The following is a 144,179-nucleotide window of genomic DNA, read 5'->3' as shown; positions in this document are numbered from 1 at the left end:
TATCATTTTGGAGGTCACATGATTTGAAAAACGGAAATTGTCACTTAATGTGACATTTGAGCTGAAGAATCGTTCTTCCCCCCGCCACCCCCACGTGTAGTCCTGTCAATAATTTAAAATTTAGTATAAGTTGAACTAAATAACAAATGGATGTTCCTCCATTGTTTCCTTGAAAACAAAAATTAAAAAAATTAACATGAAAATGATATCGCTCTGCAAGGAATAATTTCACAGATAATAAGTGTTTATATTGAATTAAAATGTCACCATAGCTGTAGGAGTGATTTCCCCTGACAGGGAATGAAGACTGAGGAGATAGGCCGAACTCAGGCAAGTGGAAGATGTTTACTCATGCTGCAATCAGTGAATGCAGGGATCATCCCCCGAGGCCAATCTAGGAAGGGAGGTCCATGACACACTGTAACGTGTACAGTAAAAAACAGTATTTTTACACACCTTCTGTATTACAATGTCCACATGCAATGTGGTTACAGTCCTTCCCTCATGATACAGACACCCGATCCTGTAGAACACCTAATCTTGGATGAACATCGCTATGGATAGCCTGAGCTTCCTATTGCTTCATGGTGTTTTACAGGTGCGATAATCTCCAGGCCTTGGGATCTCTGTGCATTTTATTTCCTCACATTACAAAATTAATTGCTGCAGTCCTTTGGGCCTCTCACTATGCCTTATTCACGATTCTCAAGAGTATGTAATTAGAAACTTTTTAAATGTTCTGAGCAACTTTAAAATCGTAACTATTTCTGACAATCAAACCCTGCCTGTTTCCCTGACAACCGCTGTGGAAGTCAGCTGGGCTCTATCCTGCAGTTGGTGTTTATTCATTCACTGGGACAATCATTCTTTCATTAATGAAAGTCAGGGTTGGTCATTTTTCTGTGTGCCTGAATTCTCTTATCACTATCTGGAATATGACTGTCTGGAATGGCATGCTTATGGACTTGGAGTAGGATTGTACAAAATGTTCTTTTTTAAACTTAAGACTGAAACAGACTGTTCGTCTTATTTATCTCCCCTCCACCATTTTGTGTTTTAATTCCAAGGCAGGCTGCTCAGGGCTTCCCTACAGCAGCAAATCAATAAGGATTTCAGCATTAAAATAAAAATCAACATTCGCAACCATTAGGAAACCGTACCATGCAATATGCTTACGTCACTGCGACTTAATTCCACACTTAAAGCCGACTAAACTGATTTGATCAATGATTAAATATTAGATATAAGTCACATTTAGTGTTAAAACTAGTCACTGTAAACTCAAAATGATTAGAAATGTCATATTACAATCCACAACATGTAGAATTGGAGTCCATTACAATCAGACGTATCTTCATTTGTAAGGCTGAATATGAATCCAATGCTTTCTGTGAACATTCAAATGAGAAGATATCAGATATTTCCTGTCAGTGTTGGATGAGGAATCATTGCTTGGTTTGTGGTTGTGTTGACCTGGAATAAAAGATAATTTTTTCTTTCTAAAATTGGCACTACAAAATAATGATTTAAATTGAAATGTGAATCTCACGATATTTGTTACAAAACCTAAATTGAATTACTGTGTGATTGTTGGACTAACAATGAATTGGTAATCTATTTCAGAACACTGACACATTAAGTGATTCAATATTTCCAAACGGGTTTGCTGTGATATGGTACTAAGCACATATGCTCTTACTTAAAAATTAAAATCATGGCAATCGAAAGAAAGATAAATACACATACCATGCGCTTATTGTAAATTCATGCAAAATACAACTGCGGAATATGTTTAAAGCAGTTTTTCCTATAATGAAAAGATAACTAGAATGATTAGCAGCAGGATGTAATCGGAAAAAAAAATCATTCAATGTGACTATTCAGCTGCAGGCAGCTCCCCTTCCTTCCACACATGTATAACTTCCAACAATTCAAAATTTACTGATAAAGAAAACATACGCATGTAAATTATTTTTTCTTGTTGACAAAAAAGTCACAAATTTGAATTTATTTTAGCTTTAAAATATTTAACTATTACTTTGATAAGAAATACAATAAATCTTCATGTTGAAGAAAAATCAAATCAAATCAAATCAAAATACACCGCTATTCACAATAATTGTGAGAGTGAACACAACGATATCTTTCCATCAGTTAATGTACTGAGCCATAATTCCACTTTATATCCCTTACTGGATTGATCAATTATTAGATATTAACAATAACTAAATTATTAATATGCTATCATTGAACTGAATATTAATGAGAAATCTCATTAATGCTTGAACGAGCAATGTGTCAACATAAACAGTAATTATTAGTGAAATGTCTAAGATATCTCTTCATCGATGAGGCTGAGATTACTTTGATTGTTGAAACGAGTAGCATTTAGATATTTATAATGAGCATTGGCTGGAAATCAATGCTCTTTGGTGTAGACCTGAAAGATTTTGTTATTGTAGTATAGGCAGTAAGAAATTATGATGTGCATCTCACCTTACTGAATATTTTCAAGTTTTCTAACAGGTTTCTGGTCCAATCTTCAGTTTAACAAGGGTAATGTTGGGTCAGAACATCAATAACTGCAAACATTTTAAACACATCTCCATCAAAGTTGCTAATCTGATAATTCAGAACAAATATCAAAAAATTACCTCTGTAAATTTAATTGACTATATTTTTAGATTGTAGTCAAGTTCATTATCTACTTATTTCCTTCCTATTTCTGACACTAGTGGCTAAATATTGATTAGATGAAATGTCATATGAGATAGACATTAGCTTTCTCTCAAAGATCTGTACAGCACAGGAATGGGCCATTTGGCCCATAACGTTGTGCTGAACATAATGTAAAATAAACTCATCCCTTCTGCCTCCCCTTGGTCCATATCCTTCCAAATTATCGAAATGAACATTAAAGAGCCTTAATGTATCTGCTTCCATCACCAACCCTGGAAGTTCATTCCAGACACCAATCACTCCCTGTGTACAAAACAAATTGCCCCTTACATGCCCCTTGAACTTTCCCTCCTAACCTTAAACACATGTCACATAGTTTTTCCCAGAGTTGACGCGTCAAAAACTTTCTGACCGTCAACCCTATCTACGTATCTAATGATTGGACAGACTTCCATCAAGTCTTCCCCCAGTCTCCACCACTTCACAAAAAAGCAATCTGAATTTTTCTCGCCTCTCCAAATCAAGGCAGCATCCTGGTAAACGCCCTCTGTACCCTCTCCAAAGCCTCCATACCCTTCCTGGAACATGGCGAACAAAAGTGAATACAATACTTTAAGTATGCCTTAACCAAAGTGTTAAAATGTTACAACATGACTTCCTGACTCTTGTAACCAGTTCCCTGACCAATAAAGGCAAGCATGCCATTAGCCTTCCTAACCACCTAATTACTTGCATGGTCACTTTCAGGGAGCCATGGTCTTGAACGCCAAGATCCCTTTGAATAATAAAGCTGTTAGGGTCCTGCCATTAACTATCGACTTTTTTTTTAACATTTGAGCTTCCAAAGTGAAACACCTCACACTTGTATGGATTAAACTTTACCTTTAATTACTCTGCCCATATCTGCAATTTATCTTTTTCCTGCTGCATTATTTGACAACACTCAACATTGTCCCCAACTGCACTGAATGTTATATCATCTGCAAATTTATTAACTCACCCAATTAGATTTTAATCCATGTCACTTCTATATAATTGCATCGCTAACAGAAGGGTTCCAGTACAGATCCCTGTGGAAAAAAGACAGAAAATGAGGGAAATGCAGAATTCTTGAAGAAATGAGGTTTTTTCAATGACAGAACTATTCTGATGAATAATCTTCTAAAGTGCGATTTTTAAAAAAAAAACAATATTTTAATTCTGAGTTTATTGATCTTAGCGAATATCCAGTACAAACTGCTTTGAAAATATTGTATCATTTTAAGTGTTGCGTTCTCACATTAAATATTATTTAATTGTTATTTCAATTATCACACCATCATGAGATTTACATTTTCGTTCAATCCATTATTTATTAGAGCCAGTATCATAATGAAATATTGACATTCTTTTCAGGTCAACACACCTGCAATCAACCAAAGTTCTCTCACCCAACACTCATTTTAACTCTCTCATTCTCTTTCATTTGAATTCTCGTATTAATGGAAGGATCATTAATCAGTCTTATCAATTAAGAGATTGCTAACTATTTTTCACATAAATATTTCATTTTTTTTCCAACATATTGCACAATTACATCGCAATAAGAGTTTTCTCATCATTCTTAAATTTGTTATCAGCCATTTTAAAACTAATTATTACCAAAATCTAACCGGTAATCATTGTTGAAATCCAAAATCTCTAGCTGTATATGTGGAACTATGTCTCAGTACATCAACTGATACAAACAATATTGCACTCTACAATCTCTTAATCTTAGCAAAAATAATTTCAAGTGTGGAATCTTAGCTGGATTGAATTGGTTGTAAGAAAAAGTGCAGTCTGAAGAAAGGTCACTGGGCCCAACTCTCTCCACAGATGCTGCCAGACCTGCTGAGTTATTTTCCAGCAATTACTGAGTTTGTTTGTGATTTCCAGCATCCACAGTTTTGTTTACATTCTTGTATTGATTGTATTTCACTTCAATTCCAACATTGCTACATTTCTGATTATTACAATAAGAGCTAAGTATTTTTCATGTTCAGCATTATTTAAATTTCACGTGTTCCTTGTGTAAATAAACCAGAATTAACAAATGTTTGTTCTATGCTTTTACAATAAATCTTGAATTCTTAGAAATCACATTTTTTTGAAAATGAGGGAAGTTGTTTTTCGCTGAGTAGTCACATTGAATGACTAATGCTTTATTTCCAATTCATGTGCATTAAAAAGCAGGTTAATTTTAATTTATGCAGATGAATAACTGCTTCAAACAAATTGACTTACTTGATTATCATGAGATTTGTGCTTATTTAAGAACATTGTTGCTTTGTTCCATCATTATTAGAAATTACTAATTCTTTTTATCGGTCCATTACACACTGGAACTGTCTAATACAATCCTAGTCCAATTATAACAATAAATATCTGAGCAGTTTTACTTGTGAATAAACACAGTAAGTATGTGATTATAGTCCTGCCCTTCCTGCATGGTAATATTATGGAGGGCTCTGGTAATGTGTGTACTAGTAGACCAGGAGCCATGGGTTCAATTCCCACCTTCAACAGAGATGTGTCAAAACACCTCAGAGTTGATTAGAAAATATCTAAGTGTCGACTGAATTGCTTTTCAACCAACATTGTCTCAACTTGTAACTGTTGTTCATTATAGTGATCACAACATCTTGAATTTATTTGCTTCACATCACTGATTAAAGACTGAATGTTATTACGCTGCTTCTAAATACCTCTCAACTTTTAATAACTTTGCAGTCTTAAAGATTCTACGGTGTAAATAATATTTAAGGTAAGGGGGAAAGATTTAAAAGGGGTCTGAGGGGCAACTTTTCCACACAGTGTGTTTCACATATTGGGATGAGCTGTGAGAGGAAGGGCAGTGGCTGGTACAATTACAACATCTGAAAGACTTTTGGACAGTTTATTGGATAGAAAACGTCCAAAGGGCTATGGGACAAACACAGGGAAATGGGCCTAGTTTAGTTTAGGAAACCTGGCCGGAATGCCAAATTAGGCTGAATGGCCTGTTTCCATGCTGTATCAATCTAGCATTCTACAATTCAAACTTCACTGTGATTGGGAAAGGAAAGAACAAACGGGTGTTAATTCTATTTTGTATCCATAAAAAAGTGACATGAATTTTAAATAATTTTGCTCTTATTGTGATTAGAAATACAATGAATGTGAGCATTGAAGTGAAATATAATTTAATCAATTCAACTGTGTTTCCATGGTTAAAATAAAAATTGAACATTCACAATCATTGTGAGTTTGTACATTGCAATATCTTCACATTACTTCATGTACTGAGCCATTATTACACATTTATACCCCCTACTGAACTGAACATTAATTAGATATTAGCAACACTTAGAATTTCGAAAATCTATCAGTACACTTGTAAGAAGGAGAAATTTAATTTTGCTACATGACTGTGCAATGTGCAGACATGAACAGGAATTATTTGCATAATCTCGTGACTATTTAATGTTAATAAATAATTTACTTCTCAGGTACTGAAGCAGTCCAAGTCCAAGTACAACAAGATCTGGACAATATCCAGGCTTGGGCTTACAGGTAGCAAGTAACACACATGCCACACAAATGCAGGCTATCACATATAAGACATAACCTAACCACCATCCCTTGACACTCGATGGTGTTACCATGACTGAACACCCACTATCAACATTATCCTGTGGATAATCATTGATCAGGAACTGAATTGGTCTCACCACATAAACACAGTGGCTACAAGAGTAATTTAACTCCTGGCTCCTGAAATCCTGTCCAAACGCTACCAGGCACAAGTCAGGAGTGTGATGGAATACTCCCCACTTGCCTGGATGAGTGCAGTCCTAACAACACTCAAGAAACTTGATACCATCCGGAATAAAGCAGCCCGCTTGATTGGCACTGCTGCTACTGAGCATCAGTGATGGTGAGGGTGGATGACTGTGGATGTCCTAGCTACAATCTCTGCCTCTTCTTATTAACAAAGATAAAAGAATCTTACATTGCTCAACATTCTCATCAAAACCGAGTAAAGTATTCACCCCAGCCCTCTTTTATACCAACCAGCAGCATTTCCACCACCAATAGCAGCTTCTCTTAAAATATTTTGTCAGTAACTTGTAATTAACTGGTTACTACAATTACAACTGAAAATGTGTTGCTGGAAAAGCACAGGTCAGGCAGCATCAAAGGAGCAGGTGAATCGACGTTTCGGGCATAAGCCCTTCTTCAGGTGAATCACATTTTGAAATGATCTTTCTGAACATAATATCGATCAGGTTAAAACTGAAGTAGGTGTCTTACACAACTTGCTGCAAGGACACAGACAGTAGAATCTGAGGTGATCATGAGGATGTGGAGGTGAAGGTGGGAGACAAGCTGGGACTGTATTGGATTAGTCACTGTGAGAGGGAACAAATGCTGAATGCAGGGTTTCAGCAGCTGATGGACTGACGCTCAGGTGAGCCATCGGAAACTGAGCAAGTGACCACCATCTAATAGGACAGAGAAACTGATCCATCAGCCTGAAACTGACTGACCACGTACGTGGCTGTCAGTGACTCCAACACAAGTGAATGGAAACATTGCTCAGTGTCTGTTTCTGTAACATTCAACACAACCAGGAAATGGAAAGTGAATAATGAGCTCAAAACAAGGCCACTGCTCTGTTAGAGTCAAAACCATTCAATGTTCAGTTATTGAACATTATTGACTCTCAGACTATTCTAACCTGCAGAATCACAGTAAAAGGGGAAAGTAAACAACATTCTTGGCAAAGACAGAATGAACCAACTGCTTGTATAAAAAACAGCTCACAACAAAGGGGCTGAATCCTCCACAAACTGACAAACACAGGTACCATCAGATTTATAGATAGAGATTGGAATTCGTGAGAAAAACCCTTCCCTGCTGATGGTGTGTGGAAGACACCATTCTCAGTGAAAACTGCCACTTACTTCCTTTGAAAGGAATCTCTATTTTCCCTCAGAAAAGCAGGTGTGTTGCTCACTTACAGACTGACTTACAGACAAAGGAAACCTGATCAGGGACTCGCAGGTTAATTAAGCTATTAGTGAGAGTCCATTGCACACAACAAGAGCTTAGACCACAACAGATTCTAGTGAAACCAACAATGCAATGAAAAAGGTGAATTCGTCTTTATAATCATACAGCCTCTCTCAATCAAATAATCCCAGTCAACTTCCAAACATTTTAAAACTATTAATACCAATGTATACATATTTATTTACTTTCCTAATTTCCTCCAAAAAATATATCTGACTATTCTCTTCAAAATATATTTTAAATGGTCAATTCATAATCACAATTCATTTCCAATTATTCTTAGTGCAAAACAACCTGCAAACTAAAATAGTTTTCACGTCAATAATGACACTGGAAAGTTTGTTATGTAGTTTTCCCATATTTCCAAATATTGTTTTGGTCCATTATTGCAGTGAAGCTAAAATTAAAGTCTATTTATTTTCTCTGATATCCTTCCATTACTTTATTCCCTAATAAGAATGCTTATGGTGTAATGGGTGACAAGCATTAAAATAAAATTGAATTTTCAATGCAAGTACTGGAACAAATAATCACATATTATTCAGTTCATTCATTGTCGTTGATTATCAGGTTTATTTTCACGGTATGATCACATTAAATTCACTTAAATAATCACAGTACAATTCTCACCTCTATAGATATGTCGAGTGAATGTCAAACTATTGTTATTTTAAGTTAAACCAAATTTACATTTTGCTCTGTTTTATTCCAGGAATGATGGAATATGTTACATTATTATGGGAAACAGGAACAAGTGAAGGTGTTGGCTCTCAGACGTGAGGCCTTAAAGCCAAAGGGCCAGGTGGTAGTTACAGTGGGGGGGGAGGTACCCAGTGCCCCGCTGTCCTCAGAAGGCAGTGAGGATGGTGACACTGACTGGAACGGGTTAGATGGTGACGTGCCCATGTATGGACAGAGGGAGGGCAATGGGTGCGATCACCCACCACCCTGTAATGCCCAGAAGGCCAGGTCCATGGCACCACTGGGCATCAAAGGTCAACTTGGACAGACAGTAGGGAGCAACAAAGGGAACTGACAGAAACCAAACATGAACAGTTCACCTGCTGAATGACAGATGCTGGTGTGTTAACACCCAGCCTGATAGAGAAATGGTAGTAATGGACCTTATTGGGAGAATATGGATGAATTAGTTGAGGTACAGTCTCACTGATGATGGTGTTAGGCCAAAATCTCTGAGGCCAAGATACCCTGACGTGTACAACAGAACCTGTCTCTGCAAAGTGAGGGTGAGGGTGTGAGCCGGTCCCCCCCAATCACAGCCGATGCGTGCCTCCAGGCATTTACAGATATAACAGGGATACACTGGGGAGGGGACAGACTGAATGGGCTAAAATAACCTTGGTGACTCAGGGACCCAAGGGTAATATCGAGGATCATACAGAGAGGAAGCCTGAGGTGTGTAAGGACCATGGGGGATTACCAAACCCCAACCTGTGATGATGAAATCGGTTTGATGTATTTAAAAGATGACATGGGACACTATTTAATTGTAATTATAAACATGGGACTCCCAGTGGGAGATCATTCTAACCACATTCTGAATTGGGACATGAGAGCTGAGACAAACTCAGAAACACAGGGAGGGTAGTATTGTATAGGGAAGGAACTGCAGTACAGGGAGGGTAACCAGACTCACAATGTTACAAGGGAAGCAGGAAAGGGCACATAGACAAGGAACGTAGGCAAAGAGAGGGAGATAGATCTTCACATTGTGTGTGTACCTGTGCTCACGTCGGCACATGACGCTGTGTTTGGGAACCAGCAGAACAAATATTAATAAAAGGAGCATCTATATCAGTTACCGACACGGATTTGCCCCTCACCCCTCAATTACTAAAATGAGGACAGTTGGAGAGGGAATCGAGGAAGCTGGATGAAATAAATCTGTCCCAATGCAGATCATGGATACGGCAAAATATATTCAGATATGGGAGTGTGAAACTGAGGAAGGGACCATTCTGGGAGTTCCCATTTTAGAACAGTTCAGAGCAACTATTGATGTAGAGGCACAAACTCTAATATGGGAACAATCTGGCCAGGCCCAGGACAGGAAGCAAAGGAGAGGCGACATCTCCAGAGTAGTTACCTTGCAGGGAGACTGGAACAGTCAGGGAATCTGTGGAGTTATAGCTAGGACCCAAACTGCAGGGCGGGTAACTCAAACAGGAATGCGGGTTAATATCTGTAGATCCTGTAAAGATCGAGGGCCCTCTCACTCCCCACACAAACCGGATCCCATTAAAGCTGGGGCTGAGGAGGCAATAATTGTGACAGTAACAGATTGAGAGAAGCAGGGAATAGTCAGACCAACAGTATCCCAGACTAACTCACAGAAGCCAAACGGCTCATCCCACCTCACTATTGATTACACCTCCCTCAGTAAATCTGCCACTAAAGAGTATCCTACAGTAGTGAACCACACCACTTTATTTAATGGATTAAAATTGCAACAATATACAGTCTCAGCCTTTGATATTGTGAATGGGTTCCTGTAGACCTAGAACGGTCAGGAAAAGCTAGTATTTACTGTCTGAGGAAAGCAGTAGACCTGGATCCAGTTACCTCAGGGACCTCATAATATTCCAGTATACCCCACCGATACATGGCTGATGGAGTGCTTCGATTTAATCTTACCAACACCTCATTACCTCAGTTGGAGAGAAAGAACACATCCGGATATTACACAGAGTATTGGGTCAGGTCAGGCAGGCCGGGCTTAAAATTAACCCACAGAGCGTGGGAAGGTAGGGAGAGATGTACCTGGGACATCACATCAGGAAGATCAAATCAGGAAGGGAGGGGGACAATCCCAGTGGAACGAAAGACCATGATTTCAAAACTATTCACCCCCACACCAAGAAGGGGATAAGGCAAACTTTAGGATTGTTTAATTATTGGAGGACTTTTGTGGAGAATTACCCAGAAATGGCAGAACCATCACGAGCCCTGACAGAAGCGCGGACATTAGCCAGGGGTCAGGGAGTCAGCATATACACAGACAGACAGCATACCTTTGGTAAAGTTCATGACAAAATGATAGCCTGGGCTCGGTGAGGGTACATCACCCTGTCTGTGGGCACGTAGAGCATGAAGGACAGGTCAGAGAGTTAGTGGAAGCAGCTAACTTTCCCAGTGAAGCAGCAATAATGAAGATTAGAGCTCACAGGGAAGTAGAAACCCCACACCAATGGGGCAGTGAGTTTGTGGGTAAGGCAGGTGAATAGACAATAGACAATAGGTGTAGGAGTAGGCCCTTCTGCCCTTCGAGACAGCACCACCATTCATTATGATGATGGCTGATCATCCTCAATCAGTATCCTGCTCCTGCCTTATCCCCATAACCCTTGATTCCACTATCCTTAATAACTCTATCCAATTCTTTCTTGAAAGCATCCAGAGACTTCGCCTCCACAGCCTTCTGGGGCAGAGCATTCCATACACCCACCATTCTCTGGGTGAAGACGTTTCTCCTCAACTCTGTTCTAAGTGGCCTACCCCTTATTTTTAAACTGTGTCCTCTGGTTCAGGGCTCACCCATCAGCGGAAACATGCTTCCTGCCTCCAGAGTGTCCAATCCTTTAATAATCTTAGATGTGAAATACTGACTGAAACAGGGCAGACATTTGAGGAGATGGCAATGGCCGTAGCTACAGAAGTGAGAGAGGAAGGTTTAAAGATATTCCCAGAAACAGTCCTACAACAGGAGAAACAGGAATGGGAAAAGGGTGGGGCAGTAATAGGACACAACAGAGTCTGGATGATGATCCAGCAGTGCCACTACACTGTATAAGACAAACATTATTAAAAACATATCATGGGCTGGCCCATATTGGGGAGGATAAAATGCAATATCAGATGATCCACTACAATCCTTGCCTGGAACAGGGAGAAATACAGCAAGGTTTTGTCGAAAGTGTGTAGTCTGTTCACAGTGTGAGCCAGGGAAAGCAATAAAATGGAGGCAGCAGCAGGGACCCAGGGGCCCATAGGAACAATTACAAATGGATTTTAAACACACACAGCCCAATCCCAGGGAAGGAAATCCTGCTGGGTTTCAATAAATAGGTTTACTCAGTGGGTGGACGCATTCTCCTGCAGATTCTGAACAAGGGACAAATGTTACAGGGAACATTGCTCTTTAGCTATGTGCCCTGTTTGGTACTGAACAGAAATCCCATCCCCCATACCACCCCCAGAGCTCTGGGACAGTAGAAGGAATGACGCAGACACTGAAAGCTAGTCTGACTAAGGCTCTCTCAGAGACAGGACAGCGATGGGTTAGAGTCCTCCCCACCAGCCTAATGAAACTGAGGACAACCCCAGCAATGCGGACGGGACTGTCCCCCTTTGAATTAGTGACTGGATGGACTATGCAGATGCCACAGGGTATGGTAGTGGGAGGGCCGGAGATGTGTGGTAGTGGGAGGGCCGGAGATGCGTGGTAGTGGGAGGGCTGGAGATGTGCAATGACAAGGATAGGGTTAAAACATTTGTGAAAGAACTGGCAAAGCAGCTGCATGAGCTGAGAGAATCAGAGACTGGGAAAGGAAACATGGAAATATCCGAGCTGACATTCCAAACCCTGGAGTTCAGGTCAGGGGGAAAATATTACTGGAACATATGAAGTAAACACATCAAAATGCTGGACTTACCTGGGGGAGCCAGAGAGGGACCCCTCCCATCATGTATTAGTAAGGAGCTCTGAATAAACGTTGGTCATGCTGCTCAACACAGAACTCAAGGCTCCTCTTTGATATTTCTCCCAGCAACAGTTGTGCAGGGGCATGTTGCTGGCTGGAGGTCTATGGCTAGTGCTGTTCCACAAGGATCAGAACTGGAACATCTGTTGCTTGTAATGTATATAAATGAAAAGTTTGAAAATGTAAACGTTTTAATGAGCAAGTTTGTAGATGGCACAAACTGTTGAAGTTGTGAATCGTGAAGAATGATGTCAAAGGATACAGCAAGAAAGAGATGAGTCAGAAAGTTTTGTGGAGAAATTGCAGATATATTTTAATTCAGACAAGTGTGAGGTGATGTGTTTTGGAAGACACAAAGCAAGAGGAATGTATACAATAAACAGAAGGGTCCTGAGCAGCCCTGATACACAGAGGGATCTTCAGTTGCAAGCTGAAAGATCCCTGAAAGTGGTGAAGGTGGTGAATGGCAGGCTTGCCTTCTTCTGTCAGGGGAGTGAATATAAAACTATAATCAGGCCACCTTTGGGGGATTGTGTGCCACTTTGATCACCACATTACAGGTAGAATGTGAAGGCTTTTGGGAAGGTGGAAACAGGTTTACCAGGATGTTGTCTGGATTGGGAGAGGTTAGAAAATCTTGGATTGTTCTCTTTGGAAAGTCAATGGCTGTGGGGTGACCCAACTGGCACAGACAGAGTTTGTAAACCATGGTTTACTAAAGAAATTGTATCTCTTGTTAAGAAGAAGAAAGAGGCTTATGTGCTGATGAAGCAATAGAGAGTTACAGATCAGCTAGGAAGGATTTAAAGAGAGAGTTAAGAAAAGCAAAGGGAAGACACGAGCAGTCTTTAGCAAACAGAATAAAGGATAACCCTGAAATTTTCTCTTGGTGTGTGAAGAATAAAAGGGTGATTAGGGTAGGAATAGGGCTAATCAAAGACAGAAGTGGGAAGTTGAGTGTGGACCCTGCAGAGATCGGAGAAGTGCGAAATGAATATTTCTCATCGGTGTTTACACAGGAAAAGGAAAATATTGTAGAGGACAAAAATGAGGTACGAGATATTAGACTAGAAAGGATTGAGGTTAGTTACGCAGAGGTGTTATCAATTCTAGAAGGAGTGAAAGTAGACAAGTCCCTAGGACGGATGGGGTTTATCCGTGGATTCTCTGGGAAGCTAGGGAGGAGATAGCAGAGCCTTTGGCTTTGATATTTGAGTCATCATTGTCTATGGGTTTAGTACCCGAGGACTGGAGGATTGCAAATGTTGTGCCCTTGTTCAAGAAGGGCAGCAGAGATGACCCAGGTAATTATAGACCAGTGAGCCTTATTTCCATTGTAGGAAAGGTTTTGGAAAGGATTATAAGAGATAACAGTTAGAATCATCTAACAAGCAACAATTTGATTTCAGATAGTCAACATAGTTTCGTCAAGGGCAGGTTGTGTCTCACAAACCTCATTGAGTTTTTTGAGAAGGTGACCAAGCATTTAGATGAGACGAGGGCAGTTGACGTGGTATACATGGACTTCAGTAAAGCCTTTGATAAGGTTCCACATGGTCGGCCGATGGAGAAAATGCAGAGGCATGGAGTTGATGGTGATTTAGCAGTTTGGATTAGAAACTGGCTTTCTGAAAGAAGGCAGCGAGTGGTGGGTGATGGAAAATATTCAGTCTGGAGCCCAGTTACTTGTGGTGTTCCACAAGGATCTGTTTTGGGACCACTGCTGTTTGTCATTTTTATAAATGACTTAGACGCAGGCATAGGTGGATGGATTAGTAAATTTGCATTCAACACTAAAGTCTGTGGAGTAGTAGACAGTTTGGAAGAATGTTACAGGTTGCAGGGGGATTTAGATAAACTGCAGAATTGGGCTGAGAGGTGCAAGTGCAGTTCAATGCAGCTAAATGTGAGGTGATGCACTTTGAGAAGAATAACAGGAAGGCAGAGTACTGGGTCAATGGAAAGATTCTTGGTAGTGTGGGTGTGCAGAGGGATGTTGGAGTCCATGTACATAGATCCCTGAAGGTTGCCACCCAGGTGAATAGTGCTGTTAAGGCGGCATATGGCATGTTAGGTTTCATTGGTAGAGGGATTGAGTTCTGGAACCGCAATATCATGCTGCAACTATACAAAATGCTGGTGTGGCCACAGTTTTAATATTGTCTACAGTTCTGGTCGCCCCATTACAAAAAGGATTGTGAAGCATTGGAAAAGGTGCAGAGGAGATTTATCAGGATCATGCCTGGTGTGGAGGGAAGTTCTTATGAGGAACGGCTGAGATCTTGGATCTGTTCTCATTGGAAAGAAGGCGTCTAAGGGGGGGTGATTTGATAGAGACATACAAGATGATCAGAGGATTAGATATGGTAGACAGTGATAGTCTTTTTCTTAGGATGATGATGACAGCTTGCACAAGAGGGCACAACTACAAATTGAGGGGTGATAGATTTAAGACAGATGTCAGAGGCAAATTCTTTACACAGAGAGTGTGGTAAGTGTGTGGAATGCCCTACCAGCTAAGGTCGTCAACTCAGCCACATTAGGGAGTTTTAAACAATCCTTAGATAAGCTCATGGATGATTTTGGGATAGTGCAGGGGGACGAGTTGAGAAAATTCCACAGGTCGGCGCAATATTGAGGGCCGAAGGGCCTGTTCTGCACTGATATGGCTTTGTCTAATTCCTATTAAATATACTGTCTCTGTGGGTAAGGCAGAGATTTGTGAAGAAGAGTCTCTACAAGTAGACACTCAGCTACTTTAGAGACACTTTGAAACTCTCGCCGGCTGTCCAATAATAGATCTACTGCTGTTGTGCAGAAAACTTGCATCGTCTGGATTTGTGGAACAAAATAGGCATCAACAATGAAGGATCTGAGTGATTTTCAGACTGCGATGTACAGACTTACTGGAGTGGTTCACTGATGAAGAAAATGCAGTCACTGGATTGATTTGAAGAAATTGTGATTTTCTTTGAAGTGAAGAAGTTAGATATGTTTTTGATAGAGCTGTATAAGATTATAACAGACCAAGATATAGCAGACAAAAATATCTGCATTCGATAGGTGATGGCACAAGAGATAAGGTCAGATGTAAGGTTTTGAGACAGCGGGAGATGAGCAAGTGTTTCTGCTGGCTGTATTGGCTGGAAATATGCAGAACATGTTGCCTATTATGGTGGTGCAAGGAGAGAAGATCAATGATTGATAAAAACAATTAGATCAGTTCGGAGGGAAATAAACTTGCAGAGTTTGGGGTACGTATGGGAATGAGAATATTGGATTCTGCAACAGAGAGCCAGCTTGGATTTGATGGGTCTCTTTCTGTGCTTAATGCATTTTATTTGGACTTGCTTAACTTGCTCTGGTCACCGATGAAGTTATCATTTAGGTAAATCTGCTCAGTGTTCCTACTCAGACCAATACAGGCTGTCCCTCCACAGCAGGAGATAATGTTTACTGTTTTATACTGGGTTCTTTGGGGGGGGGGGGGCTAACGGTGTGTGTAACAGTCTGCTAACATTTATCTGAAATGGCAAAACCCCAGTGCAGCCAGACTAGGGACAGACCCTGGAAATGTGGGGAATGCCAGAAGGGAATTCTTTACCCATCCCACCTGGAAATTGGCCAAACCAGTCAGACTGGGGAGTTGTTCACCTTCTGTGTGTATGGGGGGGGGGGGGGGGTGGAGAGGGGGGGGGCGGGGAGGGGAGATGGGATTCACTCAGGCATCCATCCTGCTGGGACACCAGTCAATTTACTGATAGCCACAGTTGAAGGATTTTTTTCCTCTTTTTCACGCCAAGTAATGAACAATGGTTTTGGCAGCTCAAAAAGTTGTGCACAGAGAGATCTTAGCTTTGGAAATGTTCACAACATTGTTGAACATGTATAGATTCACACTGGGTACAGATTTTTATTTTCCTTTATTCATTCACAGGATGAGGATGTCGCTGGCCCGGCAGCATTTACTGCCCATCCCTAATTGCCCAGAGGGCAGGTAAGAGTCAACCACATTGCTGTAGGTCTGAGGTCACAATGTAGGCCAGACCAGGTAAGGATGGCAGCTTCCTTCCTGAAAGGGCATTACTGAACCAGATGGGTTTTTCTGACAATCGATTAATGGTCATCATTAGACTCTGAATTCATAAGTTTTTTTTTATTGAATTCAAATTCCCCCCTATCTGCTGCAGCAGGCTTTGAACCCAGGTCTCCAGAACACTATCTTGGGTTTTAGATTAACTGTCTCGCGACAATACCACTCGGCCAAGACTTCCCCACATCGCTGTCCATCTGCACAGAGTGAACAGTGATTGTCTGGTTCATCAGAACTGGGTAATCACACATACGTTTGCTCAATGATTGCAGGAGTTGGATGTTGATTGGCTGTTGACATCCATCTCCGAACCATGTATTCTGGGGTTTGTTTCTGATGATGATTAGAAGCATCATCAGTCTTGTTATCTTTTGGGGATAAAACCAGTTTCAATTAGCTTTCTGTTAAATGCATGGCAATCAATTCTATCTCACAACTCTCAGGCAGATTCGTTGTTGTAGAAGAACTCTCCTTCTCCCCAACCTCCTCCACCCTCACCTCCAACAGTACAATAATCTCATTGTCTCACTCATAATCATAAAGAGACACTATCTGATTAGCTGCTTCTTTCCCTACTCCTATGTCAAGTTGGATCTTAAACTCCCCTTACTGCAGTTGTGATCCTGCATTATTGTACAGTGTTGCTCCTATTTCATGTCTTGGCCTATCAGTGTTCATGAAACTGCATGTCGTATATGGGGCCAACAGTGTAAGAGTTTAGCTCTTTCCATCCAACAACAGCAGTCGAATTGTACTCCAACAAAACTTACAGAATCACGGCCAAGCATATCCCCCAACTTATCTCTTACCATCAAACCAGAGTATCAATCCTCATTCAACTGAGAGAATTCAGGAGGGCATGTCAGTAACATCAGCATGAATACCTAAAAATTAGGTGTTAACCTGATGAAGTTACCAAAGAAGACTACTTGTGTGCCTAACAGCATAAGCGGCAAATGATAGAGAGTGAAGCAATCCAGGAAACAACAGAACAGATCTTAAATCTGCAGTCCAGCCACATCCAGTTGTGAATGAAGTCAGCGCACAGCTGGAATTCTGAGGACAGTTCTCTTCAAGATATTAACCAACAAGAATGTCAGACTGGATTAATCATTATAAAATTCCAGTCCGTTTGATATTCATATACTTACAATCAGTGTTCAATTCACCAAATGTAGCTGAATGTAAAGATAATCTTCAAGTGACTGTAACAGTGGAGACATCTGAATACTTGATCAGCAACTTAAAGCCTGTTGTGTTTAGATAGTAATACTTTTTAAAATCACTTTAAAATTAAGGTGACTTCAGTATAATGGAAGAAGTTGATTGGTGGGGAGCTGATAATCTTGTTTTAATCTGAAGTTAATTGAGGATTAGTTAACAAATAAACACATGGTAGGGAATCCCAGCCCCATGGAGTGCACATCCAGTTCCATGTGGGAAAACCAGGACACTTCTTGTGTGAGTGACAACCACAAGAACACGGAGGTGACATGGGAAATGTCAGGAACACTCGTTTGACTGCGGTTCAATTACTGCACACACTTCTGATCCCCTTATTCCAGGGTTGATGTGATCACACCAGAGAGGGTACAGAGGAGATTGATCAGAATGTTTCTACAATTGGAAAATTTCTGCTCTGAAGAAAGGTTGGATAGGCTGGGGATGATTTCCAAGGAGGATGAGCTGAGATTTAATTGAAGTGATAAAATGCTGAGGAATCCAGATCGAGTGGATAGGAAGGAGCTATTCATTAACTGAGAGGTCAGAAACTGGAGGTTTTAGATTGAAACTAATTCCCAGAAAGAAGGGGAGGGGAGAATTCATTTCACTCGGAGATGGAGGCGAGCAGGAACTCACTGATGGGGTGGCAGAGGCAGTAACCAGCATCACATTAGAATAAAAGGACATGGATCTAACTGAGATGCTGGAACATGCAGGGCTGTGGACTAAAGTCTGCAGAATGGGATCATTGTGATTGATTTAACATTTCTCAAGAATATTAAAGTCAAGTCCAATTTGAGAATTTATGAACATCATCCGACCTGAATTCCAAATGTCAGAATAAATTTATCAGAAAGTTACAGCACAGATCGAGGCCACTTGGCCTATCCTGCATGTGTTGGCTGTAATAGAATGACCCAGGCTTTACAGCGTTCTGTACTCACCAATGAGAGCAACAATTTCAGACTGTGTACTCTGCCCTCTATGTTGTTATAATCTGTTTTCTCAATGTATTTCTTTGACAGCTGCTCACCTTGTTTCCTGGTTTCTTTCCCAGCCCTAACTCCATTCCCCATGGCCTTGAGGGACTACCATTTCTGCAATTTAATCTCTCCTGCCTTCCCCCGTGTGACAGACTGTCTTTTTGTCCTTGTCTCACCCCCACCTTGCTCACAAGCTGTTACATTTCTGATGGTTCCCAGATCTCTGTGACTTCACTGCGCATCCTGGGTCAGAGGCACGAGTTTTGAATTCTCTTCATGAGATAATTGGAAATCTGTCTGGCTGCAATTTCCCCCAGATTTTATTTTGAAAAAAAAAGAGGATTTGCGTCAGAGTCAAGTATTTGTGAGCCTTCATCCACAATCCTGAGCACTTAGACATAATATGTGACCCTCCCACAGATGTGCCAGTTTGATGGATTGGCCGTGCTAACATGGCCTGTAGTGTGTAGTTTAGGTGGGTTGGGTTAGCCATGCTAAATGTGGGGTTATGGAGGTAGGGTGGGACAGCAGGTCATTGCAGACTCGATGGACCAAATAGTCTCTTTGTGCACCTGAGGGATTCTGTAATTCTAACTAGTTGTGATTGTTGTCACATTTTCCTAAGTCCAGGTTCATTCAACTCAGGTATATGCTGCCTTTTGTGTTTATGTGTGCACCTGTAGTGTTAGGTAAGGGGTAAATGTAGGGGTATGGGTAGGTTGCGCTTCGGCGGGTCAGTGTGGACTTGTCCACAGTCTCCATGATTGTGCAGACTCAGTGGACCAGCCATGGGAAATGCAATGTTACAGGGATGGAGTGCTCCAGGTGGGATGTTCTTTGGATGGTTGGTGGGGTTTGATGGGCCAATGCTCTGCTGCCACACTGTTGGGATTCTATTCTATGATTGAGGATAAAGGCTATTCTATGATTGAGGATAAAGCAGGGTGTCCTTGGAGAGGCGGTAATAACTGGAAAGCTGAATCCAAAAATCACCATCTTCACCAAAGGAGATTTTCGGAAAATGACAGATAGTCAGGTGGATTAGCATTCCAATCTTAGATAGTGAGGAAGCGTGTAGGAGATAATGATTTTGCAATTTTAAACTGAGGGGAGACAGTGATTTATGGTTTTAGATTACGTCGTACATTCGCAGTGTCCAGAGTACGTTGTTGTGAATATCCATCCTGTACTTTATTACAAAGCCAAGGTCACTGACAATGAAAACCAAAACACCCAGGAAACATCGCCTCACCTCGTCATCTGATAAAAGAATTCTGATAAGTCTGGTTGACCTCAGAACAAAGATGGAAAGTTGGAAGATTGAATCCAATCCCAAGATCCAGTGCTTAAACAAAAGGAGACTACAATAGGATGAGGCAGGAGTTGGCTAATGTAGACTGGAAACAAAGACTTTATGGTGGGAAAGTTGACGGACAGTGCGGGAATATCAAAGACATTTTTTGAAGTGCTCAGCAAAAGTATATATCAGTGAAAAGGAAGGACTTTAGGAAAAGGAATAATCTGCCGTGGGTGGCTCAGGAAATAAGAGTCTATCAAACTGAAATAGAATGCATACAAATTGGCAAAGACCAAGGAGATGAGAAAAACTTTAAAGATCAACAGAAAGCGAGATGGGATTGGGGGAGAAAAGTGATTAATAGCTATCCCCAGGGCTGGAATAACAGTTTATACTACTGGAGGGGAACATGTTGTTTGGGGAACATATGGCCTCTAATTGTTGAAGCACTTAACTGTTACCATAGAGATAATCCTGATCAAGTTAAAAATCACAGCACACTCCAAAAACTTGTACTTCCAAATAATCCTGTTGGACTATAACCTAGTGATGTGTGGTTTTTAACTTTGTCCACCCCACCACCAGCTCCTCCACATCAGAATCCCGACAGTCAGCCCCACTGAAACTGAAGCGCCTGTCACATACTTGAGGGAGCCACGGGGGCGTGGGAGAGGGGTGTGTGGTTTAACCACAAAGTGCTGAACTGAATTAGACTTTCTAACTAGCGTTGCCATGGAGATAATACTGAGAGACAGTCTCTATTCAAAGTTCCAAACCATAAAGATATAAGAGTGGGAGCGGCACATCGGACAGGCGGGGAGTTACCTGATGCTTCCTGGAGGTGTTCTGTATGTACACTATCCAGGTAACTGCCATGTCTCATCAATAAAGACTCAAAGAAGACCTCGCAGAGTTCTGTGCCCAGTTATTCCTATCCTGCAGGGTTCAGGAATATGAGCACACAGCAGTCAGTCTTCACAGTGGAGGATACGAAGAACATGCCAGTAATTGATAAGGAGACTGAGGAAGGTGAGGACCGAGATAATAACCATTATCGTGAAAGAGTTAGAGCTGGGCAAGTTAATGGAGCTAAAGGTAGACAAGTCTCATTGCCCTGATGGAATACATCCCAGGATACCAACAGAGTTAGTGGGAGAAATAGCAAATGCACTTAGAGTAGAGTCTGACAGCAGAGACAGGCCTTTTGGCCTAAACTGGCCCATGCCGACCAGAATGTCCATCCACGCTAACCCCATTTCACTGCACTTGGCCCATTTGATTCTGACCCTTTCTTATCCATGTATTTGTCCAAATGCCTTTTACCTGTTGAAAGTGTTCCTGCCTGAACCACATTCACTGGCAGCTCCATCCATATACATACCACCCTCTGTGTAAAACAGTTGCCCCTCAGCTTCCCTTTTATTCTTTCTCCTCTAACCTTAAACTGATCCAATCAAGCCGTCCAATCCTAGAGTTCCTGGGAAAAAGACTGAGTGCATTCTCCTTATCCATGCCTCTCATGGTCTTATACACTTCTAGAAAAGAACCCCCTCAGTTTCCTCTGCTCTAAACATAAAATCCTCGCTTGTCCAACCTCTCCCTATAACTCAGACCCCTGAGCCCTGGCAACATCCTTGTAAATTGTTCTGCACTTTTTACAGTTTAATAACTGAAACCTCCATTACATTCCTCATATTTCCAGTGTTTCCCCGCGGGGCTGGAACCGATGTGACAATGCCAATGGATTACAATCCATGATCGAGAATGAACCCCTTTACAACAATCCCGTTTTCATAGTGTTTCCCATGGTGCAGGTATCCTTGTGTCTTTCTGGTTGTATGGTTAATTAAAGACCTGTCCTTCTACAAAGCAAAGTTGTGGCTTAATTGTTCCTGGGAAATGTGCCATGATTTCAAAAACAAAAAATCAGAATTTCAAAAACAAATGAACTCTCTCTCCACACTCACCATGCTGACATGGACTTGGCTGTGTCTCAGTACTTTCCCAGTCACACTGAGATTTGAAATATTCGCCCACGGACAGAATGCACACCTTTCCTTCCAGATGAAAAGGCCAATGATATTCAGATCAGCACGGATCAAGTAACTATCAGATCTGAACATGAAGTTCCATTTGAATTTCTCATCCGCAAATCCACCCTTTCAGTACCATACAACAGAGCACACAAGTTACCACTGTTAATACAGGATGGAAATTCAAAAGCCAATTGTAGTATTAAACTGTAGTTTCCTTGTTCCCCCAAAGCTTTAAAACACAGTCTCACAATTTCTCTCTTCTGTGAACTGAAATCCAAACCAATCCCCCCACTCCTTTCCTCCACACCCAGTTCTCACACACTCTCTCTTCGAATTCAGTTTCCTAGCTCCTGATGAGAACCATCCTGCATACACTGCTTCCTGCACACTCTGGCCAAGACCCATCTGACTAAAATGAGCCAAATTAGAATTCTAATTGCAGGTCCATCCTTGTCCCTTTCCATAACAACCCTGAATCTTCACAAAAGAGTTCTGATAACTTTCTGCAAAACACTGCCCCACTGATAGTCTGATCACATGTCAGGGTAGCAAGAAAGGGGTCATTCCTCTGGGTCCTGCTCCCAGAGGGATGAAGCTGCTAATGAAAGATTAATCCCTCACACCCACAGCCTCCTTCCCAGACACTGACCTATGCTGCACATACTCCCACAATTGGTCAGCACTGCGCCCGTGCACTTGTCTCCCCTCCTACAGCACGTGCTCCCGATCATACAGGAGTCCGGGTGATTGACAGCAGCTGCTGCCCAATATATGAGAATCCCGACAGTATGGAAACAGGCCCTTCGGCCAAACAAGTCCATACCGACCCTGCAAACAATAACTTACACAGACCCATTCCCCTGAACTAATGTAAATAAAACTCTGGGCAATTTAGAATGGTCAACTCACCTGCCCTACACATCTTTGGATTGTGGGAGGAAACCGGAGCACCCGGAGGAAACCCACTCAGACACTGGGCGAATGCGCAAATTCCACACAAACAGTCGCCCGTGGCCGGAATCGAACCCGGGTACCTGGTGCTGTGAGGCAGCAGTGCTAACCACTGAGCCATCTCTATCGATGGGAGGGGGCGGGGCTGGAGGACAGGGACAATGGAATTGTGAACAGTGAATGAATGTGGTGACCCCTGGGGGATGGACAGGTCAGTGAGGGACAGGATCAGTGCAGCAGCAGGAGGGGATCCTAGACAAACTGAGCAATGGGAGAGTCTGACAGGAGAGAAACTACAGGAACGTTCTGTTTGGAGACTCAGGCAGGGACAGCTGGGAGACAGTATGGCCTGGTGGCTTGGGCAGGTTTACTAATCAGCCTCTTCAAAGATGCTGTTTCTCAACTCTGAGCCTGATCCTCCTAGTCCAGAGGTAAGGACACTTCCACTATTTCCTGGTGGGTAAGGGATACAGGGACTACCTTTCAAAAGGAACTCACCTGTGTTGGTGACATTAACAAGACTCAATACAAACTCACTGACAAAATGCTGGCGTACTTGAACTTCATCCAGAATGTTAACACCTACAACTGGGCAACGCAGACCCCAATGTACAGAGTTAAATCCTGGATACTAATAACAGCCTTGTGCATGGGAAATCATATCTCATTAATTTGACTCCGTTTTTTTGAAGTAGTAACAAAGAGGATTGCTGAGGTCAGAGCATGGACATGATCTACATGGACTTCAGTAACGTGTTTGACAAGGTTCCTCATGGGAGACTGGTCAGCAAGGTTAGATCGCATGGAGTACAGAACTGGCTCGAAGGTAGAAGGCAGAGGGTGCTTTTCAGGCTGGAGGCCTGTGACCAGTGGAGTCTCACAAGGATCGGTGCTGGATCCACTACTTTTCATCATTTATATCCATGATTTGGATGTGAACATAAGAGGTATTGTAAGTGAGTTTGCAGATGACACCAAAATGGGAGGGGTAGTAGACAGTGAAAAAGATTACCCCAGGGTACAAGAGGATCTGGATCAGATGGGTGAATGGGCTGAGGAGTTCAGTTTAGAAAAATGCGAGCTGCTGCATTTTGGAAAAGCAAACTTTAGCAGGACTTATACAGTTAATAGTAAGTTACTGGGGAGTGCTGCTAAACAAAGAGTCCTTGGACTGTAGGTTCATAGTTCCTTGACAGTAGAGTAGCAAGTAGACAGGATAGTGAAGGCCACAGTGGTCTGCTTGTCTTTAATGGTCAGAGCATTGAGTATAGAGGTTGGGAGGTCATATTGTGGCTGTACAGGACATTGCAAAAGTTGCCGAATCAATATTCCATATAATTCTGTTCTCCTTCGTATCAGATGGATGTTCTTAAACTTTAAAGAGATCAGAAAAGAATTATAGCATGTTGCCAGGGTTGGATAGGCTGTTTTCCCTGGAGCGTCAGAGGCTGAATGGTGACCTGAAAGAGATTTTTAAAATCAGGCTGGGAATGGAGAGGGTAAATAGACAAGATATTTGCCCTGCAGTGGGGGGAGTACAGAACTAGGGGACTGGGAGGGAGGGTAGGCAGACAGGGGGTGGGTGGATCGAGAGGGGTGAGACTGAAGTGGGTGGGGAAAGAGAGGGGGGACAGAGAGGGGTGGCACAGAGATGGGTGGGGACAAAGAGTGGGATGAGAGGAGGGGAACAGGCAGGGGGAACGGGGCGGTGGCAGGGGTAACAGGTCGACAGGGTGGGGGGTAGGGACAGGCTGACGGGGGGGATGGACAGAGTGGGGGGAGACGGGGGGGGGGGAAGAGAGGGGGAAGATAAAGAGCTATTTTATAGATCTAAAACTCAACCCTGTTCCTGTTTCCTCCTCCTCACCTTAATTCCGTCTGAAGGGCTCAGAATAACTGTATCGTTCTTGGAAAGTAGAATTTCAGGGAGATCAGGTGCTTAACGTGGCATTTTGGGACACGAACATTTAATGGAATGTGCTGATCAATAAATGTACTCTGGTTCGATTCCACTGTCTGTGTGGTGTTTCCACATTCTCCCTGTGTGTCTGCGTGGGCTTCCTCTGGGTGCTCTTAATTTCTCCCACAAATCCAAAGCCATGCAGGTTAGCTGGATGAGCTTTGGGTAATGGTAGGTTACAGAGTTTGGGTGGAATGCTGTTCCGATGGTTGGTATGGTCTCATGGGCCGAAAGGCCTGCTTCCACACTGTAGGGATTCTGTCACTGAGTATAGGGATTAGGAGGGCACGGTGTGGCTGAGTAGGGCATTGGGGAGGCCAGTTTTAGAATACTGTATTCAATTGTGGTCTCCCTGATTTCAGAAAGATGTTACCAGAAAAGGACTCAACCTCTTAATGACAAGTTCCTGGGAAGTGTTGACAAACAAACAGACCATGCAGTGTGGGTTGATAGTTCCTTGAAAGTGTGGTTGAAGGTAGACAGGTCGGTGAAGATGGTGTGCGGTATGCTAGCTGTTATTGGGCAGTGCATTGAGTGTAGGAGTTGGGAGATCATGTTTCGGTTGTACAGTTTATTGGCTCGGCCACTTTTGGAATCCCCAGACAGCTTTCAATTCCAGAATCCCTGTTACAGGAAAGTTGTTGGGAAACTTGCAAGAGTTCAGACAAGTTTTACTAGGGTGTTGCCAGTATTGGAACATTTGAACCAAAGGGAGAGGCTGAATAGGCTGAGGCTATTTCCCTGCAGCACTGGACATTTTAGGTGACTTTATCGAACTTTATAAAATTATGAGGAGCAATGAAAGGGTGACTAGTCATGGTTTCTTTTTTCCCAGGGTAGGGGAGACCGAACAAATGTGAATCTTTTTTCCAAGGAGGAAATGACAAATTCTAGAAGAGAGATGGGATGTTTAAAGGAGATGAAAACCGAACCAACTGAAGATGCTGTAAACCAGGAAGAGAAAGAGAAGTTTCTGGAAAAGCTCAGCAGGTCGAGCAGCATCTGTGAAAAGAAATTAGAGCCAACGTATCTGAGGAAGGGTGACCAGACCCGAAACTTGAACTGAACTTTCTTCACAGATTTTGCATGACCTGCTGAGCATTTCCAACAACATCTGTGCAAGTTTAAAGGGAGTTGTTTGGAGTATATACCTGCGAGTAACTTTAAAAAGTGCGAGTGAGACCACATCTGGAGTAATGACAGAAGTTTTGGTCCCTTTATTTAAGGAAATACATCATTCCATCAGAGGCATTTCACAGAAGATTGACTGGGATGAACCCTGGTTTGCAGGGATTATCTTTTAAGAAAAGGCTGAAGAGGTTGGGACTCTACTCACTGGATTTGGGAAGAATGAGAGGTGGTCTCATAGTAACATGTAGGATTCTTAAGGAGTTTGACACGGTAAACAGTGGGAGGATGTTTCCCAACATGAGGGAGTCTGGAACCAGATTCTGGGTCAGTCACGGAATCACGGGTTCAATTTTGGATTCGACAAGTTTAAGGCAACACCGACACGGGTCAGGGGTTTCAGTAGCAATGGAGCTGGGGTGAGGTGGAGACAAGCAACATTTTAAGAGATTGGAATTCCTGGTGTTTGTGATTGTGTAGATGTCTGATCAGAAGGTCACCTTGGGGTCAGATATGAGAGCAATATTGTCAAGAGTGTGGTTCTGCCTCAGACAGTTCCCAGGGAGAGGGAGGGGCTCAGCAGTAAGGGAAAGTAATTTGTAATACTAACTGATGGCAATGGGTTTAACCGTTGCAACGTTCCGTTGCAGGAAATTGCAGCCAATCCCGTAGTGGGAGTGTGATGAGCAGTTTGATAACTGAGTAATGGAGAGGGATGATGGGGAGGGAGAGCTGGGCATTGTCAGTGTACATGTGAAACCGAACACGGTGCTTTTGGACAATGTCACCTCCTGGCAGTATGTAGGTGAGAAACAGGACGGACCAAGGAGAGATCCTTAAGGGACACCAAATACAAGGAATTCAGAAAGGAAAGGGAGAGTCAGGATGGAGTAGGTTTTTCAAACAATGGTGGGTTCAAATATTAGTTTGTAGCAGAATGGGACAGAAGGACATAACCAGAAAAGACAGACAGACAGAACAAGGAACAATATCTGTGATTTGGGGAGGGGGGGGGTGATAAGGAGGAGGAGCAGCCCAACTCCAAAAGCATTATTTCTACACTAGTGACATCACCCAACTCCACCCTCGTCTCAGCTCATTTACTGAAACACTCGTCCATCCCTGTGTTATCTCCAGACTTCATTATCCAAACACACTCCTGGCCAGCCTCCCACATTCAACTTACATGTAATCTCGAGAGTTATCTAAAACCCTACTGCCTAAGTGCTCGCTTGTACCAAAACTTGTTGATCTATCAAAAGGCTCCTATTAACAAGCAACAATTTAAAATTCTCACCTTTGATGTAATTCCTGGCTGTGAACAGCCCTGTCTCCCTGCACCACACAACCTGTGAGACCCCGACAACTCATTTTCTTTCAGACTCCCAACGATGAGTTTATTCATTGCTTCACTGCTCTGGCTGTTTCTACTGTTGCCAAGGCAACACGGTCTGGAATTCCCACGCTAAGCCCCTCAGACCTGCTTTCCTCCTTTAAGGTATTCCTGAAAACCTGCTTATTTGGCAATTCTTTTGATCACCTGACCTAATATCCCCATCTTTGGCCTTATGTCAGAAGTTCTCAATAGTATTTCTGTGGAATTATAAACATGATTCAAAAAAACAAACTGTTGTTGATTTGCACACACATTGTCAACTCTTCACTGTCGCTGAGTGAATAATCTATAACAGCTCTTACCCAAACACATTGTGGGAACACCTTCACCACACGAACTGCAGCTGTACAAGGAAGTCAAACACCACCTTCTCCACAGGTAATGGGGCTTTGGCACTGATCACTGGTATCTGAGGAGGGAGAAACACACAGTTGATATTTCAGGGAGTGCAAAATGCATTGTAGGGAGGGAAAATGGTGCAGAATTTGGGATATTCAAATTTGTGTTTTACAATGTGCACTAAGTTCTGTAAAACCTCACATCCCATACCATGAAAATTTCCTTCTCTTCCTGGTCAATATGTCTTTCCTTGCCCCTGCCCTTCACCTTCACACATTTCCAATGCCTTGGTCACAACAAAACTGCTGCCAGTGAAGTTTATGACATGGTTGAGTATTGTCCCGCCCCTCATTCACTCCGATTGGTTGAAGGACCAACTAGCACCTCTAGCCCCGTTCCCCAACTCTTATTGGTCCTGCGCTGACATCAATAATCCGAGGCCCATTGTGGGCTGGAGCATGCTCAGTGCTTCCTGCTTTTGCTGTTCATCAGGTCTGAGAGAGAGAGGGCACATCCCTGTTTCTCCTGATGTCAGACAATAACAACTACCTGCATTGTATGGAGCCTTTCACATTGACAAATCTCCTAAAATGCTTCACGAATGATGGAAACGTTGATTAAAGAGAACGATTTTTAATTACATCTTTAAGGCGGACAGAGGGGTTTAGGGAAGATATTCCAAAGTTTGTGTCCTCGGCACCTCCAATCGTGGAGTGATATAGGTTGGCAACAGCTTACAATGGAGACAGTTAGTGGCTAACCATAAGTTAACAACCTCATGTCATAGCCCCCTACCCCACACACCAGGCCCTGTTCTCACAGCCTGCCATGACACACTACCTATGGTTAGCCACTAACAGTCTCCATTAACAGCGAATGACCCTCCCCCAGCCAGATCGTTATCTACTCCTTTATCCAACCACTCTTCTCACTCTATCCCCACCTATCCTTTACTCCTTTTATCTTCCCCCCACAGTAACTTCTGCACATAAACTGACCTTTTTTTCTCAGTAATATTTGTTCTGTGGAAGGGACACTGGGTCTGAAACTTTAACTCTGATTTCTCTTCACAGATACTGCCAGACCTGCTGAGCTTTTCCAGAACCTCCTGGTTGTTGTTTCTGATTTACATCTTCTGCAGTTCTTTTGGTTTTAATTTACCGGGAGTTTGTAATTCAGGTCCCACAGCCTCTGTCCCAGTCTCTGCTGTCTCTCCCAACCCCAAACAGTGACACTGCACCTGCACAGCTCATGGACATGTGTTGTCTTGCTGGCCACACCCCTCATTCAACCCCATTGGCTGCAGGACCACACAGATTCTCCTCCCATTGGTCTGGAGCTGCCATCAATCAGCCGGGCCCCATTGTGATGAGAGTGGAGGGTTAATCCCTCTCTCTGCCCTGGGATGAGCTTCATCATTCACAGTGAATGGGGCAGTATCACAGAGCACAGGGCCTGGGGGCTATTCAGCCAATTGGGGCTGTACTCTCTCCCTCTGGAGATGCTGCAAATCTGTCCCAAGTACCCTCCCATGTGCCCATAGTCCCCCAAATCTTTCCTTAAAAAGTAAAATTCTAAGTCTGTTTCAGAATCCCTGCTGAATCTGTGTCGTTCAGACTGTTCCAGATGCTCAGAACTTACTGAATAAAATAGTGTTCACATTTTCACCTTGTATTATTTGCCAATTACTTGAAAGTCGTTACTAAAAATTGTGACAGTGTGAACAATTCCTCTCTCTCTCTCTGCAAATTCAAGACCTTGGAACCAAATCTGCACCAGATCGAAATCACTGCTTCACCTTCTCAGCTCCAAGGATAATTATCTGTGTTTCAGCTAGCTCTCCACAAAAGAGAGGAATGCATCTTAATTTATTAAGATCAAACAAACAGACCTTCGGTCCAATTCGTCCGTGCCAACAAGGAATCCTAAACTAATGGATTGCCATTTACCAGCTATTGGCCTGTATCCATCAAAGCCCTTCCTACTCATGTACCCAATTGGAAGCCTTTTAAATGTTGTGATTTTTCAGCCTCCACTACTTCATCTGGTAGCCCCTCCCATACACACACCACACTCAGCTTGAAAACGTTGCCATTTAGATCCCTTTTAAATTGTTTGCCCCCTCAACTTAAACCCAGGTGCTCTAGTTTTGGACCCACCTAACCTGAGGAAATAGGACCCCGGCTGCTCACCTTATTCACACCCCTCATGATTTTATAAATCTCCATGAAGTCACCTCTCAGTCTTTGACTCACCAGAGAAAATAGCCCCAGCCTATTCAGCCTCTCCCTGTAGCCCAAATCCTCCAATCCTGGCAACGTTTTTGTAAGTCTTGTCCAAACCTTTTCAAGTTTCACAACATCCTTCCCAGAACAGAGTAATTCAAACTGAAAACAAAATTCCAGAAGTGGCTTAATCAATGTCCTGTCCAGCCACAATATGGCGCCCCAGCTTCTGTATTCAATGCATTGACCAATAACGGAGAGCGTTAATGGAGTCCCATTTGCCAGCGGTTCACCCTTATCCCTCTAAATCCTTCCTCTTCATGTACCCAATCAGATGCCTTTTAAATGCTGCAATTGTACTAGCCTCCACCCCTTCCTCTGGCAGTTCATTCCATACTTGCAATGCCCTCAACATGAACAAGATGCCCCTTAGATCCCTTTTAAATCTTTTCCCTCTCACCTTAAGCTTGTACCCTCTAGTTCTGGACCCACCGAACTTGGAAAAAAGTCCCTGACTTCTCACCTTATCCATGCCCTTCATGATTTAAGATCACCTCTCAGCCTCCAACTCTCCAGGGAAAATAGTCCCAGCCTATTCAGCCTTTCCCAATAGCTCAAACCGTCCAATCCTGGCAAAGTCCTTGCAAATGTTTTCTAAACCCTTTCAAGTTTCTCAACATTATTCCAAGAACATGGAGATTGGAACTGAAAACAGAATTCCAGAAGAGCTGTAATCAGCGCCCTGTACAGCCACAATATGACGTTACAACAGCTGCATTCAATGCATTGACCAATAACGGGGAGCGTACCAAATGCTGCATTCACTACCCTGCCTACCTGTGACTCTACTTTCAAGGAACTAGGAACCTGCATTCCAAGGTCCCTTTGTTCAGCAATGTTCCCCAGGACTTGACCATTAAGTGTATAAGTCCTGCCCTGATTTGCTTTTCCAAAATACAACAGCTCGCATTTATCTAAATTGAACTCCGTCTGCCATTCCTTGCTCCAATGACCCATCTGATCAAGATCCTGTTGTATTCTGAACTTACCTTCTTCACTGTCCACTACACCTCCAATTTTGGTGTCTTCTGTAAACCTACTGACCATATCTCATATATTCACATCCAAGTCATTTATTTAAGGCCCCAATATCCATCCTTGCAACACATTGCTGCTCACAGGCCACCAGTCCGCAAAGTAACCCTCCATCATCCTCTGTCTCCTACCTTCAAGGTAGTTTTGTAATGGCTTGCTCTCCCTGCATTCCATGTTATCTAACCCTGTAAACCAGTCTGCTTTGTGGAACCTTGTTGAATGTCCATATAAACGTTCACCGCCTGGCTTAATCAATTTTCTTTGTCACTTCAAAACACTCACTCAAGTTAGTGAGACACAATTGTGCATGTACAAAGCCACATTGACTCTCCCTGATCATTCCTTACCTTTCCAAACAGATGGATATCCTGTCCCTCAGAATCCCTTCCAACAACTTGCCTGCCACTGACTTCAGGCTCACTGTTTTCTTGTTCCACAGCCTCTCCTTACCACCTTTTAAAAATAATGGCACCTCACCTGTCGCTATCAACGATACAAATACCTCAGGAGAGGCCCAACAATCAGTTCCCTAGATTTCCTGAAAGTTCCAGCATACACCTGATCAGGTTCCAGGGCTTTATCCACCTTGATGCGATTTAAGACATCCAGTACCACCTCCTCTGTAACATGGACACTTTTCAAGTTATCACTGTTTATTTCTCCAATCTCTCGAGCTTCCATATACTTCACCAGTAAAAATGAAGTGAAATATTTGCATATCTTTCGCACCCCCTGTAGTTCCATGGACAGCCTTGTTGACCTTTAAGGGGTCCTATTCTCTGGTCCAGTTAATCTTTTGTCTGTGATAAATTTGTTTAATCTCTTTGGATCCTATTCCAGGACATCCCAGAAAGGCCTACTTCAAGGACCGTAATTTTCCTCTGACTTGATCAACAATGCCCTCCAACACATACCCTCCACTTCCCGCACCTCCGCCTTTACCCCACCCCTCCAGCCACAATAAAGAATATAACCCTGCAGTCTTCACCTTCTACCCCACTAATCTCCAGACACAGTGCATTAACCTCTATTATTTCTGCTACCTAAAGTCAGACCCCACCACTAGAGACATATTTCCCTCTCCAACCCCTATCTGCGTCCCGCAGAGAACATTCCCGCTGCACTTCCCATGTTCGGTCCACACCCTCCCACCAACCCACACTCCACACCCTTGACCCTCCCTTGCCGCCATGGGAGATGTAAAACATGCGGCCATACCTCCCTCTCACCTCTGTCCAAGACCCCAAAAGGATCTTTTCACATCAGGCAGAGATTTGCCTGCACATAGTGGGCGGCACGGTGGCACAGTGGTGAGCACTGCTGCCTCACAGCGCCAGAGACCCGGGTTCAATTCCCGCCTCAGGCGACTCTCTGTGTGGAGTTTGCACATTCTCCCCGTGTCTGTGTGGGTTTCCTCCGGGTGCTCCGGTTTCCTCCCACACTCCAAAGATGTGCAGGTCAGGTGAATTGGCCATGCTAAATTGCCGGTAGTGTTAGGTAAGGGGTAGATGTAGGGGTATGGGTGGGTTGCGCTTCGGCGGGGCAGTGTGGACTTGTTGGGCCGAAGGGCCTGTTTCCACACTGTAAGTAATCTAATCTAATCTAATCTAATCCCAAAACCTCATATACTGCATCTGGACACTATGGGAAATTTAACGTGGTTCATCCAACTAACCTACACATCTTCGGACTGTGGGAGCAAACTGGAACACCCGAAGGAAACCCTCACAGATACAGGGGAGAATGTGCCAACTCCAACACAGGCAGTCACCTGAGGCTGGAATCAAACCCAGGTCCCTGGTGCTGAGGAAGCAGCGCTAACCACTGAGCCACAATACTGTGGGATCTTTGGTGCTGATGTGCTGCCCCACTGATACCTCAGTCACTCACCCTGCCTCATGTCCTGATGACAGAGTGAAACTATCGCTAGACCGTTAATCCAGAGACCCAGATAACGTTCTGGGGACACGGGTTTGAATCCCATCATGGCAGATTTTGGAACGTGAATTCAATAAATATCTGGAAAAAATAATCTAGTGACCACAAGGAATCCATTGTCAATTGTTGGAAAAACCAATGTGGTTCACTCACGACCTTTAGGGAAGGAAAATGCCATCCTTACCTGGTCTGGTCTGCATGTGACTCCAGACCGATAGCAACGTGGTTGACTCTTAACTGCTCTCTGGGTAAACGCAGCAATAAATGCTGGCTGAGCCAGTGACAGCCTCATCCTGTAAATGAATAAAGAAAACAGGTCAGGTATTGTTTCTTCTCTAGTAGGTACATCCTACAAACTGAATTTGAAATGCTCTCGTACACACTGAACAAATACCTTTCCATCCAAGCCCTTAACACTACAGCATTCGGAGGCCATTGGTAAAGTTAACATTGGTAAAGTTAAAACCCCTCCCAGGAATATCTTCCCGAAGCCCAGCCATAATGTTATCCCGAATCAAAAACACCTCTCTCCCTGCTCTGTTGGCCCCTTTCTATCCTTGCTATAGCATCTATACCTTGGAACATTAAGCTGCTAGTCCTATCCATCCCTGAGTGATGCCTCTGTAATTGCTGTAATATCCCAGTGCCATGTTCAAAACCATACCCTGAGCCCACCTGCCTGACCTGTAAGGCCTCTTGCACTGAAATAAATGCAGGGCAACTGGTCCGTTGCACCTCATTCTGTGAATTGCTCTTGCCTGCCTTGACAGTCTGACTGGTGAACAGTACCAGCCTCAGACTCACCTCTTTTCCCACTCTCTCTTTAGGATTACCTCGACTCCCTCACTGGTTTAATGCCTCCTGAGTGGCACTAGCAAATCTCCCTGCTTGTCAGGACCCCAGGCTTTCCCCCTTCCTATGCCATTGGTACCAATGTACAATGTCCTCCCACTGGTTATTTTCCCTTTTGAGAATATTCTTCTCCCTCTGTGAGACATCCTTGACACTGGCACCAGGGCAGCACCACCCCATTCTGATGTCTCACTGTCAGCTGCAGAAAAGGCAGACTGTGTCCCTGACTAGAGAGTCCCCGATCACCATCGATCGTGTGGAACTGGATATACCTCACAATATGTTAGAAGCCAGTCTCAGTACCAGTAACTTGACTGTCAGTGCTACATTCCCCTGAAAGTCTATTACCACCTACATTTTCCAAAACAGTATACTTGTCTGAGATGGGGATAGCCACAGGAGACTCCTGCAGTACCGACCTACCCCTCCTAGCTTTCTTGGAGGTAACCCATCTACCTGACTGGATCTGCAGTATCCTGCATTCCTGAGACTGCCACCTATCACACCGCTCGGCTCCTGTCAATTCCTCACTGCCTTTAATCACTCATCCACCAATCCATGCGATCCAATAGGATTTGCAATCACACTTGTTGCAGACATACTCATCAGGGTCATTGAAACTCTCCCTAATCTTCCACATCTGACAGGAACAGCACGGCACTCTACAACAGGCCATCTCCCCGCCTTAACAATCTACAGACCAAGACAAAGGCACAGTCTTACTGCTCAAAAAATACTGCCCGAGAATAACTTAATGCTTACGATTTATATCTTAAACATTTAATCAAGAGACCGTAAGACATTAAAAGAAATCCTCACCTGACCCACTATTGTAGATTGAATAAAATAAAACGGACTAAGATTGATATTTGAAGAGACTGAAACTCACTGAGCTGATCCCCGACTCTGAGTACTTCCAAGAGTGAGGTCTCTCTGAGGGCAGCTGTGAAAAGTCACTGTTTCTCTTCTCTGCCCACTCCATTTCCAGAGAGGTTTTTAACTTCACAGCAAGTCAGCTCAGAGAGGTCACTGCTTGGTTTTATTCACTGGGGGTTGCCTTTGCTGCCCAGACCAGTATTTATTGGCCACCTTTACTTGTCTTGGAGAAAGTGGTGGTTAACCGCCTCCCTGAAATGCTGCAGTCCATGTACACCACAGTGATGTTTGGACAACAGTTCCCCCTCTGGCCCCACAACCCTCCCTGTCTCTGTAATCCCCCTCCGGCTTCAGAAATTACATGGCCGTGGCTTAAGATTTTTATTTAGATTCATTTTTGTTTCATAATCTGGCCCAAAAAAGTGAAATATTTCACCCCCACACAAATTTCTGTTGATTGACCTTTTGGAGAGGCTGACACATGGACGTTGCAGTATTTTATCTCACATTGTACAAGTAGAATGATGGAACTTTCTTTTAAACATTGCTAAAAAAAAGGGAGGCAATGGCTTAATGGTATTCCTGCCAGATGAGTGACGTACAGTGTTCTGAGGATTAGGGTTAGAATCCCAACATGGCCGATGGCAGCATCGGAATTCGATACAATCTAGAACGAAAAGGCAAATGATGACCATGAAACTATTGTTGATTGTTAGAAACCCATCTGGTTCACTAATGTCCTGTAGGGAAGGAAACTGTCCTCCTCACCTGGTCTGGCCTACATGTGACTCCAGACCCACAGCAATGTGGTTAACTCTCAACTGCCCTCAGGAAAAAATACTTTAAAAACTGTTAACAAATATTCCGCAGGTATCACTTAAAAACTGGCTGCTTCCATTGGGACTGTGAATTTCTGAATGGCCTGAACTAAAACGGAGTTTCAGCTTCACCTTCTCCCTGTCTCACCTCACTCTGTTTACACCCAACTCCAAAACACTCTCATTGAGCCAAGCAGCCCTCACAGTGCAGCCCTGTCATTTTCATTGTCTGCTCATACCTGCACTGCCCTCAGCCTCCTGTACTGTTCCAATGCATCTCAATGGGAGCTCAGGGACAGCACCTCATCTTTCAATTCAGCCCTTTGTAACCCCAGAGTCAACATGGACCTCAGCAGTTTCTGAATGAACAGACAGTTGTCAGAAGCTGGAACATTCCACCTGGAAAGGTACTGGAATTTGAGTACAAAATTTTTAATGGGAAGTTTGCAGGTAATTGAAAATATGAAGTTTGCAGGTTAACATCATGAAGTGGGTGATTGGGTCTAAATCTGAGAGTTCTTACAAAGAGACGAGGTGTAATTTGGATAAATCTGTGCTCCCTCTCAGGCCACTATCTCCTTCCTCTGATGCAGGGCCCGGAACAGAGCACATACCCAAAGGGTGATCCAACCACGAATTTGTACATCTTTCTGCTTAACAAAAATATTGGAGATATTTTCCCACAAACAGATCCGACAAACCTTTCTCCTTCCACAGCTAAATGCCAATGATATTCTGATCCTGATTTGTTATCATTGACTGGAAAAACTTGCTTTTGAGATCCCAGCCTCAATCATTCTGATTTAATATCCTATGAAATGAATTCACAAAACAAAACTCACAGTCAGTGCAGGAAGAATATAAAGACATACTTTTCTCTTGGTATGTGCTTGACGTGTAAATGCCTCTCTTCAAATCGCACCACCCCACCCTATGAAGGGGACATGCACATACGCCTCACTGTACCTTGCCCCCAATAAAGATGGCGGCCATATCCCAGGGCCTATCACCGCCTGACGGCCGCAGCCATTTTCCCATCTGCTGCAAACGCGGGACTAAGAATTTCTAATTCAGATTTACGAACCACACAGAGTGTAATTAAAATTTCCCAGTCTAAAGTGACTCATTATCTCCCTGTCTCTGAGGCCACTCTCCCCTTCCCTGTTTGCGTCTCCCACATTCACCAACTGCTGAGTCACGTGGCACTTCATCGGCTGAGTTACTGGTGACGTGTCATCCCAGTGGCCACGCCCCTCATTCACTCCCATTGTTTGGATGACCAGCTGGTTCCACTTGGTCCACCAGTCCCACCACCTTTTCCTATTGGTCTGAAGCTGCCATCAATCAGCTGGACCCCATTGTGAGGTCAGTGTTGGGATCCTCCCCCTGTCTGAATCAAACCTGGACGGTGTATGGATGGGGTCAATCAGGAACAACAAGCAGAAGGTGCTGGGAAATCTCAGCAGGTCTGGCAGCATCTGGGAACAGAAACCTGTCCAGTGGCCCTTCCTCAGATCCGATGGGAGCTGGGAAAATTAGAATCTTGACAGCATGGAAACAGGCTATTCGGCCCAAAATGTCCACAGCGTCCCTCCGAAGGGTATCCCACCCAGACCCATTCCCCTACCCTATTACTCTACATTTCTCCTGACTAACGCACCTAACCTACACATCCCTGAGCATTATGGGAAATTTAGCTTGGCCAATTCAACTAACCTGCAGATCTTTGTATTGCAGGAGGTAGGGGTTCAAGTGTAAATAACAGGGAGGGACAGAACCCAAAGAGAGACTGGAACATTTGGAAAGACAAAGGAGTGGATTACGATCTAGCTGTTAATGGAGGGGACAGGAACCTGTGTCTGGCAGCATCTCAGTGGAGGTGGCGGAAATGGCGACTGATGATCTATGTCTGCTGCAAAAATAGACCCCGAGCTTCCAGCTGCCTGCCACTTTAACACACGACCTGTTCCCTGGCCAACATCTCTATCTCATGTTTACTGCTGTGTTCCAGTGAGGCCAGAACATACCAAATGGCCCCGTATTTCAAGGACTGCAATTTCCCCTCCCAAGTGGTCAATACCATCCAATGTATCTCCTCCACCTCCTGCACCTCTGCCTTTGAAACCCACACCTCCAACTGCAACAAGGATAGAACTCCCCCCCACCAAGTCCTTACCTTCCACCCAGATACAACACATCATCCTCTGCCATTTCCACCACCTACAATCAGACCGCACCACCAGATTCTTAAGGGGTTTGACAGAATAAATACTGATGTGTTTGAAAGTAATTACTGAGAGGGGAGTCTGAAACCAGATTCTGAGCCAGTCACAGAATCAAGGGTTCTGCTTTGGATTCTTCAAGTTTAAGGCAACACAGATACGGGTAAGGAGTTTCAGTAGCAATGGAGCTAGGGTGAAGAGGAGATAAGTAACGGTTTGGAATTCCTGGTGTTTGGGATTGTGTGGATGTCTAATCAGAAGGTCAGCTTCACGTCAGATATAACAGCAGTATTGTGAAGTGTCCAGTTCTGCTGCATAGTTCCCAGTGAGAGGGAGAGGCTCAGCAGTTAGGGAAAGGAATTTGTCCGGCAACGGGTTAAACCATTACAATGTTTCATTGGAGGAAACTGCACCTAATTGAGTAGTGGGAATGTGGTAAGCAGTTTGATAACTGAGTAACAGTGGAGTAATGGAGAGGGATGATGGGGAGGGAGAGTTGGGCATCGTCAGTGTACATGTGAAACCCAACATGATACTTTTGCACAATGCCACCTCCTGGCAGTATGTCGGTGAGATACAGGAGGGGCCATATCCCAGGGCCTATCAAAAAACCTCATTTCATTTAATAGGATATTAAAACAGAATTCCTGAAATGGCTTAATCAATGTCCTGTCCAGCCACAATTTGATGTCCCAGCTTCTGTACTCAATGCATTGACCAATAAATATAAGCGTACCAAACACCACCTTCACAGTCTGACTACCTGCAACTCTACTTTCAAGGAACAATGAACCTGCACTCCATGGTCTCTATGTTCAGCAACATTCCCAAGGACTTTACCATTAAGTGTACAAGTCCTGCTCTGATTTGCCTTTCCAAAATCCAACAGCTTACATTTGTCTAAATTGAACCCAGTCTGCCATTCCTCACTCCAAAGGCCCATCTGGTCAAGATACTGTTGCATTCTGAACTAACCTTCTTCATTGTCCACTACACCTCCAATTTTGGTGTCTCCTGTAAACCCACTGACCATATCTCATATATTCACATCCAAGTCATTTATTTAAGAACCCAATATCCATTCCAGCAGGACAATGCTGCTCACAGGCCTCCAGTCCGCAAAGCAACCCTCCATCACCACCCTCTACCTCCTACCTTCAAGCCAGTTTTGTATCCAAATGGCTAGTTCTCCCAACATTTCATGTTATCTAACCTTGCTAACCAGTCTGCTTTGTGGAACATCGTTCAGTGTCCATATAGACAACGTCCACAGTCTGCCTTCATCAATCATCTTTGTCACATCTTCAAAAAAAAAACTCAATCAAATTAGAGACAGAGAATTTCCCACATACAAGGCCATGTTAACTATCCCTAATCAATCCTTGTCTTTCCAAATACATGTAAATCCTGTCCCTCAGAATCCCTTCCAACAACTTACCTACCACTGACATTAGGTTGACTGTTCTCTTGTTCCCTGGCCTTTCCTTACCACCTTTTTTAAATAATGGCACCCATCTTCCAGCACCTCACCTGTCACAAACAATGATATAATTACCTCAGGGAGGGGCACTGCCATCACCTTCCTAGCTTTCCACAAATTTCTGGGAGACACCTGATCAGGTCCCAGGAATGTATCCACCTTGCTACTGTTTAAGACATCTAGTACTTCCTCCTCTGTAATATAGACACTTTTCAAGTTATCACTATTTATTTCTCCAAACTCTCTAGAATAGAATAGCATAGTATTTCTCCCACCTCCTGTTGTTCCATAGATGGCCTTGTTGATCTTTAAGGGGTCCTATTCTCTGTCTGGTTATTATTTTGTCCTTAATGTATTTGTAGAATCTCTTTGGATTCTCCTTAAACTATTTCCTAGAGATATTTCAAGTCCCCTTTTTGCACTCCTGATTACCCTCGAGTATATTCCTGTAAAAACGTGATCCTGTACTCCCAATTCCTCTGCCTCTGCCATATCTGCTCCCAGGAGAAGCAATTCCACTCCAGGACATCCAAGAAAGTTTCCTCTTTCAAGGACCGGATTTCTCTCTTACTTGATCAACAATGCACTCCAACGCATATCCTCCACTTTCTGTACCTCTGCCTTCCCCTCACCCTCCAACCACAATAAGAATATAATCCCCCGGTCCTCACCTACCACCCACTAATCTCCATTAACCTCTGCTATGTCCGCTACCTACAGTCAGACCCCACCACTAGGGATATATCTCCCTCCCCAGGCCTTTCTATCTTCCACAGAGACCATGGGATCTTTGGTGCTGATGTGCTGCCCCACGGATACCTCAGTCACTCACCCCGCCAAATGGCCAAGTGAGATTATCACTAGATGGATAACCCAGACACCCAGATAACGTTCTGGGGCCCAGGGTTTGGATCCCGTCACAGCAGACAGTGGAATGTGAGTTCAATAAAAATTTGGAATTAAGTATCTATTAAAGACCATGAATCCATTGTTGATTATTGCGAAAAAAAACCTCATCAGATTCACTAATATCCTTCAGGGAAGGAATCTGCCATCCTTACCTGGTCTGGCCTACATGTGACTCCAGACCCACAGCAATGTAGTTGACTCTTTACTGCCTTTTGAGCCCAGCCAGTGACACCCTCATCCTGTGAATGAAAAACAAAGAAGGTCAAGTCTTGTACACAACCATACTGTTCTTACAGATAAGTGATCTCTTAGTAAATTTGCTTCTCAACTCCCTGCTGACTATTGGGGAAGTGGGGGGCGGTCAATAGTACCATCCCAATAAGGAGATCATCCCTTTATTATTTCTCAGTTCCACCTGTATAACCTGCCTGGATGTACTCCCAGGAATACCCTCTTGAAGCCCAGCTGTAACGTTATCCCTTATCAAAAATACCTCTCCCCCTGCTCTGTTGCCGCCTTTCTATCTTTGCTATAGCATCTATACACTGTAACATTAAGCTGCTGGTCCTATCCATCATTAAGTCATGCCTCTGTAATTGCTATAATATCCCAGTGCGATGTTCAAAACCATACCCTGAGCTCCTCTGCCCGACCTATCGGGCCTCCTGCATTGAAATAAATGCAGTGTAACTGCTCAATCTGTGCCTTGCCCTTGTCTGCCTTGACTGTTTGACGTCTGAACTGTACTAGCGTCAGACTTAACTCTTCCCTCACTCTCTCTCTGGGTTTACCCACATTCCTTCACTGGTTTAATGCCTCCTGAATAGCATTAGCAACTGTTCCCTTCCAGTGCCAGTACAATCCATCCTTCTGATGGAGGTCAATTCTACCCCACAAGAGATTCCAATGATCCAATAATGTGAACTCTTCTATTCCTATGTCATTGATACCAATAAACAACAGCCTCCCCTCAAAATGGTTATTCTCCCCTTTAAGAATATTCTGCTCCCTCTCTGAGACATCCTTATACAAAAATTACACATTCGAGTAATAAACCTTACACTCATCAGGTCATCATAAAAGGATTACATGACACATTGAAGGTTTGGGGAGACCTTTTGAGAGAATGCGATGATTCAAAGGAGAATTTTTAAGCAGCAAATGGGATTGATCTGGAACACAATACTCACACACACAATGCGAATATCCAGATCCTGACATACTGAGTAATTCAATCAGAGTTTAGCAGAATATTTACTGAGATTACCATCTGAATGTCCACCTATAATATCCTGTAATACAAGTATATAAAATCTGTCACTATCAGTTCAAGTTAGAAACTCACAGCATCCCCTCCTCGTGGCCCAGGATTACTGTATATATTACCCTTGAGGACATCAGCAGTCAACTCAAAGGGAAATCTATGGGTTTCTAGGAGATTCCAACTTGAGATCTCATGTGACTGAACACAGCTGTTCTTTGACACATTGGAGAAAATGATCCAAGCGTCAGTGAGATATGGGGAACAAGAATTACTGACTTTTCTTTCATTCCGTGCTGCCGCTCTGCCTCATCAATAAGACACGGGTGTGAAAGGCTAATGCCTAACGATGGGCACGTTGTCTCCATCCTGACCAATGGGTAGGAAGATCCTCTCAATCACTCCAAAGCGTATCCCTAAAAAGATAGTAACACTGTCTGCTTCCCACTGCCCAGTGCTCCCAATAAATGTTTGAAAGAATGGGAAGGGGGGATATCTCCTAGAAAAGGCATAACTGTAAAGGTCTAAGAGGATTATGAAAAGAGAGAGATGCACAGGAGAAGGGGGCAACAAGTTGTCAGATGGGGTGTAACTGGGGAAAATGGGAAGTTGCTCATTTTGGAGGAGATAATAAAAGAACAAAGTACTATTTAAATGGTGGAAACTGTAGAAAGCTGCACCACAAAGGGACCAGGGGTAATTGTTCAGGAAACACAGAAAGCTACCACACAGTTACAACAGGGAATCAGGAAGGGGAATCGAATGTTTGTTTCAAATGTTTTCAGTATTAGAGTTTGGAGTCTCTACCTGAGAGTAACGTGTAGGAGTGCTGGTGAGACCACCATATCTGCAGTAATGAGAGCAGTTTTGGTCCCTTGAGATAAGGAAATGTGTCACTTTATTGGGGGCATTTCAGGGAAGATTCAATGAGATGATCCCTGGTTTGGAGGGATTATCGTTTAAATAAAGGCTGAAAAGGTTGGGACTCTACTCACTGGATTTTGGAGAAAGAGAGGTGATCACATTGAGACAGATGGGATTCTTAAGGGGTTTGACAGGATAAATACTGAGAGGATGTGTCTGAGGGTAAATACTGAGAGGGGAGTCTGAAACCAGATTATGAGTCACGGAATCAAGGGTTCTGTTTTGCATTCAAGTTTAAGGTGACACAGATGCGGGTAAGGGGTTTCAGTAGCAATAGAGCTGGGGTTAGGTGGAGAAAAGCAACGTTTAAGAGACTGGAATTCCTGGTGTTGTGATTGTGTGGATGTCTGATCAGAAGGTCACCTTGGGGTCAGATATAACAGCAATATTGTGAAGAGTGTTGTTCTGCCTCAGAGAGTTCCCAGTGGGAGGGAGGGGCTCAGCAGAAAGGTAAAGGTAAGGCAATAGGTTTAACCATGACAATGTTTCATTGGCTGAAATTGCAGCTAATTGAGTAGTGGGAATGTGATAAGCAGATTGATAACTGAGTAACAGTGGAGTAATGGAGAGGGATGATGGGGAGGGAGAGCTGGGCATCGTCAGTGTACATGTGAAACCTAACACGGCGTTTTTGGATGATATCACCTCCTGGCACTATGTACGTGAGATACAGGAGAGACCAAGGATAGATCGTTGAGGGACAGCAAATGCAAGGAATTCAGAAAGGAAAGGGAGAATGGAGATGGAGCAGGATTTTCCAACAACGGTGAGGTCAAATATTAGTTTTTCACAGAATGGGAGAGAAGGACATAACCAGAAAAGACCAACAGACAGAACAAGGAACAATATCGATGAATTGGCGAGGGGGAGTGATGAGGCGGCAGCGGAGGAAAGAGAGTTGGAAAGTGAGTTTAGCGAGATTAGGGTAAAGGGTCAAGGTGAGCTCTGATAAGGCTTGACAAGAGACTGGAGAAAGATGTAAGTTGGGACAAAAACCAGGAACACCACGTGAGGCAGTTTGGCTCAGTGGGCTAGTGGGAGGGAGAGAAACAGCAGATCGGATTATCTCAGTCTTAGTGACAGAGAAACTCCATGTGCTCCTCACTCGTTGTTGGAGGGGAGGATGGAGGAGACAGGATGATGGACAGTGTTTTACAAAGAAATGAGTGAACAAACCTGATTTTATCCAGAATATTAAAACAAACGGCTGAAGTCCTGATTCGAATCCCATCTTGGCAGATGGTGGAATCTGAATTCAAGAAAAAAAACAACGTATTAGGAATCTGAACTCCATGAAACCATTGTCAATGGCGAAAAAAATCCTGCCAACCTGACAGTGGCCCAGCCAGCTACTCACTGTACTAATCACTGCAAAGTCTCAACACAGGAATGAAACTGGATGGACCAGTTGGCAACTAACAAGGCACCAGAAATTACAACCACAGAATCAGCCCCCTCGATGGTGCAACGTCCTCCTCACTAACATACGGTTTTGGTGCCAAAACGTGGCGAGCTGTCTCACAGACTAGTCAAGGAACAGCCTGACATAGTCATACTCACGGAACAAACAATGACCAGACACCACCATCACCATCCCTAGATATCGAGAGTGTGGTGCTGGAAAAGCACAACAGTCAGGCAGCATCGAGGAGCAGGAGAATTGACGTTTCAAGCCTAAACCCTTCATCAGCCTGACCTGCTGTGCTTTTCCAGCACCAGACCATTGACTCTGATCTCCAGCATCTGCTGTCTTCACTTTCTCCTGAAATCTCTGGATATGTCCTGTCCCACCGGCAGGACAGACCAGGCAGAGATGGTGGCACAGTGGTGTACAGACAGGGAGAATTTGCCCTGGGAGTACACAGCATTGGCTCCAGAGACCAGTAGGTCTCATGGCTCCTGCTGATTACCACGTACCGTCCACCCTTGGCTGATGGATCAGTTCTCCTTCATGTTGAACAACACTTGGAGGAAGCACTGAGGAAGTAAAATGGTGTCAAACGTACTCTGGGTACAGGATTTCAATGTCCATGATCGAGACTTGCTCTGCAACAGAATTACTGACTGAGCTGGCCAGGTCCGAAAGGGTATAGCTGCTCAACTGAGTCTGCAGCAGGTGGTGAGGGAACCAACAAGAGTGTAAAACATACTTGATCTCATTGTTATGAATTGACTAGCGGCAGATCCATCTGGCCATGACAGTATCGGTAAGAGCGACCATCACACATTCCTTTTGGAGACAAAGTCTTGCCTTAAAGTTGAGAAAAACCTCCATTGTGTTGAGTGACACTATCACCGTTCTAAATGGGACAGACTTCGAAGAGATGTAGGATCTCAAACTGGGTATCTCTGAGGCACTGTGGGACATCAACAGCAGCAGAACTGTACTCCAGCACAATCTGTAATCTCATGGGTTTGTAAATCCTGCTCTCACCCATCACAATGGACAGTAAAGGAGGGCATGCCATGAGCAGCACCAGGCAGACTTATAAATGAAATGCCAACAGCTACCAAACAGAACTACCTGCATATCAAACAGTATCAGCAGCAAGCAACAGAGCTAAATGATCCAACATCCAATGGAACAGATCAGCAGTAAAGTGATGGAAGATGTCATCAACAGGGCTACCAAGCAGCAGCTGCTCAGCAACAGTCAGCTGAGTGACACTCATTTTAGGCTCCACCAGGGCCACTCAGCTCCCGATTGTATAACCGCCTGATTCACAATCTGGCAACCAGCTGAATCCCAGAGGTGAAGTGAGTGTGACAACTCAGTCCCACTCCAAGATCACTAATTCTAGCTGATTTTCAGCTCATTTTCTCTCATCCGTTGTGTGTTATCTCCAGACTTCATTTTCCAAACACACACAGGGCCAGCTTCCCACATTCAACCTCCCTGTAATCTCAAGAAAGTCTAAATCTCTGCTTGTTGATTCATCAAAAGGCTCCTAATTAGAATCAACAGCATACAGCCATAAAGATGTACAGCAAGGAAACAGACCCTTCCGTCCAACCCGTCCATGCCGACCAGATACCCCAACCCAATCTAGTCTCACCTGCCAGCACCTGGCCAATATCCCTCAATTTAAAATTCTCACACTTGATTTAATTCCTGGCTGTGATAATCCCTAGCTCCCTGCACCACACACACTGAGACCTCGACAACCCATTTTCTTCGAGACTCCCAACCATTTGTTAATTCATTAGTTCACCTGTGTGGCTGTTTGTACACTTGCTGAAGCAGCATGGTTTGAAATTCGCAGCCAAAACCTCTCAGGTCTGCTTTCCACCTTTAAGACATCCCTCAAAACCTGCTTTTTGGCAATGCTTTTGGTCACCTGACCTAATATCTCCATCTCTGGCCTTATGTCTAAAGTTCTCAATAGTATTTTTGTGAAATTATAAGCATGATAATAGAAATACAAACTGTTGTTGATTTGGACATTATTTTCAAATCATCACTGTTGCTGAATGAATACTTTGTAATGTCTCTTACCCAACTACATTGTGGGAGTACCTTCACCACACAAACTGCAGCTGTACAAGAAAGTCAAACATCACCCTCTCCACAGGCAGCAGGGCTTTGGCATTAATCACTGGTATCTGTGGAAGGAGAAACACAGTTGATGTTTCAGGGAGTACAAAATCGATTACAGGGAATGAAAATGGTGTAGTATTTGATAGTCAGAAATGGAAGGAAAATACACTTGCTTGTTGGAAAAAAGAATTCTTGACTGTCAAAAATATTCAAGAAAAAAGTAATCTGATAATAGAGCAGTACATGGTCAGGGGCTGGGCCACAGTGAAAAACTCATTTACAAAGGGTCTATAAAAGTAATAATACAGTAGTAAACAGACCAAAAATACAGACTGAGACTGAGGAAGCTATATATTGACAAAGTGGTCATGAGGGAGCCCAGAGGTGAATCAGAGCAGTATTGGCTGCAATGATCACAATGACGCGATACGAGAGAAATGCTGCACATGCGCCTGGCTGCACCTTGCCCCCTACAAAGATGGCGGCTCCGCACGTGTCCAGTGAATCGTTGTCCCGAATAAAGATGGCGGCGCTCACGCAGCCGCGCTGAGGCAATTCCCCATTTACTGCAAACACGGGACTGGGACGTTCAAATTTGTGTTTTCCGACGTGCACAATTTGTTTGTAAAACCTCTCCGCTCATAGCAACACAGTTTTTCTCCCGTTTCCCTGTTTATTTCTTTCCTCACCGTATCCTTTCTCTCCATAACTTCCCGAACATTCATTGCATCGACTCTGCGCACGCGCGAGGGTGATCGCATGGTTTAGTTTAGCTCCGCCCTTCATTTACTTTGATTGGTTGGAGGATCAACCTCCGGCTAGGTCCTCCACATCCGCCCACCGACCTTTCATTGGTCCGGTGCTGACATCAATCACCCGCGGGTCACTTTGTTGGCTAGAGCATGCGCAGTGCGTCCTGTTTTAGCTGATATGCTGGGTAATGTGATGGGAGAGTTTACTGAGGGGAAGGATCCCTTTGTGTGAGCTCTGCAGTAGATTTCCTTTATTCATGGAGGGAGTTGCCTTCCTACTCATGACTGTATAGCTGTGATTGAATCAGTACATAAACATCCCATTTTCACTGCTTTTCACAACATCTGAGATCTTTAGCACATTGTATCACACTCTTCTTTGGAAACAAAAAAATCATGAAACGGAGCCTCAAGGAATCGGAGCAGGAGTGGGGCATTCATCGCCTTCAGCTTGTTCCCCCATTCTATCAGATCATGGCTTGGCCAACCCAGACCTCAACACCTCTTTTATGCTTGATCCGCATAGCCCCTCAACTGCTCAATATTTCAAAAATCTGTCTGCCCTCTTTTAAAATAATTTGAGATAGTCGGGAATCTATAATTCTATGTGGAAACAGGCCCTTCAGCCCAACAAGCCAGAACAACCCTCCAAAGAATAACCCAACCATTCCCTTCCTACATTTAACTTTCACAATTGTTTGGGCGAGAAAATTCTAGTCATTCACTGAGGAAAAAAAAATCTTTACTTTTTCTAAAATGAATGTTCCCTTATGTAATGTCCCCTGGTTTGAGACTTCACTGGTGCTAGAAGATCTAGTCAACATCTACCCTGTCAAGCTCCTCAGAATCTTGTTTCCATAAGATCACCCCTGCTTATCTATTCTTGATAGGTCAACCCTTTTGTCCTCAAAGCAGCTAAGTGAATCTTTTTTGAATGGTCTCCGATGTTAGTTTATCCTTTATTAAATATGGGAGCTAACATTGTATACAGTACTCCAAGTGAGGACTCAGCAACAGCCAGTGTGGTTAACCAATCCTCAGTCCATACTAATACATTACCCCGATACCATGAGCTCCTAAATTGTGCAATTAACTTTTAGGTAGCACCTCATCATTTACATTTTTAAAATCCAAATACAGAGCATCATTGGATTGCCCTTTATCAGCCCTGCTTGTTATCTCAATGAACTGTCGTAAATTTGTCAAATATAGTTTCTTGTTCACAAAACCCAGTCTACCATGTTTAATGATAAGCTTTTCTAAATGTCCTGCAATTTCTTTCTTTAATATTCGACTCTGTAGATTCTTTCAGTACATTTGCTAAGAATGATTCCCCTCTCTTAAATCCATGTGGACTCTGTCCAATCCTGTCACTTCAGTCAGAAACTTGACTGTACTCCAATATAGTTAGTAAATATATCTATTTATTTTTAAAAATTGATTACTTATAAATGCTGGACCCATGCAATATCAATGAATTAATGACTCTGAATTTGGGTTATAATGTTTTTTTTTGTAAATTCCTTTTCGTACTGTGTTATGCAGACAGCACCAAGTGATCACTCTTAAATGTGAGTAACTTTGAAAATAATATATTTTTAAAATAACATTCCAAAATGCTACCTCATTATTGTGCAAGGAGGATCTTGCATTCAATAGTTTGCAGATAAAATTGAACAGATTTTTGCTGCAATTTGGCCAGACTGCAGGTTACACCAAAGTGGCAACTCTGCTCTCAAATTCTTACTTGACACTGCCCAAGGCGATACTGATGGGACTTCACTTTGCCATTCTTGTTCACCAGTTTTATTTCCAGGTTTAATTCTATAATCATCTAGAGCTTGTAATTTTAGACAACTTCTCTTTAAGGTACATATGTAAATATCATACTGAAATGTTGCACTGAAAGGTACGAAATCTGAAATTAGTCTCTAATCTGATAGTAACATGCTCTGACCCTTCTACATATGTATTGGCATAAGTCTATGCCAGTAATTTTTCTGAAACCTGTGATTCCTGATGAAGGACTTATGCCCGAAACATCAACTCTCCTGCTTCTTGGATGCTGCCTGACTTGCTTTGCTCATTGGGGAAACTTGCAGGATCTGTAGAAGGAACATGTGTTTCAGAGTGTATGCAATAAACCTGAACATTGTTTTTTTTTCACAGAGCTTGTGACCCGACTGGAGCAGCAATGAAGCTCGTATTGTTTTTTTAAATTTCCGAGCTTGCCAAATTATGGTTGGCAAATGCAGGTGACTTTATCAAAGCACATTTCACATGCCCCAGCTAGGAATTTGGTCCCAATTCTGTCAGTCCATCCATTCCTATGGATAACAGGTATTTTAAATGTGAGCACTCCATTTAACTATTTGAATTGAATACTTCAGTGGTTACGTCCTCTTGGATTCTGAATTTCAAATTACTTAATGTGATTTTTTTGTCCCCCCTGAATTTGCCAAGCATTGGGCAGTTCTGGAATATTCCAAACATTTACAATAGATGCATTTACACTATTGAAGGCAACCTGGCAGATTTGAATACCATTCAGGTAGTCAACAACAATACATAAGTAACTTTATGGATTGCTTACTGTACACCAACAATGCAAGCCAAGTATTAGTGAAACCACAGATTGTCTCCCATGGATTCCCAAATCTAAACAGTGCATTCCAGATATGCTCACTATCACCATCTGGGAGCAGTCTCCCAAAGTGCTCCCAGAACTTAGAAAGCACACACACTGCCCTCCAAAGATAAATCTGCTCTCACAGGCTTCACTCTTATTGCATACAATGACATTTATTGTCCAGTTCTATCATGTGACAAATGATTTTACAAACAATTTATAAAATACTTTAAATCCTGAAGAAATGTGATGTCAGCCCTTTGTAGAAATGAATGGAAAGTGTGATGTTTGCTTGACCTTTGGCTCTATGTATCAGACTGAACTGAACCTTTAGCAAGATGTGGGATGTTTCCCACACACTTTGTTTAAAGAAACAAAGATTATGCTCTGAGATTTAAATGTTCAATCAGGTTTAATAAAAGTTCTTCCAAAAATTGAGAGTTTGATTTCAGCTCCTTTAAAGAGACATGCTCTTGGCCTTCAATTTTGTGACATGTGATCATTCTTTGGTAAAGGTGGCTGTGTGCAACACTGCAGGATGTTGTACTGAAGTGCCTCATTGGGTGGATGAGCTTTATTACTGGTGTAACTTGGCTAATTTTGAGATGGAATATTATTTTGAGTTAAATCTTGTTTTTAAACTGAGACGTGTTTGTGTAACTCAAGTGTGGAAACTATGCTCATGTTTGCATTGAACCTTTCACTTTTGGAGATTAGTATTTTTCCGATCTGTTTTGTAAATAAAGTTCACTATAGAAAGCACAGTGCTGGAGAACCGCATGTCCAGCAGCATCTCTGAGGGGTATAAAACATTGGAAGCTCCAAGTCTCATGACTATTTGTCCGTTCAGACGAAGAGTCACTGAAATTGAAATGTAACGTTATTTTTCTCTTCACCGATGCCCTCAGAACTGCTGAGATTCTCCAGAACTTTGTTTCTGGGGTTCAGATCTCCAGCACCTGCAGTTTATTGTTTTGTTATTGATCCAATGATTTGACTTGGGGAGCGAGAGGCAGCAACTGTGATCAACGAGAATAAAACTCCCCAACCATGAAAAAAAAACATAGTTCTTTATACTTTGCAAAACACAACTGTAAATAAGAAATACAATTAAGCTAAGTACAAGAAGGCATACCACCTGCCTTGTCTCAAACTTGCTACTCATCTTTGAGGACTAATCTGTCAGAATTGTGTTTGCTCGCTTCCTTTGAGATCACAGTCCACAAATGTCCCAGTTCCAATTCCTGGGCCGAGCCCAGTTACCACATTGCAGTGGGGTGGGCAGCTTTGTGTCAGCCTGAACTTTTGTTAATAACAACATTGCAGGTTGAAGTTGAATGTTTTGACGAATATTGCGTCATCAAACTTGGAGGAAGTCCTTCCGAATGTATTGATATAACTGGACTGAGCCTGTTTACATGCAGCCCTGTTAGTAGTACTGTAATATTCTCAGTTAATAATCACACAACACCAGGTTATAGTCCAACAGGTTTAATTGGAAGCACACTAGCTTTCGGAGCACCGCTCCTTCATCAGGTGATTGTGGAGGGCACAATTCTAAGGTACAGAATTTATAGCAAAACTTTAGTGTGATGTAACTGAAATTATCCATTGAAAAATACCTTGATTGTCTGTTGAGTCTTTCATCTGTTCGAATACCATGATAGTTTCATTTCTTTTATGTGTAAATCACAAAACCTTTTTTTAAAAGTTGCATTCCTGACAGTGGCCCATCAAATCACTCATTGTATTAATCACTGCACAGTCTCAACAAAGGAATGAAACTGGATGGTCCACATTACATCTACCAAGGCACTGGAAAATATAACAACACAATCAGCCCTCTTGACCCTGCAACTTCTGTCTCACTGTGGGCCAACAGCAGCAGCAGAACTGTACTCCAGCCCAATCTGAAATCTCATGGCCTGGTATATCTCCCACTCAACCATTAACATCAAGCCAGGGGAATCAACTCTAGTTCAATGGAGAGTTCCGCAGGGCATGCCAGGAGCAATACCAGGCATACCTAAAAATGTGGTGCCAACCTGGTGAAGCTACCCAACCTGCATGCCAAACAGCACTAGCAACACCAAATAGAACTATGTGATCCAACAACCAATGGATCAGATCTGAGCTCTGCAGTTCTGCCACACCTAGTCAGGAATGGTGATGGGCAACTAAACAACTCACTGCAGGAAGCATCACAGATATCCCCACCTTTATTGATGGAGGGGTCTCACACATCCATGCAACAGACAAGACTACAGCATTTGCAGCAATTTTCAGCCAGCAGTGTCAAGTGGATGAGCCTTCTACATTGGTCCCTGACATTACAGACGTGAATCAACTTGGTTGAAAACTTATTTTAAATCAGATCAAGAAATGGAGAAGTAGTGTAAAGGCTGTCAGCCCTACCAACATTGTGGCAATAATACTGATGGCTGTGCTCCAGAAATTGCTGCCCACCAAGACAATTACTGCACCAGCACTGGCACCTACTGACATTGTGGAACATTTCCCAGGGATGTTCAACACAAAAACGCAGGACAGAGCCAACCCAGCCAATTTCCCTCCATCAGTCGACACTCGCTCAGCAGTGAAGTGATGGAAGGTGTCATCAACAGTGCTGTCAAGCAGCTGCTCAGCAATAACCTTCTGTGACACCCAGTTTGGGTTCTGTCAGGGCCACTCAGTTCCTGATCTTGTTCCAGACTTGATTCACAAACTGACAAACAGCTGAATGCCAGAGGTGAGGTGAGGATGACAGCCCAGTCCCACTCCAAGACCACTATTTCGACTTCAGTGATATGACCTGACCTCACCACAGTCTCAGCTCATTTACTGAAACTCTCATTCATTCCTTTTGTTGACTCTAGATTTCATTATCTAAACCCACTCCTGGTCAGCATCCCACAATCACCCTCCCTATAATCTCCAGAATATTGAAAACTCTACCGCCCAATTGCTCACTTGTACCAGAACTTGCTGATCCATCAAAAGGCTCCCATTTATAAGCGACAACAATTTACTTTCACACCCTTGACTGAATTCCTGGTTGTAATCATTCCTATCTTCCTGCACCACACACCCTTTCATATTTCAATAACTCATTTTAGTTTAGACTCCCAATGATGTGTTTATTTTTGAGTTCAGCTGTGTGACTGTTTCTATAGATTCCAAGGCAACATGGTCTGGAATTCCCACCCTCTAAGATCTGCTTTCTTCCTTTAAGGCATTCCTGAAAAATTGCTTATTTGGCAATGGTTTTGGTCACTGGACATAATATTCTCCAGCTGTGGCCTTATGTCAAAAGTTCTCAATATTTTTGTGAAATTAAAAACATGTTGATTTGTACAGATATCGCTGAGTGAAGAACCTGTAATGTATCTTACCCAACCACGTTGGGGAGCGCTTTCACCATTCAAACTGCAGCTGTATAAGGAAGTCAAACATCATCCTCTCCACAGGCAACAGGGCTTTGGCAATGATCACTGGTGTCTGTGGAAGGAGAAATACACATGATGTTTCAGGGTGTGCAATATGAATTATAGGGAATGAAAATGGTGCAGAATTTGACTGTCAGAAATGGAAGAAAAATCCACTCACTATTGGAAAAACGAATTCTTGACTGTCAAAGATATTGTGGAAAAAATAAGGATTTGATAATGGAGCAGCATACGGTCAGGAGTTGGGCAGCAGTGGACAATCCATTTACAAAAAGGTCTGTGAACGTAGTAGTAAAATATTAAATATGGCAAAAAGACACTCATGTGAGACTGAGGAAGCTAGATAACGAACAAGTGGACATCAAGGAGCCCAGAGGTGAATCAGAGTAGTGTTCACTTTTATGATCCCACAGTCAGAGATGTCTAGCACAAAAACAGACTCTTCAGTCCAACCCATTTATGCAAACCAGATATTCTAACCGAAACTATTCCCATTTGCCAGCACTTGACCGACATCCCTCTGAACCCTTCCTATTCAAATGCCTTTTAAATGTTACAATTTTGGTTGCCCTTTAGGCTCCTTTTGAATTTTCCCCCCTCGCCCTAAATCTAAATCCTCTAGTTCTGGTCTCCACCACCCCAGGGTAAACACCTTGTCTATTTACGCTATACATGCCCCTCACAATTTTATAAACCTCTTCAACATCACACCTCAGCCTATGACACTCCAGGGAAAATGGCCCCAGGCTATTATGCCTCTCCCTGCAACTCAAATCCTCCAACCCTGGCAACATCCTTAAAAATTAGTTCTTAAACTTTCCATGTTTCAGTGCCTCATTCTGATAAGATGGAGACCAGAATTGCACACAATATTCCAAAAGTGGCCTAACCAATGTCCTGTACAGCTCCTTTCCTGAATGCTCTGACCAACAAAGGGAAGAATCACAAACAATTTCTTCACTATCCTATCAACCTGTGACTCGACTTTCAAGGAACTATGAACATGCATTCCAAGGTCTCTTTGTTCAGCAAGACTCTCAAAGATCTTACAATTCAGTATGAGTCCTGCTCTGATTTGCTTTTCTAAAGTGCAGCACCTCACATTTATCGAAATTAAACCCTATCTGCCACTCCGCAGCCCATTGGCCCATCTGATCAATATCCCATTGTATTCTGAGACTACCTTTATCACTGTCCACAAACCTCCAGTTTTGGTGTCATCTGCAAACTTACAAACCGTACCGGCTCTATTTACATCCAAATCATTTAAATGGATGAAGAAACAAATCCAGAAAAAAAACCATCCATTTCTCTGGGTTTGAATGTTCTCTGTGTAAATCCTGCCCTGTGACTCTCTACCAGGGAGGGCTGCACATACACACCTCTGAACTTTGCCCCCGACAAAGCTGGCAGCCGCGCACGTGTCCAGTGAATCTTTGCCCCGAATAAAGATGGCGGCGATCACACAATGAGGTTATATTCCAGTTTACTGCAAAAACGGAACTGTAAGTTTCAAATTTGTATTTTCCGATGTGCACCAAATGTTTGTAAAACCTCTCAGCCCATACCAACACCATTTCCGTCCAACATCCTGATGTTTATTTCTTTCCTTACCAACAGTTCCCCATCCACACGTCCCGCACATCCACGCCCACTGTGAGGATGATCACGTGGTATAGTCTCGTTCCGTCCCTCATTTACTCTGATTGGTTGGAGGACCAAATGCCCCGCCAAGTCCTCCAGTTGTGCCCCTGCCTTTCCATTGGTCTTCCGCTGACATCAACCACCATGGGCCCATTGTTGCCTGGAGCATGCGCACTGCTTCGTGGCTTTTCTTGCTGTTGAATCAGTTCCAAGAGTGAGACACAAAGTTAAAAAATCACACACCCACCTGATGAAGAAGCTGCAAAGCGAGTGCTTCCAAATAAACCTGGTGTTCTGTGAATTTTAATTTTGTCCATCCTAATCCAACACCAGCACCTGAAAGTCAAGAGTGTGGGAGGAATGCAAAATATAACAACAAAAGAACTAGGAACAGGAGAAGGCCGTCCTGCCCTTTGAGCTTGCTCTGCCATTCATTAAGATCATGGCTGATCATTTTGTGGACACAGAACCATTTACCAACGTTCTCACTATATTCCTTAATTAATTCGTTATTTCTTTAAAAAAAAGTTACCTTAGTTTTAAAAACGTTTATTGAACTAGCATCAACTACTTCCCTGGGCAATGAATTCCATTGAGATCAAGAAGTTCCTTCTCAATTCAGTCCTAAATTTGCTTCCTCTCATCCTTTGGTGATGCCCTCTTGTCCTGGCTTCATCTACCAGTGGAAACACTCTCTCTACTTCTATTTTATCCACTCCATTCATTATTTTATATGTTTCCCATTCTTCTGATTTCCAATGAATATAATCCCAATCTACTCAGTCTCTGTTAAGCTAACCCCCTCAACTCCGGAATCAACCTAGTTAAACTTCTCTGCACCCCCTCTAGTGCCGGTACATCCTTGAGCAAGTAAGGAGACAGAAACTGCATGCAGTACTCCAGGTGTGGCCTCACCAGCACCCAATACAGCTGGAACATAACTCCTGCTTTTAAACACGGTCCCTTCAGCAATGAAGGCCAAAATTCCATTTGCTTTCTGAATTGTTTGTTGTACCTGGTGACCAACCTTCATGCACAAGGATACTCAGGTGGTGCCCCTACATAGCAAATGATGCAACTTTTTAAAATTCAAGTAATAATCCCTTTTTTAATGTTACTCCAACCAAACAGTAGGACTTTACATTTATGAACATTCTATTCCAAATGCCAGACCATTGCCCACTCACTCAATGTATCTATGTTCCTCTGCAAAGTTTCACAGTCCTCCACACACTTTGTTTTGCTTCTCATCTTAGTGTCATATGCAAACTTTGACACCCTACATGTGGTCGCCAACTCCAAATCATCTGTATCCATTCTAAATAATCGCAGTCCCAACACTGATCCCTGAGGCACACTATTAGTCACTGATTGCCAGCCAGAATAGTACTGATTTATCCCCACACTTTGCTTCCTGTTAGTCAGCCAATCTTCTATCCATGCTAATACTCTACTCCGAAAGCAATGCAACTTTATATTATGCCACAGCCTCTTGCACAGCACCTTGCTGAAGGCCTTTTGGAAATCCAGGTACACTGCATCCACTGGGTCCCCGTTGTCCACCTTGCTCGAAATGGCTTCATAGAATTCCGAAAGATTTGTGAAGCAAGACCTGCCCTCCATGAACCCATGCTGTCTGTCCAATGGGACAATTTCTATTAAGATTCCCTGCTATTTCTTCCTTGATAATAGACCGAAGCATCATTCCCACTACAGAGAATAAGCTAACTTGTGTATAATTCCCCACCTTTTGCCCACCTTTTTAAAAACGTGGCATCACTTTTGCTGCTTTCCAATCTGCTGGGACTGCCACAGAGTCCAGTGAATTTTGGAAAATTACTGCCAGTGTATTTGCCATTTCTCCTGGCAGCTCCTTTAGCACCCTGGGATGTATTCCATCAGGGTCAGAAGACTTTTATGTCATTAGCTCAATTAACTCCAACAGTCCAACACTAGCTGTTCCGTAATAATGATGGTTACCAAATCCTCACCTATCTTTGTCTCTTTGCTAATTATTGGCAAGATTTTAGTTTCCTCCACTGTGATATCCCATAATTAAATGTTCCTTCTCATTTTCCAAAGGACCAACATTTACTTTAGCCACTCTTTTCTCATTCAATATAAAATTTTGCTATCTGTCTTTATGGTCTGTGCTAGTTTATTTTTCTCATGTTCTATCTTACATTTCTTTATAGCCCTTCTGTGGCTTTCTGTTGACTTTTAAAGTTTTCCCAGTTCTAGTTTCAGGCTGTTTTTGGCCACTTTGCATGCCTTCTCTTTCAATTTGATCATTTTCCTTAGATACCCATCGCAGAGTATGCCTTTTCTTCCAGTCCTTCCTTTTCACTGAAATATGTCATTGTTGAGCACTTTGTAAAGTGCCTTTGAAAATCTTCCACTGCTCATCAACTGACCCACCATAAAATCTTTGTTTCCAGTCTACTTTATCCAGGTTCTCCCTTATTCTATTGTAGTTCCCTGTGTTGAAGCACAGGACCCAGGTATTAGATTTTATCTTCACACTCTCCATATGTATTCTAAATTCAACCATACAGTGATCACTTCTTTCACGAAGATCCCTAACTCTGAGGTCATTCATTATCCCTGTCTCATTGCACAGGGCCAGATGCTGGATAGATTGCTCCCTTGTCAGTTCCATTTCATACTGTTCAAGAAAACTATCATGGATACACTTAATAAACTCAAGGCTACCCTGACTGAGCTGGTTCAACCAAACTACATGTAGATTAAAATCACCCATGATAATAGCCATACATTTTTACAGGCAATAGTTATTTCTTTGTTTATTGCCCATCCCAATGTGATGTAATTATTTGGTAGCCTGCACACCACACCTGTCATTGACGTTCTTGTTAGAATTTTAGAATGCATCATTCCTGTTTCTCCTAATGTACAGCAATAACAACTACTTGCATTGTATGGAATCTTTTACAATGGCAAATCACCTAAGGTGCTTCATGGATGATCAAAACGTTGAATAAAGAGAATGATGTTGAAATACATCTTAAAGGAGGATAGAGAAGGTTAGCGAGGGTATTTTACAGACTTCTGCACTTGAGAGCGCCATTCGTGGAGTGATGCAGGTGGGATGGGTTGGAAAGGGAACGTGCAAAGGGGAAATGGAGGAGCACAGGCAGTTCATAAGGTCTTAAGGACAGAGAAGGTTCCAGACTGAGTCTGTCTGTCAGAGAGTATGGCTGTCTCATGGAGTTTGAAGCTCTGCATGTCACGTTAGTCGAGGAGTGTATAACGGTGGCTGAGAGAACTTTTGATGAGGACTAGTCTCCTGAGGTAGTGTGGGCTGAGGTTAGAAACAGAAGAGAAGAGGTCACACTGCTTGGAGTTTTTTTTTAAAATAGGCCTCTGCAGAATTCCAGGGAGGTGGAAGAGAGGATTAGCAAAATTATTCTGGATAGGAGTGAAAGTAACAGGGTGGTCATTATGGGGGACTTTAACTTCCCCAAAATTGACTGGAAATGCTATAACTCTAATACGTTGGATGAATCGGTTTTTTTCCAACGTGTACAGGAGGGTTTCCTGACACAGTATGTTGAAGGGCCGACAAGAGGGGAGGCCACATTGGATCTGTTGCTTGGTCAAGAACCGGACGAGGTGTTTGATTTAGTTGTAGGTGAGCACTTTGGAAAGAGTGATCATAATTCAGTTAAGTTTAGTTTAGCGATGGAAAGGAACAAGTACATGCCACGGTTCAAGTGTTATTGATGGGGCAAGGGCAATTATAGTGCTATTAGGCAAGAATTAGATGCACAGAATGGGGGAGCAAAATGCAGGGGATTCAGACAATGGAAATGTGGAGCTGGTTTAAGGAACAGATATTGTGTGTCCTTGATAGGTATGTCCCTGTCAGGCAGAAGGAAGTGATAAGGTAAGGGAACCTTGGTTTACTGCGGAAACTGCATCTCTTGTTACGAAGAAGAAGGAGGCTTAGGTGTTGATGAGGCAAGATGGTTCAGATGAGGAGATGGAGAATTACAGATCAGCTAAGAAGGATTTAAAGAGAGAGTTAAAAAGAGCAAAGAGAGGACATGACCAGTCTTTAACACATAGAATAAAGGAGAACCCTAAAGCTTTCTATAGGTATGTGAGGAATAAAAAGATGATTAGGGTAGGAATAGGGCCAATCACAGACAGAATGGGAAGATGAGTGTTGACCCTGTGGAGATCGGAGAGATACTAAATGAACATTTCTCATCGGTTTTCACTCAGGAAAAGGAGAATATTGGAGAGGAGGAGAATGAGGTATGAGATATTAGACTAGAAATTATCAAATTTAGTTACAAAGAGGTATTATCAATGCTGGAAGGAGTGAAAATAGACAAGTCCCCTGGGCTGGATGGGATTTATCCGAGGATTCTCTGGGAAGCTAGGGAGAAGGTAGCATAGCCTGTGGCTTGGATATTTGAGTTGTCATTGCCTGCAGATTTGGTACCAGAGTACTGGAAGATTGCAACTGTTGTGTCCTTGTTCAAGAAGGGCAGTAGAGATGACCCAGGTAATTATAGACCAGTGAGCCTTACTTCTGTTGTAGGAAAGATTTAGGAAAGGATTATAAGAGATAAGATTTATAATCATCTGGCAAACAACGATTTGATTTCAGATAGTCAACTTGGTTTTGTCAAGGGCACGTCATGTCTCAAACCTCATTGAGTTTTTTGAGAAGGTCACCAAGCTTGTAGATGAGGGTAGGATATTTGACGTGGTATACATGGACAAAAGTAAAGCCTTTGACAAGGTTCCACATGGTAGGCTGTTGGAGAAAATGCAGAGGCATAGAAGCAAGCCTCACGACGAGAGCAGATTTGTTCAAGCAAATTCGAAGGCAGATTTGCAGATGGGAAAGCAAGCAAGAAAGCTTCGTTCTTGTCCATGTAAAAGGCTGCAGTTGAAGAACAAAGCAGTTTCTCCCCAGTTTCAAACTGGGGACCTTTCGCGTATGAGGCGAACATGATGAGTCCAGTTACTAGTCATGTGCCACCAGGATCTGTTTTGGGACCACTGCAGGTATAGGTGAATGGATTCGGAAATTTGCAGACGACACTAAAGTCAGTGAATTAGTGGACAGTGTGGAAGAATGTTACAGGTTGCAAGGGGACTTGGATAAACTGCAGAATTGGGCTGAGAGGTGGCAAATAGAGTTCAATGCAACTAAATGTGAGGTGATGCACTTTGAGAAGAATAACAAGAAGGCTGAATACTGGGTCAATGGAAAAATTCTTGGTAGTGTGGTGTGCAGAGGAATCCTTGAGTCCATGTACATAGATCTCTGAAAGTTGCCACCCAGGTTGATAGTGCTGTTAAGAAGGCAAACAGTATGTTAGGTTTCATTCGTGGAGGGATTGAGTTCCGAAGTTGAAATACCATACTGCAACTATACAAAACGCTGGTGCAGCCACACTTGGAATATTGTGTTCAATTCTGGTGCCCATATTTCCGGAAACATTGGAAAAGGTGCAGAGGAGGTTTACCAGAACATTGCGTGGTCTGGAGAGAAGGTCTTGTGAGGAAAAGCTGAGAGACTTGAAACTCTTCTCATTGGCAAGAATAAGGAGAGAGGGGATTTGATAGAGACATACAAGATGATTAGAGGATTAGAAAGGTAGACAATGGAAGTATTTTTCCTAGGATGATGACGTCAGCGTGGGGGAAATGGGGGTGGAACCCTGCTCATGACTCCACCTCCATTCCCCCCACTCCAGTTATAGGCTCCGCCCCCACTCCCAGCTCCACACCCACACCAGATCCCAGCCGTGCCGAGTTTTCACCATCCCTCCAGACCTCCCCCTCATTGAGGATGAACGATCAGTTCTCAGCAAAGGCCTCACCTTCATCCCCCTCCATCCACGCATCAATGAATTTAATGCACGCCGTGACGTCCAACAATTCTTCTGTTGCCTCCGTCTCCGAGCTTTCTTTCACAATCAGGACTCCTGCCCACCTTCTGAGGACCCCTTCGCCCACGTCCAACACACTGCATCCACCTGGACACCCCGCGCTGGCCTATTACTTGCCCTCGACCTCTTCATTTCCAACTGCCGGCGGGACATTAACCGCCTCAACCTGTCTACCCCCCTCCCCCACTCCAACCTCTCACCCTCACAACACGCAGCCCTCCAATCCCTCTGCTCTAATCCCAACTTCACCATCAAACCAGCAGATAAAGGGGGCGCAGTGGTAGTCTGGCACACTAACCTTTACACGGCTGAAGCCAAACGACACCTCTTCCTCCTGCCCCCTCGACCATGACCCCACCCCCCCATCACCAAACCATCATCTCCCAGACCATACAGAACCTCATCACCTCAGGAGATCTCCCACCCACAGCTTCCAACCTCACAGTCCGGGAACCCTGCACTGCCCGGTTCTACCTCCTTCCCAAGATCCATAAGCCTGATCACCCTGGCCGACACATTGTCTCAACATGCTCCTGCCCCACTGAACTCATCTCTACCTACCACGACACTGTCCTATCCCCCCAGTCCAGGAACTCCCCACATACGTTCGAGACACCACCCACGCCCTCCACCTCCTCCAAGACATCCGTTACCCGGGCCCCCAACGCCTCATCTTCACCATGGATATTCAATCCCTCTACACCTCCATCTGCGATGAACAGGGCCTCCAAGCCCTCCACTTTTTCCTCTCCCAACGTCACCTGTCGTACCCTTCCACCGACACTCATTCATTTGGCCGAACTGGTCCTCACCCGTAACAATTTCTCCTTTGAATCCTCCCACTTCCTCCAGACCAAAGGGGTAGCCATGGGAACACGTATGGGCCCCAGCTATGACTGTCTCTTTGTTGGCTACGTAGAGCAGTTGATCTTCTGTAATTACACCGGCACCACTCCCCACCTCTTCCTCCGCTACATTGATGACCGCATTGGTGCCACCTCGTGCTCCCGCGAGGAGGTTGAGCAATTCATCAACTTCACCAACACATTCCACCCTAACCTTAAATTTACCTGGATTATCTCTGACACCACCCTCCCCTTCGTGGACCTCTCCATCTCCATTAATGATGATCAACTTGACACTGATATTTTTTACAAACCCACCGACTCCCACAGCTACCTGGATTACATCTCTTCCCACCCTACCTCTTGCAAAAATGCCATCCCGTACTCCCAATTCCTCCGCCTCCGCCGTATCTGCTCCCAGGAGGATCAGTTCCACCATAGAACACACCAGGTGGCCTCCTTCTTTAGAGACCGCAATTTCCCTTCCCACGTGGTTAAAGATGCCCTCCAATGCATCTCGTCCACAACCCACACCTCCCCACTCAGACCCCACCCCTCCAAACGTAACAAGGACAGAACGCCCCTGGTGTTCACCTTCCACCCCACTAACCTTCGCATAACCCAAATCATCCGCTGACATTTCCGCCACCTCCAAACAGACTCCACCACCAGGGATATATTTCCCTCCCCACCCCTTTCTGACTTCCGCAAAGACCATTCCCTCCATGACTACCTGGTCAGGTCCACACCTCCCACAACCCACCCTCCCAACCTGGCTCCTTCCCATGCCACTGCAGGAATTGCAAAACCTGCACCCACACCTCCTCTCTCACCTCTATCCAAAGCCCTAAAGGAGCCTTCCAATTCCATCAAAGTTTTACCTGCACATCTAGTAATATCATTTATTGTGTCTGTTGCTCCCAATGCGGTCTCCTCTACATTGGGGAGACTGGATACCTCCGAGCAGAGCACTTTAGGGAACATCTCCAGGACACTGACACCAATCAACCCCACTGCCATGGCCCAACATTTCAACTCTCTCTCCCACTCTGCCAAGGACATGAAGGTCCTGGCCTCCTTCACCGCTGCTCCCTCACCACCAGACGCATGGAGGAAGAACGCCTCATCTTCCGCCTTGCAACACTTCAACCCGAGGGCAATCTTCAACAGTTTCCTCATTTCCCCATCCCCCACCTCATCCCAGTTCCAAACTTCCAGCTCAGCACTGTCCCAGTGACTTGTTCTGACTTGTCCTACCTGCCTATCTTCTTTTCCACCTATCCACTCCATCCTCCGACTGCTCCCGACCGATCACCTTCACCCCCTCCCCCACTCACCTATTGTACTCTATGCTATGTTCTCCCCAACCCCACCCTCCTCCAGCTTATCTCTCCACGCTTCAGGCTCTCTGCCTTTATTCCTGATGAAGGGTTTGGGCCCGAAACGTCGATTTTACTGCTCCTCGGATGGTGCCTGAACTGCTGTGCTCTTCCAGCACCACTAATCCAGAATCTGTACCTCACCACATCACTTTGACCCACTATCGTGGTATCTGGCTGTGCACAAAGAGGAGTGGCACAGTCTGTACTGGGATGCACTGGGGCCCCGAAACACATGGTAAAGACTAAAATCACCAGAGCATTGAGAGCTTTACCACATTGTTTACATGTTCTATTGTTTTTACTCTGTTCCTGCCTTCCCTTGTTTTTTCTTAATAAAGTCGTTATTACACACACCTGCCCAAGCTGTGAAATGAACTCAGGCCTCTCGATCCAAGATTCGGGATATTTTCACCACATCACAAGGCATCGACTCTAACTTCCCTTGTCCCTTAGCCTGCTGAGTCGCGCCTGTATCAACTCCGCAATTGGGAGGAAAGGGCGGAACAGGAGGACCGTGCAACGCCCGGTCGTCTAACCAGAGTGAGTGAGGAGCGGGGCCAAAGCATTCTCGGGGAGTGAACGCTTCAGGATTGATCATTCTCACTACATAGTGGAGCATTGATTCATGGGAGAGGCTTAATGTGAGATTTTTAAGAAATAGTTAAGATGTAAATCTGATAACGTACATTAGGGAGATTTAAACAATCCTTAGATAAACATATGGGTGATTTTGCAATAGTGTAGGGGGACGAGCTGAGAATAATTCATAGGGCGGCATGAATAATTCACAGGTCGGTTTACACAACTCGAGTAAGAAACTTATTTTCAAACTCCCAGAACGATTGGTAATTCACATACCTGGTTGGTATGGTTAAATTGGACCAAACAATCTATTTGCATACTAATCATCTCAATGACTGTAACTCGACAGAGCAATTGTTAATGACTAATATTTCACCCATGATCCTGTGCAGATATGAATATTCTCTATAAACTCACCGTGACTTCAGACGCACGCGCAGTTTGGTTTCCATACAGAGCATGCGCAGTGTCACATTGATCAGGTCACGGAGAAAGACAGACATGGAGCTGATTTCTCCGGCAGCGGCTGCGATCAGCTTCAGAGAGCGGCGCACAGAGACGGTGTGTGGGAGCCTCTCTGGGAGAAAGGAGCGGAGAGATTTCACAAGTCCTGGATACAGGTTAAAAATAACTCGAAAAATACCCTCCAGGCCCGTGTAAGGAGGAGGCGGTGGTCTCTGATCAGGGAAGGGGCCCAGGGTCACGGCTGCCATTTGTTTGAGGGAAGAGGGAGCGCGGGCCTGAGGGCCGCCATGTTGAGAAGGTCAAGGGGCAGGAGGGCGGGGCTATGGGGGTCTGTAGAACAATCAGAGGAAAGGGAAGCCCCATTGTTATTGATTAATTCCACGAACACAGCTTCACTGGGCGATCCTGCAGGAATATCCTCTCTCAGTCCTGCTGGGATGTTTCACCCAATCAGAACCAGCAGCTCTCCTCCTCTCCCAGCTCCCCTTCTGTCCTTCTCTGCCAAAGCTATCTCGTGTCCCCTTTTTACATTCCTGATTTCCATCCTAAGTGTATTTCTACAGCCCCGATGCTCCTGAAGGGATTCCCTTGAGTCAGCCAGTTATATCTGACATGTGACCCCTTTTTTCTTGACCACAGCCTCGAAACTCAGCCAGTGTTTCCTAATTCATCAGCATTGAGCTGCACACTAACAGGAACACGCTGGCGCTGAACGCTCCTTTTATCTCGGTTTTTAAATATTCCTACTTGCCAGACTTCCCTTTACCTGCAAATAGCCTCCCCGGATCTACTTTAAAAATTCCTGTCTAATACTATCTTGCTCCATTTAATAACTTTAACTTGTGGACCAGGCCTGTCCTTTTCCATCGCTATTTTCAAATGAATACAATTGTGGTAACTTTCCAAAGTGCTCCCCCACGAACACCTCATTCCCGTTCCCGACCTTGTTTCCCAAGGGGAGGTCAGGTTTAGCCCCATTCTCCAGTTGGGCCATTTACATAATGACTGGGAGTTTTCAGAACACACTTAACAAATTCCTTCGAACCAAATGCTTAACTTAGTAGCAATCCCAGTCCAGGTTTGGGACGGTTAAGATCCCCTATCATTACAACCCTATTATTCTAAGAGCTATCTGAAATCTCCTGACATATTTGCTCCTCCATCTCCCGTTGCCTATTGCTGTAGTACGACCGTAGAAAACTAATGATCAATTTTTATTTCTCAGTTCGACTAATATCGTTTAACTGGGCGATCCTACATAAATCCTCCCTCGAGGTACTGCTGGGATGTTTCCCCCCAATCAAACCCACCCGCTCTCCTCCTGTTTTCCCTCCTGTTCTATCCTTCCTGTAGCATCTGTCCCCGGAACATTGAGCTGCTGCTCCTGTTGCTCCCTCAGCTGTGTTTCTGTAATACCTCTGGTATCCCAATCCCATGTTCCTTTCCATACTCTGGGTTCATCTGCCTTATCTGTCTGGCCCTTTACATTGAAATAACTGCAGTTTAATCCACCAGTTTTCCCTAATTGTCTGCTATGTTCTTGCCTGCCTTGTCTACTTATATTGCTCTCTCGAACATTTGTACCAGCTTCAACTTTCTTTCTGGCCTTACGACTCTTTGGGGTTTAAATCCTCTCAAGCAGCTCCAGCAATGTTCCCCACCAGGATGTGGGTCCCCCTCCTGCTCCCAGTTCAGGTGTATTTCCCAGCCTGTCTACCTGTGCTGACACCTTCAGACATCCAGGGACTTGCCCACCAAGGTCCCTGTATTCCTCAGTACTCCAGGAGGACATACCATTCATGATCTATACCGTTCGTTTATTAGACTTCCCACAGTACATTACCTCACAGTGATCAGAAGTAAACTCCATCTGCCATTACTCTTCTCAGTTTATCATCTGATTAATATCAGACTGCAGCCTGAGTCCATCCCCCTCACTGTGGACAACACCCTCACCTTTCATGTTATCTGCAAACCTACTAATGTTACCTTCTGCTTTCACATCCGAGTGATTAATGCCCATAATGAACAGCAATGGCTCCTGCACAGATCCCTGTGGTACACCCGCTGGATAAAGGCTTTCAATCACAAAACCAACCCTCCACCAATTGAGGAGCCAATTTACCAACTTACTTTGGATCCTATGGGATCTTCCCTTTTGGACCAGCCTTCCGTGTGGGACCTTGTCAAAAAACTTAATGAACTCCATATAAACCACATCATCTGCACTGCCCTCATCAATATCAGAGGACAGTCGTCTAGCAAATCCATACAGACAATCCCTAATGAAATTGTGGGGGTATCCGTTTTTGGCGAATACATTGTATAGGTGTTCTTCTTTCTCTTTTTTGCAGTTCTGGTGTACTGCAGCGTGTTGTGGCCCTTGTGAACAGTGTCTTGATGCAACTTCTATTGTGTGTGTTGGGGTGGTTGCTTTCGTAGTTTAGGACTTGATCTGTGTGTGTGGCTTTCCTGTAAACCTTTGTGGTGAATTCTCTGTTTGGTGTTCTCTGTACCATCACGTCTGGGAATGGGAGTTGGTTGTCCTTTTCTTCTTCTCTAGTGAATCGGATTCCTGTGAGTGTGGCGTTGATGATCCAGTATGTGTTCTCTATTTCTGTGTTTTTAATGATTACAAAGGTGTCATCCACATATCTGACCCAGAGTTTGGGGTGAATTTGTGGTAAGACTGTTTGTTCTAACCTTTGCATTACTGCTTCTGCTATGAGTCCAGAGATGGGTGAGCCCATGGGGGTGCCGTTGATTTGTTCATATATTTGGTTGTTGAATGTGAAGTGTGTTGTGAGGCACAGGTCCAGTCATTTGAGTATGCCGTCTTTGTTGATAGGTTCACCGTCCTGTTGTCTGTTCTGTATGTCCAGCAAGTTGGCTATTGTTTCTCTGGCTAGGGTTTGGTCGATAGAGGTGAACAGTGCCGTTACATCGAATGAGACCATAGTTTCTTCCTTGTCTATGTGTATATTTCTGATGATGTCCAAGAATTCCTGTGTTGATTGTACAGAGTGTCTGGATCTGCTGATCAGGTGTTTCAGTTTCTGCTGTAGTTCTTTAGCCAGTTTGTGTGATGGTGTCCCTGGGAGTGATACTATGGGTCTGAGTGGGATGGCTGGTTTGTGCACTTCAGGTAGTCCATAGAATCTGGGGGTGTTGTTGCTTTCAGGTTTCATTCTCTGTAGGTCAAACCTGGTTATCTGTCCGTTTTTTTATTGTAGGTTTCTCAGTGTCTTGTTTATCCTATTGGTGAGCTGCGGGTTGGGGTCAGACTTCACGCAATTTCATCCACAGATGCCTCAGGGAAAGACAACGGAATGAAGACATGCCACGACCCAAAGGACTAGCCACACTACCATACATCAAGAACATTTCCGAACTGACAGCCAGACTACTGCGATCACTAGGACTCATAACAGCACACAAACCAACAGACACTCTCAGACAACAACTCATCAGGACGAAGGACCGATACCCAGCATGAGCAAAACCAATGTAGTGTACAAAATCCCATGCAAGGGCTGCACAAAACACTACATCGGACAAACAGGAAGACAGCTAACGATCCACATCCATGAACACCAACTAGTCACGAAACGACACGACCAGCTATCCTTAGTAGCCACACACGCAGATGACAAGCAACATGATTTCGACTGGGGCAACACTACCATTATAGGACAAGCCAAACAGAGAACAGCCAGGGAATTCCTAGAGGCATGGTACTCATCCACAGATTCAATCAATAAGCTCATCGACCTGGACCCAATATAACGGCCACTGCAGCTGATAGCTGGAACTGACAACCAGAAGCGGCAGAGACAAATCACTATAAATGCTGGAGAAAACATCACAGAAGCGCTTCACAGGAGGCTCCCAAGCACTGAGGATCTCACCTCGACAGGGGACGAAACGTCTGCAAGACAAATTCCCAACTCGGCGAACAGACCACAACGAGCATCCATGTGACAAATCTCCTCCCAAACTTTGAAGCCCTTTCGACTCTACAAAGCTCCGTGATGAACAAACCACCATCTCTCTATTTCCTTTGCCTTCTTCAGTGACTGCAACTCTCGCTGTATGTTCCAGTAACGTTCTTTAGTTACTGCAGGTCTGCCTCGCTCCCCAGATAACCTGTTTCATCCCCTACAGCTCCCTCAATCGCTGTAACACCCTCTGCTCTGTCTAATCCTCCTCTTCCCCACTGTCTTCCAGGCACAACGGCGATCCTGTAAGAGAGCAGTGCGGAATGGGATGTTATAAATCTCAGCTGAGGCTTGAGGCCTACCATTACCTGGGAGTCACAAGGGGAGAGAACCTGAGCGAGTGCAGCACAAAACGGGAGAATATAAATCAGCAGCGAGGGTCAACGTCGACTGGGACTTGGATTTGGATAAAAAGCAGAGCAGGAGGCTCGAAATCAGCACCGAGTCACAGAGGGAGTGACCGTGTGAGGGAACAACTTGGAGCAGGAGCTTGAGGCTGACTCCCACCTGGGAGAATATAAATCCGCATTGAGGATCGAGGCCTAGTTGTACCTGGGAGTCACAGAGACGGTGACCCTGTGAGGGAGCAGACTGGAGTGAGAACTGGACGATTACACGTCCGAGGAGACACATCACTGTGTGTGCAGGTGTCCCTGTATTGTTCTGTGTTTGTGTTTGTGTGTATGCATGTGTGTCCCCTTCCCTCACTGTGTGTGTTTGTCCCTCCCTCGCTGTGTATGAGCATGTCCCTCCCTCACTGTGTATGTGAGCATATCCCTCCCTCACTGTGTGTGTACGTGTCCCTCCCTCACTGTGTGTGTGTTTGTTTGTGCGTATGTCTGCGTGTCTCCCTCCCTCACTTTGTGTGTGTGTGTGTGTGTGTGTGTGTGTGTGTCCCCTCGCTCTTGCTGTGTGTGAGGGTGTCCTCCCCTCGCTCTGAATGTGTGTGTATGCGTATCTCTCACTCAGTATGTGTCTGTGTGTCCCTCCCTTGCTGTGTGAGTGTGTGTGTGCGCGTGTCCCTCTCTCAATGTGTGCATGTCGCTTTTGATGTGTGTGTCCCTCATGCAGTGTGTGTGAGTGTGTGTGTGTGTGTCTGTGTGTCCCTCCCTCGCTGTGTGTGTGTCTGTGTGTGTCCCTCCCTTGCTGTGAGTATGTGTGTGTGTCCCTCTCTTGCTCTGTGTGTGTGTTTGTGTGTGAAACTCCCTCGCTGTGTATGCATGTCCCTCCCTGGCTGTGTGTGTGTGTGTGTGTGTGTCTCCCTCTCGCTGTATATGTCTGTGTTTGTGTGCTTCTTCATGTGCATGTCGCTCCCCCACTGTATGTGTGTGTCCCTCCCTAGCTGTGTGTGTGCATGTCCTTCTCTTGCTGTGTGTGTCTGTGTTTGTGTGCTTTCTCATACACATGTTGCTCCCTCGCTGTCGGTGTGTGTGTGTGTGTGTGGTCCCACCCTCACTTTTTGTATGTGTGCGTGTCTCTCCTTCGCTTTGTGTGTGTGTGAGTTTCCCCCCTTGCTCTGTGTGTGTGTGTGTGTGTCCCTGTTGCTGTGCGTGTGTGTTCGTGTCCCTCCCTCGCTGTGTGTGTGTGCGTGTGTGTGTGTGCGCGCGCGCGTTCATGTCCCTCCCTCACTGTGTGTGTTCATGTCCCTCCCTCGCTGTGTGTGCGCGTGTCCCCCTCGCTGTGTGTGCGCGTGTCCCCCTCGCTGTGTGTGCGCGTGTGCGCGTGTCCCTCCCTCGCTCTGCGTGTGCGTGTTCCTCCCTCTCTGCGTGTCTCAGCAAGTCCCTCCCTTGCTGTGTGTGTGTGTGTGTATGTCACATGCTCACAGTATGTGTTTGTGTGTGTCCCTCACTCGCTGGTTGCGTGTGTGTCACTCCCTCGCGTTGTGTGTATGTGTCTCTCTCTCGCTCTGTGTGTGTGTCTCCCTCCCTTGCTGTGAGTATGCATGTCCCCCCTCGCTCTGTGTATGTGTGCGTGTCCTTCCTTTTGCTGTGTGTGTGTGTATGTCCCTCCCTCGCTGTGTGCGCATGTCCCTCTCTCAATGTGTGTGCACGTGTCACTCCCTTGCTGTGTGTGTGTCCCTCCCTTGTGTGTGTGTATCCCTCCCTTGCTCTTTGTGTATATCCCCCTCACTGTATGTGTGCATCTCCCCTCGGTGTGTGAGTGCATGTCCTCCCTCACTGTGTGCGTGTGTCCCTCCCTCGCTGTGCCTGTGCATGTCCTATCTCTCTGTGTGTGCATGTGTCCCTCTTAATTTCTGTGCACATGCCCTCCCCCTTGCTGTGTGTGTGCTTGTCCCTCCTTCCCTATGTGTGCGTATCCCTCCCTTACTGTGTATGTGTGTGTCCCTCCCTCGCTGCGTGTGTGTCCCTCCCTCGCTGCGTGTGTGTACGCATCCCTCCCTCGCTCTGGGCCTGTGTTTACGTGCGTGTCCCTCCCTGTGTGTGTGTGTGTGTGTGTGTCTGTGTGTGTGTAAGTGTGTCTCTCTCCCACGCTGTGGGTGTGTGGGTCCTCCTCGCTGTGTGTGTGTGTGTGTGTGTGTGTGTGTGTGTGCGTATCCCCCTTCGCTGTATCTCTGTGTGTGTGTGTGTGTGTGTGTCCCTCTCTCTCTGTGTATGTGTGAGTTTTCCCTACTTGCTGTGCGTGTGTGTGCGTGTCCCTCCCTCGCTGCGTGTGCATGTGTCTCCACCTCGTGTGTGCGCGTATCCCTCTCTTGCTCTGTGTGTGTGTTTGTGTGTGACCCTCCCTCGCTGTGTGTCCATGTCCCTCCCTGGCTGTGTGTGCGCATGTCCCTCTCTCGCTGTGTGTGTGTGTGTGTGTCTCTCTCTCTCGCTGTGTGTGTTTCTGTGTGTGTGCTTGTGCATGCGCGTGTCCCTCTTGTTGTGAGTATGTGTGTCCCTCTTGCAGTGTATGTGCGTGTCCCACTCTTGCTTTGTGTGTGTGTGTCCCTCTAGCTGTGTGTGCACGTGTCACTCCCTCGCTCTTTGTGTGTGTGTGTCCCTCCATTGCACTTTGTGTATATCCCCCTCACTGTGTGTGCGCTTCTGCCCTCGCTGTGTGAGTGCATGGTCCCCCCTCGCTGTGTGTGCGTGTCCCTCCCTCGCTGTGTCTGTGCATGTCCCCTCTAGCTGTGTGTGCGTGCCCCCTCTCAATTCCTGTACACATGCCCTCCCCCTCGCCATGTGTGTGCCTTGTCCCTCCCTCGTTGTGTGTGTTTGTATGTCTGTGTGTGTGCGCGCGTGTGTCCCCCCTCGCTGTGTGAGCGTGTATGCCTCCCTCGGTGTGCATGTCCCTTCCTCGCTTTGCGTGTGTGTTTCCATCCCATGTGTGCATCTCCATCCCTTGCTCTGTGTTTGTGTATGTGTGCGTGTCCCTCCCTCGCTTTGCGTGTCCATCCATTGTGTTTGTGTGTGCATGTCCCTCCCTTGCTCTGTGTTTCTTTGTCTGTATGTGTGTGCGTGAACCCCTCTCGCTTTGTGTGTCCGACCCTTGTGTGTGTGAGTGTGTGTCCCCCCTTGCTGTGTGCGTGTGTCCCACCCTTGCCATGTCTGTGTCCTCTCTCGCTGTGTGTGCGTGCCCCCTCTCAATTTCTGTGCACATGCCCTCCCCCTTGACATGTGTGTGTCCCTTCCTTCACTGCATGTGTGTGTGTATCCCTCCCTCGCTGTGTGTCTGCGGGTAACCCCATCACTGTGTATGTTTGTATGTCCCTCCCTCGCTGTGTGTGCACACGTCTGTCCCTTGCTCTATGTTTATGTGTTTGTGTGTGTGTATCTGTGCATGTCCCTCCCTTGCTTTGCGTGTGTGTGTCTGTCCCTTGTGTGCGTGTGTGCATGTCACTCCCTTGCTGAGTGTTTGTGTGTGTATGTATCTGTGCGTGTCACTTTCTTGCTTTGCGTGTGTGTGTCTATCCCTTGTGTGTGTGTGTGTGTGTGTGTGTGTGTGTGTTACCAGCTTGCTGTGTGCGCGTGTCCCACCCTTGCCATGTCTGTGTGTGTCCCTCTCTCGCTGTGTGTGCGTGCCCCCTCTCAATTTCTGTGCACATGCCCTCCCCTCGACATGTGTGTGCTTGTCCCTCCTTCGCGGTATGTGCCTGTCCTTCCCTCACTATGTGTCTGCGTGTATTCCCCTCACTATAAGTGTGTTTCTTTGTCCCTTTCTCATTGTGTGTGCGCGTCTCTCCCTTGCTCTGTGTTTGTGTGCGTGTGTCCCTCCTTCGCTTTGCGTGTGTGTCCCTGTCCCTCACAGTGTGTGTGCCCCTCCCTCGCTGTGTGTCTGCGTGTATTCCCCTCACTGTGTGTGTGTGTGTTTGCGTGTCCCTCCTTTGCTTTGCGTGTGTGTCTCCCAGTCCCTCGCTGTGTGTGTCCCTCCCTCGCCGTGTGTCTGTATGTATCCCCCTCATGGTGTGTATAGGCGTGTCCCTCCATCGCTGTGTGTGCATGTGTCTCCACCTCGCTCTGTGTGTGTGTGTGTGTGTGTGTGTGTGTGTGTGTGTGTGTGTGTGTGTCCCTCCCTTGCTCTTTGTGTGTATCCCCCTCGCTGTGTGAGTGCATGTGTCCCTCCCTCGCCGTGTCTGTGCGTGTCCCCTCTCGCTGTGTGTGCGTGTCCCCTCTCAATTCCTGTACACATGCCCTCCCCCTCGCCGTGTGTGTGCTTGTCCCTCCTTCTGTGTGTGTGTATGTGTGTGTGTCCCTCCCTTGCTGTGTATGAGCATGTCCCTCCCTCGCTGTGTGTGTTTGTGTATGTTCCTCCCTTGCTGTGTGTGCATGTCCTTCCCTTGCTATGTTTGCGTGTCCCTCCCTCGCTCTGAGTGTTTGTATGTGTGTGTGCATGCGCGTGTGTGTGTCCCTCCCTCGCTGTGTGTTTGTGCATGTCCCTCCCTTGCTGAGTGTTTCTCTCACTTGCTGCGTGCGTGTGTGTCCCTTCCTCGCTGTGCGTGCCTGTTCTTCCCTCTGTGTGTGTGTGTGTGTGCGTGCATGTCCCTCCCTTGCTCTGAGTTTGTGTATGCGTGCGTGTCTCTCCTTCGCTTTGCATGTGTGTATCCGTCCCTTGTGTTTGTGTGTGTGTGTGTGTGTGTGTGTGTGTGTGTATGTCTTTTTCTTTCTCTGTGTTTCTGTGTGTGCATGTATGTGTGCGTGACCCTCCCTCGCTTTGTGTGTCCGTGTGACCATCCCTTGTATGTGTGAGTCCGTGACCAGCTTGCTGTTTGCGCGTGTCCCTCCCTTGCCATGTCTGTGTGTGTGTGCCCCCTCTCAATTTCTGTGCACATGCCCTCCCCCTCGACATGTGTATGTGCTTGTCCCTCCTTTGCGGTGTGTACGTGTCCCTCCCTTGCAGTGTATGTGCGTGTCCCTCCCTCACTGTGTCTGTGTGTATTCCCCTCACCGTAAATGTGTGTGTTTGTCCCTCCCTCGCTGTGTGCACACGTCTCTCCCTTGCTCTGTGTTTGTTTGTTTGTGTGTGTGTGTGTCCCTCCTTCGCTTTGCGTGTGTGTCCCCGTCCCTCGCTGTGTGTGTGTCCCTCCCTCGCCGTGTGTCTGCATGTATCCCCCTCACTGTGTGTATGTGCGTGTCCTCCATCGCTGTGTGTGCATGTGTCTCCACCTCGCGCTGTGTGTGTGTGTGTGAGAGTGACCCTCCCTCGCTGTATGTGCGTGTCCCGCCCTGGCTGTGTGTGCGCGTATCCCTCCCTTGCTGTGTGTGTATGTGTGTGTGTGTGTCCATCTTGCTGTGCGCATGCGTGCATGGCCCTCCCTTGCTATGTGTGCATGTGTCTCCCACTTGCTGTGTTTGTGAGTGTCCCTCTCTTTCTCTTTGTGTGTGTGTCCCTCCCTCGCTGTGTATGCATGTCCCTCCCTTGCTCTATGTGTGTGTCCCTCTTGCTGTGTGTGCCTGTTGTCCTCCCTCGCCGTGTCAGTGCGTTTCCCCTCTCACTCTCACTGTCTGTGCGTGCCCCCTCTCACTTTCGGTGCACATGCCCTCCCCCTCGCCATGTGTGTGCTTGTCCCTCCTTCCCTGTGTGTTTGTGTGTGTGTGTGTGTGTGTGTGTGTGTGTGTGTGTGTGCCCATCCCTTGCTGTGTATGACCGTGTCCCTCCCTAGCTGTGTGTTTGTGTATGTTCCTCCCTTGCTGTGTGTGCATGTCCTTCCCTCGCTATGTTTGCGTGTTCCTCCCTTGCTCTGAGTGTTTGTATGTGTGTGTGCATGCGTGTGTGTGTGTGCATCCCTCCCTCGCTGTGTGTTTGTGCATGTCCCTCCCTTACTGAGTGTGTCTCTCGCTCGCTGCGTGCGTGTGTGTCCCTCCCTCGCTGTGCGTGTGCGTGTCCCTCTCTTGCTCTCTGTGTGTGTGTGTGTGTGTGTATCTCTACGTGTCCCTTCTTCGCTGTGTGTGTGTGTGTGTGTGTATGTGTGTGTGTGCATGTCCCTCCCTTGCTCTGTGTTTGTGTATGTGTGTGTGTCACTGTCCCTCGCTGTGTGTGTCCCTCCCTCACCGTGTGTCTGCATGTAACCCCGTCACTGTGTGTATGTGTGTGTCCCTCTATCGCTGTGTATGTGTGTGTATTTATGCATGTCCCTGCCTCGCTTTGCGTGTGTGTGTCCCCTCTCAATTTGTGTGCACGTGCCCTCCCCCTCACGGTGTGTGTGTGCTTGTCCCTCCTTCGCTGTGTGTCCCTCCCTCGCTATGTGTGCGCATGTCGCTCCCTTGCTGTGTGTGTGTATGTCCCTCCCACGCTGTGTGTGTCCATGCTTCCTCCCTCGCTCTGTGTCTCAGCGTGTCCCTCCCTCGCTCTGTGTGTGTGTCCCTCCCTCACTGTATGTGTATCCCTCGCTCTCTGTGTATGTGCGCGTGCATGTCCTTCCCTCACTGTGTCTGTGTGTGTGTCCCTTCACTGCGTGTCCCTCCCTCTGTGTGTGTGTGTACCTTCCTTGCTGTGCGTTTGTGTGTGTCTCCCTCGCTTTGCGTGTTTGTGTTCCCCCCTTGGTGGGTGTGTGTGTGTCCCTCCCTTGCTCTGTGTGTGTGTGTATCCCTCCTCATTGTGTGTGTGCATGTGTGTGTCCCTCCCCCGCTGTGTGTGTGCATGTGTGTGTCCCTCCCCCGCTGTGTGTGTGTGTGTGTGTGTGTGTGTGTGTGTGTGTGTGTGCGCGTGCGTGCTTGGCCCTCCCTTGCTGTGTGTGCATGTGTCTCCCCCCTGGCTTTGTGTGCGCATGTCCCTCTCTTGCTCTCTGTGTGTGTCCCTCCCTCGCTGTGTATTCTTGTCCCTCCCTGACTGTGTGTGTGTCTCCCTCTCTCGCTGTGTGTGTCTGTGTTTGTTTGCTTCCTCATGCGCGTGTCCCTCCCCCGCTGTGTGTGTGTGCGTGTGTTTGTCCCTCCCTCCCTCGCTGTGTGTGTCTGTGTTTGTGTGCTTCCTAATGCACATTTTGCGCTCTCGCTGTCTGTGTGTGTGTGCGTGTCCCTCCCTTGCTGTGTGTGTGTGCGTGTTCTTCCCTCACTGTGTATGTGTGAGTTACCCCCTTGCTCTGTGTGTGTGTGTCTTTTGCTGTGCGTGTGTGTGTGTGGCCCTCCCTCGCTGTGTGTGCATGTGTATCCTCCTCGATGTGTGTGCGCGTGTCCCTCTCTTGCTCTGTGGTGTGTGTGTATTTGTCCATGTCCCTCAGTGGCTGTGTGTTTGCGTGCCCCTCTCTTGCTGTGTGTCTGTAACTTTATGCTTGTGCATATGCGTGTTCTTCCCTCGCTGTGTGTACGTGTGCCCCTCTTGCTGTGAGTATGTGTGTCCCTCTTGCAGTGTATGTGAGTGTCCTTCCCTCGCGCTGTGTATGTGTGTTTGTCCCTCCCTCTCTGCGTGTCACTCCCACAGTGTGTGTGTGTGTGTGTGTGTGTCCCTCCCTTGCTTTGTGTGTGTGTGTGTGCGCCTCTAGCTGTGTGTGCGTGTGTCACTCCCTTGCTCTGTGAGTGTGTGTCCGTTCCTTGTGTGTTTGTGTCTCCCTCCCTTGCTCTTTGTGCATATGCCCATCATTGTGTAGCTGCATTGTGTTTGTCCCTTCCTCCTGTGTGTGCGCGTCTCTCCCTTGCTCTGTGTTTATGTGTGTGTGTGTATGTGTGCCTGTCCCTCCTTCGCTTTGCATGTGTGTGTCCCCGTCCCTTGCTATATGTGTGTGTTAGTCCCTCCCTCGCTGTGTGACTGCTTGTATCCCCCTCACTGTGTGTATGTTCGCGTCCCTCTCTCGCTGTGTGTGTGTCCCCATCCCTCAGTGTGTGTGTGTGTCCCTCCCTCGCTGTGTGTGTGTGTCCCCCTCCCTCACAGTGTGTGTGTGTCCTTCTCTTGCTGAGTGTCAGCCTGTATTCCCCTCACTGTGTGTTTGCATGTCCCTCCTTCGCTTTGCGTGTGTATCCCTCCCTCGCTGTGTGTCGCATGTATCCCCCTCACTGTGTGTATTTGTGCGTGTCCCTCCCTCGCTTTGCGTGTGTGTGCCCCCTCTCAATTTGTGTGTACATTCCCTCCCCCTCGCGGTGTGTGTATGCGTGTCACTCCTACGCTGTGTATGTGCGTGTCCCCTCCCTCATTGCGTGTGCATGTCCTTCCCTCACTGTGTCTGTGCGTGTCCCTCCCTCGCTGTGTGTGTGTGTGTCCCTCCCTCGCTCTGTGTGTGTGTCTCCCTCGCTGTGTGTATCCCTCACTCGATGTGTGTGTGCCCCTCACTCGATGTATGTGTGCCTCTTCCTCATTGTGTGTGCATGTCCCTCCCTCACTGTGTGTGTGCACGTCTCTTCCTCGTGTGTGCGTATCCCTTTCTTACTGTGTCTGTGCGTGTCCCTCCCTCGCCGTGTGCGTGTCTCTTCCTCGTTGTGTGTGCGTATCCATTTCTTGCTGTGTCTGTGCATGTCCCTCCCTTGCTGTGTCTGTGTGTTCCCCTTCGCTGTGTGTCTGTGCGTGTCCCTCACTCACTGTGTGTGTGTCTGTGTGTGCGCATCCTTCCCTCGCTGTGTGTGTGTGTCCCTCCCTCGCTGTGTGCGTGTGTCCCTCCCTCATGTGTGTGTCCCTCACTCTGTGTGTGCGTGTCCTTCCCTCGCTGTGTCTGTGTGTGTGTGCGTATGCATGCCCCCCCTTTGCTGTGTGTGTCCGTGTCCCTCCCTCGCTGTATGTGTGTGTGTGTGTCCCTCCCTCACTGTGTGCGTGTCGCTCCCTCGCTGCGTGTGTGCGTGTCCCTCCTTTGCTTCAAGTGTGCATGCCCCTCCCTCGCTGTGTATGTGTCCCTTCCTTGCTGTGTGAGTCCCCTCCCTCGATTTGCGTGTGTGTGTCCTTCCCTCGCTGTATGTCTGCATGTATCCCCCTCACTGTGTGTGTGTGTGTCCAAAATTTGCACCATCAGTGGATTGGCCATTATAAATTGACCGTGGTATTCAGGAATGTGTGGGTTAAGTAAGTTCACCACGAGAAATGCAGGGTTTAATGTACAGGTGGGGGGTTGGGTCTGGGTGAGATGCTCTTCAGAGGGTTGGAATGGACAGGTTGGGCCGAATGGCCTGGTTGCACACGATGGCGATTCTATTCAGGTTATTGTCCAGCCGTGTCAACCATCCCCGTCTCTTACACCTGGCCTTCTCCCCAATATTCTCCCTCACACAGTAATCTCCTCCAGACTCTAAAACACCCCTTGCCTATGTAAGCTTCTCCAGTCCTTGCAAAAATCGATATGTCTGTCACCTCTTCCTGCTTTTAGAACCCTCCCTATAACTATTACCATTCGGTACAGCATTCCCAATCATTGTTCCCTCTTGAAACTCCCATAAACATTTGTATCTCTGAAAACTCATCTGGACTGTCTCAACTTCCCTTTGACAGTTACATGCTGAGACCTGCTCTATATCAGTGAAGTAATTAAGTCTTGGCAACTCTCACTGTTAGAATCTCCCTCCAGCCTTACAGCACTGAGGATCTGTAGAAGCTCTTCTCAACCCGACAGCCATCTCTGTGTCTGTAATCTCCTCCACTCCGCATAATACATTCTCTCTGAGCTCATCTGTCGTCCACTAAACACTCCCTAATACTGTCTGTATCAGTGTAACCTACTCCAAAAACACAACCTTCCGTATCTGTGTAAATCCCTACACCGGTCCCTATCCCTCTCAGCTCCGTCTAACAATACAACCCTCCATGTCTGTGTATTCACCTTCAGTCCCTACTCACCTCCCTATCTGTGTAACCTTCTCCATACATTTTTGCTTCAGTCTCTTCAACTGTCCCTGTCAGTGTAACCTCTTCCAAAGCAGAAAACTCCCCTCTTTTTGACTTACTCAGACCACACAACCCTCACGATCTATAACCTACTCCTGTCTGAGAAACCTACCTCTGCAAATTGCTCCAACTCTTCAACTCTCCATAAGCTCCTGCAGCCCTTACATCCCTCCCTATCTACCAAATCTCTTCCATTCCCTAAACACCAACAGTCTGTGGAGACCCGACCACCATCCCGATCAATGTAATCCTCTCAGGTCTCTGCAGTAATCCTGATCTGTCGAACTCACTCCATGCCTGTGCCTCTCCCAATCCAGTCCCTACAGAACCCACTATCTATTTAACACCCTCCTGTCACTATCACCCCCATGTCAATGTAAGCTCCTCCTGTGTCTCCACCATCTACCCATCTCCATAACCTTGTCCAGCTCTCACACCACTATCTGTTTAAACGTCACCTTCCCCAACAACTTCCTCCTGTTTGTGCTATGCTCCCTTACCTGTGAAACTGTTTCTGACCAAAATTGTTATCCCAGTCTCTGAAAAGAAATCCAGATTCCACAGCGTCCATAACCCCCAGAACCTAAGCCTTCCTGTGTCAATAAACATCTCCAGTCACGACTACCCTGCATATCTCTGTTTGTTCTTCCAGTCGATACAAACCTCTTTATCTCTGTAATCTGCTCAGCTCCCTAAAACAGTCCCTGTCTGTCATCCAGCCCTGGCCTACAAACATCCTTATCCCTGTAAACTTCTCCAACCCTCCCAACATTCCCATCTCCATGAACCCCTGTCAGCCATACAGCTCTCCACATTTCTGTAACCTCCTGTGGGTCTATGGTCCTCCTTCCCTGTGAAACCACCTCCAGGCTCCCCATCCCTCCCAATCTGGGTGCTCTGCTCCAGATCAGGCCATTGCTGTCTCCGTAAACACCTCCACTCCTGACAACTCTTCCCATTTGTGTAACCTCGTTCAGACCCCATATTCTCCAGCTTCCTGAATCCTCTTCCTGCCATTGCAACTAAAACCACATGTTTATGTAATATCCACCAGTGCTTCCACCCTCCCCAACTCAGTAACCTCTTGCAGTCCTAACAAAACACCTAAACTGTGAAACCTCTCATTTCCCTACAATCTTCCCACCCTCCCTCTCTCCTCAAATGCCTTCATCACCATGAAACCTCACAATTACTGAAACCTAATGTCTGCAAAATCCTACTGTCCTGATATTCCTCTCTATCTCTGTAACCCCCACCACCCTCCAGTGCCCTTCTGGGGAACATGGCAGAGGAAGGAAGATTTGTAAAGTCCAATCCATGTAATGGAGGTAGAATTCTGGGAATTACAGATTTGGTCGAATGGCTGTGGTGTGCAGATTATTGGCGAGGACTCTCGAGACAGGATTTACGACTACTTGGAAAACCATAGTTAAATTAGCCACAGTCAGTATGGGTTTGTGAGGGGTCAGGTCATGCCTCACAAACCTTATTGAATTCTTTGAGGATATTTCAGAATAGGTTGATGGCTCATTCAGAAAAGAAGGAAAATTGGGATACAGGGAAATCTGTCTGTCTGGATATAGGATTGGATGGACCAGAGAGGACAGAGGGTGGCAGCAGATGGACAGTATTGAGCCTGGAGCTCAGTGACCTGTGGGGTTCTGTAACAATCGGCTCTGGGACTCTGCTCTTTGTGATTTTTGTAAATGACTTGGATGAGGATGTTGGAGAGTGGGTTAGTAAGTTTGCCAATAACATGAAGGTTGGTGGAGTGGTGGGGAATGTGGAGGGCTGTTGTAGGTTGTAATGGGACATTGCCAGGACGCAGAGCTGGGCTGGAAGTGGCAGATGGGTTTCAATCTGGAAAAGTGTGAAGTGATTCATTCTGGAAGGTCGAACCTGAATACAGAATATGGGGTGAGAGGCAGAATACTGGCAGTGCGGAGGAACAGAGATCATGGGGTCCGTGTCCATGTCAAAATCACCACGCACGTTGGTAGGTTTGTTAAAAAGGCATATGTTGCGTTGGCTTTCCTTAGAAGGGGATTGACTGTAAGAGAGGTGAGGTTTTACTGCATCTTTATAGCGTCCTGGTGAGACCACAATTGGAATATTGTGTTCAGTTCTGGTCCCCTGTTTACAGGAAGGATGTGCAAGTTTTAGAGAGTGTACACAGGAGATTTACCAGGATGCTGCCTGGAATGGAGGGCAGTTCTTATGAAGAAAGGTTGAGGGAGCTAAGACTTTTTTTTCATTGGAGAAGGGGGTGGGGCGACTTTGTGGAGGTGAACAAGATGATGAGGGGCACAGAGTGAGTGAATAGTCAGAGACGTTTCCTCCTATTGCATAAATGGCTATTACAAGGGGGTGTAATTTTAAGGTGATTGGAGGATGGATAAGAGGATAGAGATGGTAGGTGGTCGCATGGACTGCCAATGGTGGTAGTAAAATTAGATCCATCCGGGACATTTAATAGACTCTTGGATAATAGTAAAATGAAGGATATGTAGTTTACTTTGATCTTACAGTTGGCTAAAAGGTTGGCATGAAATCATGGCCGAAGGGTCTTGGGCTGAACTGTTCTGTGTTGTGTTCTCTGTCTGGTAAACTGGGTAATAAGCTCAGATCACTGTAAAAGAATATGGCATTCAGGAGGAGCTAGTGAACTGGATACAAAATTTGCTTGATAGTTGAAGACAGAGGGTGGTGGGAGACATGTTGTTTTTCTGACAGGAGACATGTTACCAGCGGTGGAGTGGGTCCCCTGTTGTTTGTCATTTGGATAAATGGTTTGGATGGGAATATTGGTTTCCTGGTAAGTAATTGTTTTGGGTGACACTGAAGTTGGTGGGAAAGTGGACAGTGATGAAGGTTATCTATGATACAACAGGATGGACAGTACTGCTGGGATAGTGGGCTGAAGAATAGCAGATGGAGTTGAATTAGATAAAGGTGAGGTGTTACATTTTGGTGAAATAAGCCAGGGTGGTACCTGTACAGTTAATGTTCGGGCCCTGGGTAGTGTTTTCAGTCAGACATCCAGTGACCCAGGTACACAGTTCTTTGAATGTGGTGTCACAGGTAGACAGGCTGGTGAAGCAGGTGTTTGGGATGGTTACCTTCATTGGGGAGGGCATTAAGAGTAAGAGTTGGGATGTCATGTTGTATCTGTAAAAGACATTGGTGGGGCCACCATAAAACATTGTTGATCAGTAGGAAGAAGTCATCTAGTTCACTAACCTCATCTGACATTCTAAACTGGTCTGGCCGACATGTGACTCCAGACCCACATCAATATGGCTTCAGCGATCCGTCCTGGCTTTGTAACACCCTCACCACCTCCAGCACCTTCACCTCTCCCTGTTCCTATCGTGTCAATGAACCCTGACCGTGGTTCCCCTTCCCACAGCCCTCCCCTTGCGAGCAGACCCATTGTAATCCATTAACATTTACTCCTAAAACACTCTCTCACTTCAGGATTTTAAGTACTTTTTGGTGATCTTCTCACCCTCATAATCGAGTATGATCGCTTTTGTCCTGAGTGAGGGATCAGTGGGAATTTCTTGCTGAGGTTTTCACTGTTTCAATTGAATGTCCTTTTGTTGAGTGTTTTATACTGTTCCTTCAAATGTTTTCCACTGTTCATACCTTGGTCAGTTCTCCTCTCAAACCCATGTAATTGGCTATTTTTGTTTCTAGCTGTAGCTTGTCCTTTCTGTGATTCACTTTAAAACTTTATATTTCTTTAAACTGCACTTTATCACAATTTCCCGAAAGATCTCTGCAGGTGACATGACTCATTCACTAAGTTTCATTATACAGTCGCTCTGCGATAGTTATGTCCCTTTACAGTTCCACAATGTGTTTTTCAAAGAAACACTGAAAAAAAAATTAACTGAACTCCTCTTCCAATATCAATGTTGTCCGTGTGAATGTCCCAGATTATACAAATATTGAAATTTTCCAAAATTATCACAATGCCTTTGTTAAAAAAATTCCAATGAGTTCCTGTTTAATGAAGTGATGAGCAATGGAATGCTGTTTGGTGACTAAAACTGTTCTGCTGCTTGTGTCCTTGGCAAGTAGTAGTCAGAATTTACATTCAGACTGACTCTACTTCATGATCTGAGGCCAAATGCTTTCTCTGTAATGCCTTCGTTATCCATTATTGTTAGCATTGCCCATTTTGCCTGAGTTTGCACAAGATTGTGAACCACTGAATATTTTGTTCACCCTGTATCCGTGTCTCCCTGGTGTCGAAATCTCTTTTATCTCTGTGTCACAAATCCATCAACCTTATTGCAGCAACATTGTCCATTCAAAAAAAAATAATATACTCTCTTCCACAATATTCTGTCACCAATCTATTTGCTGATGTACAATTTTAGTTAAACTCTGTCCCTCCCTGTTCCTTTCTGCTTGTCTTCAGCCACATTCCCATGCTGTTCCATTGCTTCGCCTTTTCCCTTTGGATTTGAAAGCTCCTTTCACCTGCATCCTCTCTGTCAGTTTAAAGCCCTGTCCATAAACCTACTGACATGATTGGTCAGGACACTGCTCCCAGCACAGTTCCAGGGGGACCATTCTAATAGATTTTTTTTAAAAATCAGGTATGGGATGTGTGAGTCTCTGGCTAACCAGCCTTTCTTGCCCAGTCCCAGAAGCCCTTGAACAGAATAACTTGCTCGGCCATTTCAGAGGGTAATTGAGAGGCAAACACTTTGCTGTGGGGATGTCGTACAGACCAGGTGAGGATGGGCAGATGTCCTTCTCTAAAGGATAAGTGTTTGGATTTGTTGTACATCAGTAATGGCTTCATACTTATTTGTGGATTGTTAATTATTAATTTTAAAATTATTGATTTCAAATGTCTCCTTTTCAGATGGCGGGATTCAATCCTGCCTCCCCTGAACATTAGCTGAGGTTTTGGATACATTCTCTCGCAATAATACCACTCGGCCATTACTTCACCTGCTCACTGGGTGCTCATCCCTGAGCACTGATACCAGGGCATCATGAAGCTAAACCCATTCTTCCAACATGACTGTGTGATCCTGACATCTTCCAGCAATCTGGGACTATTACTTAATATCGCTCCATTTTCCAGATCTCTGTGGGACTCTCCATGTGTAACCCTCACTGCATCTGTTTAATTTCCCATTCTGTCTATTTCTCTGTCTCCTGTAGGTTCTCAGGAAAGTCCTGACTCAATAGCCTTCCCAGCTGCTGGGTGGATCGTCCATCACCTCATTGAACGCAGTTGGTCTGCCAGAGAGAGACAAAGGGAAAGGAGATCTGGAGCCTTCAATAAGTCCTGTAGTGAGGTAAGGTCACCCACAGTGCACAGAGCAAAGAACAATTAGAGGGCTCCAAACATCTGTTAACACAACATGACATAGATACAGTGCTGGAGGGGAGCACAGAACACACACCCCAGGCTCAATCACCACCCCAATGTAAGTTCTGTTATATTGAAACTCACTACTCTACAACAGTGTATCTATGGCATGTCTTGTGGTCCAGTGTCTTTAATAATTTTTAATTCCTATAATAGATCCTATCGCTGTAACCTCCTCCCTTCCCGATAGTCCCTCCATATATTTGAAATGTACTGCATTCCAGACTACCATCCCTATCCCTGTAACATGGTTCAGTGTCTACAACATGCCTTGTAGAACATAGAACATAGAAGAATACAGCGCAGTACAGGCCCTTCGGCCCTCGATGTTGCGCCGATCAAAGCCCACCTAACCTACACTAACCCACTATCCTCCATATACCTCTCCAATGCCCGCTTAAATACCCTTAAACAGGGAGAGTCCACTACTGCTACTGGCAGGGCATTCCATGAACTTACGACTCGCTGAGTGAAGAACCTACCCCTAACATCAGTCCTATATCTACCCCCCCTTAATTTAAAGCTATGCCCCCTTGTAATAGCTGTCTCCATACGTGGAAAAAGGTTCTCACTGTCAACCCTATCTAACCCCCTAATCATCTTGTACACCTCTATCAAGTCACCCCTAAACCTTCTTTTCTCCAATGAAAACAACCCCAAGTGCCTCAGCCTTTCCTCATAGGATCTTCCTACCATACCAGGCAACATCCTGGTAAACTTCCTCTGCACCCTTTCCAGTGCCTCCACATCCTTCCTATAGTATGGCGACCAAAACTGCACACAATATTCCAGATGCGGCCGTACCAGAGTCTTATACAACTGCAGCATGACCTCAGGACTCTGGAACTCAATTCCTCTACCAATAAAAGCCAGTACGCCATATGCCTTCTTCACTGCACTATTTACCTGGGTGGAACCTGCTCTTCCACACGACCAAGTATCCGACCATTAGCCCAGTACCCCATCTTTTTATTACTCTTACCAAAGTGAATCACCTCACACTTAGCTACATTGAACTCCATTTGCCACCTTTCTGCCCAGCTCTGCAGCTTCTCTATATCCCGCTGTAACCTGCCACATCCTTCCTCACTGTCTACAACTCCTCCGACTTTCGTATCATCCGCAAACTTGCTCACCCAACCTTCTAACCCTTCCTCCAGGTCATTTATAAAAATGACAAACAGCAATGGTCCCAAAACAGATCCTTGCGGAACACCGCTAGTGACGGCACTCCAAGATGAACCTTGACCATCAACTACTACCCTCTGTCTTCTTCCAGCCAGCCAATTCCTAATCCAAACCTCCAACTCACCCTCAATGCCATATCTCTGTATTTTCTGCAGTAGCCTACCATGGGGGACCTTATCAAACGCCTTACTAAAATCCATATATACCACATCTACCGCTTTCCCCTCATCTACCTCCTTAATCACCTTCTCAAAGAATTCAATAAGGTTTGTGAGGCACGACCTGCCCTTCACAAAACCATGCTGACTATCCTTGATCACATCATTCTTATCCAGATGTGCATAAATCCTATCCCTTACAATTCTCTCTAAGACTTTGCCCACAACAGAAGTGAGACTCACTGGCCTATAGTTACTAGGATTATCCCTACTCCCCTTCTTGAACAAGGGAACCACGTTTGCTAGCCTCCAGTCCTCTGGCACTACTCCTGTAGACAAAGAGGACACAAAAATCAAGGCCAATGGCTCTGCAATCTCCTCCCTTGCTTCCCAGAGAATCCTAGGATAAATGCCATCAGGCCCAGGGTACTTATCTATTTTCACCCTTGCCAGAATTTCCAACTCCTCTTCTCTACATATCTCAAAGCCATCCATTCTACTTATTCGTGCCTCAGTATTCATATCGACAACAATGTCCTGTTCCTGAGTGAATACTGACGAAAAGTATTCATTCAGTGCCTCCCCAATCTCTTCAGCCTCCACACGCAACTTCCCATTACTCTCCTTGATTGGACCTATTCCTTCCCTAGTCATTCTTTTATTCCTAACATACCTATAGAAAGCCTTAGGGTTTTCCCTAATCCTACCAACTAAGGACCTTTCATGTCCCCTCCTTGCTGCTCTTAGCTCTCTCTTCAGGTCCTTCCGGGCTACCTTATAACTCTCAATTGCCCCTATTGAACCTTCACACCTCATCTTTACAAAGGCCGCCCTCTTCCATTTAACAAGGGATTCCAACTCCTTATTAAACCACGGCTCCCTCACACGACCCTTTCCTCCCTGCCTGATAGGTACGTACTTATCAAGGACACTCAATAGTTGCTCCTTCAACAAGTTCCACATATCAATTACGCTCTTGCCTTGGAATCTACTTTTCCAATCCACACATCCTAAGTCCAGCCTCACCGCATCATAATTTCCCTGCCCCCAGCTATAACTCTTGCCCTGTAGTACACACTTATCCCTCTCCATCACTAGAGTAAAAATCACCGAATTGTAGTCACTGTCCCCAAAGTGCTCACCTACCTCTAGTTCTAATACCTGGCCTGATTCGTTACCCAGAACTAAATCCAGTATGGCCTCACCTCTTGTTGGCTTATCTACATATTGTGTCAGGAAACTCTCCTGCACACATTGCACAAATACTGACCCATCTAACGAACTTGAGCTATAGCTTTCCCAATCAATATCAGGAAAGTTAAAGTCTCCCATAACAATCACCCTATTACTGTCACTCTTCTCCTGAATCATCTTCGCAATCCTTTCTTCAACGATTCTAGGACTATTAGGAGGCCTGTAAAAGACTCCTAACAGGGTGACCTCACCTCTCCTATTCCTAACCTCAACCCAAACTACCTCAGATGGCAAATCTTCGTCCATCTTCCTTTCCACCGCTGTAATACTATCTTTAACAAGCAAAGCCACACCCCCCCCCCTCTTTTACCCCCACCTCTGACTCTACTAAAACATTTAAACCCTGGAACCTGCAACAGCCAATCCTGTCCCTGATCTAGCCACGTCTCCGTAATAGCCACAACATCGAAGTCCCAGGTACCAACCCACGCTGCAAGTTCACCTACCTTATTTCGTATACTTCTGGCATTAAAGTCTACACACTTCAAGCCACTCTTCTGTTTACAGGCACCCTCCTTTAAGATTGATGCCATATTCCTAACCTCCCTACACTCCAGGTCCTGCACCCTAAAGCTACAGTCTGGGTTCCCATGCCCCTGCAGAGTTAGTTTAACCCCCCCCCCCCCTATCTCGGTAGTCTCCTCCTCCAATAAGGTAAAAACAAGGACTGCAGATGCTGGAAACCTGAGTCTAGATTAGAGTGGTGCTGGAAAAGCACGGCAGGTCAGGCAGCATCCGAGGAGCAGGAAAATCGATGTTTCGGGCAAAAGCCCTTCATCAGGAACAGAGGCCAGGAGCCTGCAGAGTGGGGAGATAAATGAGAGGGGGGTGGGGATGGGGAGAAAGTAGCATAGAGCACAATAGGTGAATGGGGTGGAGAAGTAGGTGATAGGTCAGAGTGGAGGATGGGGGAAGGTAGCAAAGAGCACAATGGGTGAATGGGGGTGGGGATGGGGGTGATAGGTCAGAGAGGAGGGTGGAGTGGATAGGTGGGAAGGGAGATAGGCCGTTAGGACAGGTCATGAGGGCGGGGCTGAGCTGGAAGGCTGGAGGTGGGGTGAGATGGGGGAAGGGGAAATGAGGAAACTGGTGAATTCCACATTGGTGCCCTGGGGTTGAAGTGTTCCGAGGCTGAAGGTGAGGCATTCTTCTTCCAGGTTTCGGGTGGTGAGCAAGTGGCGGTGGAGGAAGCCCAGAGCCTGCTTGTCCTCGGCAGGGTGGGAAGGGGAGTTGAAATGAAGGGTCACAGGGCGGTGGGGTTGATTGGTGCGGGTGTACCAGAGATGTTCCCTAAAGTGCTCTGCTAGGAGGTGTCCAGTCTCCCCAATGTAGAGGAGACCGCATCGGGAGCAACGGATACAATAAATGATATTGGTGGATGTGCAGGTAAAACTTTGGATGTGGAAGGATCCTTTGGGGCCTTGGATGGTGGTGAGGGGGAGGTGTGGGCGAAGGTTTTGCAATTCCTGCAGTGGCAGGAGAAGTTGTCAGGAAGGGAGGCTGGGTTTTTGGGGGGTGTGGAACTGACCAGGTAGTCAAGAAGGGAATGGTCTTTGCGGAAAGTGGAGAGGGGTGGGGAGCTAAATATATCCCTGGTGGTGGGGTCCGTTTGGAGGGGGCGGAAATGGCGGCAGATGATTTGGTTTATGCGAAGGTTGGTAGGGTGGAAGGTTAGCACCAGGGGCGTTCTGTCCTTGTTACGGTTGGAGGGGTGGGGTTTGAAGGCGGAGGTGCGGGATGTGGACGAGATGCATTGGAGGGCATCTTTTACCACGTGGGAAAGAAAATTCCGATCTCGAAGGAAGGAGGCTATCTGGTGTGTTCTGTTGTGGAACTGGCCCTCCTGGGAGCAGGTACAGCAGAGACGGAGGAATTGGGAATAGGAGTTGGGAATTTTGCAGGCGGTAGGGTGGGAAGATGTGTAAACTAGGTAGCTGTCGGTAGGTTTGTAAAAAATGTCGGTGTCAAGTTGGTTGTCATTAATGGGGATGGAGAGGTCCAGGAAGGGGAGGGAGGTATCAGAGATGGTCCAGATAAATTTAAGGTCAGGGTGGAATGTGTTGGTGAAGTTGATGAATTGCTCAAACTCCTCGTGGGAGCACGATGTGGTGCCAATGCAGTCATCAATGTAGCGGAGGAAGACGTGGGGAGTGGTGCCATTGTAACTACGGAAGATGGACTTTTCTACGGAGCCAACAAAGAGACAGGCATAGCTGGGGCCCATACGTGTTCCCATGGCTACCCCTTTGGTCTGGAGGAAGTGGGAGGATTTGAAGGAAAAATTGTTAAGGGTGAGGACAAGTTCAGCCAAACGAATGAGAGTATTGGTGGAAGGGTACTGTTAGGGACATCAGGAGAGGAAGAAACGGAGGGCTTGGAAGTCCTGGTCATGGTGGATGGAGGTGTAGAGGGATTGGATATCCATTGTGAAGATGAGGCATTGGGGGCTGGGGAAACGGAAGTCTTGGAGGAGTGGAGGCTGTGAGTGGGGTCTAGAATGATTGTGGGTAGTTCCTGGACTGGGGGATAAGACAATGTCGAGGTAGGCAGACATGAGTTCGGTGGGGTATGAGCATGCTGAGACAATGGGTCGGCCAGGGTGGTCAGGCTTGTGGATCTTGGAAGGAGGTAGAACCGGACAGTGGGGGATCCCGGACAATGAGGGTAGAAGCTGTGGGTGGGAGATCTCCTCTTGATGTGATGAGGTTCAATATGGTCTGGGAGATGACTGTTTGGTGATGGGAGGTAGGTCATGGTAGAGGGGCTGGTAGGAGGAGGTGTCTTTGAGTTGGCATCATGGCTTCAGTGGTGTCGAGGTCAGTGCACCAGACTACCACTGCACCCCCTTTATCTGCTGGTTTGATGGTGAGGTTGGTATTGGAGCAGAGGAAGTAGAGGGCTGCACGTTGTGAGGGTAAGAGGTTGGAGTGGGGGAGGGGGGAGATAGGTTGAGGCAGTTAATGTCTCAGTGGAAGTTGGAAATGAAGAAATCGAAGGCAGGTAATAGACCAGCGCGGGGTGTCCAGGTGGATGGAGTGTATTGGAGGCCGGCAAAGGGGTCCTCAGAAAATAGGCGGGAGTCTTCATTGTAAAAGTAAGCTCTGAGGCGGAGGTGGTGGAAGAAGTGTTCGATGTCACAGCGTGTATTAAATTCATTGATGCATGAACGGAGGGGGATAAAGGTGAGGCCTTTGCTGAGGACTGATCATTCGTCCTCAGTGAGGGGGAGGTCTGGGGGAATGGTGAAAACTCGGCAGGACTGGGAGCTGGGACCAAGTGTAGGTGTGGAGCTGGGGGAGGCGACGGAGCCTGTAACTGGAGTGGGTGTGGTGTTAGGGGGAATGGGGATGGAGTCATGAGCAGGGGTGGGGTTCCCCTCAGGGTTCTGGGGGGCAGGGATGGTGACGGTGGGACCTGGGGGGGTATCAGCAGAATGCAGATGAGTGGCGTTAGTGGGGGCGGGAGTGGTGGCAAACTCGGCAGTGGGGGCGTGTGGAAGTCATTGGGTGTGTGACATCAGTGATGATGTGAGAGGCGGAAGTGATGTCACTTGTGGTGTATGAGGAATTGTGAGGGGTGGAACTGGCATTTACTTTATTTTAACCAATAATTTCCCGTCACAAATCTGTTTGACAATGTCGTATTTTTATTAAACTCAGTCCCTTACTGTTTCTTTCTTTTGGCCTTCATCCACATCTCCATGGTGTTCCAATTATTCAACCTTTATCTTTGGACCTGGGAATTTCCATTCACCTCAGACCTGTCCCCCTCCTCATCTGTGTCCATTTATAGCACAATCCTGGTACCAGAGGAGCCTCTCCCAATAAAATAGCTCAGTCCTCCCTGAGTACTGGTAGCAGTGCTCACTGGTCAGAACCACTTCTGATGATACCATTGTGTGATCCTGATACATTCCTGCACTCTGCTGTTATCACACTGTCTCTCTCCATGTGGTTGCCCTCACTGTGTGGGTCTAATTGCTGCCTCTGTCAGTGTCTCTCACTCTTGCAGCTACTCCAGATCCTGAGCCAACAGCATTCTCCACTCCAGAGGGAAGCAACTGCACAGGCCACGGATGGAGACTGGGAATTTCCAGATCTCCATGGGACTCAGTGCCATTCTCCATGTGTAACCTTCATTGCATTAGTCTAATTTCCCATTCTGTCTCCTGTAGGTATTCCTGATATCCCTGACTCCAGAATTCCCAACTCCTATCTCGTCCATCACCACATTGAAGACAGTTGGTCAGCCAGAGAGAGATGGAGAGTGAGATCTGGAGCCTTCAGTAAGTCCTGCACCCGATAAGATCACTCACAGTAAACAGCACAGGGAGGAGTTAGTGGACTTTAATTCAGACCCTGAGGGCATGATGTCGGAACAATGCTGGGCAAGGAACATGAGAAAATTCTCAGGCTTCATGATCACCATCTTGTCTGTAAATTCATCTGTTCCACAGAACCCTCCCTATGTCTGTCAATTTCTCCACTGTCTGTTTCATCGATCTCTATCTCTATCAGCCCCTACAATCCTGCTTATCCCTGTAAGCTCCTCATATCAGTAAAACTCTCCAAGTTTCTGCCTTTGCCTTTAATCCCGGGTTCTGTCACATCTCTCCTTAACTGAAGAAAAACCATCTCTTCAGTTCCTTAAGCCATCCTGTTCAGTGTAGTCCTTTCCAGATCTGAAAAACCTCCCTGTCTTTGTGACTTTTTTTGATCTCCTATGACCTTCATGATCTCTGTAACCTTCCCGTCATGACAACAAAAAAGCTCTGTACATTAGTAACCTCCTCCAGCTGTTAGACTCCTTCTTGTCTCTGGGCACAAAGCAGAGTGACCCTGCTTCTCTCATAAATTAGTTTCTCCATTTCTAATGATGACTATGAACTCTTCCTGTCTCTAAAACGCACTCAGTCTCTGTAAACTCTCCTGGTCCCGATTGATGTAATTTCCTTCGGTAACTAACTTTATACCTTTAATCTCCTCCAGACGCGACCACACAGTTTATTTCTATAACCTCCATGAGTGATGGAGTCATAGAGGTGTACAGCATGGAAACAGACACTTCAGTCCAACCCGTTCATGCCGACCAGATATCCCAACCCAATCAAGTCCCACCTGCCAGCACCCGGCCCATATTCCTCCAAACCCTTCCCATTCATATACCCATCCAAATGCCTCTTAAATGTTGCAATTGAACCATCCTCCACCACATCCTCTGGCAGCTCATTCCATACACGTACCACCCTCTGCGTGAAAAAGTTGCCCCTTAGGTCTCTTTTATAGGACTAAGTCTCTCGCCCTAAACCTATGCCCTCGAGTTCTGGACTCCCTGACCCCAGGGCAAATACTTTGTCTATTTATCCTGTCCTATCCATGCCCCTCATAATTTTGTAAACCTCTATAAGGTCACCCCTCAGCCTCCGAACTCCAGGGAAAACTGCCCCAGCCTGTTCAGCCTCTCCCTTTAGCTCAAATCCTCCAATCCTGGCAACATCATTGTAAATCTTTTCTGAACCGTTTCAAGTTTCACAACAATTCTTCCGATAGGAAGGAGACCGGAATTGCACAAAATATTCCAACAGTGGCCAAACCATTGTGCTGTACAGCCACAACATGACCTCCCATCTCCTGTACTTAATACTCTGACCAATAAAGGAAAGCATACCAAATGCCGCCTTCACTATCCTATCTACCTGCGACTCTACTTTCAAGGAGCTATGAACTTGCACTCCAAGGTCTCTTTGGTCAGCAACATTCCCTAGGACTTTTCCATTACGTGTATATGTCCTGCTAAGACTTGCTTTCCCAAAATGCCGCACATCGCATTTATCTGAATTAAACTCCATCTGCCAGTTTGCCCATTGTCCCATCTCGTCCATATCCTGGTGTAACCCTCTTCGCTGTCCACTACACCTCCAATTTTGGTGTCATTTATAAACATACTAACTATACCTCTTATGCTCGCATCCAAATCATTTATAAATGACAAAAAGTAAAGGGCCCAGCACTGATCCTTGTGGCACTGCACTGGTCGCAGGCCTCCAGTCTGAAAAACAGCCCTCCACCACCACTCTGTCTTTTACCTTTGAGCCAGTTCTGTATCCAAATGGCTAGTTCTCCCTGTATTCCATGAGATCTATTCTTGCTAATCAGCCTCCCATGGGGGACCTTGTCGAATGCCTCACTGAAGTTCATATAGATCACATCTATCACTCTGCCCTCCTCAATATTCTTTGTTACTTCTTCAAAAAACTCAATCAAGTTTATGAGACATGATTTCCCACGCACAAAGCCATTCCTAATCAGTCCTTGCCTTTACAAATACATGTGCATTTTGTCCCTCAGGATTCCCTCCAACAACTTGCCCACCACTGAGTTCAGGCTCACCGGTCTATAGTTCCATCGCTTGACTTTACCATCCTTCTTAAACAGTAGCACCACTTTTGCCAACCTCCAGTCTTCTGGCACCTCACCTGTGATTATTGATGATACAAATGTCTCAGCAAGAGGCCCAGCAATCACTTCTCCACCTTCCCACAGAGTTCTCGGGTACACCTGATCAGTTCCTGGGGGTTTATTCACCTTTTACCATTTCAAGACATCCAGCACTTCCTCCTCTGTAATCTGGACGTTTTGCAAGATGTCATCATCGATTTCCCTACAGTTTATATCTTCCATATGCATTTCCACAGTAAATACTGATGCAAAATATTTATTTAGTATCTTCCCCATTTTCTGCGGCTCCACACGAAGGCTGCCTTGCTGATCTTTGTGGGGCCCTGTTCTCTCCCTAGTTACCCTTTTTTCCTTTATATATTAGTAAAAACCCTTTGCATTCTTCTTAATTCTCTTTGTCAGACCAATCTCATGTCCGCGTTTTGCCCTCCTGATTTCCCTCTTAAGTATACTCCTACTTCCTTTATACTCTTCTAAGGATTTACTCGATCTACTCTGTCTATACCTGACATATGCTTCCTGCTTTTTCTGAACCAAACACTCAATTTCTTTAGTCATCCAGAATTCCCAATAATTACCAGCCTTCCATTTCACCCTGACAGGAATATGCTTTCTCTGGATTCTCATTATCTCATTTCTGAAGGCTTCCCATTTTCCAGCCGTCCCTTTAGCTGCGAACATCTTCCTCCAATCAGCTTTCAAAAGTTCTTGCCTTATACCGTCAAAATTGGTCTTTCTCCAATTTAGAACATCAACTTTTAGATCTGGTCTATTCTTTTCCATCACTATTTTAAAACAAATAGAATTATGGTCGCTGGCCTCAAAGAGCTTCCCCCACTGACCCCTCAGTCACCTGTCCTGCCTTATTTCCCAAGAGTAGGTCAAGTTTTGCACCTTCTCTAGCAGGTACATCCACATACTGAATAAGAAAATTGTCTTGTACACACTTAAGAAATTCCTCTCCATCTAAACCTTTAACACTATGGCAGTCCCAGTCAATGATTGGAAAGTTAAAATCCCCTACCATACCTACCCTATTATTCTTACAGATAGCTGCGATCTCCTTACAAGTTTGTTTGGCAATTTCCTTTTGACTATTGGGGGGTCTGTAATACAATCCTAATAAGCTGATCATACCTTTCTTATCTCTCAGTTCCACCCAAATAACTTTGCTGGATGTATTTCTGGGAATATCCTTCCTCAGCACAGCTGTAATGCTATCCCTTATCAAAAATGCCACTCCCCTTCTCTCTTGCCTCCCTTTCTATCCTTCCTGTAGCATTTGTATCCTGGAACATTAAGCTGCCAGTCCTGCCCATCCCTGAGCCATGTTTCTGTAATTGCTATGAGATCCCAGTCCCATGTTCCTAACCAGGCCCTGAGTTAATCTGCCTTCCCTGTTAGACCCCTTGCATTGAAATAAATGCAGTTTAATTTATTAATCCTACCTTGTCCCTGCCTGTCCTGACTGTTTGACTCACTTCTGTTCTCAGCTGTACCCGTCTCAGATCGTGCTCCCAAAATCCTCCCTGTGGTTGTTATCACGGCCCATCCCTGCATTCCTCCAAATCACTGTAAAGTCCTCCCATTCCTAAAACCCACCCTGTATCTGTCACCTGTCCCAGATTCCACAACCCTCCCTATCTCTGTAAGACACCACCCCCCCACCCATCCCCCGTCCCAGTTACTACAGCCCCCTGTACCACTAAATGCCAGTAGTCACTATAATATCAGAATAAGGTGTGAAAGCAGGAGTACTGTACTGGGTTGGATGATCAGTCGTGATCATATTGAATGGTGGGACCGACTCTGTGGTCAAATGGCCAATACCTGCTCTTCTTTCCTGTGCTTCTCTATAAACTTACTATCTATATAACCTCCTTCAGTCCCCACAGCCCTCCCTCTCTCCATAAACTCCTTCAGTCCCCATGACTCTTCCTATCCATGTAACCTGAATCATTCCCCACAAACCTCCCGAACTCTATAACCTCCAAAAAGCCCCACGAACCTCCCTATCTCCATAATCTCATCCTGACCCAATGACCCTCCCGTTCAGAGTAACCTCCTTCAATCCCCATGATCCTCCTCATCTGTGCAACCTCCTTCAGGCCCAACAGCCCTGCAGATCTCTTTGGCCCCTTTCAGGCCCCACAACACTCCCTATCTCCATAATGTCCTTCAGTCACCACGACCCTCCTTATTTCCAAAACCTCTATTACCTGTTGAACCTGTAAGCTACATTTTTCAGATTGATAAACACGAACTCCCATAACTCTTTCTGCTGCCAGTCTGAAACCAAACAGTGTTAACCTGACAGGAGGTTGGGAGCTGAAAAATGTTTGAAAGGATATGTCAACGAACAATAACTGGACCCTTAGAAACACTTTTAAGAAAAAGAGAATGTGTTTTTGAACCTGTTGGATATTGTTTTTTTTTGGTGTGAATATAAATAGCAGAATAGATACGGGTGTAGGAGCGATTGTACCGAGAATACGGTTTACTTGAATTATCAGAAACCTTTACACAAGTTTCAATAAGGGCTAAAGAGTAACTTGGTAGAGAATAGGGCACCTTAACTATCAGGAGGTGGGTGAGATATTAGACAAAATAGTGTTGTCAGAATTTACTGTGGAGAAAGACATGGAAGCTCAGGAAATTGGGGAAATAAATAGTGATGTTTTGGAAAGAATCCTCACCAGAGAAGAAAAAGTGCTGGAATCTTAAAACAAATAAAGGTAGATCAATCTTCAATAGCTCATTAGGTTGATCCTAGAATATTGTGGGAATCTGGGGACGAGATTACAGTGTCCCTAACAGAGATATTTATATTATCAACAGACACAGTGAGGTGTTGGAAGACTGGAGGGTGGCTAATGCTGTTCCGTCACTTAAGGTCTGCAGGGAGCAGTCAGGAAATCACAGCCCAGTGAGCCAGTGCTGGGTACGTTGTTGGAGGAGATTTTGAGAGAAAGGAGCTACATATATTTGGAAAGGCAAGGGCTGATTAGAGATAGTCAGCATGGCTTTGTGAGTGGGAAACAGTGTTTCACAAACCAGATTGACTCTTCGAGGAGTTGACCAAGAGATAGATGAAGGCAGAGCAGTCAGCGTTGTCTACATGAACTTCAGCAAATCATTTGACAAGATTCCAAGGGATGTAGAACATCTAGTCAAGAGGAAGAAGGAAGCTAACTTAAGTTTGAGGAACCAAGGATCAGAAGCAGGGCTCTAGAGAGTTACATCGGGCAGCACGGTGGCTCAGTGGTTAGTAGTGCTGCCTCACAGCATGAGGGACGCGATTTCAATTCCAGCCCCAGGCGACTGTCTGTGTGGAGTTTGCACATTCTCTCCATGTCTGCGGGGGTTTCCGACAGGTGCTCCGGTTTCCACCCACAGCCCAAAGATGTGCAGGTTAGATGAATCAGCCATGTGTTGTTCAAGAAAGGGAATAGAGATAATCCTGGGAATCACAGACCTGTCAGGCTTCTGTCTGTGATGTGCAGATTATTGGAGACTCTGAGATACAGGATTTATGATTCCTTGGAAAACCATAGTTTGATTAGAGGAAGTCATCATGGCTTTGTAAGGGACAGGTCATGCCTCACAAATCTTATTGAATCCTTTGAGAATGTGACAAAACAGATTTATGGCTCATTGAGAAAGTACAGAGCATGGGATGCAGGGAAACCTGCCTGTCTGGATACAGGATTTCTGGCCCATAGAAGACAGAGGGTGATGACAGGTGGAAAGCATTCAGCCTGGAGCTCAGTGACCAGTGGGTTTCTGCAGGGAGAGGTCAAAATGTCTCTGCTCTTTGTGATTTTATGAACGACTTAGATGTGTGAGTGAAAGAGTGGGTAAGTAAGTTTGATAATGACACGAGGGTTGGTGGAGTGGTGAATAGTGTGGATGTCTGCTGGAGGTTGCAATGGGACATTGATAGGATGTAGAGCTGGGCTGAGAAGTGGCAGATGAAGTCAAATCTGGAAAAGTGTGAAGTGATTCATTTTGGAAGGTGAGATTTGAATGCAGAATACAGGGGTAAAGGCAGAATACTGAATAGTGTGGAGGAACAGATGAATCTTGGATTTCATGACCAGAGATCCATCAAATCTGCCACCAACCTGATAGTGTTGTTAAGAAAGAATATGTTGTATTGACTTTCATTAGCTGGGGGATTGAGTTTTAAAGCCATGAGGTTATGCTGCAGCTCTATACAGCCCTGTTTAGATCCCAATAGAATATTGTGTTCAGTTTTGTTCCCTTCATTACAGGAAGGATGTGTAAGCTTTAGAGAGGGTAAAGAGGAGATTTACCAGGATGCTACCTGGACTGGAGGGCAGGTCTTATGAAGAAAGGTTGAGGGAGCTAAGGCTTTTCTCATTGGAGTGAAGAAGGGTGTGGTGTGATTTGGTAGAGGTGAACAAGATGGTGTGAGGCAAAGATAGAGTGAACAGTGAGAGACGTCTTTATCCCATGGCATACATGGTACAAGGGGGCATAATTGTAAGGTGATTGGAGGATGGGTAAGGGGAGATTTCAAATGTAGGTTCTTTGCACAGAGACTGGTGGGTGGGTGGAACGGGACACTTTAACAGACTCTTGGATAGGCAAAATGAAGGGTATATAAGTTAGTTTTATCTTACAGTCGGGTAAAAGATGGGCATGGCATCATGGCCGAAGGGTCTTGTGCTGTACTGTTCTGTGTTCTACATTCTGTCTGGTAAACCGGTTAATAAGCTCAGATTAATGTAAAAGGATATGGCATTCAGGGGGAGCTAGTCAACTGGATACAAAATTGGGCTTGATGGTAGGAGACAGTGGGTGATGGGAGACATGTTGCCTTTCTGACTGGAGACATGTGACCAGCAGTGAAGTGGGTCCCCTGTTGCTTGTCATTTGGATAAATGGGTTTGGATGGGAATATTGGATTTGTGGTAAGTTTTTCGAGTGATACTGAAATTGTTGGAAAAGTGGACAGTGAAAAAAGTTATCTATGATACAACAGGATGAATAGTACACTGGGATAGTGGGCTGTAGAATAGCAGATGGAGTTCAATTAGATATTGTGAGGTGTTCTATTTTGGTGAAACAAACCAAGGTGGAGCCTTTACAGTTAATGTTCGGGCCCTGGGTAGTGTTGTCAGTCAGAGACCCAGGGATGCAGGTACATAGTTCTTTGTAAGTGGTGGCACAGGTAGACAGGCTGGTGAAGCAGGCGTTTGGGATGTTTACCTTCTTTGGGTAGAGCATTGAGAGTAGAAGTTGGGATGTCATGTTGTGGCTGTACAGTACATTGGTGAGGCCAACATAAAAGCATTGTTGACCAGTAGGAAGTATTCATCTGGTTCACTTCAGTCCTTTAGAGAAGAACATCTGACATTCCAACCTGGTCTGGCCTGCACGTGACACCAGACCCTCACCACCTCCAGTACCTTCACCTCTCCCGGTTCCTTTTGTGACATAAAACCTTGACAATTATTCCCTCTTCCCTCTGACCTTCTCCTGCTAGCAGACCCTTTGCAATCCCTTTAAAACTTACTCCTAAAACATTCTCTCACTTCAGGATTTTAAGTACTTTTTGGTGATCCTCTCAGCCCGATAATCTAATATGATCCTTTTTGCTTGAGTGAGGGACCGATGGGGATTTCTTGATGAGGATTTGTCTGTTTCAATGGAATGTCCTTTTGTTGAGTGTTTTACACTGTTCCTTCAAATGTTTTCCACTGTTCATTGACAGGCACATATTTCAGTCTGTTTAGCCTATTTACCTTGGTCAGTTCTCCTCTCAAACTCATGTCATTGGTTATTTTTGTTTCTAGTTGTAGCTTGTCCTTTCTGTGATTCACTTTAAAACTTTATATTTCTTTAAATTGCACTTTATCACAATCTCGCAGAGGATCTCTCCAGGTGACATTACTCATTCACGAAGTTTCTAAACCTCTTTATCTCAGTATCACAAATCCATCTGCCTTATTGATAAGATTTTGTCCATTCAAAAACAAAACATAATTTACTCTTTCCCACAATTTCCTGTCACAAACCTATTCACTGATGTACAGTTTTAGTTAATCACTGTCCCTTTCTGTTCCTTTCTGATTGCCTTCAGCCACATCCCCAAACAGTTCCGATGCTTAACCTTTTCTCTTTGGATTTGGAAAGCTCCTTTCACCTGGTCCCTGTCCCTGCATCCTCTCTATCAGTTTAAAGCCCTGTTAATAAACCGACTGACATGATTGGCCAGGACACTGGTCCCAGCACGGTTCCAGTGGGCCATCCTATTGGATTTTTTTATAAATCAGGTAGGGGATGTGGGTGTCTCTGACTGACCAGCCTTTATTGCCCAACCCTAGCTGCCCATAAGCTGAGTAGCTTGCTTGGCCATTTCAGAGGGCAATTGAGAGGCAAACATTTTGCCGTGGGTATGTCATGCAGACCACATGAGGATGATCAGATCTCGTTTTCGAAAGGACAAGTGGGCGGCACGGTGGCTCAGTGGTTAGCACTCCTGCCTCACAGCACCAGGGTCCCAGGTTCGATTCCAGCCCCAGGCGACTGTGTGGAGTTTGCACATTCTCCCCGTGTCTGCGTGATTAGCCTCCAGATGCTCCGGTTTCCTCCCACAGTCCAAAGATGTGCAGGTCAGGTGTATTGACCATGCTAAATTGCCCATAATGTTAGGTGTATTAGGTCGAGGGAGGTGGGTCTGAGTGGGTTAATCTTTGGAGGGATGGTATGGACTGGTTGGGTCGAAAGGCTCATTTCCATTCTCCTTGTGTAACCCTCACTGCATCAGTCTAATTTCCCATTCTGTCTATCTTTCTGTCTCCTGTAGGTACTCAGGAAGTTGCTGACTCAATAGACTTCCCAACTGCTGTGTGTCTCGTCCATCACCTCATTGAAGATGGTTGGTCAGCCAGAGAGACAAAGGGAAGGGAGATCTGGAGCCTTCAATAAATCCTGGAGGGAGGTAAGATCACTCACAGTGCACAGAGCAGAGAGCAATGAGAGTGCTCCAAACATCGCTAACAAGACATGACATAGATACAGTGCTGGAGGGGGAGCACAGTATAGACACACCCTATGCTCAATCACCACATCTACTTTAACTTATGTTGCACTGAGACCGCATCGGGAGTTCATAGTTATCAATCCAGTCCTGTGCTGTCTTCATGAGCATCAGTACGACAGAGGGGAGAGGAGGCCTCCGACAAGAGGTTGGGAATGCTGCCTGGGATCTTTCTGTTCTGTGTTCTCCATCCAACACTGTACTAAGACTCACTACTCTGCAACACTGTATCTGTGGCATGGCTTGTGCACCAGTGTCTTCAGTCATTTTTAACTCCTACAATAGTCCCTGTCCCTGGAACCTCCTCCCTTCCTGATAGTCCCTCCACATATTTGAAATGTACTGCATTCCAGATTACCATCCCCATCGCTGTAACATGCTTCAGTGCCTACAACATGCCTTATTTTGGTACACTAATCCTCTTTAACTGGATACAGAGTGATACAGCACGGAAACAGAACCTGTGGTCCAACTCCTCAATGCTGCCCATGTTACCTAAACTGAATGAGTCTCATTTGCCTGCATTTGGACCTTATCTCTTCAAACCTTCTCCTCTTCAGGTACCTGCCCGAATGTCTTTTCCATGCTGTACAATTGTTCTTGTTTCTCCCATGTGCCTGAGGCAGTCTATTCCGTCTATGCATCATCCTCTGTGGATAATGTTCCCCCTCAGCTCCCTCTTTAAATCCTTGGTCTCTCACCTCCTGTTTATACCCTCTAGTTTTGGACTCACCTACCCTTTGTTATTCACCATTCTTAGGGTCACCCCGTGGCCTCCTCTGCCCAAGGGAAATATTTAGGACAATGTTACAAATATCTCCAACGTATGTAACAAAGTGCTGGCCAATGTCGGCAAATGTGCCAAATGTCGCTTTCCCCACCCTGTCCACCTGTGATGCCACTTCCAAGGAACAATGTAACTTGCACCCCCTGGTCTCTCTCTCTGTTCGACAACCCTGGCAGAGCCCTTCCATTAACTGTATAAGTCCTCCCTGGTTTATCTTAACAAAATCCAACACCTGAATTAAACTCCATCTTTCATTCCTTGGCCCACTGGCCCAGTTAGTCAAGATCCCCTTTGATAACCGTATTTACTGCCCACGACACCATTCCTTTGATCATCAACAAACTTTCGCACAATCACTCCTATATTTTCAACCAAGTCGTTTATGTCGATGATGCCCATCAGTGGACCCAGCCCTGATCCTTTCTTCAATAATGGAATCAAACCATATTCTTGCCATAGAGCCATACAGCATGGAAACTGACCCTTCAGTTGATACCCACCATCATCTAAAACTAAACTCTTCCCAGCTGCCTGTTGCTGGCCCATATCACTCCAACCCTTCCCTATTCACCTGTTTATTCAAATATCTTTTAAATGTTGTAATTGTACCCACATCAACCCCTTTCTCAGGAGGTACATTCCACACTCAAACCACCCTCTGTGTAGCAAATTGCCCCATATCTTTTTTTTTGACCATCTCTCTCCGCTAACCTTAAAAATGTGGCCCCTCCTCTGGAGACTCCCCCATCCTGAGGAAAAGGCAACTACCATTAAATTGATCTATGTACGTCATTTTTTTTCACAAACGTTTATAGCATCATGTCTCAACCTCCAGGCTCCAGTGAAAAAAGATTCAGCCTATCCAGCCATTTTTCAGATCTCAAGCCTTCCATACCCAGCAATATCCTGGTAAATCTCTTCTGAACCCCCTGCAGCTTAATAATATCCTCCCTGTAAACTGGGCGACCAGAACTGGACAGAGTATTGCAGAACAGGCCTCATAAATGTCTGTGCAATCTCAGCATGACGTCCCAAATCCTCCACTCAATGGACTGAGCAATAGTCAGGCATGCCAAGCACTGTCTTATCCCTCCTGTGATGCAAACTTCAAGAATTATGTACCTGACCCCGGAGGTCCCTCTGCTCTAAAACACTAACCGAGGCCTTAACATTAATTGTATAAGCTCTACCCTTGTTTGTTTTACAAAATGCATTACCTCATATTTATTCAGATTGAATTCCATCTCTAGTTTTTCAGCCCATTCACTCCCTTCATCAAGATCCCTTTGTAATCTCAGAAAACATCCTTCACTGTCCATGATGCCACCCTCCAGCCTGCCTGCCCATCACACATGGCTGTCAGTAGTACACATACCTTTGCTAGGGGCTCCACAATTTCTTCCCTAGCATCCCACAGTGTCCTGTGATACACTTAATCAGGTTCTGGGACTTGCCAAAGCTTTGTGTTTTAAAACCTCCAGCACCACCTCTTTTATAACATGCATTCTTTTCAAGTCATAGAGATATACAGCATAGAAACAGACCCTTCCGTCCCCAACTCGTCCAGACTTACTAGAAGATCTAAATAAATCCATTCCCTTTTCCAGCATTTGGCCCATATACGTCTACACCCTTACTATTCAGATGCCCATCCAAATACCTTTTAAATGTTGTAATTGTATCAATCTCCATTACTTTCTCTCTCTGTTCATTCCATACACACATCACCATGTGTGTGAAGAAGCTGTCCCTTCAGTCCCTCTGTAAACCATTTACCTCTAACCTTAAACTTATGCCCTCTACTTTTGGGCTCCCCAACCTCTGGGAAAAGGCCTTGTATGCTTACCCTATCCATACCCCTCATGTTTATATAAACCTCTGTAAGGTCATCCCTCAGTCTCCGATTCTCCAGTGACAGTAACCCCAGCTTATTCAGCAACAACCCGGGCAATCTCTTGTCAATCTTTTCTGAGCCCTTTCAAGTTTCACAACATCCTTCCTGTCGCAGAGAGACTGGAATTGCAGAGAACTCCAATTGTGGTCTAACGTATTACTCTTGTTCCCAGAGTTCCCCAGTCTTTACCCACAGTAAGTTCTGGAGTGAACAAATTGTTGAGGATCTTAGCAAATATCCTGCAGTTCCACACATCGATGGCCTCATTGATCTTTAATGGACACTATTTTGTCCTGAGTTACTTATGCACACTTAGTATACTGCTACAATCACTTTTGGATTCCCCTTTCCTTCTCTGCTGAGACTATTTCATTTAACCTTTCCCCATTCCTGTTTTCAACTCAGTGTATTCCTACAGCCCCTGTATATCCTCAGGAATTCCCTTGATCCAGCTGGTTATACCTGACATGTGCCCCCTTTTCCTTGACCAGACCCTCAATATACAGCCAGTGTTTCCGAAAGCTGTCAGCATTGAGCTGCACACAAACAGGAAAATGCTGGCGCTGATCGATCAGTTTATCTCACTTTTAAAATATTTTCACTTTCCAAACTTCCCTTTCCCTGTAAATAATTCCCTTCCCCAATCACATTTTGAAAGTTCCTGTCTAATACGATCAAGATTGGTCAGGCTCCATTTTATAACTTGCACTGTGGACCAGGCCTGTCCTTTTCCAAAGCTGTTTTCAAACTACTAGAACTGTGGTCACTTTGGCGAAACGCTTTCCCACTCACATCTCAGTCCCTTTCCCGACCTTGTTTCCCAAGGGGAGGTCAGGTTTTGCCCCTTTCTCTTTTCAGGCCATTTACATATTGATTGGGAGTTTTCTGGAACACAATTACCAAATTCCTCCCTTGCAAACACTGAAAACTGGCAGTCCCAGTCTAGGTTTGGAAAGTTTAAAAACCCCAACCATAACAGGCCTATTATTATGGTTGATATTTAAGATGTCCCGACATATTTGTTCCTCAGTCTGCCAAAGATTACTCAGGCTCAGCAGTCTGATCGTATTAAAGTGATGACCCATTCTTATTTCTCTGTTCCACTAAAATAGCTTCACTGGGCGATCCCACAGGAATATCCTCTCTAAGTACTGCTGTGATGATTCATGCAATCAAAACCCACCACCACACGTCCTCTCTTGCCTCCCCTTCCTGTAGCATCTCTAACTTGAAACAATGAACTGTCAGCCCTGTCCCTCCTTCAGCTGTGTTTCTGTAATAACTATAATATCCCAGTCCCATGTTCCAATCCATGCCCTGAGTTCATCTTCCTTAACTGTCTGGCCCCTTGCATTGAAATAAATGCAGTTTAATCATCAGTTTTCCCCCATTCCCTGCTATGTTCTTGCCTGCCTTGTCGGCTGAAATTGCTGTCTTTAACTCGTGCACCAGCCTCAATCTTCTTACTGGCCTTACGTTTATTTAATGTCCAACACCCTGCCAGACCAGGTTATATCCTCTCAAGCAGCTCTAGCAATTCACCCCACCAGGATATGGGTTCTTCTCCTGCTCCCAGTTGAGGTGCCTTTCCCACCCTGACTCCCTGTGCTGACACCTTCAGGGATCTATGGACTTGTCCACCATGGTCCCTGTATTCCTCAGTACTCCGCAAGGACATACCGTTCATTATGTCTGTCCTTCGCTTATCGTACCTCCCACAGAGTATTACCTCACTTCATTCAGAACTAAACTCTGCTTAGATTATCATCCGATCGACATCGGACTGCAGACGGAGACCATCCTCCTCACTGTGAACAACACCCTCACCTTTCATGTCATCTGCAAACCGACTAATGATACCTTCTGCTTTCACATCCGAGTTATTAATGTTCAATGGTTCATGCACAGATCCCTGTGGTACACCCGGTGGTGAAAGTATTCTATCCACCAATTTTGCATCCAATTTGCCAACTTGCCTTGGAACCCAGTCCTTTTGGACCAGCCTTCCATGTTAGATCTTGTTTAAGGAGTTAGTCAAGTCCATATAAACCACATCATCTGCACTGCCCTCATCAATATACTTAAGCACAATATCAAAAAAACGGAACTGTATTCCTCAGACAGTATCTTCCTCTGCCAAATCCGTGATGACTAAACCGAGTTGATCCTTACCTTTGCAAGTGTCGATTCATCCTCACAGTAGTTTCCAATAATGTCCCTCCCCCTGCTGTCAGACTATCTGCTCTGTAATTACCTGGCCTACCCCTGCCGCCCTTCTTGAACAAAGGAACCACATTAGCAATCCTCCAGTCATTCAGCACTTCACCTGTTTCCAGCAAAGTATTATATTTATCCACCAGGGCCCCAACAATCTCTGGGTAATTAGCATGGGGTCAAAGAATGCTGGTCCAGGCAGTGACACCCACATCCCATGAATGAATAAATAAAAATACATATGTCCCTCCCTACCTCTGTAAACCCCTCCAGCTGCAGCAATCCGTACTGGCTTTGTAACACCGTTCAGGCCCTGACCACTCTCTGTAACACTCTCACCACCTCCAGCACCTTCACCTCTCCATGTTCGTATCGTGTCAATCAACCTTGACAACGATTCCCCTTCCCATTGCCCTCCTCCTGCTAGCAGACCCATTGCAATCCCTTTAAAACTTACTCTAAAACTTTCTCTCACTTCAGTATTTTAAGCACTTTGTGGTGATCTTCTCAGCCTCATAATCTAATATGATCCATTTTGTCCTGAGTGAGGGACTGGTGGGGATTTCTTGCTGAGTTTTTGTCTGTTTCATTGGAATGTCCTTTTGTTGAGTATTTTACACTGTTCCTTCAAATGTTTTCTACTGTTCATTTACAGGCACATATTTCAGTCTGTTTAGCCTGTTTATCTTCGTCAGTTCTCCTCTCCAACTCATGTAATTGGCTATTTTTGTTTCTAGTTGTAGCTTGTCCTTTCTGTGATTCACTTTAAAACTTTATAGTTCTTTAAACTGCACTTTATCACAATTTCCCAGAGGATCTCTCCAGGTGACATTACTCATTCACTATGTTTTATCACACAACAGTCTCTCTGAGATAGTTACGTCCCTCGCCAGTTGCACAATGTGTTTTTCTAAAAAACACTGAAAAAAAATTCTCTGAACTCCTCTTCCAATATCACTGTTGTCAGTGTGATTCTCCCAGACTTTGCGAATGTTGATGTTTCGCTAAATGTTCACCATGCCTGTATTAAACATTCCAATGAATTTTTCTTTATTGCAGCGACTAGCCATGAAATGCTGTTCGGTGGGTGGTTAAAAACTGTTCTGCTGCTTGTGTCTTTGGCAAGTAGTAGCCAGAATTTACATTCAGACTGACTCGACTTCATGATCAGATGCCAAAGGCTTTCTCTGTAATGCCTTTCTTACCCATTATTGTTAGCGTCGTCCATTTTGCCTGAATTTGCACAAGGTTGTGAACCATTGAATATTTATGTTCCACCTTTTGTTCGCCCTGTAACCACATCTCTCTGGTGTCTAAATCTCTTTTATCTCTGTGTCACAAATCCATCTACCTTGTTGCAGAGACTTTGTGCATTAATAAAAAACATAATTTACTCGTTTCCACAATTTCCTGTCACAAATGGATTTGCTGATCAACAGTTTTAGTTAAGCTTTGTCCCATCCTGTTCCTTTCTGTTGTCGTCAGTCACATTCCCATGCTGCTCTGATGCTTCACGTTTTCTCTTTGGATTTGGAAAGCTCCTTTCACCTGAAGCCTGTCCCTGCCTCCTCTCTGTCAGTTTAAAGCCCTGTCCATAAATCTACCAACGTGATTGGCCAGGACATTGTTCCACTGGAACTGTGCTGGGACCAATCTGAATGGATTTTTTAAAAAATCAGGTATGGGATGTGGGTGTCTCTGGCTGACCAGCCTTTATTGCCCATCCCTTGCTGCCCTTGAGCTAAGCAGCTGGCTCGCCCATTTCACAGGGTCATTGAGAGGCAAACACTTTGCTGTGCGGATGTGGTGCAGACCACATGAGAGTGAACTGTTGTCTTTCTCTGAAGGTCAAGTGTTTGGATTTTTATCAATACTTATTTATGGATTGTTAATTCCAATTTTTAAAACATATATTCATTTAAAATTCCACATGGTTAGAAGTTAGAAAGAAGGGGGATGGTCACTTTGTTGGGACTGTATTGTAGACTGTTGTAGACCCAACAGATACCAGAGGAGCAGCTGTGTAGAGAGATTGCAGATAACTATAGGAATAATAGAGGAGTGCAGGCTGGAGATTTTAATATTCCCTGTATTGACTGGGTCACCTTGAGTATAAAAAGACGTGGACGGAGAGCAATTTTTCAAATGTGTCCAAGGAAGGTTCCTAAATCAATATGCAGAGGGCCCTACTCTACTCAGGCAGGTGTAACACTAGACCTCCCCTCAGAAAACGAGGTCGGGCAAGTGACTGAAGTGTCATTCAGAGAGCACTTTGGGTCCAGTGCCCACAACTGTCTTCGTTTTAACATAGTTATGGAGAAAGATCAGCAGGTCCACAGACTGAAGAGGAAAACTGGAACAGGGCCAGGTTTGGGGCCATTCTGCAGGATCTGGCCAGTGTCAATGCCGTGAATTTAAAATTGCACAACGCCCAGTTATAATCCAACTCGCATTGGAAGTGCTGGTGATCACTGTAACAGATGAAAGGCTGAAACTAAATTTGTTTGATATTATATTCCATGACACTGCCATCCTGTTGCTATAAATTCTGTACCTTAGGATTGTACTCCACAACCACCTGATGAAGAAGCAGTGCTCTGAAAGCTAGTGCTTTCAAATAAACCGGTTGGACTGGAACCGAGTGTCGGGCGATTTTTAACTTAGTACATCCCCAGTCCGACACCGGCACCTCCACATTATGATTCTAATCGATTGGGTGAGTCGGTTTGAAGGAAAAGAAAGAACTGGCAAATGGGAGGCTTTTCAAAGTGTGATCTCAAGAATCCAGGACCAGTGTGCCCCATTGGGGGAAAGGGAAAAGCTGGCAGGGTTAGGGATCCTTGCCTGATGAGGGATAATAAGGCTCTGGTCTTGAAATGAAGACTGCATGCATTGGTTTAAGCTATCCATATCTACATAAATCTTCTATTCTGAAAGACACGATCAGTCTGCGGAGACCTGACAATCCTCTCAGTCCCTGTAATACTCCCAATCTGCGGAAGTCATCCCAATGTCTGTGACTCTTTCAATACAGTTCCTACAAGGCCCACTATATATGCGATATCTTTTCATTGTCAGCACCCACCCTGCAGAATCTTCCAATCTAAAACTATCCCTATCTTTGTAAGTTCCTCCAGTCCCTACAACACTCGTAAACTGTGAAACCTCCTTAAGTCCATATATTCCTAATGTCTGCAAAACCCTCCCGTCCTGATGTCCCTCCATATCTCTGTAACCCCCACCATCCTCCAGTGCTCTTCTGGGGAACATTGCCGAGGAAGGAGGAGTTGGAGAGTCTGGGCCATGTTACGAGGAATGAAGGGCTGCAGAACCTGGAGGATGGTACAAATGTCGGAAGGGACGTGGGACTTGCAAAAGGTTAGAGGTTCCAGGATTCATTGAACCTGCAGGATGGGACAGGGGATGGCTTGTGGAACCTGGAGGTTATTATGATTTGAACCACAGGTAATTTTTGATTGGACCATTCAGTCAATCTTACAGTCATAGAGATGTACAGCATGGAAACAGACCCTTCATTCCAACCCGGCCATGCCGACAGGATATTCCAACCCAATCTACTCCCACCTGCCAGTACCTGGCCTATCTCCCTCCAAACCCTTTCTATTCATATATCCATCCAAATGCTTCTTAAATGTTGCAATTGTACCATCTGTAAGATCCAATCAAACGTTACCTGTGGTTCAAATCATAACATCCTCCAGGTTCCACAACCCATTCATGGTCCCATCCTGCAGATCAGATATCCCAACCCAATGTAGTCCCACCTGCTAGCACCCGGTCCATCTCCCTCTAAACCCTTCCTATTCATATCCCCATCCAGATGCCTTTTAACTGTTGCAGTTGTACTAGCCTCCACCACTTCCTCTGGCAGCTCATTCGATATATGTACTATCCTCTCCGTGAAAAAGTTGCCCCTTTTTATCTTTTATATCTTTCTACTCTCACCCTAAACCTCGCCCTATAATTTTGGACTCACACACCCCAGGAGAAAGACTTTGTCTCTTTACCCTATCCATGCCCCTCTTGATTTTATAAACCTCGATAAGGTCACCCTCAGCCTCCGACTCTCCAGTAAAAACAACCGTCACCTGTTCAAACTCTCCCTATAGCTCAACCCTTGCAACATTCTTGTAAATTTTTACTGGACCCTTTCAAGTTTCACAAAATCCTTCCGACCGGAAGTAGAACAGAGTTGCATGCAGCATTCCAAAAGTGGCCTAACCACTGTCCTGCACAGCCGCAACTTGACCTCCCAACTCCTGTACTCAATACTCTGACCAATAAAGGAATGCATACCAAGCGCCTTCTTCACTATCCTAACTCCCTGTGACTCTACTGTCAAGGAACTCTGTATTTCATTTGAAAAATTGCATAGACAGGTCGAGTGGCCCGAGGTCTTCTGGGTAATGCTAGTTCAGTCTAAGCTGGTAGGCACAGCCAGTGAAGTATTTGCAGCACTGTCTGATGAATGGTCAAGAGATAATGCACATGTCAAACAGGCTATTTTAAGTGCTTATGGATTGCTTAAGAAACGGAAGCCACTACAATTCCCTTTACTGTACCATCGCTATCTGTCAAAGCTCCTTCAGGTCTCTATCCTCCGAATTGTTGAAACCTGCTCTCACCATTGCAACTCCCATTATTTCCTAACGTTGCTGAGTCTCTAAAAGCTTCCCTATCAGGTTAATCTTCTCCACTGCATACAACACTCCTAGTCTGTGTAATCTCTTCAATTCCTTCAGTTCCTATATACCTATATATAGGTGTGACTGCTTTGTGGCCATTGTATCCTCATTTATATCTGCAAAAGGGTCTGCTCACTGTAGCACATCCTATGCTCATAAGTGAATCTGGTCTCTCACAAGCCTCTGTACGACTGTATCCTCCAGTCTCTACAAGCTTCCCTATCCCTGTCATATCTTGTGGCATGCACACCGCTCACTCTCTCTGACATACCTTCCAGTGCATAAAATCATCTCTCCTTGTAACTGTATCCAGTCTACACCTTCCTCCCTATCCGTGCAACATTCTCCAGTCTATATCATCTTCCATGTGTTTGCAACATTCTCCAGTCCATACCACCCACCCTTTCCCTGTAATATTCTCCCATCAATATCATTCTCCCTCTCACTGTGATGTTCTCCAGATCCCACAACTGTTGTTAAATGTACGACATCCTGGAATCCTGTGAATGTTTCTACACCCTGATCAACATAGACCATGTAACAATCCACAACCCTACACACATCCCTATCTCTGAAGTCTAATCAAAGACGCTTTATCTCTCTAACTTCCTCCAAACAATAAAATGTTTTCTCCTGCGAACATTCTGTAGCAACTGTAACTATGTTTAACCCTGCAACATCGTCGCACACCCAAACATCTCTCCCAGTCTGTGACCTCTAACCATCCCTCAAAGGCCCTCTCTCAGTGACACGCGCCATGCATTTGCAACAAGGCAGATGGAATGACAGCATTAACTGAAGGGAACAGATATGATCGAACTGTAATTGTGGAGATGTGGCTGCAGAATGATCATGACAGGAATGTGATTATTGAGGGATTGTAGGGATTTAGGCAGGATCAGCAAACAACCAAACAAGGTCCGTTTTGTTGTGAAGACAGGACGCAGTCAGTGCATTAGTGAGACAGTCAATTTAATCTGGGAATCAAAATATAGAGTCAGTTTGAATGGACAGATTCCAAATAGCAAGAGGGATGTGGAAGATCAAATCACAATCCATGCTCGTTGGTAAGTTGGATACAATATTTTCTTGGTGATAGTAGACAGAGGCATGTGGGGTGGTCAATTTCTGATTGGACGTCTGTGGCCAATGATGTTTCACAAGGATCAGTGCTGCGATGTCTGTGTGTAATTTATATCTGTGATTCAGATGAAAAGGTCAGCAGTTTGAGTGGTAATTTTGCAGACGACATTCGGAAAGGCATGTAATGATTAGGGACAGTTAGGGGAATTGTGGATAGTGAGGAAGAGTGTTATAGGTTGCAGCAATATGTAGATCAGCTGGAACGTTGTGCAGAGAAATCGCAAATCGAATTTCATCGGGACAAGTGTGAAGTCATGCATTTATGAAGTCAAATGGAAGAGAGAAGTACACTAATTGACGAGTTGGATACATTGATAAACAGAGAGACATTGGAAGCAAATCCATACCTCCCTCAAAATAACAACACAACAGGATGTGGTGGTCGAGGGGGAGTATGGTATGCTTACCTTTATTGGTGCACAGTATTGAGTACAGACGTTTGCATGTCATGTTGTGACTGAATGAATCTTCAGTCGGCCATGTTTGGAAGGTTGCGTGTCATTCTCGTTGACACACCACAGGAAGGATGTGGAGGCTTTGGCGAGCGTGCAACAGAGGGTTGGCAGAATGTTGCCTGGATGAGAATGTGTTTACTGTTAGGAGGTTGGACGCAGTTGGATTGTTTTGCGTGAGTATCGGAGACTGAGGGGTGACCTGGTACAGGTATATAGCATTAGGAGAGGCATGAATAGTGTGGATAGTTGGAATCCTTCTTCTAATGTAGAAATATCAAATACTAGGGCACATCTGTTTAAGGTGAGAATGAGAAGTTTTAAGTGAGATGAATGAGGCCAGTTGTCTTTATCGAGAGGGTGGAAGCTGCTCAGGAGGTGGGAGAGGTGGCAATGAGAGCAAAGTTTTGAAGTGGCATTTAGACAGAAATAGGGAGAGAATAGAGGGATATCGCCCATGTGCAGGCAGATGGGATTAGTTTAGAATATCATCATGGTCAGCACAGCCATGGTGGGCCGAAGGGCCTATTACTCTGCTGTACAGTTCGATTTTCTAACTTAACGACATCTACCCTGTCAAAGCCCCTCAGAATCCAGGATGTTTCATTCAATTTCTTTCCCATTCTTCAAAATCCCATTAGGTTCAAGGGCAATCTACTCTACCTCTTCACATTGGAAAATCCTGCCATCTCCAGGATCAACCGAGTGAACCTTCCCTGGCCTGCCTCCAATTCAAGAATGTCTTTCCTTAGGGCACGCATACTGTTCAATATAATCTAGGTGTGGTCTGACTTGTACCTTGCATCGTTTTAGCAAGACCTCCCTATTTTTAGACTCCATTCCCTTTGCCTTCGCTATGACCTGACAATCCTGTAAGCTACCTGTTTCAGATTGATTCACAAGGATTCCCAAAACCCTTTGTGCAGTCAATCTGAACCAAACGGTGTTAGCCTGACAGTAAGTCGGGAACGTGCTAGACAATAGACAATAGACAATAGATGCAGGAGTAGGCCATTCTGCCCTTCGAGCCTGCACCGCCATTCAATATGATCATGGCTGATCATTCCTAATCAGTATCCTTTTCCAGCCTTATCTCCATACCCCTTGACTCCACTATCTTTAAGAGCTCTATCCAATTCTTTCTTAAATGAATCCAGAGACTGGGCCTCCACTGCCCTCTGGGGCAGAGCATTCCACACAGCCACCACTCTCTGGGTGAAGTTGTTTCTCCTCATCTCTGTCCTAAATTGTCTACCCCGTATTTTTAAGTTGTGTCCTCTGGTTCGGCACTCCCCCATCAACGGAAATATGTTCCCTCCTGCCAGAGTGTACAGTCCTTTCATAATCCTATACGTTTCAATCAGATCACCTCTCAGTCTTCTAAACTCAAGGGTATACAAGCCCAGTCGCTTCAGTCTTTCCGTGTAAGGCAATCCTGCCATTCCAGGAATTGACCTCGTGAACCTACGCTGCACTCCCTCAATAGCCAGAATATCTTTCCTCAAATTTGGAGACCAGAACTGTACACAGTACTCCAGGTGTGGTCTCACCAGGGCCCTGTACAGCTGCAGAAGCACCTCTTTGCTTCTATACTCAATCCCTCTTGTTATGAAGGCCAGCATGCTATTAGCCTTCTTCACGACCTGCTGTACCTGCATGCTTGCCTTCATTGACTGGTGGACAAGAACACCCAGATCTCTCTGAACAGCCCCTTTACCTAATTTGATACCATTGAGGTAGTAATCTGCCTTCCTGTTCTTGCCACCAAAGTGGATAACCAGACATTTATCCACATTAAACTGCATCTGCCATGCATCTGCCCACTCACCTAACTTGTCCAGGTCACCCTGTAAGCTGGAATGTGTTTTAAAGGATATGACAAAAAATGATAACTGGATGTTTAGAAAAATGGGAGATGTATGATTTTATAAAAAGGGAATATTTTTAAATCTGTTGGATTCTATATTTTGGTGTGACCTTAAATGCAGAATAGATAAGGGTGGGGAGGCTAGTTGCGGTAGAGGGATATTTGAAATTTCAGAAGCATTTTGACAAGTTTCAACACGGGCAAAAACGTAGCTCGTGAAAGAATAGGGCCCCTGAAAGGTCAATGAGACTGTCTGTGTGGAATCACTGCTGGTGGGTGAGATATTGAACAAATATTTTGTGTTAGGATTTACTGTGGTGAAAGACATGGAAGCTCGGGAACTTAGGAAATACATAGGGATGTCTTGATGTCACATTGGAGAACAGGAGGTGCTGGATGTCTTAAAATGCAAAAAGTTAGATAAAACCTTGGGACATGATCAGATATACCCCAGCGCCTTGTGAGAAGCGAGGGAGAAAATTACAGGGCCCCTTCCAGAGATATGTGTATCCTCGACAGCTACTACGGACTAGTGAGACTGATGGCAGGGTGGTAAGTTGTTGGAGGAGATTCTGAGAGAAACGATCATCGTGCATTTGGAAAGGTAAGGACAGATTAATGATCATCAGCATGGCTCTGTGCATGGGAAATCATGCCTCAAACCTGAGTGTGGAGGTAGACAAGTGAGAGATCAAAGCAGAGCAGTACACGATGTCCACATGAACTTTAGCAAGGCCTTTGACAAGGTTCTGCATGGCAGACTGGTTAGTAAGTTTAGATCAGACATAATGAGGGAGCACTCACCAACTGGATACAAAACAGATTGACTGTAGGAGACAGAGCATGTTCATAGAGGGTTTCTGCTCAAACTGCAGGCCTGTGACCAACGGTGTGCCATGGGGTTCGGTGCAGGGTCACTGTTGTGCATCATTTATATAAACAGTTTGGATGTTAATACAGGAGTCATGGTTAGCAAGTTTGTGAGTGAGACTGAAATTGGTGATAAAGTGGACAGTGAAGAGGATTATCGAAGAGTACAATGGGATCAACAGTCCTGCTGGACCAGTGAGGTTAGGAATAACAAGTGGAGAAATGCAAGATGTTGTATTGTGGTAAAGCAGACCAGGCTGGACTTGTACAATTAATGTTCAGGCCCTGGGTACTGTTGTCAATCAGTGACCCAGGGATGCAGGTATACAGTTTTTTGAAAGTAGCGTCACGGGTAGACAGGCTGGTGAAGCAGGTGTTTGGGAGGGTTACCCTTCATTGGGCAGAGCATTGAGAGTCGGAGTTGGGATGTCATGGTGTATCTGTACAGGACATTAGTGAGGCCACTGTATAAGCATTGTTGATTATCTGGAAAAAATTAACTTGTTCATGTATGTCCTTTAGAGAGGGATATCTGACATTCTTACCTGATCGGGCTCACATGTGACTCCAGTCCCACAGCAATATGGCTGACTCTGAGCTGCCTCTGGGCAATTAGCAGGAGGGCAATGGATGCTGTTCCAACCAGTGACATCCTTAGGCCGTGAATGAATCAATGAAAAATACATATGTCTATCCCTACCTTTGCAAACAGCTCTAGCTGCAGCAATCCATACTGGCTTTGTAATGTTGTTCAGGCCTTTGCCCCTCTCTGTAACACTCTCACCACCTCCAGCACCTTCAATTCTCCCTGTTCCACTACTCTGATTAAACACTGACAATGTTTCCTCTTCCTACTGCACTCCTCCACATTTCTAAATGTTGGTTACTTCAGAATTGATCGTTTTTTTTTCATCTCTTAATCAAATCGGCCAAGACCGTCTGAAGTGGGGAAGGAGCATTGGGAAGGTGTCGAGTACCTCGAGACTTTCTGTGGGGAAAACCGGAATCCAGGAGAAAACAGCACAAGGAGCGCGTTGTCATATCAACGCCCCACCCACCCCCTTTCCATGTCCACCTTCTGCATCAAATGTAACAGAGTCTGTGGAAGGCCACATCGTTCTGTACAGCCAACTCCAGACTTCCCCACCCCCACTGAGAGTGGGAGAGAGTCAGCCTCATCTGTGAGCCACTGCCTAAGAGATGATGAGATAGGAAGGTTGAAACCACTCACAATTATCCCAGTGCCTTTGTTACAAATTCAAACAATTCCCTGTTAATACAGTGTCTAATAATGTGATATCACTCAGTATCTCTCCATGTGGTATCCCTCGCTGTGTCGGTCTATTTACTGCCTCTGTCAGCATTTCTCCCTCTTACAGATGGTCTGAGATCCTGAGTCAACAGAATTGTCCACTCCAGAGAGACGCAGCAGCACAGGCAAGGGATGGAGACTGGGATTATCGAGATCTCTGCTGGACTCAGTGCCACTCTGCATGTGTTATCCTCATTTCATCAGTCTAATTTCCCATTCTGTCTATTTCTGTCTCATGCAGGTCATCAGGATGTTCCTAACTCCTGTCTCATCCATCACCTCATTGAAACTGGTTGGTCAGCCAGAGAGAGATGGAGAGGGAGAACTGGAGCCTTCAGTAATTCCTGCAGCCGGTAAGATCACTCACAGTAAACAGCACAGGGTGGAGGTAGTAGACTTCTATATTCAGACCTGGAAGACCGGACATAGATACAGAACTGCCTAAGGAATAGTAACATTCTAGGCCTCATTCCCACCATCTTGTGAGGGTCCTGCTTTCACCTCTCCTGTACTGGTCCTCAATGCGACAGTACAGGGGATCGCAGGCATCAATCATGGCCCATGCTGTGTTAGTAATCTCTGTAATATCCTCCAGTCCCGATAATCCTTCCTCTGTTTGGAATCTCCCCTAGTCCACATCATTCTCTCTGTCTCTGTCTCTGTCTCTGTCTCTGTCAGGTTCTCCAGTCCCTAACACCCTAATCCCTAACCTTCTCCAGTAGATACTAAATCCCTTCATCCCTGTAAACCCTGACAGCCCTGTCTATCCCTGTAAGCTTCTCCCACCAATACCACCCTCCATGTCCATGTATTTGTCGTTAACCTCTCCATCCGTCCCTATCTATGTAATCTTCTCCAGCTCCTACAACCCTTCCTGAGCTGTGAAAAATTTGTAATCTCCTTATCCTCCTCCAATTCTTTGATCTTTATCTTGTTAACTTTCACCCTCATTCCCGACACCATACCCCTCCTGACCATAGGAACCTCTTTCAGTTTGTGCAAGCCTCCCCATCTGTGTAACTGTCTCCAACCCAGTAACCTGGCATTCTCCATTGCCTTCCTATCTATGTAGCCTCCAGAGCCTAGAAGCCTTCTTATATCTGTAAATGTCTTCAGTCACGACAACCTTCCATATCTCTGTTAGTATACACAATAATCTCCTAGATGAAACAGCCCCCTGTCTGTGCCTCTCAGTCTGCCTGCCTCTTCCTATCTCCATCCCTATCCCTATCTCCAGAATCTAATCCAGCTCCCTCTATCTCTGTAAATTCCTCCAATCCCCAAACCCCTTTGTCCCACTGACATTCTTTACCAGATATAACTCTGTTTAACTCAAACATCCTCGAGTCCCTGTAAGCCTCCCTATCTCTGTAACCTCTACGCATCTGTTCAACCCCCACTACTGAGGAATGACTCCCTGCGTAAGCCATAAGGCAGATGGAATGACAGTGAACAGATATGATGGGACTGTCATTCCGGAGATGTAGCTGCAGAATGACCATCGCTGGGAAGTGAATACTGAAGGGTTGTTTGGATAGAGTCAGAGTCAGAGAGATGTACAGCATCCAACCCATCCATGCTGAGCAGATATCCCAACCCAATCTAGTCCCAATAGGCAGACTAGGCAAAAAGCCAACAAGTTATGAAGGAAGGATGAGGTTAATGCATTAATGAGACAGTCATGTGGATCTGAATATGAAAAGTAGAGCTGAGAATAAGCAATTCGCAGTAACCGTTAGCAGGAATTCTTTTGTAGGCACCAAACAGTGATGGGAATGTCAATATGGTTACAGTCGGGACACTGAATGTACTTATGGCAAGGGCAGTGGAGTAACTGTGTGTGACAGTGGTCTCCATGCCGACTGATACAGCAAAGATGCTTTGGATTGAATTTGTTGGTGTGAATATAAATGGCAGAATTGTAAGGGTGTAGGAGGGGTGTACTGGTATAGGGGATATTGTGTATTTGATTTATCAGAAGCCTTTATGCAAGTTTCAATAAGGGCTAAAGAGTAACTTGGGAGAGAATAGGGCCCCTTAAAGATCAATAAGGTCGCCTATGTGTGGAACCAGAGGAGATGAGTGAGATTTTAGACAAAATAGTCTTGTCAGCATTTACTGTGGAGAAAGACATGGAAGTTCGGGAATGTGGGGAAATAAATAGTGATGTCTTGGAAAGAATCCTCAACAGAGAAGAGAAAGTGCTGGAATTTTAAAACAAATAAAGGCAGATCAATCCTCAGTAGCTCATTAGGTCAATCCTAGAATATTGTGGGAAGCTAGGGAAGAGATTGCAGTAACCCTTACAGAAATATGTATATTATCAACAGGCACAGTGAGATGTTGGAACACTGGAGGTTGGCTAATGCTGTTCCATCACTGAAGGAGTACAGGGAAAAGCCAGGAAATTACAGCCCAGTGAGACCAGTGATGGGGAAGTTGTTGGAGGAGATTCTGAGAGAAAAGAGATCCTTACATTTACAAAGGCAAGGGCTGATTCGAGATGGTCAGCATGGCTTTGTGAGTGGGAAACCACGTTTCACAAACTGGATTGACTCTTCGAGGAGGAGGCCAAAGATAGATGAAGGCAGAGCAGTCAACGTTGTCCACATGGACTTTAGCATCTAATCAAGAGTGAGAAGGAAGCTTACTTAAGGTTGAGGAAGCAAGGATCAGGCAGGGCTCCAGAGAGTTACATTGGATGGCACAGTGTCTCAGTGGTTAGCACTACGACCTCATAGCACCACGGACTCCATTTCGATTCCAGCCTCAGGCGACTGTCTGTGGGGTATTTGCGCATTCTCCCTGTGGGTTTCCTCCAGGTGCTCCGGTCCCGCCCCCTCACCCACAGCCCAAAGATGTGCCAGTTTGGTGGCTTAGCCATGCTAAATTACCCATAGTGTTCAGGGATGGGTAGGTTTGGTGCATTAGTCAGGGCAAATGGAGAGTAATAGGGTGGAGGAATGGGGCTGGGTTGGATACTGTTTGGAGTGTTGATATGGAAGTGTTGGGCCAAATGGCCCATTTCCACACTGTAGGGATTCTCTGAAGGTACCAGGAAGGAACCAAGAGATGGACCTAGGGCAACTAGAAGGGTGCATGAAAAAACATTGTTGGGAAGGATTAAGGAAAACCGTGAGGCATTCTCCACTTATGCGAAGAACAAGAGCAAGGCCAGAGTGAGGATAAGGCCAATCTGGGATAGTGGAAGGAACTTGTGCCTGGAGTCACAGGAGGTAGGGGAGGTCCTTAATGAATACTATGCCTCAGTATTCACTGCTGAGAAAGGTCTTGTCGTTTGTGAGGACAGTGTGAAGCAGGCTGATGTACGTGAACAGGTGGATGTTAAAAAGGAGGATGTGCTGAGAATTTTGTAAAAGATAAGAATAGATAAGTCACTGAACCAGACTGGATGCGTCGAAAGTTACTACAGGAACCGAGGGAGGGAGTGGATTACTGAGCACCTGGTGATGAACTTTGCAGCCTCACTGTCCACTGGAGTCGGACCAGATGATTGGAGGAAGGAAAATATTATTCCCTTGTTCAGGAAAGGGCATACGGATAATCCAAGGAATTGCACACCTGTCAGTCTTATGTCTGTGGTGTGCAGATTATTGGAGAGGTCTCAGGGAGACAGGATTGATGATTCCTTGGAAAACCATAGTTTGATTAGAGATAGTCAGCATGGTTTTGTAAGGGGCAAGTCATGCCTTACAAGTCTTATTGAATCTTTAGAGAAAGTGACAAAACATCTTTATGGCTCATTCAGAAAGTACGGAGGCCTGGGATACAGGGAAACCTTTCTGTCTGGATACAGGATTACTGGCCCAAAGAAGACAGAGGGTGATGATAGATGGAAAGCATTCATCCTGGAGCTCAGTGACCAGTGGTTTTCTGCAGGGAGAGGTTACAGGACCTCTGCTCTTTGTGAGTTTAGGAATGACTTGGATGTGTGATTGAAAGAGGGGTTAGTAAGTTTCCCAATGACACAAAGGTTGGTGAAGTGGTTGATAGAGAGAGATATTTTTTTTTAACCCTCATATAAATAGTTATTACAAGGGGGTAATAATTTTCAGATGATTAGTTGATGATTATGGGGAGATCTCAGAGGTAGGTTCGTTACATACAGAGTGGTGGCTGAGTGGAATGCACTGCCAGCAGTGGCGGTAAAATTAGATGTATTAGGGACATTTAATATACTTCTGAATAGGCACATGGATGATAATAAAATGAAGGGTATGGAAGTTAGAGTCGTAGAGATGTACAACATGGAAACAGTTCAGTCCAACCTGTCCATGCTGACCAGACATCCCAACCCAATCTAGTCCCACCTGCCAGCACCCGGTCCATATCCCTCCAAACCTCTACTATTCATATACCCATCCAAATACCTCTTAAATGTTGCAATTATACCAGTCTCCACCACTTGCTCTGGCAGCTCATTCCATACACATACCACCCTCTGCATGAAAATGTTTCCCCTTAGGTCTCTTTTTTATCTTTCCCCTTTCATCCATAACCTATGCCCTCTAGTTCTGGACACCCCAAACCCTATCCATGCCCCTCATAATTTTGTAAACCTCTAAAATGTCACCCCTCAGTCTCCGACGCTCCAAGGAAAACAGCCCCAGCCTGTTCAGCCTCTCCCTAAAGCTCAAATCCTCCAGCCCTGGCAACTTCCTTGTAAATCTTTTCTGAAACATTTCAAGTTTCCCAACATCTTTCCGATAGTAAGGAAACCAAAATTGCACGCAATATTACAACAGTGGCCTATCCAATGTGTTGTACTGTCGCAACATGACCTCTCAACTCCTGTACTCAATACTCTGACCAATAAAGGAAAGCATACCAAACGCCTTCTTCCCTATCCTATCTACCTGCGACTCCACTTTCAAGGAGCTATGAACCTGCACCTCAAGGTCTCTTGGTTCAGCAATACTCCCTAGGAACTTACCATTAAGTGTATAAGTCCTACGAAGATTTGCTTTCCCAAAATGCAGCACCTCGCATTTATCTGAACTAAACTCAATCTGCCACTTTTATTTTTGATCTTATGGTCGGATAAAAGATTGGCATGTCATCATGGCCGAAGGGTCTTGTTCTGTACTGTTCTGTGTTCTACATGTCAGATGGTAAGCTGGGTAATTAGCTCAGATGAATGTAAAACGTTCTAGCGTTCAGGAGGAGTTAGTCAACTGGACAGAAAATTGGGCTTGATGGTAGGAGACATGTTGTTTTTCTGACTAGAGGCATGTGACCAGCGGTGGAGTGGGTCCCCTGTTGTTTGTCATTTGGATAAATGGTTTGGATGGGAATATTGTTAAGTAAGTTAAATAAGTTTTTTGGGTGACACTGAAATTGGTGGTAAACAGGACAGTGATGAAGGTTATCTGTGATACAACAGAATGAACAGTACTGCTGGGATAGTGGGCTGAAGAATTGCAGATGGAGTTTAATTAGATAAATGTGAAGTGTTCCATTTTGGTGAAACAAACCAGGGTGGGACCTGTACAGTTAATGTTCGGGCCCTGGGTAGTGTTGTCAGTCAGTGACCCAGGGATGCAGGTACACAGTTCTTTGAAAGTGCTGTCACAGGTAGACAGGCTGGTGAAGCAGGCGTTTGTGATGGTTACCTCCATTGGGGAGAGCATTGAGCGTAGGATTTGGGATGTCATGATGTATCTGTACAAGACGTTGGTCAGGTCACCATAAAGGCATTGTTGATCAGTGGGAAGAACACAGCTGGTTCACTGACCTCCTTTTGTGTAGACCATCTGACATTTTAACCTGGCCTGGCTAACATGTGACTCCAGACCCATTGCAATATGGCTAACTCTGAGCTGTCCTCTGGGTAATTAACAGTGACTCCCACATCCCATGAATGAATAAATAAAAATACATATGTCCCTCTCTACCTCTGCAAACCCCTCCAGCTGCAGCAATCCGTACTGGTTTTGTAACATCGTTCAGGCCCGGACCACTCTCAGTAACACTCTTACCACCTCCGGCACCTTCACCTCTCCCTGTTCCTTTTGTGACATTGAACCCTGACACTGATTCCCCTTCCCACTGCTCAACTCCTGCTAGCAGACCCTTTGCAATGCCTTTAACTCTTAGTCCTAAAACACTCTCTCACTTCAGGATTTTAAGTACTTTTTGGTGATCTTCTAAGCCTCATAATCTAATATGATACATTTTGTCCTGAGTGAGGGACCAGTGGGAATTTCTTGCTGAGGTTTTGTCTGTTTCAGTGTAATGTTCTTTTGTTGAGTGATTTACACTGTCCTTTCAAATGTTTTCCACTGTCCATTTACAGGCACATATTTCAATCTGTTTAGCCTATTTACCTTGGTCAGTTATCCTCTCAAACCCATGTCATTGGCTGTTTTTGTTTCTAGTTGTAGCATGTCCTTTCTGTGATTCACTTTGAAACATTATATTTCTTTAAACTGCACTTTATCACAATTTCCCAGAGGATCTCTCCAGGTGACATTACTCATTCAATAAGTTACATCACACAACGATCGCTCTGAGATAGTTATGTCCCTAGCCATTTGCACAATTTGTTATTCAAAGAAACACTGAAAAAAAATCTCTGAACTACTCTTCCAATATCACTGTTGTTAGTGTGACTGTCCCAGATTATGGGAATATTGAAGTTTCCCAAAATTATCACAAAGTGTTTGTTAAAAAATTCCAATGAGTTCCTGTGTGATGCAGTGATGAGCAATGGAATGCTGTTCGATGGCGTAAAACTGTTCTGCTGTTTGTGTCCTTGGCAAGTAGTAGCTAGAATTTACATTCAGACTGACTCTACTTCATGATCTGAGGTCAAATGATTTCTCTGTATTGCCTTTCTTATCCATTATTGTTCGCGTTACCCATTTTGCCTGAGTTTCCACAAGGTTGTGATCCATTGAATATTTATGTCCACCTTTTGTTCGCCCTGTAACCACGTCTCTCTGGTGTCTAAATTTCTTTTATCTTTATGTCACAAATCAATCTACCTTATTGAAGAGAGTTAAAAATCACACATCACCAGGTTATCGTCCAACAGGTTTAATTGGAAGCACACTAGCTTTCAGAAAAACGCTCCTTCATCAGGTGATAGTGGAGGGCTCGATCATAACACAGAATTTATAGCAAAAATTTACAGTGTGATGTAACTGACATTATACATTGAAAAATTGATTGTCTGTTAAGCCTTTCATCGTTTAGAATACAGTGATAGTTTCACTTCTTTCATGTGTAAATCACAAAACATTTTTTTAAAGTTGAATTCTCGGGTTAGCTGTTAACAATGGTGATAGCTAGACAATATGTGAAGGTGTTAGCCCCCTGTGTTCTCTGTCTATGCCCTGATATTTAGATTGATTCTAATCTAAAAAGTGACATAAGAGTTTGACATAAATTCATGCAGTTTTTGAGCAAAGTACAATGTAATCCTGCAAGTACAAATTCACCCCACAAAATATGTGTGTCTGTGGGTCTTTGTCTGTCTGTGTGTGTCTGTCTGGGGTGGGGGTTGAGTGTGAGAAAGTGTGTATGTAGTGAGTGCAGAGTGTCTTAAGTCTGTGAGGGGGTGCATGTGTGAGTGTGGGATTGTGTGTGGGTGTCTGTGTGCCCGTCTGTGTGTACCTGTGTCCATGTGTATGTGAGAGTGTGTGTGCTTGTAGGAATATCTGTGTGTGTGTAGTGCAATGGTGATCACCTGTAATGTGACATGAACCCAAGGTCCCGGTTGAGGCCCTCCCTATGGGTACCGAACTTAGCTGTCAGCCTCTGCTCAGCCACTTTCCTCTGCTGCCTGTCCCGAAGTCCAACTTGGAGGATGGTCACCCGAAAGTCCGAGACTGAATGTCCTTAACCACTGAAGTCTTTCCCAACTGGGAGGGAACCCTCCTGTCTGTTGATTGTTGTGCGGTGCCCATTCATCCATTGTCGTAGCCTTTGCTCGGTTTCCCCAATGTACCATGCTTCCGGGCATTTTTGCCTGCAATGTTTAAGATAGACAAAGTTGGCTGAGTCACATGAGTACCTGCCATGTCCAAGGTGGGAGGTGTTCCCACGTGTAATATGGTATCTATATCTACAATCTGACACGTCTTGCAGCGTCCACCGTGACAGGGTTGTATGGAGTTGTCCTGAGGGCCATCCGCTTTATCCTCGATTACAACGTCTTCACTGTCCACTATACCACCCTCCAGCCTTTCCAGCACATCACACATGGCTATCAATGACACAAATATCTTTGCTCGGGGCTCCACAATGTTCTGTGATATACTTAATCAGGTCCTGGGTTTTTCCATAGCTTTGTGTTTTAAAACCTCCTCTAACATGCACTCTTTTCAAGTCATAGAGATGTACCGCATGGAAACAGACCCTTCAGTCCAACTCGTCGATGCTGACCAGAAGATGTAAATAAATCCATCCCATTTACCAGCATTTGGCCCATGTACTTCTAAACCCTTATTATTCATATACCCATCCAAATATCTCTTAAATGTTGTCATAGTATCAGTATCTGCTACTTTCTCTCTCAGCTCTGTGTGTATAAAAAAGCTGTCCCTTCAGTGCCGTTTAAACCTTTCCCCTTTAACCTTAAACCTATGCCCTTAAACCTAGTTTTGGACTCTCCAAACCCTGGGAAAATACTTTGAATGTTTACCAAATCAATACACCTCATGTTTATATAAACCTCTGTCAGGTCACCCCTCAGTCTCCGATGCTCCAGGGAAAAGAACCCCAGCTTATTCAGTAACAACCCTGGGAACATCTTGTGACTCTTTTCTGAACACTTTCAAATTTCACACCATCCTTCCTATAGCAGGGAGACTGGAATTGCAGAGAACTCCAAATGTGGTCTAATGTATTACTCTTGTTCCCTGAGTTCCCCAGTCTTTGTCCACAGCAAGTTCTGGAGGGAAAAATGTGTTTAAGGTGTTACCCATATCCTGCTGTTCCACACATCAATGGTCTCATTGATCTTTAAGGGACAGCATTTTGTCTCGAGTTACTCTTTTACTCAATATACTTATACAATCACTTTTGGATTCTCCTTATCATTCTCTGCCAAGGCTATAGCATGTACACTTTCTGCAATCCTGATTTCTACCCAAAGTGTATTCCTACAGCCCCTGTGATCCTCAGGGATCCCCTTGATCCAGCTGGCTATCCCTGACACGTGCCCCCTTTTCCTTGACCAGACCCTGAATAGACAGCCAGTGTTTCCGAATGCTGTCAGCATTGACCTGCACACAAACAGGTGGTGCTTGCTCAATTTATCTCACTTTTGAAAAATATTCTCACTTGCCAGACTTCCCATTCCCTGCAAATAGACTCCCCAATCATCTTTTGAGAGTTCCTGGCTAATATTCCTGGCCCCATTTTATAACTTGAACCTGTGGACCAGCCCTGTCCTTTTCCATCGCTATTTTCAAACTAATAGACTTGAGTCACTTTGGCAAAATGCTTTCCCACTCACACCTCAGTCCCTTTCCCTACCTTGTTATCCAAGGGGAGGTCAGGTTTTGCCCCTTTCTCTTTTCAGGCCATTTACATATTGATTGGGAGTTTTCTGGAACACAATTACCAAATTCCTCCCTTGCAAATACTGAACACTGGCAGTCCCAGTCTAGGTTTGGAAAGTTTAAAAACCCCAACCATAACAGCCCTATTATTATGATTGATATTTGAGATCTCTTGATATGTTTGTTCCTCAGTCTGCCACTGATTATTCGGGATCAGTCGGACAATCGTGTCAGTGATGACCTATTCTTATTTCTCAGTTCCACTAACATAGCGTCGCTGGGTGATACCACAGGAATATCCTCTCTAGGTACTGATGTAATGATTCATGTAATGAAAACCCACCACCACGCGTCCTCTCTTGCCTCCCCTTCGATGCTTCCTGTAGCATCTCCACCTTGAAACAATAAATTGCCAGTCCTGTCCCTCCCTCAGCCGTATTTCTGTAATAACTATAATATCCCAGTCCCATGTTCCAATCCATGCCCTGAGTTCATCTTCCTTAGCTGTCAGGTCCCTTGCATTGAAATAAATGCAGTTTAATCATCAGTTCCCCCTCCCCCATTTCCTGCTATGTTCTTGTCTGACTTTTCTGCGGAAATTGCTGTCTTTAACTTGTGCACCAACCTCAATCTTCTTTCTGGCCTTATGACTGTTTAAGGTCCAACACCCTGCCAGATTAGATTATATCCTCTCAAGCTGCTCTAACAATTCGCCCCATCAGGATGTGGGTCCCCCTCCTGCTCCCAGTTCAGGTGCCTTCCCCACCCTGTCCACCTGTGCTGACACCTTCAGATATCCAGGGACTTGCCCACCAAGGTCCCGGTGTTACTCAGTTCTCCAGGAGGACCTCCTCTTCATGATGTATATCCTTTGCTTATGAGACTTCCCACAGTGCATTACCTCACAGTGATCAGAAGTAAACTCCATCTGCCATTACTCAGAGTGTGTACAACTCTGAGTATGACTAACTTCATCCAGTCTCCCCAACCGTCCCTACCTCTAATTGTCGAGTGAATGCACAACCCTCCCTATTGCGTTAACCTCCTCCAGTCCCTCTCATGGACACCATCTATAAAGCTTCTGTTCCTGACTATATTTTCGTCCTGTTCCAAAAAGCCCTTGTAAACTTTGTGACCTAGTCCAATCTCTGCAGTGCTCTGTACAATCAGCCTCACTGTGCCTGGAACCTGGCTTCAATTCCAGCCTTGGCCGACTGTCTGTGTGGACTTTGCATGTTCTCCCCCCGACTCTGTGGGTTTCTTCTGGGTGCTCTGGTTTCCTGCCATAGTCCAACATTTGCATGATACGTGGATGGGCCATCATAAATTGACTGTAGTATTCAGGCAAGTGTGTTTTAGGTGAGTTCACCATGAGGAATGCAGGAGAGGGATGGGTCTGGTTAGGATGCTCTTTAGAGGGTTGGTGCGGAGTTGTTGGGCCGAATGGCCTATTTCCAGACTGTGGAGATTCTATTCAGTTTATTGTCCAGTCCTGTCAACCATCCCTGTCTCTTGAACCTTGCCTCATACCAATACTCGAGGAGAAAATGAGGACAGCAGATGCTGGAGATCAGAGCTGAAAATCATTTTCTGAAGAAGGGCTGATGCCTGAAACGTCGATTCTCCTGTTCCTTGGATGCTGCGCTTTTCCGGCAACACATTTTCAGCTCATCCCCAATACTCTCCTTTTTTGTGTAATCTCCAACAGTTTCTAAAACATTCCTTGGCGATGTCAGCTTCTCCAGTCCTTACCACGATCGATATGACTGTCATCTCTTCCTGCTTTTAGAACCCTCCCTATAACTATTGCCATTTGTTACAGCACTCCCAATCACTGTTCCATCCTGAAACTCCCAAAAACATTTATATCTCAGTAAAACCATCTGGACTGTCTATACTTCCTTTTGACAGAGCAAGTCTCAGAAGGGGACTATATCAAAAAAGCCCTGAAGTGTAGGTAACCCTTATTATTGTAACCTCCCTCCAGCCTTACAGCACTGCGGATCTGCAGAAGCTCTTTTCAAACCGACAGCCATCTCTGTGTCTGTAATCTCCTCCACTCCCTGTAATACATTCTCTCTGACCTCCTCTGTAGTCCATTAAACAGTCTTTAACACTGTCTGTATCAGTGTAACCTTCTCCAAAAACACAACCTTCCCTATCTGTGTAAATCCCTACACCAGTCCCTGTCCCTCTCAGCTCCGTCTAACAATACAACCCTCCATGTTTGTGTATTCACCTTCAGTCCCTACTCACCTCCCTATCTGTGTAACTTTCTCCATGCATTTTTTGCTACAGTCTCTTCAACTGTCCCTGTCAGTGTAATATCTTCCAGTCCCGAAAACTCCCCTCTCTTTAACTTTCTCAGACCACACAACCCTCACTATCTGTGACCTACTCCTGTCGGAGAACCCTTCCTCTGTGAACTGCTCCAACTCTTCAACTCTCCATAAGCTCCTGCAGCTCTTCCAGCCCTCCCTATCGACCAAACCTCTTCCAGTCCCTAAAACGCCATCAGTATGTGGAGACCCTACCACCATCCCTATCTGTGTTATCCTCTCAGGTCCTTGCAACACTCCTGATCTGTAGATCCCACTCCAATGCCTGTACCTCTCTCAGTCCTGTTCCTACAAGACTCATTAACAATGTAACATCCTCCCATCACTATCACCCACCCTGTCAATGTAAGCTCCTCCTGTATCTCCAAACATTTACTCATCTCCATAATCTTCTCCAGCTCTTACACCCTTATCTGTGTAAACATCACTCTCCACTCAAACCCTCCCTACCGCAGGAACTTCCAATTGTTGGTGCTATGCTCCCTTATCTGTGAAACTGTCTACAACCAATCGTGCGACCCAATCTCTCAAAAAACAATCCAGATTCCACAGCCTCCATGTCCAAATAACCCCCAGAACCTAAGCCTTCCTATGTCTATAACCATCTTCAGTCACGACTACCCTGCATATCTCTGTTTGTTCTTGCAGTCGATACAAACATCTTTATCTCTGTAGTCTGCTCAGCTCCCTAAAACAGTCCCTGTCTGTAATCCAGCCCTGGCCTTCAAACATCCTTATCCCTGTAAACGTCTCTAACCCTCCCAACATTCCCATCTCCATGAACCCCCGTCAGCCCTACAGCACTCCACATTTCTGTAACCTCCTGTGGCTGTATGGTCCTCCCTCCCTGTGAAAACACCTCCAGTCCCCCCCGCCATCCCTCCCAATCTGGGTCCTCTGCTCCAGATCAGACCATTGCTGTCTCTGTAAACACCTCCAATCCTGACAACTCTTCCCATTTGTGTAACCTCGTTCAGGCCCCATACTCTCCAGCTTCCTGAATCCTCTTCCTGCCATTGCAACTAAAACCACATGTTTCTGTAATATTCACCAGTGCTTACACCCTCCCCAACTCGGTAACCTCTTGCAGTCCTAACAAAACATCTAAACTGTGAAACCTCTCATTTCCCTACAATCCTCCCTCCCTCCCTCCTGAAATGCCTTCATCACCATGAAACCTCACAATTACTGAAGCCTCCTTTTAGCATTGCAACCCTCCTAATGTCTGCAAAATCCTCCTGTCCTGATATCCCTCCCTATCTCTGTAACCCCCACCACCCTCCAGTGCCCTTCTGGGGAACATGGCAGAGGGGAGAAGATTTGTAGCGTCTGGACCATATTACGGAGGTAGAATTCTGGGAATTACAGATTTGGTCTAATGTCTGTGGTGTGCAGATTATTGGCAAGGACTCTAAAGAAAGGATTTATGACTACTTGGAAAGCCATAGTTAAATGAGAGACAGCATGGGTTTGTGAGGGGCAGGTCATGCCTCACAAACTTCATTGAGTTGTTTGAGGATATGACAGAATACGTTGATGGCTCATTCAGAAAAGAAGGATGATTGGGATGCAGGGAAATCTCGATGCAGGATCGGATGGCCCAGAGAAGACAGTGTGGCAGCAGATTGGCAGTATTGAGCCTGGAGCTCAGTGACCAGTGGGGTTCTGTAACAATCAGCTCTGGGACTTTGCTCTCTGTGATTTTTATAAATGACTTGGATGTGGATGTTGGAGAGTGGGTTAGTAAGTTTGCCAATCACACCAAGTTTAGTGGAGTGGTGGGGAATGTGGAGGGCTGTTGTAGGTTGCAATGGGACATTGACAGGACACAGAGCTGGGCTGGAAGTGGCAGATGGAGTTCAATCTGGAAAAGTGTGAAGTGATTCATTCTGGAAGGTTGAACCTGAATACAGAATATGGGGTGAAAGGCAGAATACTTGCAGGTACCTATGCAAATAATAGAGTAGTATTGAATGGATATTTTAACTTCCCCTGGATTGTCTGGGTCACCCAGAGTGTAAAAGGCCCGTACTGGGTGGAATTTGTAAAATGTGTCCAAGAAAGTTTCCTCAATCAAGACGTAGAGGGCTCTACACTACTCAGGCGGGTGCAACACTGGACCTCTCCTCAGAAAACGAGGTCAGGCAAGTGACTGAAGTATCAGTCGGAAAGCACATTGCGTCCAGTCACCACAACTGTCTTTGTTTTAACATAGTGGTGGAAAAAGATCAGGCAGGTTGACAGATTTTGGTCTTAAACTGGAACTGGGCCAATATTGGTGCCGTTCAGCTGGATCGATCAGGGCTTGATTGGGTGAAGGGAGAAGTGTCCATTTATGTGCTGTACGTCTCTAGGTCTCTGGCTCTAAATGTTTTCCACTGTTCATTTACAGCCTGACATTTCAGTCTGTTTCCCCTGTTTACCTAGGTCAGTTCTCTCTCAAAATCATGTCTTGGTCTTTGTTACTGGTGCTCGGGTGTGCTTTATGGTCACTTTAAAATGTCATAATCTCTTTGAATTCCGGTGTAATTTCTTGGAGGATCTCGGTGTGATATTACTCATTCACTCAGCTTCATCATCCAACGGTCGATCTGAGATAGTTACATCCCTAGTTATTTGCACAATAGAAACACTGACAAAAACATTTAAAGAGGATCTCTGATAATATCACTCTTGCCAATGTGTCTGTCCCAAATTACACAGAGATTGAAGACTGCAAAAATTATCTCACCACCTTTGCTACAATTTCTAATGAATTCCTGTTTAAAGCAGGGATGAGCAATGAAATACTGCAAGGCAGCATAAAAATTGTTCACCTGATTGTGTTTTTGACACATCGCACCCAGAATTTGCATTCAGGCTGATTCAGTGCATAATCTGAGGCCAAATGCTTTCTCAGTAATGCCTTTGTTATCCAGTACTGTCAGGGTTCCCATCTTGTTTTTTCATTCTGCCTGAGATCCTGTAATGTTGTTTACTGTTGAATATTTATGTTCCACCTTTTGTTCACTCTGTAATCACGTCTGTCTGGTGACTAAGTCTCATTTTTCTCTGTATCAAAAGTCACCTTATTGTAGATACTTTGTTCATGCAAAGAAATTATAATTTCCTCTTTCCCACAATGTCCTGCCACAAACCGATTCATTAATGTGCAGTTTTCGTTAAACTCTGTCCCTTCCTGTTCCTTTCTGCTTGTCTTCAGCAACATTCCCATGCTGTTCCTAGGCTTCACATTTTCTCTTTGGATTTGGAAAGCTCCTTTCACCTGAACCCTGTTCCTGCATCCTCTCTGTCAGTTTAAAGCCCTGTCCATAAACCTACCAACATGATTGACCAGGACACTGCTCCCAGCAGTGTTGATTTTAATTCACTCATGGGATGTTGCTGTCTCTGGCTGGCAAGCATCTCAGGCCCACCCTGACCAGCCTTAGAGCTGAGTGGCTTGCCAGATCATTACAGTGGGCATTTGAGCGTCAATTCCATTGCTCTGGGTCTGGATTCATATGTAGGCCAGACAGGCATCCAAAAACAGATTTCCTGACTGAGAAGGTATGAAACAGTTAGATGGGTATCCCTGACACTGGCATTAAATTCTGGATGAACAGTCTACTGAGAGGAACACAAGGTCATTGTCTGCCCCATTGATTGCTCCCTCATCCCTGAGTACTGATCCCAGTGCACCTTCTTCCTGACCGTGATTTGATCCTGATACCTTCCTGCACTCTGGTGATATCTCTCTGTATCTCTCCATGTGATATCTGTCACTGTGAGGGTCTAATAGCTGCCACCTTTTGCAGCTACGCCAGATCCTAACCCAACAGAACTCTCCACTCCAGAGAGACGCAACAGCACAGGCCAGGGATGGAGACTGGGATTTTCCAGATCTCTGTGGGACTCAGTGCCATTCTCCTTGTATAACCCTTACTGCATCAGTCTACTTTCCCATTGTGTCTGTTTCTCTATTTCCAGTAGGTACGCAGGATGCTCCTGACTCAGCAGAATTCCCAATTCCTGTCTCATCCATCACCACACTGAAAACAGTTGGTCAGCCAGAGAGAGGGAGAGTGAGATCTGGAGCCTTCAGTAAATCCTGAAGTGAGGTAAGATCACTCACAGTGAACAGAGTAGAGTGTATTTAAGGGATCGAACTTTTGTCGAGAAGACATGACACAGATACAGTGTTGAAGCACAAATACAGAGCACTATGGTCCCAGGCTCAAACCCCACCCTCTTGTTAACTTTCATCTCTGCTGTACTGAGCCTTCCTACGCCAATACAGTAAGTTGACAGTTATCAATCTAGGCCTGTGCTGTCTTAGTGAGGATCAGTACAACAGAGGGGAAAACAGGCCTCCCCTAGGAGATTGCATTGAAACCTGGGATCTTTCTGTTCTATATTCACTCCTCACGCTGTCTCTTGTCGGGTGATAGAGTCATACAGCAAGGAGACATACCTTTCGGTCCAACTCATTTGTGCCAGTGAATGCTTGTAATTCCCAGAAAATTTCCTATTTCGTTAACCTCCACCCCTCCCATAATCCTGCTGTATATTTGAAACCGACTGTAATTTTGATGACTCTCCCTATGTGTAAATTGCTCCAGTCTCGATAACATGCCCAATCTCAATAATCTCATCCTGCAAGCAGTACAATAATCCCTATTTCTGTAGTCTTGCACAATACTTACAGTGCCCCCGTATCTGTAAAATCCTCCAGCCTGGCCCAAAATACCCACCTGTATACCTTCCTAAAGCCCCAGGAGAACATGATATCATTGTAACGTTCTGCAGGCCAGATCACATTCCCTCCTCCTGGCCTATAGCACCACATGACCTCAGTAACCTTCTCCCATCCCTACCGACATTCTTATCTGTATAAACACCTCCAGACCCTTTTCAAACCACAACAGCACTCCACATCTCTGTTTTGTCCTCCATTCCCTACATTCTCTCTTTGCATAATTCTGCAATTTGGGGCAGGACGGTGGCTCAGTGGTGAGCAATGGTGCCTCACAGCGCCAGGGACCCAGGTTCAATTCCAGCGTTGGGTGACTGTTTATGTGGAGTTTGCACTTTCGTCCTGTTTCTGCGTGGGGTTCCTCCAGGTGGGTTTCCCCCTGCACCAGCCGTTGGAACTGTTGTTATCTGGATCCCCTCTAGCAGGCGTTACAACACTCCTCATGTCTGTAACTGCATACAGAGAATGCAGCTCTTCCCATATATGTGACATCCTCCTCTGCTGATAGCTCTTATAGTTCCTCACAATATCTCACCTCCTCCATTCCCACCTGTGCTAGAAATCTCTCAAATTTCTTTATTCTTGTTTAAACTTCTGATCACCTAAAATCTCTCCCTTTTTAAATTGTAAACCCTTCAGCTTCTGTAACTCTCCATATAACTGTATTCAATAATAGCACAGGTTGCCTTCCTAAATCTCTACACTTACAATGGTTGCATGTACTAAATTGGCACTTTCCATTCTCCTAATCCATCCCAGGACTTCCAGCCCCTACAATCCCACTACTTTGAATGCTCCCATTCTCTGAACCTCCTCATGTCCTGAGGGTCCTTTAACACCACCAGTGCTCCAAAAGTTTATATTCCCCTCAGTTAATGCAAGTCTTCTAACTCTGTAACATCCAACAGTCTCCAGTACCATACAATATTTGTTGGCTGTCAATTGCATTTGTTGAAGTCTCTGTAAGCAGCTCAGAAAAAGCCGTTTAGACTCCATCATGGACAAGCCACAAGCTCCGTCATGGACAAGCCCCAATCTCTCTATTTCCTTTGCCTTCTTCAGTGTCTGCACCACTCGCTGTATTTTCCAGTAACGTTCATGAGTTGCTGCAGGTCTGCCTCGCTCCCCAGACAACCTGTTCCATCCCCTACAGCTCCCTCAATCACTGTAACACCCTCTGCTCTGTCTAATCCTCCTCTTCCCCACTGTCTTCCAGGCACAACGACGATCCTGTAAGAGAGCAGTGTGGAATGGGATGTTATAAATCTCAGCTGAGGCTTGAGGCCTACCGTTACCTGTGAGTCACAAAGGCAGAGAACCCGAGAGAGAGCAGGACAGAGCAGGAGAATATTAATCAGCAGCGAGGATCGGGGCCGACTGGGACTTGGAGTTGGAGAAACAGCAGAGCAGGAGGCTCGAAACCAGCACTGAGTCACAGAGGGAGTGACCATGTGAGGGAGCAACTTGAAGCAGGAGCATGAGGCTCAATCACACCTGGGAGTTAGAGGCAGCAAAGTGGGAGGATATAAATCAGCACTGAGGTTCATGGCCTTATCGTGCCTGGGAGTCACAGAGATGGTGACCCTGTGAGGAGGCAGAGTGGAGTGGGAGCTGGAGGTTTACACATCCCTGGCAGTCACAGAGATGGTGACCCTGTGAGGGAGCAGAGTGGAGTGGGAGCTGGAGGATTACACATACCTGGAAGTCACAGAGACGGTGACCCTGTGAGGGAGCAGAGTGGAGTGGGAGCTGCAGGTTTACACGTAGCTGGGAGTTACAGAGATAACCTTCTGCTGTTGGGACCTGCCTGCACTGAGTTTGAAAGAAGTGCAAGAGCCAGCACTGAAAAATCTGTAAGTTCACTGGCTGATAATAAACAGTTATTAGTGACTGTCAGTTAATTGCTGTAAGCCAGCAAATTTATTTTTTCAACTTCTGAAGTAAGGATTGAGCTCAGAAATATGAGGGAGATGTGAAATTTTGAGCCAGTATAATAAATTCCCTCAGTAAACCACATTTGAATAAGGGACTTAACCATATTGTGATGCCCTGGATGTTAACTTCATTCTAGGTCATTAAGTAAGTTACTCTAGGCATGTTGCATGTTACGACATGCCAACACATGATTGTCAGAAAATGTGTTCTGTTACATTGGGAAGTCATAGCCCCTGCTGGTGTCCTAGATGTAAACGAGGTCTTGGAGATCAGACAGTGACGAGAGACTCTGTGATGCTGAGAGTTCGACGGATAGCACACACACAGAACAAATCACCCTGCAGACATGACTGCGTGGAATAAGGAAGGGAATGATGGATTAGGCAATCGAAGCGAAACTGTCAGGGAATCCAGGAATAGACTGATGTCTCCCTCCCAATTCAGTTTCCCAGTTTGGAAACTGATGAAAGTGCAGGCTGCTCAGGGGAGTGTAGTCAGAGCCATGTCCGTGGCACCACAAACAGCCTGACTGGACAGGAGGGGAGGGAGAAGGAAGGAGGAGCAATGGTCACAGGGGAGACTGGAAATTGAAAAGGTTTCAGCGTGTCTGTAATTCCAGGATAGTGGGGTTAATAATGTCACTGTGTCTGCAGGACATTACTCTGGGGGACAGTGAGCAGTCAAAGGTCATGTCCATGTTTGTAGGAATGACCTGGGTAGGAAGGGTGAAGTGATCTGGGAATCAGAATTTAGGGAGCTCGGTGGATGTTTGGCAAGCGGGAACTCAAATTTAGCAATCCCTGGAATACTCCCAGCGCCGTGTACAAGTGAGAACAAAATTCGGAGTTTTATGTGGATGAGAGTGTGACTGGAACGATGGTGCAGCAGGAAGGGCTTCCGATTCCTGGGACATTGGGACTGGTTCTGGGGAAGGCAGCAATTTTACAAGCTGGATAGGCTAACGTGACAGAGCTGGGACTGAATTTCTTACAGGGTGTGTGGGAGGGATGGAGGGATTGAAAATAACTTGGCGTGTGCTTAGGATCCAAAAAGGAATAGTTGAGGAACTACTATGATTCTCAAAATAATGGGAGATACAGTTGGTACGAATTTACAACAAGTTTATCAGTGGTAGGTGGAATAAGAAAGAAAGCCTTAATCTGAGGTACTCTGCAAGGACATAAATACTAGGAGTGTGCGGAGGTCCAGATGCAGATTGGTGTGTCGAAATCTGATGTACTGATCACCGAGAGCTGGCTCAGGGGATGGCAGGACTTGGTGTTAAATATTGCCGGATTTAAAGGATTCAAAAATGATAGAAGGGAGGGAAAAGATGAAGGTAGAAGTATTCGTTGAGATTAGCGTTAGTTAAGAGTCCAAGAGAAAGAGGATCCATCCAAGGACAGAATGAATTTGGCTGGAGCTGCAGAACAAAAAGTGTACAATTACACTGTGAGGTACAGTCTGTCGACCAGCAATCATTGGAAAGGATGGAGAGAATAAATATGCAGGGGCATTTCAGAGCAATGACAATACTACAGATTAGTTATACTGAGAAACTTAATTTAGCCAGATATTGACTGGGTTACTGGTGGTGCAGGGTCATGAGGGGCCAGTATCCCTGGATTACATGGAGGAGAGCTTACTTCAGGAGGATGTGTCCAGCCCAAGAGCGGATGTACTGTTGGACCTGGTCCTTGGGAAAGAGGTGGGGCAAGTGGATCCAGTGTCAGTAGGGGAACGTTTTGGGGTGCAGTAATCATTTTATTGTAAAGTTCAGGATGATGGTAGAGAATGATATGCAATAATTGAGAGTGAGAAGTACTAGTTGACTGAGAGCAGCCTTCAATGGGGCAAGAATAAAGCTGGGAACTTTTCAACAAGGTCAGTGAAATGGTAATTTTAAATAGTGTGAACCAGGTCAGATGGAGCTGGGATTATGGAGATGGGGCTGTAGTGTGACCAGGACTGGGAACTGGATAATCAAAGGTTTTCCCCATTTATACAGGAAGGATAAATAGGCCAACAAGTGAAGTAGCATTGTGTATAAGGATGGGATCGGTATTATTGTGATGCTAATCAATTCACACACTGCTCTTCCCTGCCCTCACCCCTCATCCCTGCGTCCTATGAGGTATTGATCCTATCGGATATTGGTAACCTTTGAAAACTTCAGAAAATAGCACAGTATAGAGGAGATCACTCTGTCCACTATCTGCATTGGACAAGATGTAACATTGTTTTTTAAAGCCCTAGTTCTGTCTCCCCAGCCAGTGTAGGACTTCGGGAGCAGATCCCGGCACCTTTTTAAAATGGGTTGAAAGTGTCTGCCTCTACTCCACTTCTATGTGTGACTCCCAGATCCCGACCATACTCTGGGTGAAATAACAACTTTCCTCACCACTTCACTAATATTTCAACAAATTACATTAAATATTCACCGCTGGTAATTGAGCTCTCTAACAGCAACAAGATGTCTCCTTTTCTATCCAGGTCAGTGACAATATGTGCACTCCAATCAAATCTCCTCTCAGCATCCTCCATTCCAATCTTACCCCATAACTGCACTTCAACTGTCACAGGGTGGAGAATCTCTTCTGTACCCTCTCCAGGCCATTTCCATCCTTCCATTTGATGGGGTGACCAGAACTGCACACAGTCCCCAAGCTGTGACTGAACTCATTATTTATACAGTTCCAGCATAAACTTCCTGCTCTGAAGTTCTGTATTTTGTCTGATAGAGGAAATACTGCCATTTGCTCCATTAACGAGATTATTGATGTTTCCCGCTTCCTGCATTTACCTGCCCACACTGACCATACTCTCATTTATTGTGCATTCTTCTCTATTGTTGATGTCCCCAAATGCCTTGCCTTGCACCTCTCTGGGTTGTTTGCTCCATTCACCTGGCTCCTATAGATTTTGTTTTTAAACAGCCTGCCATGGGATCTCTCATCAAATCCAAATATGTCACGTAGTTACAGATTAGTGCTTGAAACCGACACAGTCAGATTAACTACTCGCGATCTTCCTTGAACAAATCCAGACTGACTGTCCTGGAGTCCCAGGGACTTCCTCAGTGACCGTTTATCCACTGTCTCAGAATTCCAGCCTCGACCTATTCAGTCAGTCCCTTGCTCCACATTAAACAAAGCTGCGGTGTTAGCCGTTCTTCAGGCCTCCGGCACCATCCCTGCATCCAGTGAGGATTGGATAATGTCGGTAACTATAAGGCCGGGGATTTTCGCTGGCTCCTTTAAACAGTCTGGAACATTGTGTTACCCCTTTTTAAGGATTTGAATCTTCTGTAAAGATCTCCGCTCCAAGTTTGTTGTTCCCAATATTCCATCCCTATTTTGATTCAGACAAGTAGAGGCCTAAACCATCTTATGATTTGGTCAAGTCCCATTTTAGACCAGTTTCATGGAAGGTTTCTCTCCACAAGGTGAAGTCCATTTTCTCATGATACCATCCACAATCTGCCTCGTTAACTACCTTCCCTGCCCACGTGGTCTTCCTCTCATCTGATACTAATGCAAGGATTTTCCCCTTCGTCATAACAACTGCCCGCTGCCTGGATATCCCAGAATGCACCGACCTCCCTGTTGCAGGGGACATTTTAAACATTGCACTCGTGGATTGTCAAGCCAAAGCTGCCCTGGACATGGCAGAGGGGGTAAATCTGGGGCTTCACATTGTGGACAAGTCCCTGAGGTTCTGCTGGATGGCATGGTGCAGGAGAGCTACATTATAATCCTCCAGGACTGGCAGGGAAGCCATGAAACCAGACCATGCCAGCTTCGCCCGAGGTTGACCCGTGGGTCAATGAGGTGCCAGCCTTCTGGGTGAATGCTTGGCAATGTTGGAAGGAGGTCAGTGACCTTCTCCACTCATCCAGGGTAAGTGTCACCATCTGCACTTTGTGACGTCACCCTCCCTCACTCTGTTACTGCACCCACCTCCCACCAAAGCTCATGTTTTGCCACCGTCACTGAATGCAGCACCTTCTCTCAGCCTCTCTCTAACCTCTTCTCTATCCCTCTCCCCAACTCTACCTGGTGTCTGTGCTGCCCACTTACTCACTCGGGACATCTCGCTACCTTTCCCCCAGCTGTAACAAACAATTCCACCTCCCTAAATACCGCTTGGTAATTCTCACATTTCGGAAGGAACCATCCCACACGAGAACAGAAAGAGCCAGGCGGGATAACTAGCTCCCCAAAATTCAGCTCCTCACCCCATCACAGGGGAATGATCCTGACCCTAACAACCACGAGATGCTCCCGGACTGGGATCTGAGATTCTCCTTGACTCATTTCTGGACACCGTGAATGACTGTGAACAATGATATCAAGCTTCCTGTGCTTATGTCTGTGCTAAACACCAAGACAATACAGCAGACGGGTGAGCCCGGTAGCTCTGGCTGAGGGGAAACACTGCTTAGGGCAGGGTCAGGCAAGGCAATAATTCTGTGAGCATTCAAGTCAGATCAAAGTGAGTGTGTACAAACACGGAATGAGCAGCCCAGAGAGACAGCCCATCAGCTGGGTGTGTGTGACTACAATGTCCTTGAAGCAGCATTGCAATGAGAGTTGTCAGCGCACCCTGGGCTGCAGTATTGAAGTACAGAAGTGTACTGTCAGTGTGTCGGAGATGTGCTGGGATGGCATGGTGAGGCTGGCACGTGACATTGGTGGGTGTGGAGTACATGCAGCTTCTGTCTGTGCAGTTTCCCCCGAGACGTTGGTGTCCAAGATAGAAGGCTGTAGGAGCGAAGGGACAAATGGAGACACCAGTTACCAGCTCGGACTTACACATCCAATTCTCTATATTGAGTTTGCCCACAGTGGGAGGGAGGATATGAAGCTGCAAGTTGATTGGAGAGATTAACAATCATGTGGCTGTTGATCATCAGTAATCATTCAGTCAACAGCTTGCCACTCCTGCGCTCAAATCTTGTTTTAAAGAACAGTCCAGCACAGGAACATGCCCTTCAGCCTAGAAAGCCCGCACTGACACATGATGCCTTTCTAAAGTTAAAAAGAAAGTTTTTGCTCCGACACCCTCTATGTCATTCTGTTCCCTACTTACTCATATTTGTGCCAAAATCCATCTTAAACCTTGCTAAATTAGCTTCTTCTCCTCTATCGGTGTATTCCAGGCACTTTCACATTCTGTCTGGAACAGCAAAAATAAACTTACCTATTACATCTCCTGAACTTTCTCCCTTTTATCTAAAACCTACGGTTATGAGTAATTGATATTTCTCCTCTGGGATAAAGCCTCTAACTGTCCTTCTATCTATGCCTCTGACAATTTTGTAAATATCTATCAGGTAGCCCCATAGCCAATGATGCCCAGATGCACACAAACAATGTTTGTTCAATTTCTCCTTCTGGCTAATACCCTCCAAACCAGACAACATCCTGGTAAAACTTTTCCATACCCTCTCCAACACTTCCAAATCGTTCTGCTGGTGTGGCAACCAGTACTGTACACGATATTCTAAATGTGCCCGAACTAAGTTTCTCTCCACCTGCAATATGACCTGTTAATGTTCATGCTGAATGCTCCGATGCCTGTCTGCAAGTTTGCCGTCAGTCTTCTTGATCACCCTCTCCACCCGTGTTACCACTTTCAGGGAACTGTGGAGCTGTACACCTAGATCCTTTCGGATGTTGATGCAATCAGTAGTTTTTCCATCCACTTTATACTTCTCTCCTGCATTAGACATTCTAAAACGCATCACGTCACAACTGTCCAAATAAAGTTACATTGGTGTTTTCTCTGTCCAAGTCTGCAGCTGACCTATATCCTGCTGTATTCTCTGGCAATCATCCTCACAATCTGCAACTTCGCCAATCTATTTACAGATCTCCAGTCGCAAAAACACTGTTCCACCACAACTCTGTCTTCTATGACCAAGCAGTTCTCTATCCATCTTACTAACTGACCGCTGATCCCATTTCACTTCACCTTCTGCATGAGCCTGCCATAAGGTACCATATCCATGGCCTTGCTAAGGTCCAATCGGCCAACATCCAGCCCCATGCCCTCATCAATCAATTTTGTCACTTGCTCAAAATAATCAATCAAATTTGTGAGACAGGATATTCCCCACACAACTGTGTTGCCTTTTGCTCGTAAGTCAATATTAGCGTACTGTTGGAGCTGCACTCATTCAAACAAGTGATTATTCCATCATATTCCTGACTTGAACCTTGGAGGTTAGATTAGATTCCCTACAGTGTGGATACAGGTCCTTCAGCCCAACCAGTCCACACCAACCCTCCGAAGAGTAACCCACCCAAACACATTCCCCTGCCCTATATTTACCCTGACTAATGCACCTTACACTATGGGCAATTTAACATGGCCAATTCACCTGAACTGCACATCTTTGGACTGTGAGAGGAAACTGGAGCACCCGGAGGAAACCCATGCAGGCACTGGGGGGAATGTGCAAACTCCACACAGACAGTCACCAGGGCCGGAATTGAACCTAGGACTTTGGTGTTGTGAGGCAGCAGTGTTAAGCACTGAGCTCTTGATAGTTACTGTACAGTGGGAGGTATATTGGGCCATGATGGTTCCTGTACAGTGGGAGGTATGCCAGGCTGTGACTGTTACTGTACAGTGGGAGGTATGTCGGGGCGTGATGGTTACTGTACAGTGGGAGGTATGTCAGGGTGTGATGGTTACTGTACAGTGGGGGGTATGTCGGGGTGTGATGGTTACTGTACAGTGGGAGGTATGCCAGGCTGTGACTGTTACTGTACAGTGGGAGGTATGTCGGGGTGTGATGGTTACTGTACAGTGGGAGGTATGTCGGGGTGTGATGGTTACTGTACAGTGGGAGGTATGTCAGCGTGTGATGGTTACTGTACAGTGGGGGGTATGTCGGGGTGTGATGGTTACTGTACAGTGGGAGGTATATCTGGCGGTGATGGTTACTGTACAGTGGGAGGTATGTCGGGGCATGATGGTTACTGTACAGTTGGAGGTATGTCGGGCCGTGACGGTTACTGTACAGTGGGAGGTATGTCGGGTGTGAGGTTGCAGACTGAGTAATACAGAGTATGATTCTGCTGCTGGTGATGGCCCATTGCACCCCATTGATGCATCATAATTTGTTGCTCAATCTGTTTAACGCCTGTCCCAGTAGAAACCCATATCATGGTGAGGTGGGTCTGCAAAATGTAAAGGTAGCCCATGCTCCCCATAAGGACTGTGTTTTGCCCATTCTTACCTGTATATGAAATGTAGAAGTGTATCTGCAGCAGGCAGATCGGTGATGATGTGGTCAATGATATGTTTCCCTTTTACTGATTCCCCCATAATCTGCCACAGAGCAGTCTATCCGCTACAGGATCCAGCATCAATACTGAGCACTTTATTGACTATATGCCAAGAACTGCCCTCTCAGCCTGGCTATGTCCTGTCAGTGGGACAGAACCTACCAGAGAGAATGGTATGGTTGCCAGTGACATAGTCCTGTTCACAGAATCCTGCTTTACAGGCAATATCTGACTGTTTTTTTATTAGTTCGTGGGAAATATACAACAGGTCACTTTTATATTTTGTATAATGAAGTGTTAATATCACTGTTTCTTACATATTTTAAAATAACCCAAACATCAATATTTTTCAATTGAAAACAATTGGAGTGAACAATAATTGAAATACCAAAGCGCACACTTGACTATTACACAATTCCGTGACTGTAGTAAACAGCCGATTCATGTTCAGATCAGTGAACACACCATCTTGCAGCAAAGCTGTTTCAAATGACTTTGAGGAAAAGCCTGAATTCAGACACAGTGTTACTGGCCCTCACCATGACACTCAAAACACTGACCATCTCCAAAATCTGTCCAGAGAGCTTCCAAACTGGAGCTGGGCAGTTACTCACACAATAGACTGGTTAGAGACATACCTGAACAACGGGGAGAGGTGTGTGGGGCAGACTGGTCAATGGACTAGCACATGGCGCAGTTCAACATTTGTAACAGTGATCTGTAAACAACCATGTCTTGCAAGTATATCGCTTCTGGTATGGCACCTAAACTCTGTAATTCTGCACCTTGGACCTGATCTTGAATGAAGGTGTTATAAAGGTGATGGGCTCCTGCAGCACATGGCATCTTACATTGAATCCCTCATAAACCATATCCAGTGTATGTTAGTCCCACGATGTCAGTATCCAAACAGAATTGTACAGCTCCATTGATAGCCGGCATCATCCCATAACAACGTTCTTGTGTGTGACTTGAGCTGGAAATCTCTGTATTAATGTTTGCAACATTGTTCCAACCGTTAACAGCAAAGTCTCTTTACTGAAGGTCTGACATCCTTTCATAATACCAACTTTTAGATTGTCCAATAAGCACAAAATCCACCCATGTATTCAGTTCACTTTTATAACAACAATATGATGAAAACAGTGCCCAACTCACAGTAAGGAGCATTGAAATGATGAGTCTCATTACCACACCCAAGACCAAATTATGATTAACTACAAGGAATTTGAAAATATACATTTATTTTCCCTTTTATTAACATTGTGAACTCATAGTCGACTCTCTTGCTCTTCAGTGTCTACATGAATGGCTGGGATATTTTTTTCAGAATCACACTTTTTGACTCTGATCTCCAGCATCTGCAGTCCTCACATTCTCCCTGCTAATATTCACTCATAATCATTTTCATCGCAACAATATCACTGCGTGTTTAAACATGTTACAGTCAGATCTGGGTACATTTTGAATTGTTTCTGTCTATCTCAGAGCTCAGTAATGTGGGATGTCAATGGCAGTGTCTGTGTGATGCTCGGTCTGTAGGCCATGCCTCTGAGAGACTGACAGATTGTTTAAAAACACCACACCTCCTCCCTCACCTCTATCCAAGGCCCTAAAGGAGCCTTCCACATCCATCAAAGTTTCACCTGCACATCCACCAATATCATTTATTGTATCCGTTGCTCCCGATGTGGTCTCCTCTACATTGGGGAGACTGGGCGCCTCCTAGCAGAGCGCTTTAGGGAACATCTCCGAGACACCCGCACCAATCAACCAAACCGCCCCGTGGCCCAACATTTCAACTCCCCCTCCCACTCTGCCGAGGACATGGAGGTCCTGGGCCTCCTTCACCGCCGCTCCCTCACCACCAGACGCCTGGAGGAAGAATGCCTCATCTTCCGCCTCGGAACACTTCAACCCCAGGGCATCAATGTGGACTTTAACAGTTTCCTCATTTCCCCTTCCCCCACCTCACCTTAGTTCTAAACTTCCAGCTCACTTACTGTCTCCTTGACTTGTCCGACCTGCCTATCTTCTTTTCCACCTATCCACTCCACCCTCTTCTCTTTGACCTATCACCTTCATCTCCTCCCCCACTCACCCATTGTACTCTATGCTACTCTCTCCCCACCCCTACCCTCCTCTAGCTTATCTCTCCATGCTCCAGGCTCACTGCCTTTATTCCTGATGAAGGGCTTTTGCCCGAAACGTTGATTTCGCTGCTCGTTGGATGCTGCCTGAACTGCTGTGCTCTTCCAGCACCACTAATCCAGTATTTGATTTTGAGCATCTGCAGTCATTGTTTTTACCATCCCTTCAGCTGTTTACAGCAAACAGGTTACTGCCGAGACACGAATAGCCTGAGCTCACAAAACCCAAAGCACAGTGTCCAAAATTGGGCAGGTCTGGACAATATTTTCATTTCATTTATTCATGGAATATGATTGGGCCAGTATTTATTGTCCATCCCTTGTTGCCCTTGAGAAGGTGAGAGTGAGTTGCCACATTGAACCACTGCAGTCAATGTGCTGTAATTAGACTTACAATATTTTGAGGATCTGACTAATAACGTTGATGAAGGTCGAGCTGTGGATGTGGTGTATGTGGATTTTAGCAAGGCATTTAATAAGGTTCCCCATGGTAGACTCATTCAGAAGGTCAGGAGGAATGGGATATGGGGATCTTAGCTGTCTGGATACAGAATTAGCTGGCCAACAGAAGACCGCGAGTGGTAGTAGAAGGAAAATATTCTGCCTGGAAGTGAGTGGGTGTTCCACAGGGCTCTGTCCTTGGGCCTCTACAATTTGTAATTTTTATTAAAGACTTGGGTGAGGGGATTGAAGAATGGGTCAGCAAGAAGGCAGATGACACAAAGGTTACAGGTGTCGTTAACAGTACAGAGGGCTGTTGTAGGCTGCTGCGGGACATTGACAGGATGCAGAGATGGGCTGAGAGGTGGCAGATGGAGTTCAACCTGAATAAATGCGAGGTGATGCATTTTGGAAGTTCGAATTTGAAAGCTGAGTACAGGATTAAGGATAGGATTCTTGGCAGTGCAGAGGAACAGAGTGATCTTGCTGTGCAGGTACATAGATCACTTAAAATGGCCACCCAAGTGGACAGATTGTTCAGAAAGCACATGGTGTTTTGGCTTTCATTTACGGGGGATTGAGTTTAAGAGCCATGAGATCTTGTTGCAGCTCTATAAAACTTTGGTTAGACCGCACTTGGAATATTGCGTCCAGTTCTGGTCGCCCTATTATAGGAAAGATGTGGAAGCTTTGGAGAGGGTTCAGAGGAGGTTTACCAGGATGCTGCCTGGACTGGAGGGCTTATCTTATGAAGAGAGGTTGACTGAGCTCGGACTCCTTTTATTGGAGAAAAGCAGGAGGAGAGGGGACCTAATTGAGGTATACAAGATAATGAGAGGCATAGATAGAGTCGATAGTCAGAGACTATTTCAAAGGGCAGAAATGGCTAACGCGAGTGGTCATAGTTTTAAGCTGGTTGGAGGAAAGTTTAGAGGGGATGTCAGAGGCGGGTTCTTTACACAGACAGTTGTGAGAGCATGGAATGCGTTGCCAGCAGCAGTTGTAGAAGCGAGGTCATTGGGGACATTTAAGAGACTGCTGGACATGCATATGG

At 45.2% G+C, this 144,179-nt stretch overlaps 2 long non-coding RNA genes across 2 annotated transcripts; one reads left to right on the top strand and one right to left on the bottom strand.

Moving 5' to 3' along the window:
* Positions 1-1,366: 1,366 nt before the first annotated feature.
* On the bottom strand, positions 1,367-46,762 carry LOC140456836 (uncharacterized). The gene is made up of 8 exons (XR_011953173.1): positions 46,711-46,762; positions 43,660-43,732; positions 40,451-40,537; positions 33,326-33,434; positions 27,847-27,953; positions 2,497-2,622; positions 1,747-1,807; positions 1,367-1,473 (listed from the first exon to the last, which is right to left on the bottom strand). It is a non-coding gene; the product is annotated as an uncharacterized lncRNA (long non-coding RNA).
* A 16,978-nt stretch (positions 46,763-63,740) lies between these two features.
* Positions 63,741-115,126, top strand: LOC140456834 (uncharacterized). The gene is made up of 4 exons (XR_011953172.1): positions 63,741-63,854; positions 83,115-83,251; positions 99,219-99,353; positions 114,939-115,126. It is a non-coding gene; the product is annotated as an uncharacterized lncRNA (long non-coding RNA).
* Positions 115,127-144,179: the final 29,053 nt, after the last annotated feature.

The sequence above is a fragment of the Chiloscyllium punctatum genome, chromosome 31, assembly GCF_047496795.1.
Source record: "Chiloscyllium punctatum isolate Juve2018m chromosome 31, sChiPun1.3, whole genome shotgun sequence".
NCBI lineage: Eukaryota > Metazoa > Chordata > Chondrichthyes > Orectolobiformes > Hemiscylliidae > Chiloscyllium > Chiloscyllium punctatum.
This window is presented reverse-complemented; position numbering and strand designations above follow the sequence as displayed.